The sequence below is a fragment of the Mchenga conophoros genome, linkage group LG3 (genome assembly GCF_057382185.1).
Source record: "Mchenga conophoros isolate Kocher_MC1m ecotype Shallow Benthic linkage group LG3, M_conophoros_male_GT1.1, whole genome shotgun sequence".
NCBI lineage: Eukaryota > Metazoa > Chordata > Actinopteri > Cichliformes > Cichlidae > Mchenga > Mchenga conophoros.
In genome coordinates, this window is record NC_140528.1 from 41,746,451 (window position 1) to 41,890,026 (window position 143,576).

General features: G+C 41.7%; 8 protein-coding genes and 1 long non-coding RNA gene across 14 annotated transcripts in view; all 9 read left to right on the forward strand.

The window, feature by feature from the left end:
- The window catches only part of LOC146578720 (desmocollin 2-like protein), a 6,761-nt gene extending 6,698 nt beyond the window's left edge, over positions 1 to 63 (forward strand). For both annotated transcript variants that reach the window (XM_085268849.1, XM_085268848.1), the window contains exon 13: positions 1 to 63. This exon is cut by the window's left edge and continues 2,877 nt beyond it. The gene's annotated coding sequence lies outside the window, so the exon portion shown is untranslated.
- Positions 64 to 1,140: 1,077 nt separating this feature from the next.
- LOC146578721 (desmocollin 2-like protein) lies at positions 1,141 to 8,749 on the forward strand. 2 transcript variants are annotated; one of them, XM_085268824.1, is made up of 15 exons: positions 1,141 to 1,256; positions 2,556 to 2,624; positions 2,761 to 2,851; positions 2,958 to 3,166; positions 3,260 to 3,361; positions 3,518 to 3,667; positions 3,931 to 4,075; positions 4,164 to 4,318; positions 4,450 to 4,584; positions 4,739 to 4,924; positions 5,069 to 5,259; positions 7,353 to 7,436; positions 7,528 to 7,595; positions 7,763 to 7,878; positions 8,221 to 8,749. In XM_085268824.1, exons 1-15 carry the CDS (start codon positions 1,218 to 1,220, stop codon positions 8,728 to 8,730), a joined length of 2,250 nt encoding a protein of 749 aa, XP_085124950.1. In that variant the 5' UTR covers positions 1,141 to 1,217; the 3' UTR covers positions 8,731 to 8,749. The 2 variants fall into 2 exon arrangements, with proteins under 2 accessions (XP_085124950.1, XP_085124951.1); XM_085268825.1 differs by lacking the exon at positions 2,556 to 2,624 and having other exon boundaries at positions 1,179 to 1,256.
- Positions 8,750 to 24,409: 15,660 nt separating this feature from the next.
- On the forward strand, positions 24,410 to 75,172 carry LOC146578722 (myelin-oligodendrocyte glycoprotein-like). Its single transcript, XM_085269155.1, has 3 exons — positions 24,410 to 24,488; positions 73,469 to 73,822; positions 74,119 to 75,172. Exons 1-3 carry the CDS (start codon positions 24,413 to 24,415, stop codon positions 74,301 to 74,303), a joined length of 615 nt encoding a protein of 204 aa, XP_085125281.1. The 5' UTR covers positions 24,410 to 24,412; the 3' UTR covers positions 74,304 to 75,172.
- LOC146578723 (E3 ubiquitin-protein ligase TRIM21-like) lies at positions 30,684 to 34,433 on the forward strand. The gene is made up of 2 exons (XM_085268844.1): positions 30,684 to 30,763; positions 32,535 to 34,433. Exon 2 carries the CDS (start codon positions 32,542 to 32,544, stop codon positions 34,186 to 34,188), a length of 1,647 nt encoding a protein of 548 aa, XP_085124970.1. The 5' UTR covers positions 30,684 to 30,763; positions 32,535 to 32,541; the 3' UTR covers positions 34,189 to 34,433.
- LOC146578724 (desmocollin 2-like protein) lies at positions 49,594 to 67,887 on the forward strand. Of its 3 annotated transcripts, none has more exons than XM_085268829.1 (15): positions 49,594 to 49,707; positions 51,212 to 51,302; positions 51,409 to 51,617; positions 51,711 to 51,818; positions 51,974 to 52,126; positions 52,390 to 52,534; positions 52,623 to 52,777; positions 52,909 to 53,043; positions 53,198 to 53,383; positions 53,528 to 53,718; positions 55,705 to 55,728; positions 55,813 to 55,896; positions 55,988 to 56,055; positions 56,223 to 56,338; positions 66,893 to 67,887. In XM_085268829.1, exons 1-15 carry the CDS (start codon positions 49,669 to 49,671, stop codon positions 66,902 to 66,904), a joined length of 1,716 nt encoding a protein of 571 aa, XP_085124955.1. In that variant the 5' UTR covers positions 49,594 to 49,668; the 3' UTR covers positions 66,905 to 67,887. The 3 variants fall into 3 exon arrangements, with proteins under 3 accessions (XP_085124955.1, XP_085124953.1, XP_085124954.1); XM_085268827.1 differs by lacking the exon at positions 66,893 to 67,887 and adding an exon at positions 56,662 to 57,196 and having other exon boundaries at positions 49,610 to 49,707; XM_085268828.1 differs by lacking the exons at positions 55,705 to 55,728; positions 66,893 to 67,887 and adding an exon at positions 56,662 to 57,196 and having other exon boundaries at positions 49,612 to 49,707.
- A 3,653-nt stretch (positions 75,173 to 78,825) lies between the features above and the next one.
- Positions 78,826 to 80,772, forward strand: LOC146578725 (nuclear factor 7, brain-like). Its single transcript, XM_085268868.1, has one exon. The coding sequence runs from the start codon at positions 79,054 to 79,056 to the stop codon at positions 80,443 to 80,445; it is 1,392 nt and encodes a 463-aa protein (XP_085124994.1). The 5' UTR covers positions 78,826 to 79,053; the 3' UTR covers positions 80,446 to 80,772.
- A 33,896-nt stretch (positions 80,773 to 114,668) lies between these two features.
- LOC146578726 (Fc receptor-like protein 5) lies at positions 114,669 to 130,075 on the forward strand. The gene is made up of 6 exons (XM_085268954.1): positions 114,669 to 114,699; positions 128,804 to 128,839; positions 129,055 to 129,318; positions 129,398 to 129,643; positions 129,712 to 129,891; positions 129,972 to 130,075. Exons 1-6 carry the CDS (start codon positions 114,669 to 114,671, stop codon positions 130,073 to 130,075), a joined length of 861 nt encoding a protein of 286 aa, XP_085125080.1.
- On the forward strand, positions 117,580 to 120,188 carry LOC146578727 (uncharacterized). Its single transcript, XR_014891577.1, has 3 exons — positions 117,580 to 117,654; positions 118,830 to 118,924; positions 119,066 to 120,188. It is a non-coding gene; the product is annotated as an uncharacterized LOC146578727 (long non-coding RNA).
- Positions 130,076 to 135,349: 5,274 nt separating the features above from the next.
- LOC146578728 (sialoadhesin-like) overlaps positions 135,350 to 143,576 on the forward strand; it is a 9,969-nt gene continuing 1,742 nt past the window's right edge. The window contains exons 1-13 of one of the 2 annotated variants that reach the window (XM_085268837.1): positions 135,350 to 135,397; positions 136,248 to 136,318; positions 136,676 to 136,751; positions 137,790 to 137,897; positions 138,036 to 138,068; positions 138,825 to 139,106; positions 139,455 to 139,721; positions 140,474 to 140,779; positions 140,874 to 141,134; positions 141,635 to 141,883; positions 142,087 to 142,149; positions 143,105 to 143,156; positions 143,317 to 143,576. The exon at positions 143,317 to 143,576 is cut by the window's right edge and continues 1,742 nt beyond it. In XM_085268837.1, coding sequence (XP_085124963.1) covers positions 136,691 to 136,751; positions 137,790 to 137,897; positions 138,036 to 138,068; positions 138,825 to 139,106; positions 139,455 to 139,721; positions 140,474 to 140,779; positions 140,874 to 141,134; positions 141,635 to 141,883; positions 142,087 to 142,149; positions 143,105 to 143,156; positions 143,317 to 143,365 — 1,731 coding nt within the window. In that variant the 5' untranslated portion in view covers positions 135,350 to 135,397; positions 136,248 to 136,318; positions 136,676 to 136,690 and the 3' untranslated portion in view covers positions 143,366 to 143,576. The remainder of the gene's footprint in view (positions 135,398 to 136,247; positions 136,319 to 136,675; positions 136,752 to 137,789; positions 137,898 to 138,035; positions 138,069 to 138,824; positions 139,107 to 139,454; positions 139,722 to 140,473; positions 140,780 to 140,873; positions 141,135 to 141,634; positions 141,884 to 142,086; positions 142,150 to 143,104; positions 143,157 to 143,316) is intronic. The other variant, XM_085268838.1, reaches the window with a different exon arrangement.

The following is a 143,576-nucleotide window of genomic DNA, read 5'->3' on the forward strand; positions in this document are numbered from 1 at the left end:
TTATATTATCAACATTTATATCCAGTCATGGCAGCCATGATCACTTTCTAATGTCAGGCCTGATGTTTTGTGCCCTCACCTGTTCTCAGCTGCATTTGAATAAAACACCAATTCCACCCATTTAAGCTTAAATTTCAAAACTAACATTTTAACTACTGATTTTATCTATTGTTCTGATTTTTGATTTTATATACTGTTTTGTTTGTTTGTTAATTAGTTTGTTTGTTTGTTTGCTTGTTTTAATCAATTTTAAATCATGCTTTTTATTTGTTTTTGTTTTTAATGTCTCTGTAAAGCACTTTGAATCACCTTGTTGTTGAATTGTGCTATACAAATAAACTTACCTTGCCTATATGCATATTTTTCACAGCCACCTATACAATGGGTTGTTATATGTGGTATCACAAGTAACAAGCACAGCTTATGTCCCACCTAACAACATACAGATTAGTTTTTTGGGGGTTTTTTTGTAAATGCTGGCTTTATTGGCAATGAGAAAAGCTATAAAACACTGACTTATTTAAAACATTTTCCTAGGAAGTGCATAGATAGTGTTATCATTATTGACTTTCTTTTACTTTTTCCAGGTGGCAACAAGAAAAATTGTTTGTGACAACTGGTTCGGTCTAAGGTTAGTTTTTGGTGGAGTTTAAGCAAAATCTTAGTGTTGATACTAGTGTTGGTTTGCTGGTTGGCCACAACTGTGAATCCTGGTAGATGTGTTGTATTAGGAAACTGTATTAGTCCTGATGAGCAATGACTAATTCATTACTGCAGACAAGTCTTGACAAAAAAAGCTGACAGACCAGTATTTCTTCAAATACGTGTACCTGCAGCATGCTGTAGTGTTATAAGAATATTGTTTATACTCTATATGCACAGATTTATATAAATAATGCTACATGGGGAAATAGTAAAGCATTTAGTCGCGGTTTAATGTCTTGCAGTAAAATAGACATGTTGCCCCTGCTGGTGGGGAAAAAACACTTGAATATCTGCAACTTTCAGGGAGGTTTCTCAGCAGACACCAGCGAGCACAGCCCGAAGCTATTTCGCTTGTTTAAAATTCCACTTGGGTGTGCCGTCTGAGAAACGCCTGTGTTTTTACATTGATAGAGAAGTGAAGCAATAGACAAGAGACAAAGCTCTTGAGTTAACACACTTACACTAACCAGATTCCCAGACGCAGGACAAAGTCAGTCTTTTTTTTTCCAAAGATGGGGAAACTTTTGATTTCCACCACCTACCTAATGCTGGTAAGTGCTTCTAGTTTGGTTTTATAGCACTCCTACATGATTGATACATGTTTACTTTCTGTCACTTTTGTCATGCCAGGAAGCATTAAAACATTTAAAGGTGACAAGTCAGTTTGAAACTCACTTTCACCTTTAATGCACTCTCTAACCTTGCTTGTTGCTATTTGAGATTTAGACTACCTGTGCTGTGAAGTAAGATTCACAACCACAGTGGTATAACAAAAAGTTCCAGAAAAAACAAAATTGTCACGGCCGTCATGGCCGGTGTGTTTGTGGAGCAGACCCAAAAGCAAGCATAGAAGAAATAAACTGATGATCAAACAAAAAGTGAGCCTTTATTACGGCTGATAAAAAAAAGAAAAAACAAAACAGAAAAACAAGGCGAGACCAAACAAAAGTGAAACCTAATCTGGGACTGAACTAAACAAACTATGGAGACAATGACACGAGACATAAGATGAAACCTGAACAGGTGAATGAAAAACCTTGAACGTGAAGTACTTTAAACATGACATGAGCATGAACCTGAACTGCTGAAAGCAAACACTCAGTGGCCTGGCTTAGTGTCATTGTCGTCATAGTTTGTTTAGTTTAGTCCCATTTTAGGTTTCACTTATGTCATTCTTTTCAGCACAACCTCACATGTCTGAATTTACAGTTATGTTTTCATTTTGACATACTGTATTAGCACAACTGATCTAAAGTCAGACAAAAAACAAACTCTGATTAGAAAAAGGTACATTTTTTACTGTAACAACCGCATATACACACTCCAAACACGCTAAATCTCTCACAAACTCTCTCTGTCTCTCTCTCACCATCACTCCTTAAATTCCCCCCTCTTTCTAAACATCCAAATGTCATGTTGCCAGAACATTTTTTGATTGGTCAACATTTTACATTTTTCCACCAACACAGGTGTTCTTTGTTTTGTTTCTTTTTTTAATGCTCATAAGCTGAGAGTGCTTGCTAGAGCTGTCCTTAGACATTACAGGTGAGGAAAAGATGCCACGTATATATTGTTTATCATGACTCTGGTTTTACGTGGCCTATCAACACAACTGAAAAACTGTTATATATCATCTTTTTGCTTTGTCATCTTGAAGTAGTCATGTGATTGGTTTACCACAACTACTTTATTTATCCTCAGTCAAACAGCAGCACTCATGCGATAGTGGGGTGTGCCGTCTGAGAAACGCCTGCCTTTTTACATTGATAGAGAAGTGAAGCAATAGACAAGTGACAAAGCTCTTGAGTTAACACACTTACACTAACCAGACTCCCAACACTTTGTCGCAGGACAAAGTCAGTCTCTTTTTTTTTCTAAGATGGGGAGCATTTTTGATTTCCTCCACCTACCTAATGCTGGTAAGTGCTTCTAGTTTGGTCATGTAGCACTCCTACATGATTGATACATGTTTACTTTCTGTCACTTTTGTCATGCCAAGAAGTATTAAAACATTTAAACATGACAAGTCAGTTTGAAACTCACTTTCACCTCCAGATCCTGTCCTGTGTGGAGTCGTGCTTTCTGCTGAGATCTCTCTACGTAATTGTACCTGAAATAATTCCAGCTGGATACCAAGTAGCAAAAGGTGCCGCTCTGTGTATTTGTGTTATTCCTTCTGTTTGAAAAAGTGTTGTAAGCCGAATGTTTTGTGTTTTATGTCTCTTTTTAACTTTCACTTTCTCGCTTTTCAGTTGAAACTGTCGGCTGTGATGCAAAATCAGTGCAGTTAACTGTGAAGGACCCGAGTTTCACAATAAAAAGTAACGGAGCAGTCGTAGCTTTAACGTCTGTCTCAGTGGGAGAAGGAGGACGGACATTTTCTGTGTCTGCTCGGGACAATAGTGGACTGGAAAGAAAGATGGAAGTTCACCTTGTCCGCAGTACAATGCCGAAAAGACATGTAAGGCAACTGCATATTGTGAGTCGTTTATACAGGTCAGCAGGAACAGTGCATCTTTTTTCTAACATGTCCAAACTTGTTGGAATGTCATAGCGACGAGGCCAAGGCTCCCTGAACCGCTCTAGAAGACGAAGCTATGGGGATTTGAATGTAGTGGAGAACTATGAAGGGAGCTATCCAAAACTAATTGACAGGGTGAATTGAATATTTAATTTTCATCATTTATGATCACTGTGGTATACAAATGTTTATTGTCAATACACATCAGATTGTAAAGACTTTATGAATAACAGAATCCTTTTTTTTCTTTTCCTTAATATGTATCATTTTATTTGGTTTCTGCTGTGGCAGGGGTCAGATTCCCCAGACAGCCGTTATTGGTACTTTATTGAAGGAGAAGGAGTCGATACGTATCCAACTGGAGTGTTCAGTATGGACACAGACACGGGGGCTCTGTTCTTGCTCAAAGCAGTGGATCGTGAGGAGTTCCCAGCATATAATGTGAGTGTGAAGATGACGCTGATTTAGAAGATTTGTAAAGAGTTCCAATAATGTTCCACAGTCATCTTTAACGGGTGATTTATCAATCATTCAAATAGTTGCAGCGTAATCAATCCTCTACTGAGCATGTTTGTTTATTTATTTTTTCATTCAAACCTGGAACTGGCACAGTTCACATATGGAGTCTTGTTATGTTCCTGACTCTGCTTTCTATATTTGTGTGCATCAAACTAGTCAAACGTTTGTTTGTTTTCCCTCTATAGATTTTGATGATTGTTTTTGACAGGCATACCAATGCGGAGCTAGATGAGAAAGCCCCCCTGAGAGTGATTGTAGATGATGTCAATGACAATGCTCCAGAGTTCGTAGGTCCTTTACACTTTACAGTTCCTGAGCACTGTAGTGCAGGTGAGAAAGACAACATACAGTAATAGTTGATTCTGTGGTATTTGACTTTCAGTGCAGTTGCTCTAAATGATTATGGGTTACAATACAGGGACTGTGGTGGGAGTGGTGAGTGCAACTGACAGAGACCAAATTGGCACAGACCATGTGAAGATTAAATATACACTCGTATCTGGATCAGACATGTTTACCATTCATCCAGAAACAGGTGTCATCACAACAACAACCAACACCCTAGACAGAGAGGTGAGCACTGCCTCTGCATCACTGATACCTGTGAACTTTATGTAATTGAAAACTTGCATTATTGAAATTGATGATGCAAGTGCTTTACAACATATTTTTATTATAATACTTTTCTAACATTTCTTTTAAAGTTAAAAGACAACCATGTGGTGACTGTAAAAATCCAGGATATGAATGGTGCACCAAATGGTCTGTTTGCCACATCGACAGCAACAATTGCTCTGAGTGATATTAATGACAATCCACCAGCCTTCATGAAATCATCTGTAAGTGTTTGAAAGAAGTGTCAGTTTGTAATTTGGCTGAATAACTGAAATCATATCGATTGATTTTGGCGTCCTTTTTCTACTTATTTCACCAAAATACTTTTTACTAACATAAGTAAACAGCAATTAACCCCCTCTGCTTTTTTTCTTGTAGTATAATGTCACTGTGCAAGAAGATGAAAGTGAAAAACTTTTACTTCGAATTCCTGTTCAAGATAAAGATTTGATAAACACCTCAAACTGGATGTCAAAGTTTGTTATTACTAAAGGAAACGAAAATGGAAATTTCAGGATAGTTACTGACCCGCAAACAAACGAAGGGCTTTTGTACATCTCAAAGGTGAGACTGGATTATTATTCAATTCATTATTATCATTTAGTGATGTTGGTGGAAGCATTTTGCATGGATCACATCTAATGCAAAGTCAGCCTATATACAACTGATTTATATTTATAAACTTTAAAATGTCTTTCTTTTTTCCAGCCATTAGACTATGAGAAGACCAACGATGTCCAGCTCCTTATCACTGCACAAAATGTAGCATCACTGAATGGCAGCAGTGCCACGTGGCAGTCCATCCCTGTGAATGTCAATGTTGAAAAAGTGGATGCAGTCAGGGCTGGACTGGGACAACAGATCGGCCCGAGCATTTTGACCAGAGACCCGCCCACCAGGTATTATAGGAAAAATCATAAAGCCTTTGAATGAAAACAAACGCTGTTGTGACAGTGATGTACAGTCTTGTTGGTATATATATGAATTCTATACATTTTACATCAGATAAACACTTTGGTTGTAAGATTCAGACATTTATTTAATAACAGCCAGACATTTTAAATGAAAATAAGAAAGAAAAGTATTTCTTTGTGCCCCCCTCTCCCTGTTAATGCCCTACCTGGCCCCCTGGCAAAACTTTGCTAGATCCACCCCTGCACAGTTACCAGCTGTCAGCTACTTAGAAAAGCATCCTGGTGTTATTTGTCTCTCAGAAACAGTTCATAACTTCCTTTCAACTCATTCATGTCACCTAAAAGGTAAACCTGTTTCTTCATTACCTGTTCAGCTCTGATGATTCAGTAAGGACATCTCCTGGTTTCATCTTCATGTTTCCCTCTCACCAAACTGATATCATGACCAGCAGCTTTTACAGCTGTTGGCTCCAGCAAATATCAGCTGATACTAGAAATCAATATTAAATAAATTCTAACAACAGCTCATCAAGCTTAAACCTGCTGCTGTTGTTTAGCGTGACATCTGCCGGTTTCCCCGTTCTGGTGCAAATTGGGCGATAAACAAGAGAGACGGGACTTCAAACCATTCAAAATCACAAAGCTAAAAAAAAACAATCAATATACCTACAATATTGATCAGTTTCCCTGCACGCAGTCGATCTAGGGCCGTTTCTTCTATTAAATTCAATTCTTCTTTTAAAACACTAAAAAAGTCCAACGACACACATTAAAAATGGGCCCCTACAACAACAAATGATCCAAACAAAATGGCAAAAGACTCTTACCAACAGTATACCCCATGCCTATTCAACTACGAAGTTAGTTTGGCCAGATTTTTCAAACCGAGGAATTTATCTGGGCCAGATATTTTTTTTTTGAAGCCAGTAAGCAGCAGATCATGATCAATTTCAAACCCACACAACTGTATTGAAAAACAAGTATTTTTTTTTATTCCTATTCCCCTGTAAATCTGGTGACCTCTCACAAATGCACACCAAAAGGTCCATTTTTAAAAAAGGGAGCTATAACTAAACTATTTTTTGCACATTTGAAATAATAATAATAATAACAAAAAAACATTTTGATAATTCCCTTTCAAATTAAAATAAATATTTCGCTGACCACTCACTTTTCCTGCCATGGATGGAGCCCCATCCGTCACAAGTATACAGACACGCTTCATATCCAGACCATTTTCCTCAAAAAGAGCTTAAATCTTCTCAAACATCATTTCGCCAGCTGTGTGTCCCTCTAACGGTAGCAAGTCGAGCAATTTCCCATCCAAAAAACGGACATATACACACAACTGTGCATTATCAGTTCTGTCAGTGATCCCCTGCTATAGACATTACATCAGTTTTCTTCAGGTCATCTAACAGCATTTCAAACTCGTCTGATGCCAGAACTTCAACTCTACAAATATTTGCACTGTCCTACAGGGGTACGTTTTTAATAGCAGATGTCACACTTACTTTAATTTTTTCATCACTTTTCACCGCATCCACCACGGCCAGCATGCAGTATTTCATTGTTTCAGAATCTGTGAAAGGCCTTTTCTTCTTCGCCAAGAAGCAAACACGAAGGGAAGATGCTGCCGCTCTCTCTTGGGCTGTACAGGACCCTCACCATGGTAGTACAACTCCGGTTGTAAGATTATTCAACTCGGTAAAATGAATAAGTGTCAGTCCAGGCAGGGTTAAACCGACAGTTTTCATTGTCAATTTTGCGCTTTTGGAGTGAGAAAGACATGCTGTTGTCGCATCATATATTACGATGATTGTTTAATATGTTTACATCACGGTGCATTGTGGGTTAAATATTGCTAGGCTACTAGGAGTGTTGCATTCACAGTCTACACTACGCTGTAGGAATTTAAAATTTTTTTTTAAATTAACTAATTTTTTGCGTTTTCTCTGTGTTTCTGCCAGGACCACAGGCAGGGCCACTCGCAGGTTGCTTCTGGGCCGCCATTTGAATAGGCTTGGTATACCCACTCACACCCAAGCGAATTAATCGCCTCTGGTTTTTTTCCACAGAAGAGCACTGACTTCACCGCACACACCCACTACCTTTTCACAGCTCTTCAGCCAATCACCTGGCAGAGAGCAACAAACTGCCAGGTGACACTTGTTACATATAGATTCAGGGTAAGATGGGGTGTGGTTGCTTTTTGGACACTTGGAAAAATGACTGATTCACCTTTTCCTGCAGCTCTGTGCCCTTCGGACTACTGGGAATTATGACTATACTGTGTCCTGTGGTCCTCCTCCTACTGCTTTGTGAGTCTCCCACTGTGATTAAGTTGTAAGGGTTAGATGGGGGTTCTCTTGTAGTTTGCTCATTGCATATTAGGAAGTGAACAATGCTGCATACAATAGTGTAGGTATACCACACATAAAAGCACTCTGTGAGCTCTGATTTTGAATATGCCTGCTTTTTGTTGCAGTCCTAGTCCTTGCATTTTTCTGTCTAAAAAAGAGAGAGAAATTGCAGCTTTATGACTCTGGAGACACTGGAGGAATCCCACTCAAATCTAACACGGAGGCCCCAGAGGACAGCATGGTAAGGATAGCAATGTGTAACCAATGTCTCCGTTTCCAGGTCTTCTAAAAAAAAAAAAAAAAACACACACACACACACACACACACACACACACATTTACTTTGTTTTACAAGAAAAATCTTCTTGAAAAATGGGTTTAAAAACATAAACAACTATGGGATACTGTTTGTTCATGATTTGGACAGGGGGAACAAATTATGGAATTATATATGTGTAAAGTGTAGAAGTAAATTTAAATCTACTTTGATATACAAAGAGGTGTTTACAAAGGTTATAAAACTAGTTATGTATTTGGTGGTTACGTGTTTTGATATTTACATGTTTACATGTTTGAATGTTTAGACTGATGCTAAACTTCTTCAAGCGGTTGAGGAGCTCACGCTTACTGTAACCGGCCTGAAACATGAAATACAGCAGTTACGGGAGAAACAGAGTTACCTTGCCCAACGTTTGGACTCCAGTCGTGATAGATCCTCCTCTTCCAATGTTCAGTACAGCACCAGCAGTGCGTCGCCTTATCATGCCAGACAACATTCCAGAGACTATTGCTCGCCTGAGAGGCGTTATCATCGTGATCCAGAGTCTCACCGTGAACGTCCTTCTTCCCCTGTTCCCCAGAGGTTCAATGAGTGGGACAAATGTGAGAAACACGATCAACGCACATACCCTTCCCAACAGCCCCCCCAGTATTCCAGGTACAATTACCCTGACAATAACAGATACCGACGCAGTCCCAGTCCTGCTCCACGTAGAGCTAGAGATGCTACGTCCTACAGTAGGACCGGTGTTCGTTTCCAGTCCCCGGAAAGGCCTGCACATTTCACGTCCGGCCCACAGGGAAACTTTCATTAGCTGCTGTTGAGGGGCAAACATCAGCTACAGTATCAGGGCCCCAAAACCACATCCCCCAGTTCCCCTCAGAATCTGATGGCTCAGTCTCCTCTAACGTCTTGGCTATTGTCGAGGGCATTGAAGTGTGTGCTCTAATTGACTCTGGTTCCTTTGTCTCCCTTGTGAGTGAAGATTTTCGAAACGCTCATCCAGCTTTGAAAAAACGGCCTATGGTAGCATCCTCTGTGCCAGCTCGTTCGGTCAATGGAGAACGTCTGGAAATCTTAGGCAAGTTAACCGTTGGTATTAGGCTTGGGACTCAGGTATGGCAGCAGGACTTTGAAGTCCTCAGAGGTGCTTACCAGCCAGTCATTCTAGGTTGGGATTTTCTGCAGAGGCACCATGCTCTTCTTGACCTCAAAAACAAAGTGCTGCAACTGTGGGACATGAAAATTCCCCTGTTGCCCAAAGGACATGAGGTGGCTGCCTGCTGTAATGTTTCCGTGTTAGCACCAACCAAAATTCCAGCTATGAGCGAAACTCTGATCACAGCCTGTGTGTCAGCAGCCACACCGGCTTCTCCTGTTCCAACAGACTACTGTGGTTTCTTGGTCCCTAATCCAACATGTGACATTGTTGTGGCTCACACTCTCAGTGAAGTTCAGAATGGTACTACAGTGGTTCGAATGCTTAATCCCTCCAGTGATGAAATCGAACTGTACCCTGGACAGCATCTTGGTGAGTTTCATTCAGGCTCATCTGTTGATATCATTCCACTGGAGCAGACATGTTGTGCTACTTCACCTGTGTATGATTCGACTCTGCCGGTAGAAATAGATGAAACAAACTTGTCACACTCCCAGGTTCAGTCCCTGAAATCACTTCTCCAGAAGTATTCAGGAATCTTCAGTAAGCACTCAGAGGACAGAGGTCACACAGGCATAATTAAGCATCATATTCACACAGGTGATGCTACACCGATTAAACAAAGAGCCTATAGAGTGACACCTGAACAGAGAGCTGAAATACAGACTCAAGTTGACAACCTTTTAAAGGCAGGTGTCATCGAAGAAAGCTACAGCCCATGGGCCGCCCCAGTGGTTCTGGTGCGAAAGAAAAATGGTACGTGGCGTTTCTGTCTCGACTATAGGAAACTCAATGCAGTGACAATCAAAGACTCTCATCCTCTTCCAAGGGTTGATGATGCACTGGATGCGCTGTCAGGTTCTGCCTGGTTCTCCACAATGGACCTTCAACATGGCTATTGGCAGGTTGAACTGGAAGAGAAGGATCGTGAGAAAACTGCTTTCACAACCGGCAGTGGACTTTACCACTTCACTGTTATGCCCATGGGACTCACAAACGCTCCAGCCACATGTCAGCGGTTAATGGAGATGGTACTTCGTGGCCTTCCCTGGAAAACCTGCTTAGGATGATGTCCTCATTTACAGCCGCTCTTTCGCAGAACATCTCCAGCATCTGGAAGAAATTTTCGGCAGATTCCGGGCAAGTGGCTTGAAGCTAAACCCCTCAAAATGCTGTTTTGCCAAAGATCAGGTACAATTTTTGGGCCACATTGTATCAAAACATGGCATCCAGCCTGACCCCAGAAATGTGAACAGTGTGCAAGCCTGGCCTATTCCACAAACAGCGACAGAAGTAAGATCATTCCTTGGACTTTGTTCATATTATCGCAAGTTTATTCAAAACTTTGCGCACCACAGTGTCCCCCTACATGCTCTCACTGAGAAGCATGCACCTTTTCAATGGACTTCTCAGTGCCAGGATGCATTCATGTATCTGAAACATGCCCTCTCAAACCCTCCAGTGGTTTCATTCCCTGACTTCACATTGCCATTTTCTCTGTATACTGATGCTTCTAGCACAGCTATTGGCAGTGTACTAGCTCAAAAACAGGGACAGCAAGAGAAAGTCATTGCCTATGCTAGCCATGCGCTTACAAAGGCAGAAAGAAAGTGGTCGACTTATGATCGAGAACTCTGGGCCATTGTTTGGGCAGTTAGACATTTTCGGCACTACCTCTATAAGCAGCCATTTGTTATTGTCACGGATCACAAGCCCCTCCTGGGTCTTCGGAAAATACCCATTGACAGTGATAGAACTGGTCGCCGTGCTCGCTGGGCTCTTGAACTTGATCCTTTTGAGTGGACTGTGATTCATAAAGATGGCCACCGCCACCTCAATGCGGACGCACTGTCACGTCGCCCTGTCACTGGTGAAACCGTAGAGCAGGACACAGTCTGCACTGCTTCTGCTACCTTGAAACCTGAAGAGAGGTGCGTGGGTCCTGCAGGCCCGCCCAACCATAGTCCCTGCAGTACTGACCAAAAACACATTCCATGCAATGACCTTCCTGATCCACGACTGCAGTGTGCAGCGCTATCTGTTTCATCCACATTTGTGCTTGAGCTGCCTGAAGATGATCTCAAAAGTGAACAACAAAAAGATCCTGTACTGTCAGAAGTCATTGGCTGGAAAGCTAAGGGTCAGAAACCACCCTACTGGCGTATGAAAAAATGCCCACCTCAGGAAAAAGTGCTATGGCACGAGTACTCTAGACTTACCTTTCACAATGGCTTACTCTGTCGTAAAGCTTTCAACCCGTCCCAAAAGTCAGTGTTGCATCAGTTGGTTGTTCCTGAATCTTTAAAAGACACTGTCCTACAGCTGCTGCATGGCAACCCAGTGTCCGGTCACCTATCAGCAGATAAGGTCCTGAAACGTGCTCAGCAGCTATATTACTGGCCATTCATGTCACGTGACATCAGAATATGGTGCACACAATGCACCCCATGTGATGCCAGACGGAATCCCACACCTCATCACAGAGCTCCAATGAAAACAATTGTTGCTGCGGAGCCATTTCAAAAGGTGGCAGCTGACATACTTGAACTCCCCATTACGAGTCGTGGCAACAGGTACGTGCTCGTTGTTCAAGACTATTTCTCGAAATATGTCAATCTCTATGCTATCGCAGACCAACGTGCCACAAAAGTTGCAAAATGCCTGTTTGACAACTTCATCTGTCAGCACGGCGTCCCTGAAATGCTACACACAGACCAAGGACGTCAGTTTGAATCTGACCTGGTGAAACATCTGTGTCAGCTGCTAGGCATCCAGAAGACACGGACCAGCCCATATCACCCTCAATGCGATGGGATGGTCGAGAGGTTCAATCGAACACTTATTGACCAGTTAGCTAAGTTACTCCTTCAGCAGCCTGGCGAATGGGATGACTGCCTCAATCAAGTTGCTTTGGCTTACAACACCAGTCCTCACTCTACCACGGGATTTACGCCATTTTTTCTCACACATGGACATGAGGCACGGATGCCTGCTAATATGCTGTTGCCTACCAACATGTCAGCATCATCTACTTCTGTTTCTCCTGCTGACTACGTCACCCAGTTGACTCAGAGACTTCAGTCTGCCTTCAGCACTGCTGCATGGAACAGAGATTGTGCCCACAACCAGCAGAAACAATTGTACGATAGGGGCATCAAACACACTCCTTATGTTCCGGGTGACTTGGTGTGGTTAAATGACCCCACTACAGCAAAGCAGAAACTTGCTCCACATTGGAAGGGCCCCTTTGAGATATTGGAGTGCCTTGGAACAGATGGAGAAAACCCTGGTGTCACGTACAGGATTCGCTACCTCCTGGACCAATCAGACAAGACTCAAATCGTTCACTACAATCGTCTCAGGCCGTACAAAGCACCTGTTCCTAAAGGTGGAACCAACTCACCTGCTGGTGACATACCTGTACAGCCCCAGATTCCACAGTTGACTGCATTATCAGGTGCGTTGCCCTTCACAGCTTCAAAATCTGCAGCTGAAGGGAGCTGGAATGTTCAGTGCCGCAGCCCTGCAACCTCATCAGACATTCAGGTTTGTCAGCCACCACCTCTAAACCAGTCAAGACCCCATTCCCACTCTCCTTTGTCCCCTTCTCCTCGGTCTGAGACTGTAACGACTTCCCCCTCTGGCCATGTGGTGATACACCAATCAGACATTGTCCCTTCAACTCCTCATCGTGTATCTGGTGTTTCACGGCGATGTGTGAGACGTCAAGTTGTGCCTCCCAGATACCTCAAGGACTATGTTTTGAACTGAACTTGTTTTTGGTTTTGCTGTTGTTTTATTGTTGTCCCCTTTGCTCGCAGCATGTTGGGGGTTTTTTTTCTTCCTTTTCTGTAGGGAAACGGGGACGTTTCTTATGTGAGGGGGGGAGGAAAATGTAAAGTGTAGAAGTAAATTTAAATCTACTTTGATATACAAAGAGGTGTTTACAAAGGTTATAAAACTAGTTATGTATTTGGTGGTTACGTGTTTTGATATTTACATGTTTACATGTTTGAATGTTTAGACATGCATGTTCAAACCAGTAATAAGTATGTGTTATATCTACCTGGTTGTTTTCCCTGTTTTGATCTGAGTATAAGATTTCCTGGCTTCTGAGAGGCCAGTGAAGTACTCATGAGGGCGGCACACAGGAAGTGTGGGTTATTGTTGCAGTGTGCTAAAAAGTAAAGAGGCTGCTAAAAAGTTATCCGTCTCCGTCTTGCTGTACCTAATTATTCAGAGAGATTCCCAACCATCTAGTGAACCCTCACGTTACATATGTATATCTATTATCCCTTTAAAGCCGGTCGGAGCGGACACGCTCCATTTTGCGTAACTATTTTTAAATCCCAGTAGCGCTGCAACCACGTAAGCTAGCGCAATAATTTTTTTTGCATATGAAAGCGGAGGAGTTGTACTTACATCTTATGCCATCAGCTTGTCCTCGGTCACAGTTTCCTTCCACATATAGCTTTGCAAAAACTGCATAAAAAGCACTTGCAGCAACAAAAACATGATATTCCAGAAACACGCTTTGCCGATCCGATCAGCTGTTCATAACACTTCCTACGTCCATCAGCGTGAACTATCACATGTCCGGCATGACCTGTCCGAAACCGGAAGTGACGCCATTTTGCGGAAATGTAGTTTTTTACCATCGTGGCCTCATGAGACTATACTTGTGTTTTTAAAAGTTATCTTTGACTTTATGACTTTCTGTGTCGTTTCTGGGATGCTTAGGACTCATATTGCACTGCTGGAAATATTTTTATTTTGATGCATATGCTGTTATTTTGCAAATTTGCACTATAATATATTTTTTTGTTTTTCCTGCAGTATATGAAAATTGGTGTATCTCAAAAATAAAACTATGAAGACACTTAAAATAATTTTCCTTTGGTGGGAAACTACAGTGGGGCAAAAGAGCCACCGATTGTGCAAGTTCCCCCACTTAAAATGATGACAGAGGTCAGTAATTTGCACCAGAGGTACACTTCAACTGTGAGAGACAGAATGTGAAAAACAAATCCATGAATTCACATGGTAGGATTTTAAAGAATTTATCCGTAAATCAGGGTGGAAAATAAGTATTTGGTCACCTCAAACAAGGAAAATCTCTGGCTCTCACAGACCTGTAACGTCTTCTGTAAGAAGCTTTTCTGTCCCCCACTCGTTACCTGTATGAATGGCACCTGTTTGAACTCATCATCTGTATGAAAGACACCTGTCCACAGCCTCAAACAGTAAGACTCCAAACTCCGCCATCGCCAAGATCAAAGAGCTTTCGAAGGACACCAGGAAAAGTATTGTAGACATGCACCAGACTGGGAAGAGTGAAAAAATCAACTGTGGGAGCAATCATCAGAAAATGGAAGACATACAAGACCACTGATAATCTCCCACGATCTGGGGCTCCACGCAAGATCTCATCCCGTGGGGTCAAAATGATCATGAGAACGGTGAGCAAAGATCCCAGAACCACACGGGGGGACCTGGTGAATGACCTGCAGAGAGCTGGGACCAAAGTAACAAAGGTCACCATCAGTAACACACTACAACGGCAGGGAATCAAATCCCGCAGTGCCAGACGTGTTCCGCTGCTGAAGCCAGTGCATGTCCAGGCCCGTCTGAAGTTTGCCAGAGAGCACATGGATGATACAGCAGAGGATTGGGAGAATGTCATGTGGTCAGATGAAACCAAAGTAGAACTTTTTGGTATAAACTCAACTCGTCGTGTTTGGAGGACGAAGAATACTGAGTTGCATCCCAAGAACACCATACCTACTGTGAAGCATGGGGGTGGAAACATCATGCTATGGGGCTGTTTTTCTGCCAAGGGGACAGGACGACTGATCCGTGTTAAGGACAGAATGAATGGGGCCATGTATTGTGAGATTTTGAGCCAAAACCTCCTTCCATCAGTGAGAACTTTGAAGATGAAACGAGGCTGGGTCTTCCAACATGACAAGGATCCAAAACACACCGCCCGGGCAACAAAGGAGTGGCTCCGTAAGAAGCATCTGAAAGTCCTGGAGTGGCCTAGCCAGTCTCCAGACCTCAACCCCATAGAAAATCTGTGGCGGGAGTTGAAAGTCCGTGTTGCTCGGCGACAGCCCCAAAACATCACTGCTCTCGAGAAGATCTGCATGGAGGAATGGGCCAAAATACCAGCTACTGTGTGTGCAAACCTGGTAAAGACCTATAGTAAACGTTTGACCTCTGTTATTGCCAACAAAGGTTATGTTACAAAGTATTGAGTTGTATTTTTGTTATTGACCAAATACTTATTTTCCACCCTGATTTACGAATAAATTCTTTACAAATTCTACCATGTGGATTCATGGATTTTTTTTCACATTCTGTCTCTCACAGTTGAAGTGTACCTCTGGTGCAAATTACTGACCTCTGTCATCATTTTAAGTGGGGGAACTTGCATAATCGGTGGCTGACTAAATACTTTTTTGCCCCACTGTAGTTTGTACAACTTTTTTGTATTTACAGTTTTGAGGGATAAGCCTCTTAAATTTCTCTAACTAGAAATATATGTTAAAAAAACAGAAACAATTTTAAATTTTTTTGTAGTTTATTGCACTTTTTTGCAATTTATGTAAGTACTATGCACTTAATGCAGACATATTATTAAAATTTGGGCTATAATGGTTGTATTGATGTATAGCAACTTGAAATGCTCCAAAAAATGGCTCCACAGCATGTAAAAATATAAAGTAAGCTCTGGCGGACTTGATTCTATGGTAGGTCTTAAAGGGTTAAATATATCATTATATATCTTTTTTTCCATGTGGCTTATTATATCTCCAAAAGTATTACAAATTATCTCCAAAATTTCAGGAGTACTTACGTTTAGTTGCATTTCATTTATATAATTTAAGGGATCTTATATCTGTTTTCACTCTTGTATGCTTTTCATACAAGTTTCACACAAGACAGATACAAACTTTATAAGACGCCCCATCAATAACCTGTCAGTTATGCTAGCAGTGTCCAAGCATTCTTTTTTTTTTTTTTTTCATACCATGCACCCCTGCAGTGGCTCTTGGAAACCTCTGTTCTTTATAATTGGGAATCAAATGGCCACTATCTACATCATGCAATGTTGTTTATTATTACAAACATATTATTTGTTTGTTTTTGATACATCCAACAAAAATGTCTTGTGGCAGACCTTTGCAAAAAAAATTCAAAAATAAAATAGCAGAAGTTTCTTTTTCTGCAGTAAAATAAATGTCTGTGAATGTCTGTAAAAGATATTATTTCTCTAAGTTGTTGGTGATCTGTTTGCTCGATGTGTAATATATACAGTGTTGGGAAGGTTACTTTTAAAATGTATTCCATTACAGAATACAGAATACATGCCCCAAAATGTATTCTGTAACGTATTCCGTTACGTTACTCAATGACAGTAACGTATTCTGAATACTTTGGATTACTTAATATATTATCATGCTTTTTACAACAACGTGAATGTACTATTGCTGTGTGATTTATTGCTATTACTGAAGGTCCGCGACTCCGAACTGTAGTAAAGGGACCTCTGACTAATACGGCGGGGTCCCTGTCGGCTCATAGCCGAAAAATAGCTTTACTTTGTTGAGTGGGTCAACTTTTCTTGCGAGAGACAGAGAGAGGCGTTGAAAGACTGCTCCAACGGAACTTATTGTTTTCGGAGGAAAACACGAACACGGTGTACAGTCGAGTCTTAATAGCTTACTTACAACTGGGCTCGTCAGGCACTCTTCTTGGCTGAAGTGGTTATTATTATATTTACATGCTTCCAGCTCCCGTTTTTCCTCGATGACAACTCGTACCTTTCCACTCCCCCTGTTCTCTCTCCCTCCTCGCGCTCACAGACACATAACGTGTATGGCAGTCCATTCTCCCTGCAACACGGACTACACTGGCCATGATGCTACATTCTTTAGAGCTATGCTTGTAGCATTCTGCCTGTTAGCTTAGCACAACAACAACAACGAAAAGGCGCTCTCTCCCCAGGAAACACACAGTCGCAGAGAGAGAGAGAGAGAGCGTCGCCCTGTAACCATGGCAACCGTAACGCTGCCGCCTGGAACAACAGAACGTAGCTGTCAAACAAAACCCAAACAGTCCTGACCCGCGACAAAATGAAACATGGACAGTACCGCAGTGTAATCCATTTATTTCAACAAAGTAACTGTATTCTGAATACCACCTTTTTAAACGGTAACTGTAATGGAATACAGTTACTCATATTTTGTATTTTAAATACGTAACGGCGGTACATGTATTCCGTTACTCCCCAACACTGAATATACATATATATATATTATATATATATATATATATATATATATATATATGTATATATATATATATATATATATGTATATATATATATATATATATATATATGTATATATATATATATGTATATATATATATATATATATATATATTTAACGGGTGCAACGATATTCGTATCGATATTGAACCGTTCGATACAGTGCTTTCGGTTCGGTACGCATATGTATCGAACAATACAAAATTTTTAATTTATTTTATCAACCTTGCTTCTGACGATGCTGTCTGTGTTGAGCGCTCAGTGGATCTGCGCTCGACAGTGCAGCCTAGGCGGAGTAGTCGAACACAGATTCACTGAGTGCAGGACAAGCTAGCAGACAGAAGTTAAGCTCTCCTTGCAACATGGCAAATTGAACATCCTCCACCCTCATTAAGATCTGGTGTTTGGAACTATTTTGGTCTTCATGTGACATATGACCCTGAAGGTAAGCGCGTCATGGACTAAAGGAAAACAGTATGTTGGATGTGCCACGCAATGCTCAATTACATGGGTGGGAGCTAGTGTGTTAGCGCAGTTAGCTCGTTAACGTGTTGACGCCGTCCAGCCCCACGCACGGGCGATCCGCGGTAGCTCGTTAACGGAGATTTGCCGTGTTGTGGCGTTAACGTCATTTCAACCAGATTTACGCTGACGGCACTAGTGGGAACACAACGAATATGACTGCACATTTACTCCGACATCATCCTAGTGCAAAGACAAGTGGAAGCACACAAAAACAACAAGCACGCATGCTACAAACTTTACCCGAGTCATTTAGACAGCTGTTAGCACATGATTCTCCTTATGGGGACCTGATATGTTTAATATGCTGCTGAGAGTATAGCCCAGAAGAAGCGTATAGTATAGCTTTTAGTTTGGAAAGAGCCATTTCTCTGTAATAAACTCTCTTTTCCAAAGATGAATGTTTTCTCGATGAGATAGATTTATTTTTTTATTACTTTGTTGTTTAAGCAACATTAAATTTAAAAACTGTACTTTTGAGTTAAAATATATATTTATAATTTTAAGAAATGACAAATTAAAAAGGCATGAACATTTTTTTTTGTATCAAAAAAATATCGAACCATGACACCAAAGTATCGAACCGAACCGAACCGTGAATTTTGTGTATCGTTGCATCCCTAATATATATGTGACCTTCAGTCATGTCCTCAGCAGCTTTGAAAGTGTTGTATGCTTCCTCCTATTATCCAGGCTTGGGAGTAATAACAGGTAATAATAACAAACTACCTGTGTCTTCCAAATGGGAACAGAAGAGGATGGGCAGCATTCAGGGGACGTGGCTCTGTAGCTGACTCAGAGGTCACGGTCTGAACGCTTGGCTTGTTACTGTGGTAACAATGTAAAAACAGAACAATCAAGTGGTGCAGGTGTGTATCTGCTATTGCTCTTTGTTGCTTTATTTTGTTGTTGATGATGTTGTTGTGTTTTTTGTTTTTAAGCAAAAGTGGTTTGCACTAAAAACTATGAAGATGCAATATTTTGGAGCTTTGTACATCAGCAATCAATTCTCTAAAAAAATTTTATCTTTATTTTTGGAGGGTAAATTTTAATTAAAACAAATACATAATGAAACAAAATAACAATTACCTAATATTTCAAAATATGTAATGTAAAATTACACCTTCATAATAATCTATTTTAAGCAGTGTTGATTTACTTCTGCAGAATTTCCTAAAGGCACAGAAATTGTGTGTAACCATGTTTTACTTCAACTCGGAGACTGTGAGACGGGTGCAGTTTGAGCTCACTGTAAGTCAGGTTGTTGAAACATTTCCAACAGTAGTCGTGTTACAATCTGCACGAGGGCAGAACTGGAGCACTAACGTGTTACTGCCTGAAACTAAATACAACTGGCTGCACAGGAAAAAACCCATTCAAAAGACAGTGTATACCCTATATGTATTTTGCATTTTTAAGTTGTTATTTGACATTAACATTAAGGAGTTGTGTTTAATTTTTGCTGCTGTAGCAGTTATTTGTGGTTTTTTTAACATTTAAAGGAACGTGATTATAAAACAGCATAATCAACAAACATACAATAAGCATACATGCACCCATACAACTTGTACTTTTAGTCTTTACTGTTTATTTGTTTAAGTTTTTGTCCAATATCTGTTAATTTGTAATTTAAAAAAAAAAAAAACAAATGTCCTTGTGATTTTTCTGGTTGTACTGTATATAAAGGTCAGATCCAAAATGGTTGTTTATTGTGCTCAGGTTTTGTCTCTAGTGTTTCACAGGGTGGAGCCCACATACACATAATACACTATGTGCAGTGTTCCAACATCTCAACTCCTTGGCTTATAATTACTTCAGTCCTCTGCAGATCTAATTGGTGCACTGGTGTTATTACTGACAAACAGCCCTGACCCACTGAGGTATAGACTCCATTGGACTTCTGAAGGTGTGCTGAGATCTGAGGAATTTAAAGGCCAAGTCAACATCTCAAATTTGTTAGCCTCCTCCTCACATGAACTGCAATACACCATGCATTTTGACACCTTTCTTTCAGAACCAGCATCAACCTTTTTGGTTGTTTGAGCCACAGTCAATTTTCCGTTCGATGGAACCACACAGACCACCCTTCACTCCCTGCGTGCATTAGTTGCTGGTTCACCACTGTTCCTTACTCTAGTTCATGTCACAATGAAGGTCACAGCAGTAATCATTATCACAGACTCATTAGACCAGGACATGTATTTCCCGTCTTTTGTTCTTAGTGAAACTCGTGTGGTCTTCTGGTTATTTGAGTCCCTTTTGCATTCTGGCAATTCTCCTCTGTCGTCTGACATCAACAAGGCATGTTCACGCTAACTGGATATTTTCTTTTTTCCAGACCATTCACTCTTACATATGTAAGATGAAAAGTTAGATGAAGGAACTTTGCAGCTTGTATGTCTAAAAACAGTAAGAGTACAATGAGGCTCATGAAAGAGGTGCAGATTAAAGAATTGTTGTTGGAGCTGAAAAAGAAAACACAAAGATCCACATCTATTTATGTTAGAGCGCCCTCTATTTGATGATGGCGTGACATGATACTGGCTTTAAATCAAAGTAACAAAAATCAATTCTCTGTGCTCTGTGGAAATTTGCTATTTTAAAGTACATAATATAAAGTGGAATATCTGAGAAAACAATAATTTAGGTGTAATCTGGAAAGGCCTAATATTTAAAGAAAGATGATATTAAATATTAAGGAGTGAAAGCTTGAAATCTGCTGAGTTTAAGGAGGTGCAGGAATGCAGTAATGAATGTGATCTCCACATGAAAACCCTTTAACTGTGAAACTGTTTCATGGTTTTTATTTTTTGCTGAATAATTGTCTCTCTGACTCTGAATATAGTTTCCGGATCATTTTGACACTTATTTCTACACTCTGTACAGAAGGTGTCTGGAGGATTTTCACATGACAAGCTGCTTATTAGAGCACATAAAAGTTGTTGACTACGTATTTAGGTTTCAGGTGACCAATAAAAATAAAGTTCTGGCTCTCTCCATATTAATCTAGTAGCAGTCAGTTTTCGCACCTTTGACACTGACTTAAAGAAAGCATGTTTCTAAAAGAGTTTGTAGTTTTTACAGACATAAACAGAAAGATGCCAAAGATGCAACGAGCAATGACGTGCAGACATTAAGTAGATAAACCTGTTGATAATCGCCCAAACTTTCACAGCCTGAATCATGAATGAGCTGCAGAAATGCATCAAAGTGTCAACACCAACTAATACCAAGGCGAGATATAATCTCTCCAGCATGTCCTGGGTCTGCCCCGGAGCGTCCTCCTGGTGGGACATGCCACGAACACCAGGAGTCAGGTATACAGGTACACCTGTATACATGTCATCCAAAAATCCACCACACTCACTCTCATTTTCGAGTATGTTTCATGACAAACTCACATTATTTCTTTTGCTTTTTCTCTCTCACACTCACACCTACACAGACACACATAGAAACAAACAGCAAAACTTCATGTTTGTTTGTGTATCCCCCTGTGTTTTGTCTTTCAGTTGCAGTTTGTTGTTCTAGTCTGTTTTGTTACAAATGCAGCAGTTGGAGACCCAGCATGTCTGTTGGTTTCATCCCCCCATGAAATCATTGGGAAATTACACAAATATTGGTGGTTGCCAGCAATATTCCCTCAGCCTCCATCAGATGCATGTACATTTGACAGTCCTAGGTGACTTTCCTCTTGAAGTAGAAGGTTCCCTCTAGAAGGTTCCGCATCTTCCGGGCAAGGACAGAGAGACTCAAGAGGAGCTTCTATCCCCAAGCCATCCGTGCCCTAAACACACACACCCGCCCTCTCACATCATCTATAATTGACTGAGTCAGGACTCTTCCAGACACTAAACCAAGGCACAATGTACATTTCAATTCCTTTAATTTTAAATATGTTTATATTGTCTATCCTGTAAAATAGTCAGATGTCTATTCATATTAATGTACAGAATTCACCTGCTTGCTGCTACTACTGCACATTCACCCAATGTATATACTATATGTGTATATATACACCACCCCCCCCCCCCCCCCCCCCCCCCCCAATTTTTTTGCACATGTCGAGGAGCGTGTCAGGCTACATTTCACTGTGTGTTATACTTGTATAACTATGCATGTGACAAATAAAGAACCTTGAACCTTGAAGTAACTGACAGTAACTAACTTCACAAAAGTTTTAGAAAATATGACCTGTGACTTAGACATTGACATTAAAGTAACTTAGATATATACTTGAAATTTTTCGGTGCAGCTAGAGCATGAATTTCCAAATCCTATCTCATCATTTAGAAACTTGGGTGCTAGCACCACCCACATCTGCCCAGCAGGGTGACGACTATACCTTATCAACCTTTACAGCCAGATGAAAGGTAAAAATGGGGTAAATTGAAGACGTAAATGAGAATTAATAAGGAAATAATGTGATGCTAGATGGTGTTGACATGAAGTCCAAAGTCCAGACTGGACTGCAAAAAGATCATCTCAGATAATTACAAGTGTTTTTATTGTCCTGTTTCATGGAGACGGTGTACAAAAAGACAACAATTTTTTTTGTCTTATTTATGCACAAACATCTCATGATAAAATAACCATAATAGTTAATAAATCAATGTGGTTGATTTGATATGTATTGAATTAGTCATGTTACAGTTGTGTAATAGTGATAATAGTGTACCTATCGTTTCTAAATCACTTGTGTATGATATAACTGTATTAGCACTTCCACATAAATTTAAACTAGTTCAACATCAAATCTAAAGCTAGTTTGGCATTTAAAACTACTTTCACTTTGAATCTGAAACTTTGACATCAAATCTGAAAACTATTTCAACATGTAGAAGATCATTTTGTTACATACAGCTTTCTTTCTCTTGTATCTAAATTACGTCTAACCCCTTTACCCCAGCATTATTCCTTAACTGAGGCAGTATCCTACTTCCTGCCCCTGTTCTTATTTAACCTGTCTGCTACTTATAGCCTTTTGAACTGTGTCTAACCTTTGTAGGCTGCTGGTTTTCTCCTTGGCAATATGGCAATAAGCATGCAAGGAAGACATTGTGGTAATAGGGTCAGTTTCCTCTCTTCTGGTGAATTCTTTAGTAGAACGCAGACTATCGATATTTTAGAGATATTCACAATTCTTCTCACAAGAATAAACACTTGAGAAAACACTAGCAATGTGACTACCTCTATTTAATGCACACGATTTCCACAATAGACAACAAGTCTGAAACCAACTAAACATCAAATCTGGAAGTAATTTTACATTCAAAATTTATCTGACATAAAATCTCAGTCTAGTTCAAAATAAGATCTGAACCTAGTCTGCCATCAAGCCTGAAACTAGTTCAACATTATCATTATCATGTCCATCTGTAAAAATGTCTCTCTGTAAATGTGGAAACAATAGATTTGTTTTACAAACTAGAGGTAAAAACACAGCATTCCAGTACAACAGGCTACAGAGGAGATACTGGCAGCTGCTGACAAGCCCAACAATCATCACTGGAGTATTTGTTCTCACATCATATGACAGAACAAAACCGTGGATGGAAATTGATGATGCAGTTACATGGTGGGAAAAGCTGTGTTCACGTGGCTAATTAAAGACTCCAGGTACAAGATAAGTAGAAAAATATTTTTTTCAGTCTTGCAGTTACTGACAAGTAAAAAGTTAAATTACTTCAGTAATTGTTCAACTAAATTATTAAGCAGCTATTTTATATGTTTAGTTAAAATTTCCAAGGAGAAAAATCACCTGTGGTACTTTAGTGTTTACATGTTATTTATGTTGTGTCATTGGGTATCATGCTGTGTCACTACTATTGTATTATAAAGTTTATAAAGTTGTTTTCAGAAATATAATATACTTTTAAGACTTCATCACCCACCAAATATAGATTGGATTCTGTTTTTTTGCACAGTGTGTTGTCTGTTATCAGAGTTTCAACTCAGTTGAAACCTGGGAGATACCTTGGTGACATGTGTTTCCCGGCTCTTTGCCAAAATAGCCAATGAAACATGAGCCAACCATGCTGTTGCACTTCATATTTTAAAAAAGCTGGTTCAAGTTTTGTTTGGCGGATTGTTTTTAGAATGCAGTCCACGTCCACCAGATCTCCAGACTACAAACTCTTTCTCCACTTTTAAATCACGTCTTAAAACCCATGTTTTAAAAATTGCATACCCTGCTTCATGATTCAGTCATAGTCTATTTTTTACCTTGGTTAGCTTTTATACTTTCATACTTGTTTTTTTTTTTGTTTTTTTCTACATGTTTTTATTTTGTTCTACTAATTTAAGGTGACCTTCAGTGTCTTTAAAGGCACCTATAAATACAATTTATTATTATTATTATTAGTCACTGCTGAGCCAGTTTGTCCAGGATACAGAGACATGGAAATCCACACATTTCTCGTATGTCATAGAAAATACCAACAGGCTCACACATTTATAACAGCAGCAGACCTGGACAACATGGAAATGTCTCCTGTAACTGCGTCACTCTGCTCGACTTTGCTGTTTGTCGGCGCCTTCACATTTGTCTCTGCAGGTGAGATTTATAAACCAAAGCATGTTCTTATAAAGAAAAATAAACAGTATCGGCCTCGTTTACACATTACTTCCCAAATAATTATTTTCATATTTCATATTAAGTTTGTTTATGTCTGTGAAGGCATCATGAGGTCTTGTGGCATCAGTGTGGATGTAAGTGCTTGGTCAAGGGCAGCTTTTACCACAGAGACAAAGATGTCTGCGTCAGTGTGATGTGTTGTAGTTTCATGGGTCAGTATACACCTACAAAGCTTTTTCTTCATGTTCTACAGTATAAATTTAACCTATGCAGTTGTATGTCAAACAACAAGTGTATTTTTTGTAGATATTGTCATAGAAAGCTCTGCAACACTTAGAGTCCCAGAGAGCAGCCATTTGGCTTTCTACCTTTAAAACCCGCCTTCCAGCCAAATGGCTGGCAGGCTTTTAGCTAGGCTTTAGCTTCAGCCAAGTGGAAGCTAAATTGGCTAGTCATTCATATGTAAATTAGGTCGTTACCTGAGAAGTGGGGGAGTGGGGGTGTGTGAATGATTGCTGATTTCTAACTGCCAACTGCCTCTTTGTTTGTGTGTGGGGGTGGGGGAGCTGCTAAAAGCTGTGAACTTCCTTTTGTGTTCGTCTTGATGCATTCTCAATCATCCAGGGAAATAAATCTCCAAAAGTCATCAACTTGGAGTGTTTCAGTTTGCCATCTTAGGGAGAAATCAACACACATGGGTGTATTTCCTTTGTTGCTGAGATTTATTGATAAAAACAGTACAAAAAAACCCCAACCATTTGTATACATATTTACAAATAATAATAAAAAGTGAGTATTTAGTATTTAGTATTTATTTATTTATTGTCATTGTCAAGAACAATGAAATTGCGTTTGGGGCTTCCATACAACCCAAAAAAAAGAAGAAAATAATAAATACCCCTTAAAACCCAAGTGTACATATTTAACCCAGTGTGACTCCAATGCAATAAGACAATCCTTAGCCATAATGTTTGTAGAAATTCAGACAAAGACCTGAGAAAATAGGTCAATACAACAATGCAACCCATTCAATATTATTGTACTGTGAGATATGATATCAGATATGATAGTTATCTATTTAAGAAAGAGGGGGGGGGGGGCAGGAGGGGGAAGAGAATAAAGATATGATGCACCAATGCAGACCAGTTCATTGCTATTAAGAAGTTGGATATGGTTATTGTCCGTGAGAGGGGGGCAGAGAGTTCAGGAGCCTCACAGCCTGTGGATACAGGCTGTTGGCCAGTCTGGATGTTCTGGCCTGTATAGACCTGTACCTTCTCCCTGAGGGCAGCAGATGGAAAAGGTGGCGCGCAGGGTGATGTTGGTCCCGCAGGATACTGTGCACCCTCCTCAGACAGCGAGTGGGGAAGATATTACTGATCTCTGGCAGACTTGTTCCAATAATTCTGCCAGCTTCTTTCACCACCCGCTGGAGTGCTTGCTGATCGGCCTTGGTGCAGCTGGGGAACCACACTAGAAATCCATACGTCAGAACGCTGCTGATGGCACAGTTGTAGAAGTTCAACATCAGAGATCTGGGAATGTGTGCGCTCCGCAGTCTCCTCAGGTAGTAGAGGCGCTGTTGGGCCTTCCGTACAACTGAGGTGATATGGTTGCCCCAGGACAGGTCCTCGGTCACAGTTACCCCCAAGAATTTAAAACTGCTCACCCTCTCCACCGCCTCACTGCCAATGAAGAGAGGCAGATGGTTGTTATGACCCCTCTTCCGGAAATCTACAATGATCTCCTTGGTCTTTTTGGTGTTTAAGACCAAGTTATTGTCGTGGCACCATGACTCTAGTTGTTGCACCTCTGTCCTATAGTTTGTCTCATCATTGTTGGATATAAGTCCGAGCACTGTAGTGTCATCTGCAAACTTAACAATGAGATTGGACGCGCAGGAGGAAATACAGTCATGGGTGAAGAGAGTGTATAGCAGAGGGCTCAGAACACACCCCTGAGGGGCACCGGTGTTGACCACAAGGGTGGAAGAGGTGTTCTTACCCACTCTGACACTCTGTCTACGGTTAGTGAGGAAGTCCACAATCCAGTTGCACAGAGAGGAGTTAAGTCCCAGTTGGTGGAGTTTGGGACGGAGTTTGTATGGCCGGATGGTATTAAAAGCCGAGCTGTAGTCTACAAAGAGGAGCCGTGCATAGGTGTTCCTGTGTTCCAAGTGCTTCAGTAATGTGTGCAGCACTGTGGCGATCGCATCCTCGGTTGACCGGTTCTCCCTGTATGCAAACTGGTGCGAGTCCAGGGATGGTGGAAAAGCAGCTCTGATGTGTTTAATGACCAGTCTCTCCAGGCATTTGGCGGGAATGGGGGTGAGTGCCACAGGTCTGAAATCGTTCAGACATGTGACATTTGACTGTTTTGGGATGGGAACGATGGTTGCTGCTTTGAAACAGGATGGTACCAGTGAACAGGACAACGAGGTGTTATATATAGAGGTGAAGACGTCCGCCAGGTCCGCAGCACAGTCTTTTAGCACCCGGCCCAGCACTCCATCCGGCCCGGCCGCCTTCCTGGTGTTAATGCTCCGGAACACACGCCTCAGCTCATGAGTGCTCAGGACCGGAGCAGGGTCGGTTGAGGGGAGAGGGGACAGGACAGGGTCGGTGTTCTCCCTGTCAAAACGGGCATAAAAGAGATTTAGATCCTCAGCCAGAGTAGAACTGTCGGCTGAGGGTGATGGTGTTCTTCTTTTGTAGTCCGTGATAGCCCTGATGCCCTCCCAGACCTGCCTTGGGTTTGTGTTGTTCTCAAACCTGGCCTCGATACGCCTCCTGTGCTGCTGCTTGGCAGTCTTGATGCCTCTTCTCAGGTTGGCCCTGGCAGCACTGTATGCCTCCTGGTCCCCGGATTTGAAAGCGTTGTTCCTTGTTCGAATAAGTTGTTGAACTCCGTGTGTCATCCAGGGTGGATTATTAGGGAACACACGGAATCGTTTCCAAGTTGTTACATTGTCCACACAGAAACAGATGTAGTCCAAGACAGTGGAGGTGTAACTGTCCAATGCGACACGATTGTCAGTGTCCTGCACCTTGAATACATCCCAGTCTGTGCAGTGGAAACAGTCCTGAAGCATCGGAATAGCATCCTGCGGCCATGTTCTCACGGTTTTGGTTGTAATCCCAGTGCTCTTGATCTTTTGTGTGTATATTGGGTGTAGCAGAAGGGAGAGATGGTCTGACAGACCCAGGTGGGGATAAGCCTGGGCTCTGTACGCATTCGCCATGTTGGTGTACACCTGGTCCAACGTTCTATCTCCTCTGGTAGCACACTTCACATTACGGTGGAAATTGTGAAGTACAGATTTCAGGTCCGCGTGGTTAAAATCCCCAGCCGCAATAAAGACACTGTCCGGGTGTGCTACCAGGCTGTTATTGATGCTGCTGCTCAATTGTGCTAACGCTAGCTTAGCATTAGCATCTGGTGGAATGTAAACAGCGCAGATGTAAACGGCAGAAAATTCCCGAGGGAGATAGAATGGACGGCACTTTAACACCAACAGTTCTACCTCTGTACTGCACAGTTTTTCCGTTACCGTGACGTTCGTGCACCAAAGGTTGTTAATATAGATGCACAGCCCCCCGCCAGTCTTCTTACCCGAGTCCGCAGACCTGTCGGCTCGATAGGCGGTGCGGCCTGCTAGATCGATAGCCGCATCGGGAATGGCGCTGTCCAGCCAGGTTTCAGTGAAAATCATGCACGAACAGTTATTAAAAGTCCGTCGAGTGGCGATCTGCAGTCGTATTTCATCCAGTTTGTAACGGATTGAACGGGCGTTGGAGAGGAATATGATCGGGAGTGGTGGTTTAAACGGACTAGTCTTTAGCCGTGCCCACAGGCCTCCCCGCTTGCCTCTCTTCTGCCTCCGCTCGCAACGTCTCCTCCTGCGGCTTGCTGTTGCGGGTAGCCCCGGGGGTTGCTTAACGATCTCCGGGGGGATGAGATACTCGGATGTTAGTTGAAGATCTCCACGGCTTAGTTGTAGTAGATCATCTCTGTTGTATTGAAGTAACCCCAGACTGTGTGAAATAATACACAGTACCACCAAAAGTGCAAAAGTGTAGGAGCTCCGGGCCGCTGCGTCTGTGCGCGCCGCCATCTTGGCAGTATTTGAGTGAGTACATACAGAGGTAGAGGTACACTACATGTACATATTAACATACAGTTCAAAGACATGCATTAAGGTGCACACTTGGGCATCTTTTATTTAACATGGTTATACCATTGTGGATTTTTGCTAGTTAAATATGCTCAAGAGTCAGTCATATGTTTGACATCGAGCTGAAAACTTGAAAAGATACATATATTTCAAAACAGTAACATTGCATATCTAGAGAAAATGTTTTTGGATAACAGATGAGTCACATTTTAAACACTGTTTTAATAATCAAACAGAGATTTATGAAGCACAGGATACAACAGACATGCTTACAGTGTGAAAGGGAATCTTGGAGCAGAGAAACACCTGTATTTTTGCAATTCTTTTTCACAAGAACAACAACACCAGAAACGCTCTGTGCAGGTAGCAAAGTCTGCGCTATGGGGGTGCTGGGGCTGGCTGGACCCTCAGCTTCCATGCCAGGATCTGCTGCACAACCTTGCACTGGCCCCATGGGCACGGCAAAATTTGTAATCCCTAGTTCGGCTCCCGAAAAAGATGCTTGGGTTGTTCTTGTGTCTAACAAAATTCGTTCTAATGTTTTATTTTTAATGTTACTGTGGAATGTGTTGAACAAAGTGAGTTAGCACAATTTAAATTCCCAAAAAATATTAGTCCCTCAAATGACTGGCATCTGACGTGGCTAGACCGTCACCGGGGACCTGGTGAGAGGTTAAAAAAATGATCTATGCTGTCGATAGGGCTGTATTTTTTTCAGAATAAATTCTTTTCCATCTTATGCACTTAAGTACACCGATTTAGCGATGAAACTCAAAAAGTGTGATGAATACACACACACACACACAAACAGTATGGAGATGATAACCTGGTATTTGTCAGGGAGGAGCTCATTGAGTGTAAGTATAGAGGAGGAGGAATTCCTACTCGTTATTCATGTACACTGCATTGTGCTTCGTATTGAAACTGTCCATATCTGTCCTTGTAACATTCAGAATAAATTTGAGATTAAATGGCTGAGACAAAAAACATCAATGTTGAGTTTAGTGGTTACTACAAGAGAAATATTTAAAAATTCAAGTCCTAGATGGACTCTGAGGGCTGGACAGTGGTGCATCACGGGAGAGGGCGAGTCCATTTTGTTTCTCCCTAACCAGTGAAAAGTATAAATCTATAGTGTATTTCAGGACATTTTACAGAATAACATGAAAGTAATATAATGAGTAGTAAAATAAATCACTCTAATACGTATACACTGATAGGATACACTGATCAAAGCAAAGAATCTCCAGATCTGATCTCAGCCCTATAGAAAATCTGTAAAGGGAACTGAAGCTTCAAACTGCCACGCAGCAGCTCATAAACCTGAAAGACTTTCTGTTGAGAGGAGTGGCACCCCCTTAGATGTGTGTATAGTGTATACCTGCTGAAAAACTACACGCGCCACCAATCCTGAGCTTACCTTCCTGGGCTGCTTACTGAGGATACACTCTACGTCAAAAAGTCAGTGACCCCCTCCATGACTGCAGCTCTACCAGAGCGTGTCAGCCTGCTGGCCACCTTACTTCCCCTCACAGTCGACCAGAGCCAGACTAGTTGGTTAGTCAAATCAAAAATAACTATTATTATTATTGTTGTAGTCATTTAAGAGCACTAATTAAAAATATGAATGTATATAAATATAAACATATATTTACATTTTTTAAGTAATAAAAAACACAGAAATGTAAATCAACATATTTTTTTAACCTGATGTCATCTGTACCTGCAGCAGCCTGAAAGGAGGGATATTCAGAGGTTTCAAAAATGAATTTTTAACATCTTAAATTTAAAGCATCAATTCAGCTCAGAGGAAACATCTGAGTTTCACCTAACACCATCATTACTGTGTAAATTCAGGATCCACTCCTTTCACCTGCTACACCAGTTAGCTGCTACAAACCAGGTGATCCTAATGGGAGAAGCAGGAAATGCAAATATGTACAGCCAGAGGCGGAGCAAGAAATTTAACATCATTTTCCAGAAGCGAAAGTAAACGTGTGAGAGAGCAGAGCTGCAGTTGAGTCCTGTTTGTCTCTGAAAGAAGATTCAGCTGTCCATCAGGTTTCTCTCAGCAACAGTGGTGAGTGCAGCTGATTACTTTGTTCATCACAGTCACATTGGTTCAATAGAAATGTGCTCATATAGCCACAGATCCACTGTAGAAACACTGAGCTGCTGTTTGAAAGAGTCTCATTGAGGCACTGCTCAGGACTTTGGAATGAACCTCGAGGTGTCCAAAAGTACCTCCTATCTTATATTCCTAACCTGCTTTCCTTGACCTTAATGAAGACGTCACTGAGGTCAAGAAAAAGTTGGTAGGAGATATGATAAGGACTTAGGAAAAGAGAAGAGCTGTGTGCTGAGAATGGCAAAAGATTAGAAAACGCTGATCTTACTTAAACGGGTCTATCAGGCTTCTCTGGAGTTAGAAGAGGTCTTCTAATACGCTAATGTTTTATGAATGGCATATAAACCATTTTGCAGCTGGCCTTAAGGAATACGTGTTTGTAAGAGTTTTACTTTCAGGAAGACATTTCAATGAGTGTAAATGTAACATAGAAAGTTTATGACACACAATTTACTGCTAAATCCACAAAACCTGTTGTGGAGAATGCTGCTAGAGCTAAGAAGCAATACGAGCATACATGCACCTGTCACAGTAACATAGTAACTGGGACGGCAGTTTTCACAGAGAAACACTTGCACCTGAGCGCACACTCGACGGTTGTGGTCAGCAGGCCTGCGGCACTCTCTCTCACACTCCCTCGTTGGGGTTGTTTTGGAACGCACCTTCTGTCTTTTTGACTTCTGTCTGACTCCACATTTCCTCTTTTTATTAGTGCTTTTGTTTCAGTTAGCTCTTTCACATTAAAAGCAAAGTGAAGGCAGGCCTTTATTATGAAGCATTGAGAGGAAATACTCTGTTTGTCACAGAGTGAGGGGAGTTTTGTCAGTAGTGCTGTCTCACATGCCACCATTTTCATCATGAATAATAAAAACAGGAACAGGAAGTTAAATAAATGGTGGTGCAATACCATCAGCAAATCTTATCTTATCAGACAGGGAAGCACATGACAGACTGGGGAGGCAATGGATGAACCACAAGGAGGCAAACATGGGAACAGCTAAGGCAGATACAGACATGACTAAGGCATGGAGCGAGAGAGCGAGCGACACAGAGAGAGAGGAACATGGAGGGAGAGAGAGAGCGAGAGAAATCCAGACAAAACAGCATAGACTAAGACTAAACATGACACACAGGTGAGGCACAGTAACAAGAACCTAAAGAGGAATAAACTAACTAAGAGAACAGGAAACACAAAAGATTAAATGAGGAAGAGCAAGGAAACAGAACCACGAATAATATCAAATAATGAAAACTGAACCAGAACACAAAACATTGGGTCACTGACTCAGACCAGTAGATCAAAACTGTGGAGTTTCCAAATTCTACTCTAATTTTAACTAAATTAAATTTTAACTAAATTTAACTAATATTTTGTTTTCAACACCAGGTACCTTTTTATAACATTTTCTGCTGCTTTAATTTGCCTAAGAACTTTATGGTCCACGAACCATCAGAAAGTGGAAACTCTGCCAATGACATCTGTTGTGGCTGTGACAAGTGGCATCATTCTGGTGATTTTCACACTTTTTCACCTGGAGGTTTGCTCATTTAGAGGGTTAAAGTGCTTCATCTGCTCATCACAGTATACATACCGTCACAGCAGAGCAGCAATAACTCAAAATTGTTGATGGACATATGTAAAGAGTAAAATACTGACACTTTCTTTTTAAAAAATGAAACAAAATAGAATTTAAAAAAAAAATGTTTTCTTTCTCCTTCACAGTGCAGACATGTCTGCTGCCGGTAATCTGCAATCTGAAGATCAGATTACGTGCTCCATCTGTCTCAATGTGTTCACTGATCCAGTCAGCACACCATGTGGACACAACTTCTGCAAAAACTGCATCAGTCAGCACTGGAAAACTAATCGAAGATATATATGTCCTATTTGTAATAAGGTGTTCAAGAGACGACCTGAACTAGACATCAACACTTTGTTCTCTGAGATGGTTGCTCAGTGCAGACGTGAAGCTCTGCAGAACGCCAGCAGCTCAGAGCAACAAGCTGCCAAACCAGGAGAAGTTCCCTGTGATGTCTGCACTGGAACCACACTGAAGGCCCTGAAGTCATGCCTGGTGTGTCAGACCTCCTACTGTCAGACTCACCTGGAGCCTCATCTGAGAGTCAAAGGTCTGAAACGACATCAGCTGATTGATGCTGTGGAGAACCTTGAAGGCAGGGTGTGTACAAAGCATGATAAACTTCTCGAGCTCTTCTGTAAAACCGACCAGACATGTGTCTGCATGCTCTGCCCTGTTTTAGACCACAAGAGCCACGAGTTTGTTCCTCTGAAAGAAGAATATGAAGGAAAGAAGGCAGAGCTGGAGAAGACAGAGGCTGAGATTCAGCAGAAGATCCAGAAGAGACGACTGAAGATTCAGGAGATCAAAGAGTCAGTGAAGATGAGTAAAGATCGTGCAGATTTACAGAAAAGAGTGGGTGTTCAGGTCCTCACTGCTCTGAAGGAGTCTGTTGAGAGACGGCTGAAGGATCTCATGAAGGAGATCGAAGACAAACAGGAAACGACAGAGAAACAGGCTGAAGGTCTCATCAAAGATCTGGAACAGGAAATATCTGAGCTGATGAAGAGAAGCTCTGAGGTGGAGCAGCTCTCACAATCTGAAGACCATCTCCACCTCCTCCACAGCTTCTCCTCCCTGAAAGCTGCTCCACCCACCAAGGACCGGACAGAGGTCAGAGTCCGTCCACCATCATATGAGGGGACTGTGGTGAGAGCTGTGGCTCAGCTGGAGGAGACATTCTGGAAACCCATGAAGAAGAAGCTGTTTAAGGCTGAGCTGAAGAGGGTCCAGCAGTATGCAGTGGATGTGACTCTGGATCCTGATACAGCAAATCCTGCTCTCATTCTGTGTGATGATAGAAAACAAGTGTATCATAGTGATGTGAAGAAGAAACTTCCAGACAACTCAGAGAGATTTTCTCAGTGTGTTTGTGTTTTAGGAGAGCAGAGTTTCTCTTCAGGCAGATTTTACTTTGAGGTTGAGGTTAAAGGAAAGACTGAGTGGGATTTAGGAGTGGCCAGAGAGTCGATCGACAGGAGGTCAAATATTATACTGAGTCCTCAGAATGGTTTCTGGACTGTCCTGCTGAGAAATGGAAATGAGTACAAAGCGTGTGCTGCCCCTCCAGTCCGTCTCTGTCTTCAGCCTGGTCCTGAGAAGGTGGGGGTGTTTGTGGATTATGAGGAGGGTCTGGTCTCCTTTTATGATGTAGATGCTGCAGCTTTGATCTACTCCTTTACTGGCTGCTCCTTCACTCACAAACTCCACCCATACTTCGGTCCCAGTCTGAATCATGGTGGTAACAACTCTGCACCTCTGATTATCTGCCCTGTCAATCAACCAATCAACGACTGATTTTATTTGATGAACTGAGTGATTTTTACATAAAGGAACAAATGAACATATTGAGTGTAAACACTTTACGATTTCCATGTTTTACATAGATTCTGATTACTGTGGACTCAGATTTACTCTTTGGTTTATTGCTAATGGAATTTGATGTAAAGACAAGAAGAAGACAAAATATCAAACATAACATTTCAGAAACCTTAAATTAATAAAAAAGAACCTTTTGTTAGATTCTTTTATTAAAACAAAGCATTCAGACTTCAGCTGAGGGGCAGTTATGATGTGTAAAAGTGGTTTGGTTATTTTGGATCTGTGTGAAGACTTTGTATCTGCTCAGTGCAAACTGATGGATAATATTAAAACAAATCTGAGAATATTCATCCATCCATTTTCCTCTTTCCCAGGTCCCTGTTAGAAAACCTCTCTTATGAAGTGAGACACAGAGTCTGTGCAATTCTTCCACTATTATCCTGGGAACAGATATATGTGTGACGCGCCTACAGAGAAACAGGTACTTGGTGTACTTGTACATGATTGTAACAGTGCTCTGGATAACAGAGGAACCACAGACAGGGACAGAGAGACTATCATGGTTCTGGGTCATTTGACCCAGTGTTTTGCGGTTTTGTTTGTGTTTTTATGACTGTTATGGATGATTAAGAATATATAAGAATAAAGTTATGTTGAAACAAGCACACCATTGTTTTTCTTATGACATTGCCAATAAGTTTGATGTGTCACATGGCCCTCTTCTTATTGAAAAAACAAAAGTTGATTCCAAGATGGCCGACTTCTAAATGGCCACCATGGTCACCACCCATCTTGAGGAGTTTGCCCCCTCACATATACTAATGTGCCACAAACAGGACTTTAATATCACCAACCATCCCCATGTTATTATGTTATCCATATAAATGGCCCACCCTGTAGTACTAGTTCTAGTACTACTGCTACTGCACAACCCGTATTGTTCAGGGATTTCACAAATTTGTTTAACTCTAATATTTTGGCTTACAGGTAAACTGCTTTTGGAGGTGGGCAGGATAAAAACTTCCAGCATGACACAATGTTTGGAAGTAAAGGGTGGGCGTTGGGGGCTAGGAAGACTGCCAGGTAAAAGAGTCTAGCATCCAGGTGTTACATGGTGTTGCATGTTATAAACAGCCATAAACTATTCCCATTATTTAGAGGTGATTGCCAGATTGTTGGATTTTAGAGACACAGAGAGTGATCCTGTCCTGCATTACTTAACCCTTTAAAACCTACCATAGAACCAAGTCCGCCAGAGCTTACTTTATATTTTTACATGCTGTAGTGCCATTTCTGGGAGCATTTCAAGTTGCTATACATCAATACAACCATTATAGCCCAAATTTTAATAATATGTATGCATTAAGTGCATAGTAATTACATACATTTTCCGATCCGCAAGTTTGGAGTAAAGAGAACTGGACATATATTTGCTTTTTTTGGGTTACTTTGATGTCAAGAAAGTTAGCTTGTTTAGAACTGTGATCAAGGATAACATGTAAAACGTTGAAAGTGTCAATGTAAAAATTGTACAAACTCAAGAAAAGTGGCAAGTGAGGTGGCAAAAGTGCATTTTTACTCACGTAGAAGTACAGCTGCTAGTGTCAAAAATACTCGAGTAAAAGTTTGATAAAGTATCAGGTTACAAAATGTGCTCAAAGTAAAGTAGTAACCTAGCTGAACCTTGTGCTATAATAAAATAATATTAGTAGATAGGACTACAAACTTAGTCTGGTGGTAAAAGGCACAAGGGCCTAGGGGGCACATTTGGCAGCCAGGGTTAGAGCTCAGACACCTGGAGCCTGGGGGGTTGGGGGCTAACAACACTGTCTGGTAAAGGGAATCTAACATCCTGGTACTACATGGTGTTGCAGCTGATAAAAAGCCATAAAATATTTGCATTGTTTAGAGGTGATTGCATTATTCTGGAGAGCAAAGGTACTTGTACTATTGAAAATCAGTTTCATAAAAAACACGTAAACAGACATAAAGAAGAATGTGTTTGTAAAACTAGCGGTAACATATGAGAATACTTTATTAATCACCAGCCATCATAATTCGTCATACAATGAGAACAGGACAAATCAGCAACTGACAACGACTAATTAATATTAAAATCTGTAACATAATGCATTGCTTGGAGTTTAGTCTGTTACTGTTACTATTTTTACAATTTCTTCTTGGAGCAACTGTAATGCACATAATTTCCTTAGTGATTAATAAAGTATTCTGATTCTGATGGTTTCAGGATGACCTGCCATTATCCAATCACACATCTGCTTACCTGGATCTTTTGCTTGTTTCTCCTCCTCTTCTTTTCTCTTTTTTCTAAACTGAGGACCTAATTTTGCACTCCAGTATGAACACCCATCCCTCAACCCGAGGATCACCACAACATAAGCTAATAAACTTAAACCTTAGTTCACAGATTCACTTTGTCTAGGGTGTATTTCTGGGATTTCGCACAACCCAGGATTCAAATCATGAATACATAATGGGCTCGGATTTACAAAATTATAAATGAAATGTGCTCTATTCGGAAGCAGCCGGTCCCTCCCCTTTCGATGGGTTGTGTGTGAGACTTTAAATCATCAAACTGTAAATTTTAAATTGTTATTGATCCCTTTACCCCTGGTCCTAAAGTGTATATTTATTTTCTTACTCTTCTTATATTTATTGTTTGTTTACTTGCACTGCTGTAACTGGAGCATCATCTTCTCGTCTCTCTATAAATGGTAAATGGCCTGCATTTGTATAGCGCTTTTCTAGTCCTTAAGGACTCCAAAGCGCTTCACACTACATTCAGTCATTCACCCATTCACACACACATTCCCACACTGGTGATGCAAGCTACATTGTAGCCACAGCTGCCCTGGGGCGCACTGACAGAGGCGAGGCTGCCAGACACAGGCGCCACCGGGCCCTCTGACCAACACCAGTAGGCAAACATGGGGTTAGTATCTTGCCCAAGGATATTTGGCATGCAGCCTGGAGGCAGCCTGGGATCGAACCACCGACCTTCTGATTAGTGGCTGACCTGCTCTGCCACCTGAGCTACAGGAGTGGCTGTAGCTCAGGTGGAATATGCATAATTCAATTCATTTTTATTTATATACACAATATATATAGTGTGTTGTTAGTTGCCTCAAGTACAACAGTACAAAGAAAACAGAGACTATCCCAACAGCCTTATGACCCCTTATGAGCAAGCAGTTTGGTAACAGTGGAAAAGAAAAACTCCCTTTTGACAGGAAGAAACCTCCAGCAGAATCAGGTTCAGGGAGGGGCAGCCTGATTGGTTGGGGTGATGTGGGGAAGATTAAAAAAACATGGTGTGGAAGAGAGTAACAGATAAATAGTAAATGATGATTAAATAAAGAGGTGAATAAACATGAAAGAAGGAGAAATTGTCACGGTTCGCTTGAGGACTCAGAGGTACAGTCAGTATTTATTACAGTTCCACCAGGTGTATATATAAACAGTGCAGGGGTAGTGCTATATACAAAGCGTTTTTTGGCCATAAAAAGTAAACTTTTTTGGCTTAAAAAATAGGAAAAAATAAACCCAATATGTTTTAATAATCAAATCATTTTCTAATTATTGAAAATTAATGAGTTATAAAATGTGACAATTTTGATCATACTTTTATGAATATAATAATTTTGTTAAAAAATATATTTTTATGGCTACCATTTGTTTTATTACTTCCTTTATTACTCCATAGGTCATAAATCATTTTATTTGGGTCATAAATCACTCGGTTTGACTTAAGGGGTATAATATCCCTCTCAAGTGTTTATTCGGATTTTGCTGTTAAAGTAACTGAAGTCAAATAAACACTATGACTACAACTAGTCAGGGACTCAAAATGGAGAGCAGAGGAGAGTCCGGTCAGGAGAAGTTAGGCAAATCAGTCCCACATATCTTAGTAAAATACAAATGATTTGAATTTCAAATTTGATGCTTGTGCTCATGTAAAATGTGCAGTCTCTTCTTTGTATTGTGTGCTGCTTCAGTGCCAAGATAATTTAAAAAAGCATACAAATAAAAAAGCAAATTCTAATGTAGCTTTCTGCACTTCATGGGATTTCATAGTTTATGTATAAGTGAATCTGAAAATAAAAACATATATAAAATCTCACGAAGAAAATGAAAATAATGCAGTAAGTTTTGTTTTACGTGAAATGAGAGAGGTGGAGGGTTGGGCTCCACCTGAAGCCTGCAGCAGTTGTCGGTCAGACAGAATATTCTAAAGATTTTAAATATTTAGTATTACAAGTGCAAGCTAAACTTTAATATATTGTCAGCATATTGCTAAAGTATAAAAACAAGTGCATCAGTGGATCTGTCATGGTCCTGCGTCCATGACTCAGTGACTTTGTGTTTGTGTCCCTTATTGTTATTATTCTCTTTATTATTCATGGGCTGTTTTGGGATGGTTTGTGTTTTGGGATTTTAGGTACTGGGTTCTGGGTTTGTGCTCCCTCTATTGGTCCCTGGTGTTAGTGTTCCCCTGTCTCGTCAGGTTAATCAGGTCCAGCTGTGTCTCCCACCTGTGTGTGATTTCCCAGTGTCTCTCTGTGTACTTATGGTGTGTGTTTGCCTCTGTTCCTCGTCGCGTCGTCTGTGTTCATACTCTGTGAAATTCCCTGTGTGCTCTCCCTGCTGTTCTCCCTTCATGTTCAGGTTTGCTACTCCTTGGTATAGTTTCTCCCAGTTTAGTTCATCCTTAGTTCTGTTTGCCATCTCCACTTTATGTTTGGTATTGTTAATAAATCGCCCTCACGTCTGAATAAGTGCTGCATTTGAGTCCTCCTTTCCACTCTTCACACGGCCACTGACCCGAGCCGTGACAGTACGACGCGCCCACAAGATGGACCCAGCAGCGCTTAATCCGTCTAAGGAGCTACGGGAGAATCTCATCGATGCCACACAGGAGCTTATCGACCTGTGGTTGGAAAACCCGGGTAGCAGGTCCCAGCGCGCTGTAGAGAGGCGGCTACAGCGTCTAGTGACCGGTCTCCCATGGCTTCTAGGCTCGCTATGTCCGTGGGAGCGGGAGTTTCTCCTTTTGGATCTTGGACTTCACCCCCCGTCTGCATTCCCTTTCGAGCAGCCCGATGCGGTGAGCGAGCGGGACGCTTTGGCTTCCCCAGATTCCGGGACTTTGTTTTCTGGGGCTATTCAGAGCGGGATGGGAGACTGTGTGGGTTGCTTACCTACCTTCGTGGTAACGGATCCTTCCCAAGTGGGCGTCTACAAACCCTCTGCAAAACTGACAGACTGTGTCTCTGCCGCTCCTTCTGAGCCAGGACTTTATCGCCATTCTCCGGCTCAGTTCTGTGTCCAGCCACAAGCTTCCCAGTCTGTAGCTCAACCGTTAGCCTCCCTAAGGACACAATTATCTGTTCTGCCGCTGCTACAGTTAGCCACTCAGCCACCACCACCGCTAGCATCGCTACAACCCATAGTTCAGTTAATGGCTGAGTCACAATTTTCACACTGTTTTTCCACCGCTGTTTCTGAGCAGGGAGACAAACTGTTTCACAATGGACCTGTTCCTCAAAAACTGGCAACATTAGTGACCGTTACTCGCTCCGGGGCTTCCCCAGAGGCTGGGTTACAGCCCTCAGCTTACTCTGGACCCCTGGAGGCCAAGATGCCAGCTGTGAACTGCACCGGGCTGTCGCTGCCTGAGCAGGGTCAGTGCTCTGCGCAGCTGCGGCCCTCTTTCTGTGTGCCAGATGCCCATGTGCCTACTGGTTTTGTTTCATGTGTGCCAGAGGCCCATGTGCCTACTGGTTTTGTTTCATGTGTGCCAGAGGCCCATGTGCCGACTGGTTTTGGTTCACGTGTGCCGGGGGCCCCGGTGCCCACTGGTCCTGAGACTGTTTTCGCTGGGGGGCCCAAGGAGCCTGTCCAGCCTCCTGCTTCGCCAGCTGGGGGACCCGAGGAGCCCGTCCAGCCTCCTGCTTCGCCAGCTGGGGGGCCCGAGGAGCCCATCCAGCCTCCTGCTTCGCCAGCTGGGGGGCCCGAGGAGCCCGTCCAGCCTCCTGCTTTGCCAGCTGGGGGGCCCGAGGAGCCCGTCCAGCCGCCAGCAACAGCAGCTTCATCCTCGCCTGGTCCTGGTCCAGCTTCATCCTCGCCTGGTCCAGGTCCAGCTTCAGCCTCGCCTGGTCCAGCTTCAGCCTCGCCTGGCCCAGCCTTCGTGTCTGCATCCTCGTCTGGTCCAGCATCCGCATCATCGCCTGCTGCATCAGCTCCAGCCCCGCCTGGTTTGGCTTCAGCAGGTCCTGCCTCTTGCTTCTCCTCATCTGTGCCTGGTTCCGCTGTTGGCACACCACCATCTGGTCCGCGTCTGGCACCTCGTCTTCATTGGCCGCATTCTAGGCTGCTGGCTGGTCGTCATCGCCATCGTGGCCGCCCTCCTAAACGAGGTTGTCGCTGCCACGGCCTCCTTCGTGGACGGCCTCCTGAACTGTCCCATCCTGGCCTCCTGTGCTGTCGGGCCCCAGGCCGGCCGCCTGAACTGTGTTTCAGACTCTGCTCCCCTGTGAGTTTTGTGAACGTTTGTTTGGGACTCTGGGGCCTTCGTTTTGGTCATGGCCCGGTCCCTCCGTCCTGGGCCCCCTGCCACCCGCCCGGGTCTGGTGGTATGTTTCTGTGGCTGTCGGGGGCCAGCCCTTGAGGGGGGGGGGGGGGGGGGGGGGGGGTGTACTGTCATGGTCCTGCGTCCATGACTCAGTGATTTTGTGTTTGTGTCCCTTATTGTTATTATTCTCATTATTATTCATGGGCTGTTTTGGGATGGTTTGTGTTTTGGGATTTTAGGTACTGGGTTCTGGGTTTGTGCTCCCTCTATTGGTCCCTGGTGTTAGTGTTCCCCTGTCTCGTCAGGTTAATCAGGTCCAGCTGTGTCTCCCACCTGTGTGTGATTTCCCAGTGTCTCTCTGTGTACTTATGGTGTGTGTTTGCCTCTGTTCCTCGTCGCATCGTCTGTGTTCATACCCTGTGAAATTCCCTGCTGTTCTCCCTTCATGTTCAGGTTTGCTACTCCTTGGTATAGTTTCTCCCAGTTTAGTTCATCCTTAGTTCTGTTTGCCATCTCCACTTTATGTTTGGTATTGTTAATAAATCGCCCTCACGTTTGAATAAGTGCTGCATTTGAGTCCTCCTTTCCACTCTTCACATGGCCACTGACCCGAGCCGTGACAGGATCTGTGTTTAGTTTGATTGATTTTTATCCTGTTTGTCTCTGGTGTGTGTGAATCCTGTTTTCTCTGCAGGGTTCATGGTGTCTGTGATTATTTACACCAGGGTTTTAGCTCCAGTGTGTTTTAAAGCATGAATATTTCACAGCGGTAGAAAATGCTCCAGCTTTTGGTAATGAATTATTATTTTGTGCTCTTGTAGCTGCAACTGTCACAAAAGCGGCCGTGTGCAAGCAGGAGAAGGACCCAAATGCAAACTCTCAGAAACAGGACGTAAACTCAAAACCAGCTTTACTTGCTGAATGGAAAAGGCGATACAAAACTAAACTGGGAAATACTAATGATAACACACATTGGGAAACACAGGGAGAGTCAAACAGCTATGAGGGAGGACGCGACGAAGGACTGAGGGAGAAGCTGACCTAAATACACAGAGGGATTAAAAGGAAGTGAGTACACACGAGAAAAACACCTGGCATGAATGACCATAACGAAACAGGGGAAGCAAAATTGAACAGAACAAACACTGATACACAAGACATCAATAATAAAATAGGAAACATGATGCAGGAGTGGAGGAGAGGTAGACAAGAGGGAACCCGAGGAAGAGCACAGACATGACGGAAAACATGGAATGAAACACAAAGCAGGGGAAACAAGGCGCAAGGGCTCTCACAACTATATAAACACAAACACACAGAGGAAGACTCAAAGGGCAAAGACACAGTGGAAAAAAATATAAACAAAACTGTCTGTGAAGGTTCTCAGTCATCCAGGTCATCGTAGTCTAAGGAGCTTGGAAAGAAAAGCGTCTGGACTTCTTTTGAGTTGCTTGAAGTCGTTTCCCCTCTCATCCAAGAAGCTCAGGTGAGCTCACAAGAGGCCATTTACGTCCACTGTGAGCGACCATCTTTGAACAGAGGCGGTGGTTTACGAAACCAACTGTCTGCCATCTATAATCCAGTTTTGAGATCCCTTCCCAGATTCCCATTTCGCCTTAACACCCACTCACATCCTGGGCCATCACATCCAGAAGTTATTTCCAAGCTCCTTAGACAATAAACAAAACTAAACAGAACAACCCAGGCACTATAGAATAAACGTTTAGAAAATTAAAGTGACTTAGATATAATACAAAATGCCAGAAAACACACAAAAGAGAATGAATAACCTTTATTTTAAACCAAATCTGTCTGTAAATAAACTCACATTTGTGTCTAAACTACTGTGAGTACAAAAACCAATTATTAGAATATAATGCGTTAAATTTGCTTAGATGAGGGGGTCCAGCAGTAGATCAGAGAAATAGGGAAGGATTTGTCTGTGTGTTTCAGTTTGGTTTAGCTGTAGGCCTGAGAGTGTGTGTAATGGTGTAGAGGGAGAGGAATTTGTGGACACTGGGGGTCAGCCTGTCAACCCTAACCCTGTCATAAAAGGAGACAGGAAGCTACAGTCGGGGGATGCTAATGCAGAGTGGGGGTCTCAGTGCTTGTAAAATGTTTTGTATGTTTTGTAGAGGAATTCGGTGTCGCTTGGGTGTGGGGAGATGGACTTTGATGACCGACAGGATTTCTCTCTCTCTCACACACACACACACACACACACACACACCTACACACACACTGGTACGCGTACACACCGGCACTCACGTGCTCGCTCATACAAACACAGAGTTTACGACACACCATGTGGGTTTTACGATGGGGTCATTTCTATAAAACTGGAGGAAAACAAACAAAGAAGAAGGACTTTTACATAAAGATATTATATTCAGTCCTGTAGAAAGTTATATATTTAAAAATACATGATCCTCTCTGGTTACTCTGGTATGAATAACTCTGGATTACTTTTTGGTAAATAATAATACACTATCTGCAAAAAACTGTGAAAGAATTCCAGATCACAAGTTTGTAGTTCAACATACAAATGACGACCTTTGACCTTCATCAGGTTTTATTTAATTGTGCCAGAGAAAGTCAGCTGTGCTCTTCATGCAGCTGAGTACATCCATTGTTTAAAAGGGAAGCTGTGTAGATCTGAGATCAGCAGCTTTCTGAAACAGCAAACTGAGGTATGGAATTAATGCTGATATTGTCATGATCCTGGGTCATGTTGCATTCTAGCATTCTTAGTTTTTATTTATGCCATGGTTCCTAGGTTGTTCTGTTAAGATGTTGCTTATTTGATTTCCCCTTGTGACTTTACCACCTGTGTGCCCCTCTGTGTATCTGTGAGCCCTCGTCTCCCCTCCTTGTGTTTTATTCCATGTTTTCCCCTGCCCGTTATGTCTGTGCTCTTCCTCGGTGCTCTCTCTCCCCTCACGTCTGCACCTCTGTGTGCCACAGCGTGAATATTTTTATATTAGGGGCAACAAATGTTGCTCCGTTGTGTGGACAATTTTATTTCTTGAGGAGCTAGAAAAACCTTACCGTCGTCGCCCGCACGTTTTGTACCATAGGCTCATCAGAGACAATCATATCCAGGTAAAATTATTTTCTTTAATCTACACGCATTTAGGATGGATGATGCAGTGGACAGTGGGAGGAAGCATCCTTAAGCTCTCTTTGCAGACCCGTGTGATTCTCCACTTGCTGACCAGAAAAGACAAACCACAGGTCTCAGTTGCAGCACCCCATCCATGTCTGATCTTCAGCAACACTGCCAGAGACTTCCTGTAATCTATTACAGTTGTAAAAGAAACGGTCCAGGAACAGGTCACAACTGAAAATATTGTTTTTCCATCTTTGCATACTGTGTATTTGAAATATTCTTGTTTAATTGTTATTGTTATTTACTTTATTGCTATCAAATAAATATCCATGTAATATTGTTCAAAGTTAGTGTTATGTTCAAACATTTTAAAAATGCCTGTAAAACAAATTGAGTTCAGTGACAATTACTGTTTGTTTGAATCAGTTTGTTAATAACATAAAACCTTTAAACTAATGCAACACATATAACAATGTAACAAACATTTTCAAATAAATAAAATTCTCAATACATAACTCATTTGGGAACTAATCTTTCTAGAAGTGAAAACAGTATGTCCATCCTCCCCCTGCTCTCCTCTCCTCAGCCTCTCTTTGCTGCCTCTTGTCCTCTCTGATGAGGTCTAGCAGCTCATCATCCCTGACTCTTTTCCTCTTTCTCCCTGTCGTAGGTGGCTGAGCCGCTTCGTCATCGCTGTCCTTTTGGTCACCCACTGCTGTGCTTGGCCCTGGGGTGTCCTCAGTGAGAGAGGAAATTGGGACAGGAGGCTTAGTGGAAGGCATCTGTCCTATCACCTCATCCATGAGGGATGAGGGCAAACCAGGGCCAAGTAGCAGCAGAGGGCTTCCCACTGACCCCCTCTCCTGAGCCTGGATACTTGCAATCCTAAAGGCAGAGGAAATCAAAAATGATTGCAGGCAAATAAAAACACCACCAGTCCGTGAGTCGTTTGGTACCGGGCCACGAGAGTTCAGGCTCTGCTGTGAAATTTATGGTTTTCAGGGGTTATCGTTAACTCGGTTTCCCTGGGTCTTTCCCTTGTTGTAGTTGTGTGTCTTATTTTGAAAGAAATATTTACACGTTACCATAGCGACCAGAGAGCATTAAGCGGCAGAGAGGAGGATGCTACTCTCAATGTTGGCGCATTTTCAAGAGGACGCTGCTAATAAAGTTACACAATCACACAGTACATTCACGTTTATTATTATATTTACAAAATACCACAGTTTTTGTCTTGGTCGGATCATTTTATGTGGTTGTATTCATCCACGATACCTTAAAGGCCGCTCCGTGTCTGACATAAACCGGTCTGTGGCGCAAAAAAGGTTGGGGACCGCTGCTGTACAGCATGAAGGTTAATAGGACCGTACTCACAGACCGATACCCACTATATATACACACACAAGGTAATTGGGTAATCGCACACAGGAGGGAAGAGCAGCTGATCTGAATACACATGATGACTGGAGGACACAAGCTGAACACAATGACAACAGACACAGACCTTCAGAATAGAACAGGAAATCCAGAACACGAGCCTTCAAAGTAAAGCAGGAACACACAGACTGATTTATAACACAACACGGGGACATGAACAGAGCACCGAGGACAGACACAGGTAGGGCTGAATATACACCAAACTTTAGGTTCAACCCTAAACTAATACAAAATCAGAATAAACACAAGGCACAAAAATGAACTTCAAGGAAACACAAAACGCTGGGTCAAAATGACCCAGGACCATGACAGTTTTAATAAATTAAGCCATTTGGTCTTTGTTCCCCACAACATATCACCAATTCCACAAAATCTAAATTATTTGTATGTAAGCGGCAATACATGAAAAATCGCAGGACCCGCGAAACAAGCTGGTTTACGGTTATTTTAAATAAAAGAAACATGTCTATGCAGATGCCCAAAGCTTAACAACACAACCGCTATAACAATTTAACTTTTGTACTACCAGATTTTTCCTTAGAATTCAGGGCAAAGTAGGACGCATTTGTCGCAACATTTTGAGTGCTCTTTGAATTCGGACAGCCTTCGCCGCGTCGCTTTGACGTCATTGCATCCAAATATGGCATTTTAAACATCCTTCCCCTGAATTCGGACACAGCCCACGTCTCCCTCAGTTCAAGGTTTTGTCGTCAATGTCTCTTCCCTGAACCTTTCTCTGTGTTTTCTCGGTCCTCAGTTTAGCTTTCCCAGTTTAGTTCAGTTTCTTTGCGAAGCCTGCAATAAAGCAGAGATTTTGAGTTCAGCTTTTGTCTCTGTGAGTTTTGCATTTGGGTCCTCATCTCCCTGCACACAGCTAGTTCATGACAGATATATAGTGACACAGTTACAGGGGTGATTAATCTCTTTGACTTTTTGTCTTTAACTTTATCAATAAAACAGCTGCAGCTTTCACTGGCAGCACATGTGGTAATTTAACCTTTGCACTGTTTTCATCAGTTAATTTTGCAATTAACATTTGAACATGTTGGATGATCTGTCTACTGTCACTGTTTGGTGCCGAGGTGTGAATCTGAGGACAGCTCCTGTAATCACAAAGAGAAAAGAACCATTACAAACTCAACTATAAGGTTTATTTCTCAAAACTGAAATAAAGCTGATTCTTCTCTTTCCTCACACTCAGGATCTGAAGTTCTTCTCTTACATTTTTTCAGTTCTACAGTTTAATCCATAGTTATTGATTAATGAGTTTAATGAAGTACAAGCTTTTTAAAAAAAAAAATGGTGTTACTGTGTTAATGTGGCAAGAGACTGAAAACATGCTTATTGCAGCTCCTCCAACCAACGGCCGCGGCAGGCTAAACATGAGGACACAGATGAAGTGCAACAATAAACACATGAAATACACTTCTGTACTTTTTGTACCTTTTATTCCACATGGTACTGTCCACTATACAAGTCAGCACATGGCATCAAACCATTAAACAAATGCACAGACTGCACAAACAAAATAATTGCAACTCACAAAGAATTATATCAATCACTATGCCAAACTACAACATTGGCCTATGGCATAACTTAGTGCATCAAGTCATCAATTAACATCAAGTTGCGCTCAACAAAAGGTTTCCCCTCATCCTCACCACACCTTTCTGCTCATCAACAACAGGGGCGGTGAACAAGTGAGTGCAACCACATTTATCACCTAACGCAACCATGAGTCATGCCCCACACCCATGCACCAATACAGTCAGTGCATTTAAACCAACCCACTTAACCAAAAAAGGAACAACTCATATGGCTCCTACATACCAGCCCCTAATTATTTTAGAGCAATAATTACATCATACTTACCATGTAGGAGACATATTGATAAACACGATCAATCCTTTATCAAACATTCAAGGATACAATTTTAATTCAAAATAAACAAATACACATTAATACAAATAGACATTTGAAAATCTTCATGACTGTTCTGCTTCCTGTAGAAGACACACTTTAGTGATCGCCCTGTCCAAACAACCAGTCTTTGCTTTAATACGAATCTGACGTAAAAGTCCTTTACCGTCAGAAATTGCCTCCACAACCCTTCCAATCACCCAAGAGTTACGAGGCGCAGAATCATCGACCACGATAACCACATCCCCAGGAATGAAGTTTAGTTCAATTTTCTGCTACTTCTGACACTCTTGAAGCTGGGGCAGGTACTCCTTCACTCAGCGCTTCCAGAACAGGTCAGACATGTACTGTAGCCATGTACAATAGCCTCTGCCTCACAAATAATAATAATAATGAATTGCATTTATATAGCGCTTTTCGGGGCCCTCAAGTGCTGTACAATTCCACTATTCATTCAGTCTCACATTCACACACTGGTGGAGGCAAGCTACAGTTGTAGCCACAGCTGCCCTGGTGCAGACTGACCGAAGCGAGGCTGCCATATCGCGCCATCGGCCCCTCTGGCCATCACCAGTAGGCGGTAGGTGAAATGTCTTACCCAAGGACACAACGACCGAGACTGTCCGAGCCCAGGCTCAAACCGGCAACCTTCCGATTACAAGACGAACTCCCAACTCTTTGAGCCACGATCGCCCCAAAGAACGAAGCCTTCTTCGTCCAAATTCTGCACTTTCAAAATGGAATTTAACACCTTCCTGACAGACCTTATGAGACGTTCCCAAACCCCGCCATGATGGGAAAAAGCAGGAGGATTAAAAATCCACTTTATGCCTTTTTGCAGCAGCATCTCATGAATCTGAGCCTGATTCCATCCTTCCACTGCCTCTTTCAACTCATGTTCACCACCCACAGAGTTTGTACCATTATCCGATACCTGACCCCTCCTTGATACAAATCGTCGGAGAGCATTAATAAAGGACTCTGTGCTCAAAGATGACAACACCTCTAAATGCACACCTCTCACTGCCACAAATGTAAAGATAATTCCATACCTCTTTACTTCACACCTTCCACACTTAACCTAAAAAGGTCCGAAACAATCTACTCCAACCTGAGAGAATATAGGTTCACCTGGTGAGATGCGATCATGTGGAAGGTCTGCCATCGTCTGATATCCTGGTGCTATATTATCAACATTTATATCCAGTCATGGCAGCCATGATCACTTTCTAATGTCAGGCCTGATGTTTTGTGCCCTCACCTGTTCTCAGCTGCATTTGAATAAAACACCAATTCCACACATTTAAGCTTAAATTTCAAAACTAACATTTTAACTACTGATTTTATCTATTGTTCTGATTTTTGATTTTATATACTGTTTTGTTTGTTTGTTAATTAGTTTGTTTGTTTGTTTGCTTGTTTTAATCAATTTTAAATCATGCTTTTTATTTGTTTTTGTTTTTAATGTCTCTGTAAAGCACTTTGAATCACCTTGTTGTTGAATTGTGCTATACAAATAAACTTACCTTGCCTATATGCATATTTTTCACAGCCACCTATACAATGGGTTGTTATATGTGGTATCACAAGTAACAAGCACAGCTTATGTCCCACCTAACAACATACAGATTAGTTTTTTGGGGGGGGTTTTTGTAAATGCTGGCTTTATTGGTAATGAGAAAAGCTATAAAACACTGACTTATTTAAAACATTTTCCTAGGAAGTGCATAGATAGTCTTATCATTATTGACTTTCTTTTACTTTTTCCAGGTGGCAACAAGAAAAATTGTTTGTGACAACTGGTTCGGTCTAAGGTTAGTTTTTGGTGTGGTTTAAGCAAAATCTTAGTGTTGATACTACTGTTGGTTTGCTGGTTGGCCACAACTGTGAATCCTGGTAGATGTGTTGTATTAGGAAACTGTATTAGTCCTGATGAGCAATGACTAATTCATTACTGCAGACAAGTCTTAACAAAAAAAGCAGACAGACCAGTATTTCTTCAAATACGTGTACCTGCAGCATGCTGTAGTGTTATAAGAATATTGTTTATACTCCATATGCACAGATTTATATAAATAATGCTACATGGGGAAATAGTAAAGCATTTAGTCGCGGTTTAATGTCTTGCAGTAAAATAGACATGTTGCCCCTGCTGGTGGGGAAAAAACACTTGAATATCTGCAACTTTCAGGGAGGTTTCTCAGCAGACACCAGCGAGCACAGCCCGAAGCTATTTCGCTTGTTTAAAATTCCACTTGGGTGTGCTGTCTGAGAAACGCCTGTGTTTTTACATTGATAGAGAAGTAAAGCAATAGACAAGAGACAAAGCTCTTGAGTTAACACACTTACACTAACCAGACTCCCAGACGCAGGACAAAGTCAATCTTTTTTTCCAATAATGGGGAAACTTTTGATTTCCACCACCTACCTAATGCTGGTAAGTGCTCCTAGTTTGGTTTTATAGCACTCCTACATGATTGATACATGTTTACTTTCTGTCACTTTTGTCATGCCAGGAAGCATTAAAACATTTAAAGGTGACAAGTCAGTTTGAAACTCACTTTCACCTTTAATGCACTCTCTAACCTTGCTTGTTGCTTTTTGAGATTTAGACTACCTGTGCTGTGAAGTAAGATTCACAACCACAGTGGTATAACAAAAAGTTCCAGAAAAAACAAAATTGTCACGGCCGTCATGGCCGGTGTGTTTGTGGAGCGGACCCAAAAGCAAGCATAGGAGAAATAAACTGATGATCAAACAAAGAGTGAGCCTTTATTACGGCTGATAAAAAAAAGAAAAAATAAAACAGAAAAACAAAGCGAGACCAAACAAAAGTGAAACCTAATCTGGGACTGAACTAAACAAACTATGGAGACAATGACACGAGACATAAGATGAAACCTGAACAGGTGAATGAAAAACCTTGAACGTGAAGTACTTTAAACATGACATGAGCATGAACCTGAACTGCTGAAAGCAAACACTCAGTGGCCTGTCATTGTCGTCATAGTTTGTTTAGTTTAGTCCCATTTTAGGTTTCACTTATGTCATTCTTTTCAGCACAACCTCACATGTCTGAATTTACAGTTATGTTTTCATTTTGACATACTGTATTAGCACAACTGATCTAAAGTCAGACAAAAAACAAACTCTGATTAGAAAAAGGTACATTTTTTACTGTAACAACCGCATATACACACTCCAAACACGCTAAATCTCTCACAAACTCTCTCTGTCTCTCTGTCTCTCTCTCACCATCACTCCTTAAATTCCCCCCTCTTTCTAAACATCCAAATGTCATGTTGCCAGAACATTTTTTGATTGGTCAACATTTTACATTTTTCCACCAACACAGGTGTTCTTTGTTTTGTTTCTTTTTTTTATGCTCATAAGCTGAGAATGCTTGCTAGAGCTGTCCTTAGACATTACAGGTTAGGAAAAGATGCCACGTATATATTGTTTATCATGACTCTGGTTTTACGTGGCCTATCAACACAACTGAAAAACTGTTATATATCATCTTTTTGCTTTGTCATCTTGAAGTAGTCATGTGATTGGTTTACCACAACTACTTTATTTATCCTCAGTCAAACAGCAGCACTCATGCGATAGTGGGGTGTGCTGTCTGAGAAACGCCTGCCTTTTTACATTGATAGAGAAGTGAAGCAATAGACAAGTGACAAAGCTCTTGAGTTAACACACTTACACTAACCAGACTCCCAACACTTTGACGCAGGACAAAGTCAGTCTCTTTTTTTTTTTCTAAGATGGGGAACATTTTGATTTCCTCCACCTACCTAATGCTGGTAAGTGCTTCTAGTTTGGTCATGTAGCACTCCTACATGATTGATACATGTTTACTTTCTGTCACTTTTGTCATGCCAAGAAGTATTAAAACATTAAACATGACAAGTCAGTTTGAAACTCACTTTCACCTCCAGATCCTGTCCTGTGTGGAGTCGTGCTTTCTGCTGAGATCTCTCTACGTAATTGTACCTGAAATAATTCCACCTGGATACCAAGTAGCAAAAGGTGCCGCTCTGTGTATTTGTGTTATTCCTTCTGTTTGAAAAAGTGTTGTAAGCCGAATGTTTTGTGTTTTATGTCTCTTTTTAACTTTCACTTTCTCGCTTTTCAGTTGAAACCGTCGGCTGTGATGCAAAATCAGTGCAGTTAACTGTGAAGGACCCGAGTTTCACAATAAAAAGTAACGGAGCAGTCGTAGCTTTAACGTCTGTCTCAGTGGGAGAAGGAGGACGGACATTTTCTGTGTCTGCTCGGGACAATAGTGGACTGGAAAGAAAGATGGAAGTTCACCTTGTCCGCAGTACAATGCCGAAAAGACATGTAAGGCAACTGCATATTGTGAGTCGTTTATACAGGTCAGCAGGAACAGTGCATCTTTTTTCTAACATGTCCAAACTTGTTGGAATGTCATAGCGACGAGGCCAAGGCTCCCTGAACCGCTCTAGAAGATGTTTTCGTGTTTTCCCGTCGCAAACGATAGTGGAGAATTATGAAGGGAGCTATCCAAAACTAATTGACAGGGTGAATTGAATGTTTAATTTTTATCATTTATGATCACTGTGGTATACAAATGTTTATTGTCAATACACATCAGATTGTAAAGACTTTATGAATAACAGAATCCTTTTTTTTTTCTTTTCCTTAATATGTATCATTTTATTTGGTTTCTGCTGTAGGTGGGGCCATATTCCTCAGACAGACGTTATTGGTACTTTATTGAAGGAGAGGGAGTCGATACGTATCCAACTGGAGTGTTCAGTATAGACAGAGACACGGGGGATCTGTTCTTGCTCAAAGCGGTGGATCGTGAGGAGTTCCCAGCATATAATGTGAGTGTGAAGATGACGCTGGTTTAGAAGATTTGTAAAGAGTTCCAATAATGTTCCACAGTCATCTTTAAGGAGTGATTTATTAATCATTCAAATAGTTGCAGCGTAATCAATCCTCTACTGAGCATGTTTGTTTATTTATTTTTTCATTCAAACCTGGAACTGGCACAGTTCACATATGGAGTCTTGTTATGTTCCTGACTCTGCTTTCTATATTTGTGTGCATCAAACTAGTCAAACGTTTGTTTGTTTTCCCTCTATAGATTTTGATGATTGTTTTTGACAAGCATACTAATGCGGAGCTAGATGAGAAAATACCCCTGAGAGTGTTTGTAGATGATGTCAATGACAATGCTCCAGAGTTCGTAGGTCCTTTACACTTTACAGTTCCTGAGCACTGTAGTGCAGGTGAGAAAGACAACATACAGTAATAGTTGATTCTGTGGTATTTGACTTTCAGTGCAGTTGCTCTAAATGATTATGGGTTACAATACAGGGACTGTGGTGGGAGTGGTGAGTGCAACTGACAGAGACCAAATTGGCACAGACCATGTGAAGATTAAATATACACTCGTATCTGGATCAGACATGTTTACCATTCATCCAGAAACAGGTGTCATCACAACAACAACCAACACCCTAGACAGAGAGGTGAGTACTGCCTCTGCATCACTGATACCTGTGAACTTTATGTAATTGAAAACTTGCATCATTGAAATCGATGATGCAAGTGCTTTACAACATATTTTTATTATAATACTTTTCTAACATTTCTTTTAAAGTTAAAAGACAACCATGTGGTGACTGTAAAAATCCAGGATATGAATGGTGCACCAAATGGTCTGTTTGCCACATCGACAGCAACAATTGCTCTGAGTGATATTAATGACAATCCACCAACCTTCATGAAATCAACTGTAAGTGTTTGAAAGAAGTGTCAGTTTGTAATTTGGCTGAATAACTGAAATCATATCGATTGATTTTGGCGTCCTTTTTCTACTTATTTCACCAAAATACTTTTTACTGACATAATTAAACAGCAATTAACCCCCTCTGCTTTTTTTCTTGTAGTATAATGTTACTGTGCAAGAAGATGAAAGTGAAAAACTTTTACTTCGAATTCCTGTTCAAGATAAAGATTTGATAAACACATCAAACTGGATGTCAAAGTTTGTTATTACTAAAGGAAACGAAAATGGAAATTTCAGGATAGTTACTGACCCCCAAACAAACGAAGGGCTTTTGTACATCTCAAAGGTGAGACTGGCTTATTATTCAATTCATTATTATCATTTAGTGATGTTGGTGGAAGCATTTTGCATGGATCACATCTAATGCAAAGTCAGCCTATATACAACTGATTTATATTTATAAACTTTAAAATGTCTTTCTTTTTTCCAGCCATTAGATTATGAGAAGACCAACGATGTCCAGCTTCAGATCACTGCACAAAATGTAGCATCACTGAATGGCAGCAGTGCCACGTGGCAGTCCATCCCTGTGAATGTCAATGTTGAAAAAGTGGATGCAGTCAGGGCTGGACTGGGACAAAAGATCAGCCCGGGAATTTTGACCAGAGACCCGCCCACCAGGTATTATAGGAAAAGCAATAGAGCCTGTGAATGAAAACAAACGCTGTTCTGACAGTGATGTACAGTCTTGTTGGTATATATGCAGGATTTCTATACATGTTACATCAGATAAAAACTTTGGTTGTAAGATTCAGACAATTATTTAATAACAGCCAGACATTTTAAATGAAAATAAGAAAGAAACGTATTTCTTTGTGCCCCCCTCTCCCTGTTAATGCCCTACCTGGCTCCCTGGCAAAACTTTGCTAGATCCACCCCTGCACAGTTACCAGCTGTCAGCTACTTAGAAAAGGATCCTGATGTTATTTGTCTCTCAGAAACAGTTCATAACTTCCTTTCAACTCATTCATGTCACCTAAAAGGTAAACCTGTTTCTTCATTACCTGTTCAGCTCTGATGATTCAGTAAGGACATCTCCTGGTTTCATCTTCATGTTTCCCTCTCACCAAACTGATATCATGACCAGCAGCTTTTACAGCTGTTGGCTCCAGCAAATATCAGCTGATACTAGAAATTAATATTAAATGAATTCTAACAACAGCTGATCAAGCTTAAACCTGCTGCTGTTGTTTAGCGTGACATCTGCCGGTTTCCCCGTTCTGGTGCAAATTGGGCGATAAACAAGAGAGACGGGACTTCAAACCATTCAAAATCACAAAGCTAAAAAAAAACAATCAATATACCTACAATATTGATCAGTTTCCCTGCACGCAGTCGATCTAGGGCCGTTTCTTCTATTAAATTCAATTCTTCTTTTAAAACACTAAAAAAGTCCAACGACACACATTAAAAATGGGCCCCTACAATAACAAATGATCCAAACAAAATGGCAAAAGACTCTTACCAACAGTATACCCCATGCCTATTCAACTACGAAGTTAGTTTGGCCAGATTTTTCAAACCGAGGAATTTATCTGGGCCAGATATTTTTTTTTGAAGCCAGTAAGCAGCAGATCATGATCAATTTCAAACCCACACAACTGTATTGAAAAACAAGTATTTTTTTTTATTCCTATTCCCCTGTAAATCTGGTGACCTCTCACAAATGCACACCAAAAGGTCCATTTTTAAAAAAGGGAGCTATAACTAAACTATTTTTTGCACATTTGAAATAATAATAATAATAACAAAAAAACATTTTGATAATTCCCTTTCAAATTAAAATAAATATTTCGCTGACCACTCACTTTTCCTGCCATGGATGGAGCCCCATCCGTCACAAGTATACAGACACGCTTCATATCCAGACCATTTTCCTCAAAAAGAGCTTAAATCTTCTCAAACATCATTTCGCCAGCTGTGTGTCCCTCTAACGGTAGCAAGTCGAGCAATTTCCCATCCAAAAAACGGACATATACACACAACTGTGCATTATCAGTTCTGTCAGTGATCCCCTGCTATAGACATTACATCAGTTTTCTTCAGGTCATCTAACAGCATTTCAAACTCGTCTGATGCCAGAACTTCAACTCTACAAATATTTGAACTGTCCTACAGGGGTACGTTTTTAATAGCAGATGTCACACTTACTTTAATTTTTTCATCACTTTTCACCGCATCCACCACGGCCAGCATGCAGTATTTCATTGTTTCAGAATCTGTGAAAGGCCTTTTCTTCTTTGCCAAGAAGCAAACACGAAGGGAAGATGCTGCCGCTCTCTCTTGGGCTGTACAGGACCCTCACCATGGTAGTACAACTCCGGTTGTAAGATTATTCAACTCGGTAAAATGAATAAGTGTCAGTCCAGGCAGGGTTAAACCGACAGTTTTCATTGTCAATTTTGCGCTTTTGGAGTGAGAAAGACATGCTGTTGTCGCATCATATATTACGATGATTGTTTAATATGTTTACATCACGGTGCATTGTGGGTTAAATATTGCTAGGCTACTAGGAGTGTTGCATTCACAGTCTACACTACGCTGTAGGAATTTTAAATTTTTTTTTAAATTAACTAATTTTTTGCGTTTTCTCTGTGTTTCTGCCAGGACCACAGGCAGGGCCACTCGCAGGTTGCTTCTGGGCCGCCATTTGAATAGGCTTGGTATACCCACTCACACCCAAGCGAATTAATCGCCTCTGGTTTTTTTCCACAGAAGAGCACTGACTTCACCGCACACACCCACTACCTTTTCACAGCTCTTCAGCCAATCACCTGGCAGAGAGCAACAAACTGCCAGGTGACACTTGTTACATATAGATTCAGGGTAAGATGGGGTGTGGTTGCTTTTTGGACACTTGGAAAAATGACTGATTCACCTTTTCCTGCAGGTCTGTGTCCTTCGGACTACTGGGAATTATGACTATACTGTGTCCTGTGGTCCTCCTCCTACTGCTTTGTGAGTCTCCCACTGTGATTAAGTTGTAAGGGTTAGATGGGGGTTCTCTTGTAGTTTGCTCATTGCATATTAGGAAGTGAACAATGCTGCATACAATAGTGTAGGTATACCACACATAAAAGCACTCTGTGAGCTCTGATTTTGAATATGCCTGCTTTTTGTTGCAGTCCTAGTCCTTGCATTTTTCTGTCTAAAAAAGAGAGAGAAATTGCAGCTTTATGACTCTGGAGACACTGGAGGAATCCCACTCAAATCTAACACGGAGGCCCCAGAGGACAGCATGGTAAGGATAGCAATGTGTAACCAATGTCTCCGTTTCCAGGTCTTCTAAAAAAAAAAAACACACACACACACACACATTTACTTTGTTTTACAAGAAAAATCTTCTTGAAAAATGGGTTTAAAAACATAAACAACTATGGGATACTGTTTGTTCATGATTTGGACAGGGGGAACAAATTATGGAATTATATATGTGTAAAGTGTAGAAGTAAATTTAAATCTACTTTGATATACAAAGAGGTGTTTACAAAGGTTATAAAACTAGTTATGTATTTGGTGGTTACGTGTTTTGATATTTACATGTTTACATGTTTGAATGTTTAGACTGATGCTAAACTTCTTCAAGCGGTTGAGGAGCTCACGCTTACTGTAACCGGCCTGAAACATGAAATACAGCAGTTACGGGAGAAACAGAGTTACCTTGCCCAACGTTTGGACTCCAGTCGTGATAGATCCTCCTCTTCCAATGTTCAGTACAGCACCAGCAGTGCGTCCCCGTCGCCTTATCATGCCAGACAACATTCCAGAGACTATTGCTCGCCTGAGAGGCGTTATCATCGTGATCCAGAGTCTCACCGTGAACGTCCTTCTTCCCCTGTTCCCCAGAGGTTCAATGAGTGGGACAAATGTGAGAAACACGATCAACGCACATACCCTTCCCAACAGCCCCCCCAGTATTCCAGGTACAATTACCCTGACAATAACAGATACCGACGCAGTCCCAGTCCTGCTCCACGTAGAGCTAGAGATGCTGCGTCCTACAGTAGGACCGGTGTTCGTTTCCAGTCCCCGGAAAGGCCTGCACATTTCACGTCCGGCCCACAGGGAAACTTTCATTAGCTGCTGTTGAGGGGCAAACATCAGCTACAGTATCAGGGCCCCAAAACCACATCCCCCAGTTCCCCTCAGAATCTGATGGCTCAGTCTCCTCTAACGTCTTGGCTATTGTCGAGGGCATTGAAGTGTGTGCTCTAATTGACTCTGGTTCCTTTGTCTCCCTTGTGAGTGAAGATTTTCGAAACGCTCATCCAGCTTTGAAAAAACAGCCTATGGTAGCATCCTCTGTGCCAGCTCGTTCGGTCAATGGAGAACGTCTGGAAATCTTAGGCAAGTTAACCGTTGGTATTAGGCTTGGGACTCAGGTATGGCAGCAGGACTTTGAAGTCCTCAGAGGTGCTTACCAGCCAGTCATTCTAGGTTGGGATTTTCTGCAGAGGCACCATGCTCTTCTCGACCTCAAAAACAAAGTGCTGCAACTGTGGGACATGAAAATTCCCCTGTTGCCCAAAGGACATGAGGTGGCTGCCTGCTGTAATGTTTCCGTGTTAGCACCAACCAAAATTCCAGCTATGAGCGAAACTCTGATCACAGCCTGTGTGTCAGCAGCCACACCGGCTTCTCCTGTTCCAACAGACTACTGTGGTTTCTTGGTCCCTAATCCAACATGTGACATTGTTGTGGCTCACACTCTCAGTGAAGTTCAGAATGGTACTACAGTGGTTCGAATGCTTAATCCCTCCAGTGATGAAATTGAACTGTACCCTGGACAGCATCTTGGTGAGTTTCATTCAGGCTCATCTGTTGATATCATTCCACTGGAGCAGACATGTTGTGCTACTTCACCTGTGTATGATTCGACTCTGCCGGTAGAAATAGATGAAACAAACTTGTCACACTCCCAGGTTCAGTCCCTGAAATCACTTCTCCAGAAGTATTCAGGAATCTTCAGTAAGCACTCAGAGGACAGAGGTCACACAGGCATAATTAAGCATCATATTCACACAGGTGATGCTACACCGATTAAACAAAGAGCCTATAGAGTGACACCTGAACAGAGAGCTGAAATACAGACTCAAGTTGACAACCTTTTAAAGGCAGGTGTCATCGAAGAAAGCTACAGCCCATGGGCCGCCCCAGTGGTTCTGGTGCGAAAGAAAAATGGTACGTGGCGTTTCTGTCTCGACTATAGGAAACTCAATGCAGTGACAATCAAAGACTCTCATCCTCTTCCAAGGGTTGATGATGCACTGGATGCGCTGTCAGGTTCTGCCTGGTTCTCCACAATGGACCTTCAACATGGCTATTGGCAGGTTGAACTGGAAGAGAAGGATCGTGAGAAAACTGCTTTCACAACCGGCAGTGGACTTTACCACTTCACTGTTATGCCCATGGGACTCACAAACGCTCCAGCCACATGTCAGCGGTTAATGGAGATGGTACTTCGTGGCCTTCCCTGGAAAACCTGCTTAGGATGATGTCCTCATTTACAGCCGCTCTTTCGCAGAACATCTCCAGCATCTGGAAGAAATTTTCGGCAGATTCCGGGCAAGTGGCTTGAAGCTAAACCCCTCAAAATGCTGTTTTGCCAAAGATCAGGTACAATTTTTGGGCCACATTGTATCAAAACATGGCATCCAGCCTGACCCCAGAAATGTGAACAGTGTGCAAGCCTGGCCTATTCCACAAACAGCGACAGAAGTAAGATCATTCCTTGGACTTTGTTCATATTATCGCAAGTTTATTCAAAACTTTGCGCACCACAGAGTCCCCCTACATGCTCTCACTGAGAAGCATGCACCTTTTCAATGGACTTCTCAGTGCCAGGATGCATTCATGTATCTGAAACATGCCCTCTCAAACCCTCCAGTGGTTTCATTCCCTGACTTCACATTGCCATTTTCTCTGTATACTGATGCTTCTAGCACAGCTACTGGCAGTGTACTAGCTCAAAAACAGGGACAGCAAGAGAAAGTCATTGCCTATGCTAGCCATGCGCTTACAAAGGCAGAAAGAAAGTGGTCGACTTATGATCGAGAACTCTGGGCCATTGTTTGGGCAGTTAGACATTTTCGGCACTACCTCTATAAGCAGCCATTTGTTATTGTCACGGATCACAAGCCCCTCCTGGGTCTTCGGAAAATACCCATTGACAGTGATAGAACTGGTCGCCGTGCTCGCTGGGCTCTTGAACTTGATCCTTTTGAGTGGACTGTGATTCATAAAGATGGCCACCGCCACCTCAATGCGGACGCACTGTCACGTCGCCCTGTCACTGGTGAAACCGTAGAGCAGGACACAGTCTGCACTGCTTCTGCTACCTTGAAACCTGAAGAGAGGTGCGTGGGTCCTGCAGGCCCGCCCAACCATAGTCCCTGCAGTACTGACCAAAAACACATTCCATGCAATGACCTTCCTGATCCACGACTGCAGTGTGCAGCGCTATCTGTTTCATCCACATTTGTGCTTGAGCTGCCTGAAGATGATCTCAAAAGTGAACAACAAAAAGATCCTGTACTGTCAGAAGTCATTGGCTGGAAAGCTAAGGGTCAGAAACCACCCTACTGGCGTATGAAAAAATGCCCACCTCAGGAAAAAGTGCTATGGCACGAGTACTCTAGACTTACCTTTCACAATGGCTTACTCTGTCGTAAAGCTTTCAACCCGTCCCAAAAGTCAGTGTTGCATCAGTTGGTTGTTCCTGAATCTTTAAAAGACACTGTCCTACAGCTGCTGCATGGCAACCCAGTGTCCGGTCACCTATCAGCAGATAAGGTCCTGAAACGTGCTCAGCAGCTATATTACTGGCCATTCATGTCACGTGACATCAGAATATGGTGCACACAATGCACCCCATGTGATGCCAGACGGAATCCCACACCTCATCACAGAGCTCCAATGAAAACAATTGTTGCTGCGGAGCCATTTCAAAAGGTGGCAGCTGACATACTTGAACTCCCCATTACGAGTCGTGGCAACAGGTACGTGCTCGTTGTTCAAGACTATTTCTCGAAATATGTCAATCTCTATGCTATCGCAGACCAACGTGCCACAAAAGTTGCAAAATGCCTGTTTGACAACTTCATCTGTCAGCACGGCGTCCCTGAAATGCTACACACAGACCAAGGACGTCAGTTTGAATCTGACCTGGTGAAACATCTGTGTCAGCTGCTAGGCATCCAGAAGACACGGACCAGCCCATATCACCCTCAATGCGATGGGATGGTCGAGAGGTTCAATCGAACACTTATTGACCAGTTAGCTAAGTTACTCCTTCAGCAGCCTGGCGAATGGGATGACTGCCTCAATCAAGTTGCTTTGGCTTACAACACCAGTCCTCACTCTACCACGGGATTTACGCCATTTTTTCTCACACATGGACATGAGGCACGGATGCCTGCTAATATGCTGTTGCCTACCAACATGTCAGCATCATCTACTTCTGTTTCTCCTGCTGACTACGTCACCCAGTTGACTCAGAGACTTCAGTCTGCCTTCAGCACTGCTGCATGGAACAGAGATTGTGCCCACAACCAGCAGAAACAATTGTACGATAGGGGCATCAAACACACTCCTTATGTTCCGGGTGACTTGGTGTGGTTAAATGACCCCACTACAGCAAAGCAGAAACTGGCTCCACATTGGAAGGGCCCCTTTGAGATATTGGAGTGCCTTGGAACAGATGGAGAAAACCCTGGTGTCACGTACAGGATTCGCTACCTCCTGGACCAATCAGACAAGACTCAAATCGTTCACTACAATCGTCTCAGGCCGTACAAAGCACCTGTTCCTAAAGGTGGAACCAACTCACCTGCTGGTGACATACCTGTACAGCCCCAGATTCCACAGTTGACTGCATTATCAGGTGCGTTGCCCTTCACAGCTTCAAAATCTGCAGCTGAAGGGAGCTGGAATGTTCAGTGCCGCAGCCCTGCAACCTCATCAGACCCTCAGGTTTGTCAGCCACCACCTCTAAACCAGTCAAGACCCCATTCCCACTCTCCTTTGTCCCCTTCTCCTCGGTCTGAGACTGTAACGACTTCCCCCTCTGGCCATGTGGTGATACACCAATCAGACATTGTCCCTTCAACTCCTCATCGTGTATCTGGTGTTTCACGGCGATGTGTGAGACGTCAAGTTGTGCCTCCCAGATACCTCAAGGACTATGTTTTGAACTGAACTTGTTTTTGGTTTTGCTGTTGTTTTATTGTTGTCCCCTTTGCTCGCAGCATGTTGGGGTTTTTTTTTCTTCCTTTTCTGTAGGGAAACGGGGACGTTTCTTATGTGAGGGGGGGAGGAAAATGTAAAGTGTAGAAGTAAATTTAAATCTACTTTGATATACAAAGAGGTGTTTACAAAGGTTATAAAACTAGTTATGTATTTGGTGGTTACGTGTTTTGATATTTACATGTTTACATGTTTGAATGTTTAGACATGCATGTTCAAACCAGTAATAAGTATGTGTTATATCTACCTGGTTGTTTTCCCTGTTTTGATCTGAGTATAAGATTTCCTGGCTTCTGAGAGGCCAGTGAAGTACTCATGAGGGCGGCACACAGGAAGTGTGGGTTATTGTTGCAGTGTGCTAAAAAGTAAAGAGGCTGCTAAAAAGTTATCCGTCTCCGTCTTGCTGTACCTAATTATTCAGAGAGATTCCCAACCATCTAGTGAACCCTCACGTTACATATGTATATCTATTATCCCTTTAAAGCCGGTCGGAGCGGACACGCTCCATTTTGCGTAACTATTTTTAAATCCCAGTAGCGCTGCAACCACGTAAGCTAGCGCAATAATTTTTTTTGCATATGAAAGCGGAGGAGTTGTACTTACATCTTATGCCATCAGCTTGTCCTCGGTCACAGTTTCCTTACACATATAGCTTTGCAAAAACTGCATAAAAAGCACTTGCAGCAACAAAAACATAATATTCCAGAAACACGCTTTGCCGATCCGATCAGCTGTTCATAACACTTCCTACGTCCATCAGCGTGAACTATCACATGTCCGGCATGACCTGTCCGAAACCGGAAGTGACGCCATTTTGCGGAAATGTAGTTTTTTACCATCGTGGCCTCATGAGACTATACTTGTGTTTTTAAAAGTTATCTTTGACTTTATGACTTTCTGTGTCGTTTCTGGGATGCTTAGGACTCATATTGCACTGCTGGAAATATTTTTATTTTGATGCATATGCTGTTATTTTGCAAATTTGCACTATAATATATTTTTTTGTTTTTCCTGCAGTATATGAAAATTGGTGTATCTCAAAAATAAAACTATGAAGACACTTAAAATAATTTTCCTTTGGTGGGAAACTACAGTGGGGCAAAAGAGCCACCGATTGTGCAAGTTCCCCCACTTAAAATGATGACAGAGGTCAGTAATTTGCACCAGAGGTACACTTCAACTGTGAGAGACAGAATGTGAAAAACAAATCCATGAATTCACATGGTAGGATTTGTAAAGAATTTATTCGTAAATTAGGGTGGAAAATAAGTATTTGGTCACCTCAAACATGGAAAATCTCTGGCTCTCACAGACCTGTAACGTCTTCTGTAAGACGCTTTTCTGTCCCCCACTCGTTACCTGTATGAATGGCACCTGTTTGAACTCATCATCTGTATAAAAGACACCTGTCCACAGCCTCAAACAGTCAGACTCCAAACTCCGCCATGGCCAAGACCAAAGAGCTTTCGAAGGACACCAGGAAAAGTATTGTAGACCTGCACCAGACTGGGAAGAGTGAATCTACAATAGGCAAGCAGCTTGATGTGAAAAAATCAACTGTGGGAGCAATCATCAGAAAATGGAAGACATACAAGACCACTGATAATCTCCCACGATCTGGGGCTCCATGCAAGATCTCATGCCGTGGGGTCAAAATGATCATGAGAACGGTGAGCAAAGATCCCAGAACCACACGGGGGGACCTGGTGAATGACCTGCAGAGAGCTGGGACCAAAGTAACAAAGGTCACCATCAGTAACACACTACAACGGCAGGGAATCAAATCCCACAGTGCCAGACGTGTTCCGCTGCTGAAGCCAGTGCATGTCCAGGCCCGTCTGAAGTTTGCCAGAGAGCACATGGATGATACAGCAGAGGATTGGGAGAATGTCATGTGGTCAGATGAAACCAAAGTAGAACTTTTTGGTATAAACTTAACTCGTCGTGTTTGGAGGACGAAGAATACTGAGTTGCATCCCAAGAACACCATACCTACTGTGAAGCATGGGGGTGGAAACATCATGCTATGGGGCTGTTTTTCTGCCAAGGGGACAGGACGACTGATCCGTGTTAAGGACAGAATGAATGGGGCCATGTATCGTGAGATTTTGAGCCAAAACCTCCTTCCATCAGTGAGAACTTTGAAGATGAAACGAGGCTGGGTCTTCCAACATGACAATGATCCAAAACACACCGCCCGGGCAACAAAGGAGTGGCTCCGTAAGAAGCATTTGAAAGTCCTGGAGTGGCCTAGCCAGTCTCCAGACCTCAACCCCATAGAAAATCTGTGGCGGGAGTTGAAAGTCCGTGTTGCTCGGCGACAGCCCCAAAACATCACTGCTCTCGAGAAGATCTGCATGGAGGAATGGGCCAAAATACCAGCTACTGTGTGTGCAAACCTGGTAAAGACCTATAGTAAACGTTTGACCTCTGTTATTGCCAACAAAGGTTATGTTACAAAGTATTGAGTTGTATTTTTGTTATTGACCAAATACTTATTTTCCACCCTGATTTACGAATAAATTCTTTACAAATCCTACCACTGCAACTCCCCCTGACTTCTGCTCCGCGGCTGCTGGGCGAGCCCTCATCTGGGACTCTCCTCAGCTCTTACTGGAACAGTGGCGCGGCTGCCCCTTTGTTGGTCTTCCATGGTCTCTTGTGTTCTGGGGGCCTCTGGATGTCTGGAGTTTTGATCTCCTCCATACCCGCTTCACACCCTGGAGGACGGGGCTGTGGCCCCCCCACACTCCCTAGCAGATCATTACATGGAGAAACCTTTGGAATGCAAGCATGCTGATCCACACAGGTATGCACACATGGGTATTCACAGACGCGGACTAAAGCTTTCTTGGCTGCTGCCTCAAAGCACACTGTGCGCTGTCTATCTTGCGTGCTGCACAATATCGTTTATTATTTAGTAAATATTGATATCTATGACTAGCTAGTTTATTGTGATGGTGCTTTGTTTTCTCTATTATTATGTTGCTCTTTGTTGTTTGCTGTCTCCTCTGTTTGTTTTTTTTGTTTGTTTTTTTTTTTTTCTCCATACAGGTGACCCAGGAGTTCTTTTTTTTTTTCTCTCTCTCTTCCCCCCCTTCTCACCGTCTCTTCTCCCCTTTGGTTTTCTTTCTTTCTCTCCCCCTCTTTCTCTCATTCATTCCCCCTGTCCTATTTATTATAAAAAAAATAAATAAATAAAAAAATAAAAAAAAAATCCTACCATGTGAATTCATGGATTTTTTTTTTCACATTCTGTCTCTCACAGTTGAAGTGTACCCCTGGTGCAAATTACTGACCTCTGTCATCATTTTAGGTGGGGGAACTTGCATAATCGGTGGCTGACTAAATACTTTTTTGCCCCACTGTAGTTTGTACAACTTTTTTGTATTTACAGTTTTGAGGGATAAGCCTCTTAAATTTCTCTAACTACAAATATATGTTAAAAAAACAAAAACGATTTTAAATTTTTTTGTAGTTTATTGCACTTTTTTGCAATTTATGTATGTACTATGCACTTAATGCAGACATATTATTAAAATCTGGGCTATAATGGTTGTATTGATGTATAGCAACTTGAAATGCTCCAAAGAATGGCTCCACAGCATGTAAAAATATAAAGTAAGCTCTGGCGTACTTGGTTCTATGGTAGGTGTTAAAGGGTTAAATATATCATTAGATATCTTTTTCCATGTGGCTTATTATATCTCCAAAAGTATTACAAATTATCTCCAAAATTTCAGGAGTACTTACGTTTAGTTGCATTTCATTTATATAATTTTTTTAAGGGATCTTATATCTGTTTTCACTCTTGTATGCTTTTCATACAAGTTTCACACAAGACAGATACAAACTTTATAAGACGCCCCATCAATAACCTGTCAGTTATGCTAGCAGTGTCCAAGCATTCTTTTTTTTTTTTTTCATACCACGCATCCCTGCAGTGGCTCTTGGGAACCTCTGTTCTTTATAATTGGGAATCAAATGGCCACTATCTCCATTATGCAATGTTGTTTATTATTACAAACATATTATTTGTTTGTTTTTGATACATCCAACAAAAATGTCTTGTGGCAGACCTTTGCAAAAAAAATTCAAAAATAAAATAGCAGAAGTTTCTTTTTCTGCAGTAAAATAAATATCTGTGAATGTCTGTAAAAGATATTATTTCTCTAACTTGTTGGTCATCTGTTTGCTCGATGTGTAATATATATATATATATATATATATTAGGGGTGCAACGATATTCGTATCGATATTGAACCGTTCGATACAGTGCTTTCGGTTCGGTACGCATATGTATCGAACAATACAAAATTTTTAATTTATTTTATCAACTTTCCTTCTGACGATGCTGTCTGTGTTGAGCGCTCAGTGGATCTGCGCTCGACAGTGCAGCCTAGGCGGAGTAGTCGAACGCAGATTCACTGAGTGCAGGGCAAGCTAGCAGACAGAAGTTAAGCTCTCCTTACAACATGGACCCCCCCCCACCCTCATTCAGATCTGGTGTTTGGAACTATTTTGGTCTTCATGTGACATATGACCCTGAAGGTAAGCGCGTCATGGACTAAAGGAAAACAGTATGTTGGATGTGCCACGCAATGCTCAATTACATGGGTGGGAGCTAGTGTGTTAGCGCAGTTAGCTCGTTAACGTGTTGACGCCGTCCAGCCCCACGCACGGGCGATCCGCGGTAGCTCGTTAACGGAGATTTGCCGTGTTGTGGCGTTAACGTCATTTCAGATTAACGCTGACAGCACTAGTGGGAACACAACGAATATGACTGCACATTTACTCCGACATCATCCTTTTTTTTTTTTTTTTTTTTTTTTTTTTGGGCCTGTCCCGTTTGGCTCTTTTGCCATCAGAATTGTTGTCTAAAGGCAAAGAAAGATGCCCAACGGATTTACTTTACCAAACTGACCATCCCAGCCTTACCGTAATGGTCCATTTGATTCACCTTTTATTGTTTATTTTATTTTCACTTACTGAATACGGGACAGACTTGACTGGGGGAAAGAAGGGGAGAAAGAAAGAGGGGAAGAGAAACAGCTGAGAAGAGACATCATCCTAGTGCAAAGACAAGTGGAAGCAAACAAAAACAACAAACACGCATGCTACAAACTTTACCCGAGTCATTTAGACAGCTGTTAGCACATGATTTTCCTTATGGGGACCTGATATGTTTAAAATGCTGCGTATAGTATAGCTTTTATTTTGTTACAGAGCCATTTCTCTGTAACAAACTCTCTTTTCCAAAGATGAATGTTTTCTCGATGAGATAGATTTATTTTTTTATTACTTTGTTGTTTCATCAACATTAAATATAAAAACTGTACTTTTGAGTTAAAATATATATTTATAATTTTAATAAATGACAAATTAAAAAGGCATGAACATTTTTTTTTATCAAAAAAATATCGAACCGTGACACCAAAGTATCGAACCGAACCGTGAATTTTGTGTATCGTTGCACCCCTAATATATATGTGACCTTCAGTCATGTCCTCAGCAGCTTTGAAAGTGTTGTATGCTTCCTCCTATTATCCAGGCTTGGGAGTAATAACAGGTAATAATAACAAACTACCTGTGTCTTCCAAATGGGAACAGAAGAGGATGGGCAGCATTCAGGGGACGTGGCTCTGTAGCTGACTCAGAGGTCACGGTCTGAACGCTTGGCTTGTTACTGGGGTAACAATGTAAAAACAGAACAATCAAGTGGTGCAGGTGTGTATCTGCTATTCTTTGTTGCTTTATTTTGTTGTTGTTGATGTTGTTGTGTTTTTTATTTTTAAGCAAAAGTGGTTTGCACTAAAAACTATGAAGATGCAATATTTTGGAGCTTTGTACATCAGCAATCAATTCTCTAAAAAAATTATATCTTTATTTTTGGAGGGTAAATTTAAATTAAAACAAATACATAATGAAACAAAATAACAATTACCTAATATTTCAAAATATGTAATGTAAAATTACACCTTCATAATAATCTATTTTAAGCACAGTTGATTTACTTCTGCAGAATTTCCTAAAGGCACAGAAATTGTGTGTAACCATGTTTTACTTCAACTCGGAGACTGTGAGACGGGTGCAGTTTGAACTCACTGTAAGTCAGGTTGTTGAAACATTTCCAACAGTAGTCGTGTTACAATCTGCACGAGGGCAGAACTGGAGCACTAACGTGTTACTGCCTGAAACTAAATACAACTGGCTGCACAGGAAAAAACCCAGTCAAAAGACAGTGTATACCCTATATGTATTTTGCATTGTTAAGTTGTTATTTGACATTAGCATTAAGGGGTTGTGTTTAATTTTTGCTGCTGTAGCAGTTATTTGTGGTTTGTTTTTAACATTTAAAGGAACGTGATTATAAAACAGCATAATCAACAAACATACAATAAGCAGACATGCACCCATACAACTTGTACTTTTAGTCTTTACTGTTTATTTGTTTAAGTTTTTGTCCAATATCTTTTAATTTGTAATTAAAAAAACAAAACAAATGTCCTTGTGATTTTTCTGGTTGTACTGTATATAAAGGTCAGATCCAAAATGGTTGTTTATTGTGTTCAGGTTTTATGTGCACTCTAGTGTTTCACAGGGTGGAGCCCACATACACATAATACACTATGTGCAGTGTTCCAGCATCTCAACTCCTTGGCTTATAATTACTTCAGTCCTCTGCAGATCTAATTGGTGCACTGATGTTATTACTGACAAACAGCCCTGACCCACTGAGGTATAGACCCCACTGGACTTCTGAAGGTGTGCTGAGATCTGAGGAATTTAAAGGCCAAGTCAACATCTCAAATTTGTTAGCCTCCTCCTCACATGAACTGCAATACACCATGCATTTTGACACCTTTCTTTCAGAACCTTTTTGGGGTTGTTTGAGCCACAGTCAATTTTCTGTTCGATGGAACCACACAGACCACCCTTCACTCCCTGCGTGCATTAGTCGTTGGTTCACCACTGTTCCTTACTCTAGTTCATGTCACAATGAAGGTCAGTAATTATTATCACAGACTCATTAGACCAAGACATGTATTTCCCGTCTTTTGTTCTTAGTGAAACTTGTGTGGTCTTCTGGTTATTTGAGTCCCTTTTGCATTCTGGCAATTCTCCTCTGTCGTCTGACATCAACAAGGCATGTTCACGCTAACTGGATATTTTCTTTTTTCCAGACCATTCACTCTTACACATGTAAGATGAAAAGTTAGATGAAGGTATGGAACGCCAGGACTGCCATAATGAATTAATTAAATACACCATTAAATAATTAATTAAATGTGGCAATAATTAATTAAAATTGGAATTAATTAATTAAATAAATAGTTATGACACATGTAATTAATTAAATATTGACACATTTAATTAATTATTTATGTATTTCACATTTTAATTAATTATTGACACATGTAATTAATTAATTATTGACACATTTAATTAATTATTTAATGATATATTTATTTCATTTTGGCAGTCCTGGCGCCTGGCTCTCATCATGAAATAATTTTATCTGTCAGCCTCACCCATCAAACTCAGGGGCGGGGTTACTACTACCACCACTACCACCACATCTACAAACTCTTAACTTTTAAATCACGCCTTAAAACCAATGTTTTAAAAATTGCATATCCTTCATCATGATCATAGTCTTTTTTTCCCCCCTTGGTCAGCTTTTATGCTTTCATACTTGCGTTCTTTTATTTTTACATGTTTCTATTTTGTTCTACTTATTTAAGGTGACCTTCAGTGTCTTTAAAGGCACCTGTAAATAAAATGCATTATTATTATTATTATTAGTCACTGCTGAGCCAGTTTGTCCAGGATGCAGATATGTAGAAATCCACATAATGTTGAGTAGCGTAAAACAGGTCAAAGTTTTGTCTTGTAAACCAGGTTAACAAGGAAATAAAGGTGCACTTGTTGGTGGCTGTTTGGTACAGAGGTATCTTTACTTTTGGATTCTTAACTTGATGTATTTCATCTTTTTGGTTTTTAGTTTTTAAACCTTTCAATTTTATTTAACTTTTCACTTGGAATCAATCCTTTGAACCGATTAAAAGGCAACAGGATAAATTAACCTTATACAGTTTAGTTAACCTGTCAGTGGATAGTTTTCGGAGATCCTTCAAAACAACAGTAAGTCTTTAAAATGATGTCTTTCAGTGTTTTAGCTAATCCGACAGGTTGACTGAAGTCGGTGAGCTTCAGTGGATTAGCAGATTGTTAATGTTAATCCATCTGAACTAGGATTAAAGCTTCACTTTTCTGGTGACAGATGAATGTCATGTGTAGTTAGTGTGAAGCATTTGATTTACTGTTGGCTGGTTTCATCTATGAAAACACATCATATGAAATGAATTCAATGCGTTTTATCATCTGGGGCGATCGTAGTATTTTGTGTGAAGGGACAAATGCCTATTAGGGGCGATCGTGGCTCAAGAGTTGGGAGTTTGCCTTGTAATCGGAAGGTTCGAGCCCCGGCTTGGACAGTCTCGGTCGTTGTGTTCTTGGGCAAGACACTTCACCCGTTGCCTACTGGTGGTGGTCAGAGCCAGTGTCCGGCAGCCTCGCCTCTGTCAGTGCGCCCCAGGGTACCAAAAGCTGTCAGATTTTATCTGACACAATCTAAAAAAGAAAATCACATCAATCACAAACAGGAAATGTACTGAGTTACTCTCCTGTACTCTGATTACTGTTGTGAATGTTTTCTCTGTGTGTGTTTCTGCTGCTTCTTTGTCCTCACTGTAAACAGATGTACTGAGAGACTCCTGCACTGATGTTTCATAGGAAAGTCCAAACAGCCTCACTGGTTCTCCATAAAGAACAAAGATTTGCTGTCTGTGGCTCCAACACAACTTAAAGACAATCAAAGGTGGACAAAGTTCTCCAGAACAGCTGTGGTTTGATGGAGGCTACAGCTAAATGCTGCCTCCTCCATAGTACTATATACATTTTATACAGTGACGTCATGCTGAAGTCCTTTGGCTGATGAGTGTAGCCAAAGGTTATGTTTGTGTTGTTCTGTGGAGATCATTCAAGAACTGCACCTGTCCTGCTCTTTAAAGATGACACATGTTCTGATCCTCCTCCATGCTACCAAACATCACTCTAATGTGACTTCTTTAAGAGAACTGATACAGAAGCGTCAAGTTTGAGCGACTATATTATAGACAAATCGTTCAGCTTTATTTAATCCTTAAATTTAATCTCATGTAGTCAGATTTGAAACTCAATTTCTGTTATTCTATCATAGAAAATACCAACAGGCTGAGACATTTATGACACTCAACGTGTTGGATCAGCAGACCTGGACAACATGGAAATACCTGCTGTAACTGCGTTGGCTTTGCTGTTTGTCGGCGTCTTCACATTTGTCACTGCAGGTGAGATTTATAAACCGAAGCATGTTCTTAGTAAGAAAAATAAACAGTATCTGCCTCGTTTACACATTACTTCCCAAATAATTATTTTCATATTTCATATTAAGTTTTTTTATGTCTGTGAAGGCATCATGAGGTCTGGTGGCATCTGTGTGGATGTAAGTGCTTGGTCAAGTGCAGCTTTTACCACAGAGACAAAGATGTCTGCGTCAGTGTGATGTGTTGTAGTTTCAGGGGTCAGTATACAGCTACAAAGCTTTTTCTTCATGTTCTACAGTATAAATTTAACCTGTGCAGTTGCATGTAAAACAACAATTGTATTTTTTGTAGATATTGTCATAGAAAGCTCTGCATCAACCCTGTGAGGTACCCAAGGGGAATCACAGTTACTGCTCAGCCTGTGCCCAAAAGAATAGAATAGAATAGAATAGAATAGAATAGAATAGAAAAAAAACTTTATAATCCCACAGATGAGAAATTTCGGTGTTACAGAGCCTTTAAAGCAAAGGAAAATAAAATATAAAAGGGGGGGGGGTCCTATAAACATAAGCAACCGGAGTTCGTATATACAGGTAACAGTGTACAGAATATGTAAAGCAAAATTTTAGAAAATTGTTCGGAGATATGTATAAAATGTACAGGGTAATGTATAAAATCTATAGAGCTATTTATAAAATGTACAGTAAACAAACAAGCTGGTGAGTAAGATGACCAAAAGAATGTTAAACTGTATTATAGAGTCTGACAGCTGCTGGTAAGAATGACCTGCGGTAGTGAGCACTTGACATATTTTACCTACATAATTCAGGCCAGGAGGTTACTGACGTCCATTCATTCATTTGCTGATCAGAGAATACAAATGATTGAATCAGTGGACTGATTAGTTATGATGCTTCCTGTGCAGAGAACAGAAACTGTGTACATGGCGGTTCTGTTCTCCTAATCTTAAGGAGCTTCATTATTCCTTTATTGGGCAGTGTAGTACAGGGACTATCAGTTGTTTATCAGACCATCTGTTCAGTTGTACGATACAGTTTGCATTAGTTATGGCCTTTGCTTTATTGATTATCATAAATTTATGTGTGTGTGTGTTTGGGGGGGGGGGGGGTTACAGAAAAACATGCATCACAAATATATAGCAAACGAGCGCAACGCCCCCTGCTGGACATAGAATAGAATAAACCTTTAATATCTGACCTGCAGTCAGCTGAGACTGAAGAAGTCACTTGGATGAGTGACGAAACATTTCTCCCACAAAACGCTACGTCCAGATGAACAGAATCAACAATATCCCGCGAATGAGAAATTTGGCCGTCGCACAGCTCTTATAGCAAGATGAATATGACATTTAGAAGGAAGGCACAAAGTGGTCTTATATACATAAGCAACCGTATGCACAGATAAAAATGTACAGAGATTTGTACATGTAAGTGTGGGGGGTGTATGGATGCTCCTGGTGAAATAAACAGTGTACAAACAAGCTGCAAATAAGTAGCAGCAATAAAAAACATGGGATCCGTCAATTAAACAGGTGATGAGTAAGATAACAGTGTTAAACTGTGTTATAGAGTCTGACAGGTGCTGGTAAGAATGACCTGCAGCAGCGCTCCTTCCTACACTGTGGGTGTAAAAGTCTCCTGCTGAACGAGCTGCTCAGAGCTCGTACAGTCTCATGCAGGGGGTGGGAGGTGTTGTCCATGATGGATGTTAGCTTACACAACATCCTCTCTCCCCAACCTGCTCAATGGACTTCAGCGGAAAGTCCAGCACAGAGCTGGCCCTCCTGACCAGTTTTTTGAGTTTCCTCCCATCCCTCTCTGCCATTCCACCACCCCAGCAGCAGCATAGAAAATAGCAGACACCACCACAGTGTCCTAAGTGTCCTTAGGAGAGTCCTGTTCACCCCAAAGGATCTCAGCCGTAGCAGATGGAGACGACTTAGACCCTTTTTGTAAAGTGTATGTGTGCTTGTAGACCAGTCCAGTTTGTTATTGAGATGAATACCCAGTTATTTGTACTCCTCTACCGTATCAAACCCTGGATGTTTACTGGTGTAATAGCGGGTGGCTCCTTGCTGAAGTCAATCACCAGCTCCTTCGTCTTGCTGGCATTGATGCGAAGATGGTTCTGTTCTGTTAATCTGGACGTAGCATTTATAGATGAACAGAATCAACCTTTTGGGATTTATTTACCTGGATGATTGAGCATCCTTCAAAACTCTCAGCCTGTGCTGTCAAAGTGTGACATTTTTGGCTTTTTAAAAAATGTTCTCCAAACTAACTAACAAAAATTCTTGCACATAATTAAAAAAAAAAAGTAACTACAGGTTGTCCTTTAACAAGAAGAGAATACTTCACTGTCAACAGGACTACAGTATCAGCAGATCTGCTGATGCAAGGAGGTCGGGGTGCCTTTGCACTGCAATGCATTGGTAGCATTTGCCCTGATGCTGACAGTCACAATGAACAATTCACATTTTCTCCTCTTTCTACTTATTTCCAGTCTCGAGTCCTGGCACCTCCTCTTTATTACCTCACCATAGGCACACTCAGTGCCATCAACTATCTCATGCGTTAAAGAGAAAGCCTCCCAAATAAGTTAGAATTAAAAATAAATGATTAGTGATAACAGAGAAAAACATAGTCTGCAACTCCACTCTTTGTTGTTTCCACCTTGTTCAGGTGAACAGTTGTACTTCGACCTTTAACCTCTCTGCTCTGTGTTGTTTCCTCTTTCAGAACAGAAAAACATCAAAGCTGAGTCTGGACAGGACGTCACTCTGCCATGTCGAGCTCCAAACAACAACACCATAGTTGTGGAGTGGAGAAGAGCTGACTTGGATGAGTATGTCCTTTTGTACAGAGATGAGGGGTCTGTACTTGAAGAGCAGCATCCATCTTTTAAGAACCGGGTGGATCTGCTGGACAGATGGATGAAGGATGGAGACGTGTCTTTGATTGTGAAGGATGTGACGATTAATGACACTGGAACATACGAGTGTCATGTCGTCCAGAGAGAACCCAGCCTCAAGAAGAGACTCATTAACAACAAGCCTATCTGTATCATGGACGTGAGAGTTGTTGATCCTCCAGGTGAGTGAGTAGAGTTGAGTGTGTGTGATCAGAGGTGAAGCTGCTTCCTGGTTGTTGATGTTTGTTTCTAAAGATGTTGTTGATGAGACTTTGTAGAAAGCAGCTGGTCTGAGTGATGTGATCAGAGTGCAGTAGATAATGTCTGACAGCAGTTTGAAGAGGAAATGGATTCTGTTCTGTTCTTTACTCATCACCTACCTGACAGCTGACACCTCACACCTGTTTCTCACCTGCAGGTCAGACAGGAGGAGACACAGAGGATGGAGGGAAGGAGGATGGAGGGAAGGAGGATGGAGGGAAGAAGGATGGAGGGAAGGAGGCTGGAGGGAAGGAGGATGGATCTGTTGGACTGGTCGTTGGTCTGTCAGTTTCTGCTGTGCTTCTTGTTGCTGCTGTTGTTGGTTTTCTCATCTACAGAAAACATAAACAACAGCAGAGTCAGGATTCATACCAGCCTCCAGTTGAAATGCAGCCTGTTTGAAATCTTTGGAGAAAATGGATCTGGTAACGTCTTTCAGTTCTTATGATTATGGTGATCTGTGATGGTTTAAAAAACAAACAAATCAACAAGAAAAAAAACTGCCACTGTGATTCAGAATGGCAAAAATCCAAAGTAATTAAAAAGAATACTATTGCCATAGTAACTAAGATATGTGACAGTCTAAATTAAGATCTAATAAAATAAGTATGTCTATAGGAGATATGGTTCATATTTGCTGAACTGACAATTTTTGCCCCAGTAATGTTTTTGAGTTTTAATTATTTTCACAGCAAAGAGTATATCTATGTTTACTGTAAACCTTTAAAATAGATGATTGCTGACAGTTTTTATATCAGCTATAAAAAGAGATATCATCATGATCATATCACTGACTATTTTGATGAGTTTCTCATCCCTAAAATTATTTTTGTCTAAATTAACATTTATTTCTTGACTCTCAACATTTTTTTGCAATTTGCTTCCTGCAAATTTGTGATTTATTCTCAGAAATCACCCCTCATTCCCTTTAAGTGCATCATATCAGTAAAGTCGTATCTAAAATAAAAGTGCTGTCTGCTACACAGACACACATATGTGTCAATTGATGCATTCAAATAAAATCTTACTAGCAGACTTAACAAAACTGGAGCAAAGAATCACATTTAGTTGATTTTTTTCTGTTTAATCAAAACATGAAATTACATTTTCATGCAGCTTTCATGCTGAATTAACATAAAAAGAAAAAAATTGTATAGAAATATTATGGATTTTATGAATCACATTCCTGGTTTGAAAACAGTGAAAGCTGCACATATTAATCTCTGAAGGTTTTTGAATTATTATTAAAAAAAATTATTTTAATTTTTTTGTGGTACATCTATATTTGATCATTAAAGCATTGAAGAAAAACAAGTGAAAACACTCAAGCACTTTGACAATTTTGTTATCGTGATTTTCTGCTGGCTGGGTGCAGCCATTAAAACAGAGAAGCAACACTGCCACCACGAGGTCAAACTTGAACATGACACCTGACAGCTCTTATCAAACAAACTGCCATTAAAAGAAGACATTCACACATTTTTTTAAACATTAAAAAAGACCAATGTGTTTGATCTCATGCGTTTTATTGTAGCAGGAACTGAGAATTATTCATTCTTTAATCTACTCCCGTGCATTTTTTGTGAGTCAGTGAGAAATGTAACCTCAGCTTCCAGTTAGCTGACAGGAGTGGAACCTGCTGTGATCTACTGAAAGGCCACTCTGAGCTCAGAGTAAATGTATTATGCTTTGTAGTCAAAATCCTTTTGACTACACACTTCCACCACATACATATGTAATTTAGAATCACCAGTTAACCTAACATGCACACGTGTGAACTGTGGGCCGAAGATGAACACGTGAGGAAGCACACACAAAAAGACCCCAACTGACATTTTAACCATCGCTAACTACTCCACCAGCATCCCAACCAGTTACAGATCTTTTCTTTATGTCAAGGCCCTCTCTGACCTCTGCTAGTATGGCCTCTGCTCTTTCTATGTACAGTATATGATCACTCATATGCTGTTTAATTGTTTCACTGGCTGTGGATTCCCCCATGGTCCTCCATGTGCACGTAATACATTATTTTATATTTAAGTAAACTTTGTGTGTGAACTCCCCGCTTGTCACCTACTTTCAGACAGCTTGTTACACGCATTTAAGACTCAAACTATTGATTCTGGTCTCCAGCCAAGCCTTTCAACCCGGACTATGAAGTTTCACTGTTTAAAAGTGGAAAATGTCATTTTCTGTACATTAACATGAAACAGTACATCTATAAGAGCTCATGTGGAAAATAGTGTTCAGAGAAATCACAATAAGGGATCAAACTCTTGTCTGGAAACAGAAAAAAATGGAGAAAGTGTGTTTGCAACGTGAATCAACAGATTAAAAGTCTTGACTGTGTAGTGCCTCTACTCAGGACCAGTACAATATCAATTCAAATAGAGACCCCAGACATTTACTGAAGCTAGGTTCAGAAGGTTTTGATTTCACACAAGGGGCTTAAGTGAACAATTAAGGACCAATTTGTCTCAGTAAAACTCCTAAACACTCACAATTGCACAATCAATTGTTTGCACAGTAATAGTGCTTCTTTAAAAAAAAAAAAATACAATAAAATAAAATAAGAAGCTAATGAAAATACTTAAATTGGTGCTCCCTTAACTGAGTGCCAATAGAAGCAAATTAAAGTTTTCCCATCCTGTAGTATGAATTGTCCTTTAGAGTAAACCCAAACTATTGTCTACTACCTGGGTAGGACTGATAGGGCTCATTTGATATCCAAGGTATGGCTTGAATCATTTCTTCAAAGACTTTCGGATCGCATGGTTGGCATGGTCACCTTCCGGATCAATTACTGCAAATCTCTTCTTTTTTGTCTTAGTCAAAAGTCCATCCATGAACTTCAACGTGCCCACAACTCTGCTGCCCGTATTATCACCAGGACCCCTTCTATTCACCACGTCACCCCTGTACTGCAGCAGCTCCATTTACTTCCAGTCAGATATCACATCAATTTCAAGATACTTTTGTATACATTTAATGCTATTCATCATCCCTTCATACCTCGCTGATCTGGTTCAGATCACCATTACTTCTCAGTGTTTTAGATCCTCGTCCTCTCTTTCTTTTTCCATCCCGTCCCCTCATTTAGCCACCATGGGGTGCAGGACTTTCTGCTTCCTCAACTTTGGAATTCCCTTCCTCTTGATATAGGAAAATATCACTTCCCCCTCTCTTTTTAAGTCTAAACTCAAAACTCACCTGTTCATAATAACCTATTAATGACTGCCAGCCCTGGCAGTTGCCGTTGTAGGGCCACTTCTTAGATGCACATTCTCATAAAAAACTCGGCTATGTGAACTGGTGGTCTTCAGGGATGCTGCGGTGTATAAGGAGAAGCTGGATTTGGAGGAGTATACATCTGCTGTCCTAGGCTACATTAGTAAGTGTGTGGAGGATGTTACCACCATCAACCAGAAACCCTGGCTGAATGCAGGAGTCCGTGCCCTGCTGAAGCCGGGGACGCCACCTTCAGGTCTGGTGATGCACAGAGACTCTGGTTAGCAGAGAACTGACTGCAGGTGTAATAAGAGCCAAAGCCACATCCCAGGACCCACAGTATGTGGAGGGGTATCAAGTGCAACACTGACTACAAAACCAGGGACGTACAATGCCCCAGGACCCTTCTCTGCCTGAGACTCTCAACCGCTTCTACGCCCACTTTGAGGATCCTATCCCGCTTTAAATACAACTAACTTGTTGACAAATTACTAACCCTGGGTCCTCAGCACTGGCTCCCCTCAGGGCTGTGTGCCAAGTCCCCTCCTGTTTACACTGCCTACATGTGACTGCTCACCCAACCATCCAGGCTGTCATATTGTAAAGTTTGTGGACGACACAGCTGTGGTGGGATGCATCACAAACAATGATGAGACCGGCTTCAGGAAGGAGGTGGAACTCTTGGAGGACTGGTGCAAGCAAAACAATCTCTGACAAAGGAGATGATTGTGGACTTCAGGAGGGGAAGACACACACACACACAATCGGAGGATTTGTAGACAAAGTAGTACCCAGCTAGAAGTACCTGAGTACGTACCTGGATAGCAGCCTCACCTGGAAAAATAACACTTTCAGCCTGATCAGTAAAGTTACTTCCTGAGGAGGTTGAGGCTTGCGGGAAATGAGAGCTCAGTCCTCATCTCCTTTTACAGCAGTGTGGTGGAGAGTGTTCTGTGCTCTGGCATCAATGCGTGGCACGGAAACTGCACCGTGGCAGAGAGGAAAGCTCTACAGAGGGTGATGAAGGCTGCACAGAGAGTGGACGGAGGCAGCCTCCCATACATATACAGCTCCAGATGCAGGAAGAGGGCCACCTGTACCATGAAGGACCTCACTCACCCACCACACACACTCTTTGTCCCGCTCCCCTCAGGCAGGAGGCTGAGGAGCATTAAATGCAAACCCACCACTTCTCAATGCATAAATGGACAAGAACTGATATTGTAGCACCTTAACCATTATTGACACTTATTATCACTTTATCAATGCAGGTCACCATGCCCTTTGCTGCTAAAGTCTTTCTTTACACCTATATTTATATCTACACTCTATACCCATACTCCATACTGGTACTCAGGTTGTTACACTCTACTTATAGTATTATTTATTGTATTGTTTTATTACTTGTCATTTCTGTTTGTTCAAAAAAAAAACAAAAAAAAAAAAACAACTATTTATTTATTACTTAAAAAAAATCTTTTTCGTCATTATTTTTGTTTCTTTTCACTCCGGGACCATGTGTACACAATTTTGTTCCACCTCATGTTAACATGTGATGCGAATGTGTTGAATCCTTGAACCTTGTTTATGGGTGAAGCAAAAGCTGTAAAAAACTAGTTTACATAGTTTTAGCTACTTGCAGGATGACATTTAAAGTCTGGAATGAAACACCTGAGTTACAAGTGAAACAACATTTTTCTCCACAGCCCTTAACCGACTCTAACCAGGAAACAGGCTATTCGTCTTAGTAAAGACACACAGATGATCAAACTGAGTTCAGACAACACTATCAGCTTCCTCTGAGTGAGTCCAGCTAAAGGACAGAAAAGCGGAAAACTCCAACACTGCTGCTTGAAGCTGTTGACGGGAGAGGAGCCAGGACTGACTGTACTTCCTATCTGCTGTTTTCAGCTTTACTCACAGAATGGCTTCCAGATCAGAGGAGGATCTTTGCTGTCCAGTGTGTCAGGAGGTCTTTACAGATCCTGTTATTCTGTCATGTAGCCACAGCTTCTGTAAAGACTGTCTGAAGAGATGGTGGAAAGAGAGACCAACACACGAGTGTCCAATTTGTAAGAGAAGGTCTTCAAGGCCAGAACCACCTTTAAACCGGGCTTTAAAAAACCTGTGTGAGTTGTTCTTACAGGACAGAGATCAGAAAGCTCCAGAGGCTCTCTGCAGTCTGCACTCTGAAAAATTCAAACTCTTCTGTCTGGACCATCAGCAGCCAGTGTGCGTTGTCTGCTGTGCTTCAGACAAACACACCAACCACAGATTCAGACCCATCGATGAGGCTGCACAACAACACAAGAAGGAACTACAGGAAAATCTGGAGGCCTTAAAGAAGAAGTTAAAGATTTGTGAAGACGTTCAAGTGAAGTTTGATCAAACAGCAAAACACATTAAGGTCCAGGCCCGACACACAGAGAGGCAGATTAAGGAGCAGTTTAAGAAGCTTCACCAGTTTCTAGCAGAGGAAGAGGAGGCCAGGCTGGCTGCACTGAGGGAGGAAATGGAGCAGAAGAGTGGGATGATGAAGGAGAAGATGGAGGCTCTGAGCAGAGAGATAGCAGCTCTTTCAGACACAGTCAGAGCCACAGAGGAGGAGCTGAGAGCTGAAGACGTCTCATTCCTGCACAACTACAAGGCTGCAGTGGAAAGAGTCCAGCGCTGTTCACTGCTGGATGATCCACAGCTGCCCTCAGGAGCTCTGATAGACCAGGCCAAACACCTGGGCAACCTGACCTTCAACATCTGGAACAACATGAACGACATGGTCTCCTACACTCCTCTCATTCTGGACCCAAACACTGCTCATCCACAACTCATCCTGTCTAAAGATCTGACCAGTGTGAGACGACGAGAAGAGAGGCAGCAGTTTCCTGATAATCCAGAGAGGTTTGATTATTACATCTCTATCCTGGGCTCCGTGGGCTTTACCTCAGGGACTCACAGCTGGAATATGGAAATTGGAGACAGTACAGGGTGGGTACTGGGTCTGTTAGCAGAATCTGATGAGAGGAAGGGAGATAAACTGTCTGGATTATGGGGAATACGGCACATATTAGATAAATACTACGCAGTCTCACCATTGGCTCCAAAAACTCCTCTCTCAGTTCAGAAGAAGTTCCAGAAAATCAGCGTGAATCTTGACTGGAACAATCGAAAGATGTTGTTCTATGATCCTGACACTAACACACACATACACACCTTCAATAACACTTTCACTCATAAAATAATTCCATACATTTACACTAATGGTAAAGTGAAGGTGTTGCCGTTGAAGGTGTCAGTGTCAGTGGAGCAGATGAGTTAAGGATGATTTTATTTCTAATCTTGTTTCATGTCAGTGAATTGAATCTGTTAAAGTGCAGCTGTTGTCCTGCTGGTTCTGTCTGAGGGTTTACTAGGGAGGGGTTTCTTGGGTGATCGTTGTCATGACCTGTCCTGAACAGAGTAAAGCAGTGAGGGAATGGTACGCAGTAGGGGGCAGGTGACTGTCCAGGGTAGCTACTTCAGCCCTGCCACTGACAGCCAATTCCAGCTGCAACTCCACTTCACAGTAATTATAATACTGCACATTCAGATTCCATTACTTGTTGAAGTTACTTGTACCTTCATAAATACCAGTCTGGAAATGTACAAAGCTCAGCTAATAAAATCATATATTTCACATTTGTATTTGGAAATGTTGTCTTCATCGTCTTCTACGTTTAATCTCTTTATCCCTGGAACATAAAGGATTTTATGTTTTATGTTGGATCTTATGAAAATAGCTGGATACATGGATGGGACTGGAAAAAAGTGAAAAATCTGCTAATGTCCAAAGAAAAAACTGAAAAACCTTTAGAAAGCCTATAAATGTCACTCAAGAGCACTTTAAAAAATTACAAAAATGCTGTTTGGAAGATGACAATTATGAAGTGAGAGGAGGCTCAAGAGTTTTGCACCGCACTGTATGACTGTACGTGTTGTTGCTTGGCATCAAAACTACACGAGTTACAAGGAGTGGAACATCAGGCTCTGATTTGACTGATTTGTTTGCAGTGCAGCTGTTAACAGAACGACAACTACCAGTTTGTAATAATTTTATGATTTGGCAGATTCTCCCTTTACATTGGCTTTATGCTGGCTAAGAGCTCCTAAGCAGCCACGATTGCAGTTCTTGGTTAGTTCACACTGCAGTTCGACTTTTAACTTTAGTTGCAATAGTGAAACCAAAGCTGTAGGACTCATGAACCTCATAAAGAGGCACAAACTGGTATTTGTAGCACAGTGTCTGTTGTGCCACAGCCAGGCTGACAGATGATTTGTTCCATATTCTTCGCTTTAAGTTCAATAAATACCACACATATATATTACACATACAGCAGGTGAAAAGCAGGGTTTCTGCACACAGTGCTACTGCTCACTTTAGCACGAGTAAAAGGAATGCACCCCTGCTCCAGGAATCGTCGCTGACTTATCACTGAAGCATCTTCAGAGCGACAGAATGCTGCCGCTCAGGTCGTCACAGTGCTTGGCAGGTTAAACTTTTCATAATACGGGTAAGGGTTGGAAATCTGCCAAATCCCACTTTAACTGTGATTACACTGACGTCTGATGATGATTTGAGATCTGTGATCTGAGATGCCTCCACCCATCCCATCCTGGGCGTGAACAAAGGCGAGGACTTACATAAACAGAGCTGTCCTCGCAGACATTCCTGCCCAGCTGCACCAGGATCGCCTTCTGAACAGCAGCCTTCATCAGAGCCAAGGTAAGATGAGCTGCAATCTACTCCTTTGGTGGGAAGCTGGACTGTTGGCAGCAATATGACGGGAGATGAGTGGGGGTTGGTGGATCCTGCTAACTTCTTTTTTCTTTTCCCTTCTTTTTTTGATCGCCTCTGTCAGTGCGCCCGAGGGCGGCTGTGGCTACAATGTTGTAGAGGAACATAGATACTTGCAAGAGAAAAAAAACCCAGAAGGGTTGGGACCAATGATGAATCAAACCAAGCAAAGGGACAGGTACTTTCCTTTCCCCCAGACGACAGAAGTAAAGTTTGGTTCAGAGTGGAAACTTATTCCAGCATTCAGTCTGATATTGGTGGAACTACATGTAATGTATAAATGAATGCTGCCACATTTTTGCCACTTCCATGGATTTTCCTGTTTCTCCTGGTCCTCTGTTCAGCTGCTTCTGGAGGTGACATCTGAATTTTTTTACATTCTATTTTAATTTAAGGTGTTTTGTTTGTAATTCAGTTGATGTTTGACTATTAAAGTTTAAGTGTGCCACATTTTTAACCACTTCCCATCAGCTCATTTTAGATTGCTTTTAACTGATTTCTGTTTTCTTATGCCTCCCAATTTATACTATGTATGATACAGGGAATATGTGATATTACAGTCGGCAAATTCTAAATCTTTACTCCAGAGTTACTTCAAAAACTCTTCATCTGTAGTGAGTGCATCCTTTCTAATCTATTCTAATCTAGTCCTGCATCCTTTCTCTGTTGTGCAGGCTGCATGTCCACTTTTTCATCTCAGCTGTCTTTGTTGGTGTTCCAGATTAACTGTTTTTTTTACATCAGTAGTTTACTTGTTCACGTTTGTTTACTTTGCAATCTTTGGTCTGCTATTTCCAGTTCATGTGAATGCATAGATGTCGATATTATCTCTAGATAATAACGCAAAATATTTTAACAAATATTTTAAGAAAGTTATAATCAATGTGTTTCTGTGACATCACAAGCAACTATCTTCCATCTGATATCACCGAGCAGCTCAACCCGAGTTGACCTGCATGCTGATGATTTAGGAAACACGTACATGTTATCTGATGAATGTTACAGCAGGCTTAAATTAACACTGATGGTGATAATTTGCCATTTTGTCATTGCATGGCAACTCTGCTGCTCTAAGAAACTGGAATTTTGCATCATAAACATGAATCAAAGTCACTGTAGTGATCTGGATTAAAAATGCTCAAACATTTTAAAGACATAAATGTTTAACTCCTCTAGCAAACTTTTATTGATGAGATTTTTACAGGCGTGTGTTGTGTTACTGCTGAACTTGAAGGAGGTGGCCCAGTTTTACTACACATCAGGCTGTAACTACCGATTGTTTTCATTTGCCGACTGATTTTTTATTCATTCTTTGGTTTATAAAAATTCTAAATTACATCTACTCTAAATTATTTAAATGACTGACAAGAGTCAGTAATAAGAGTAAGACAGTAATAAATGTTGCTCACCTTAATCGGCTGCTGTAGTGAAAATTGTACTTTGGCCTTCAACCTCTTTGATCTTTTGTACCGTGATGAAGGGTCTTTACTTGATGACCAGCATCCATCTTTTAAGAACCGCGTGGATCTGCAAGACAGATGGATGAAGGATGGAGACGTGTCTTTTATTATGAAGAATGTGACGATTAATGACACTGGAACATACGAGTGTCGTGTCATCCACAGAGTTCACAGCCAGGATCATTAAGAATCTATCTATCAGCATCATCAGCCTGAGTGTTGTTGATCCTCCAGGTGAGTGAGTAGAGTTGAGTGTGTGTGTGATCAGAGGTGAAGCTGCTTCCTGCTTGTTGATGTTTGTTTCTAAAGATGTTGTTGATGAGACTTTGTAGAAAGCAGCTGGTCTGAGTGATGTGATCAGAGTGCAGTAGATAATGTCTGACAGCAGTTTGAAGAGGAAATGGATTCTGTTCTGTTCTTCACTCATCACCTACCTGACAGCTGACACCTCACACCTGTTTCTCACCTGCAGGTCAGCGTATTGGACTCAAGATTGTTCTGCTAATGGCCACCGCTGTGCTGCTTGTTGTTGCGATCATATTAATCTACAGAAGATGCAAAAAACAGGATCCAAACAAACCAGACGACTGTGACTCACCTGACAAGAGTTTGTTGTCCTGATTCACTGTTTTTTGTTATCAGTAATTTTTTCCCAATTATTATTATTTTACATGTCTTTTTCTGACACATGCCACACTCATTAAGCTAGCCCACTTGTGATTAGCTGAGCTGTGTTTGGCATGTTGGATTCAAGGCATGTCCCCCTCCTTGAATTGCCACCTTATCGTGGTGGAGGGGTTTGTGAGCTCAGACGATCCTGGGAGCTGAGTTGTCTGGAGCGTTCAGCTCTTGGTAGGGTCTCCCATGACAAACAGGTCCCAGGTGATGAGCCAGACTAAGGGCAATTCAGTAACATTTAACCATGATCAAATTAGGCTTTCTGTAACGTTGTTTTTGTACATTTTGGTTGTATAGACAGGTTAAAATACAGCCATTTCTCTCAGCCTGTTACCTTTTATCTTTAATGTGATTGTATTATGTCTGAGTAAGGGTCTGTGTCCACAGGAAGCTGTTTTTCATTTTAATAGCTCCTCTCTCAAACACTTATTGATGCCAGCTGCCTGTTAGCATAAGCTTATACTCCTTCACAGTTGACACAAAGTCTGGAAACCAGGGTAAAAATGGCTGATTTTTTTTTTCATAGTTTGTCCAAAAACTAGAACAAAAACAGGTTCCTGTTGATAAAAACCTTTAATCTGCAACTCCACATGTTTGTAGTCCACCTCAGACACCTCACATCTGTTTCTCACCTGCAGGTCAGACAGGAGGACACACAGAGGATGGAGGGAAGGAGGATGACTGATCGTTGGTCTCTCAGTTTTTGCTCTGTTTCTTGTTGCTGTTGTTGGTTTTATGATATACAGAAAACATAAACAACAACAGAGTCAGAATTCATACCAGCGTCCAGCTGAAATGCAGCCCATTTAAAATCTTAAATGGCTTTTTCCAGCTGGTCTGTGAGTGTCGTCCTGCTGTTTCATTTATCAATGTTATCACTGAACAGAAACAGCCATTGGGTTTTTAGGTAATAACATCCAATAGTGAAATAATCTGCTCTGTGTTCGAACCTTAACTTTGGAGGTGCAAAGATTTAAAGTAATTAAATAGAAAAACATTCTCATAGCAAATAAGATATACGACAGTCTAAATTAAGATGCAATTTATCTAAAATAAGAGAATGGCTTTAGACTTATGTATTATATTTGCTGAACTGACAGTTTTTGCCCAAGTAATGCATTTGAGTTTTGATTATTTTCATTACAAAGAGAATATCTGTGTTTACTGGAAACCTTGATATTAGATGATAACTTACAGTTTTTATATGAGTGTTTCTTGGGTATGGTCTCTGGCAGAGATGGGCAACGCGTTACTGTAATCTGATTACTTTTTTCAAGTAACGAGTAAGGTAAGGGATTACTATTGCAAAAACGGTAATTAGATTACCGTTACTTTACCGTAAGAACGCTGCGTTACTGCGTTACTAAAACCGTGATTTTTTTGCAAGAATGTCTCATGACAGTGATGTAAGCGAGTGCACCGTTAGTGACAACAGCTGTGTGCAGATCAACAATGGATCACATATCGATTGTGGGAGAGAGTATGAGCGTGCAGCGTTTAAAGCGTGGAAGCACTGACCTTACTTTGAGTTTGATTCCATAAAAAGTGACAAAAACATTAGCGTCCATCGTGCGTGAGAAGAAAACTTCTTTTTACAGTGAAAAAAACCCCTAAACTTCCAAGCAAGCACCGAGTGCGCAACGACGTAATGGGAAATTCACAGAGAAACTCGCGGATTCTTCAACTGACCGCAGCACACCTGCACCAGGGTAAACCTCCGCCTACCGCAGTCCTGCTTTACAGGTGAAAATAGAGCAAAAGGACCGCTAGTCTTTGGCTTTATTTATTTTCTGCTGTGTTTTACTTGCATCTATTTGAAAGAGTGAGTGTAATTTATGTGCTGGAATGTGTAGAAAATAGGTTTAAATGTTAAACTAATTTATTCAACTCAGAGAATGTTGCATATAATTAAATTTTTGCTTGATGCATAAAGTTAAAAGATTAAAACGAATAAAACAAGTTTTAAAAAGGGACTTTACCAGTAAAGTCCTCAGCAGCTTTGAAAGTGTTGTATGCTTCCTCCTATTCCTCCTATTATCCAGGCTTGGGAGTAATAACAGGGAATAATAACAAACTACCTGTGTCTTCCAAATGGGAACAGAAGAGGATGGGCAGCAGTCAGGGGACGTGGCTCTGTACCTGACTCAGATGTCACGGTCTGAACGCTTGGCTTGTTACTGGGGTAACAATGTAAAAACAGAACAATCAAGTGGTGCAGGTGTATATCTGCTATTGTTCTTTGTTGCTTTATTTTGTTGTTGTTGATGTTGTTGTGTTTTTTGGGGGGGGTTAAGTAAAAGTGGTTTGCACTAAAAACTATGTAGATGCAATATTTTGTGTTAGAGTTTGTATTGTTGATTGTCATTTATGCTTAGAAATATTTAACCATAGATTCTTAGAGGTGTATAATCAATTGTGTAGTGATAAGTTGTGTGATCTTTAACAGGCTACAGAGGCTTGGTGTGTATTCCACACTAGAATGGGAGCATGGGAAAGTTCGTACCTTGTCGCATCTTGTCTTAATTGTTTTATGGTAGGATTAACGTAGTTACGTCTGTTCTAGTCTAAGTGCTTTTTTGTAAAGATGAACTGCTTGACTTCCTCACCGGGGGGGTCTAGTCTACCCTCTTCCTGACCAAGGATGTTTGACCCTTTGATCAGCAACACACACACACACACACACACACACACACACACACACACACACAGGCAAGGTACTCTTGGTGTGTATGTAGACGTCATATGTTAATGAACCTATGCATATTCATGTAACCACAATAAAAGGAGTGCTGTGGGGAACCTGGCTGAGAATCTGACAGAGGTCAAGTGGTGGGACGACACCTTGTATTCCTTGCAACATGAGATGGTGCATTGTGATTATGTTGCAGAAAGTATGGTTCCCATGATTCCAGACTAAAACATGACTCCACCACCTCCTTGCTGATGTCACAGCCTTGTTGGGACATGGTGGCCGTCCACCAACCATCCACCACTTCATCTATCTGGATAATCCAGGGTTGCACGGCACTCATCAGTTAACAAGACTGTTTGAAAATTAGTCTTCATGTAGTTCTGGGCCCACTGCAGCCATTCTGCTTGTGAGCATTGGTTAGAGGTGGCCGAATAGAAGTTTTATGCATAACTGCAAGTCTCTGGAGGATCCTACACCTTGATGTTCGCAGGGCTCCAGAGGCACAGCAGCTTCAAATATCTAACCATAGTGAACCAATTATCACAGGTGTCCGAGATTGATTTTAGTGATCTAAAGAGCCCTGATACTCAATGCCATCCATGGCTTTAATTGAAAAACAACATATTTCATCTTTACGACACTTAAATACAATTTGCATATTAATTTGGAACGCAGTGTAATTATTGCACTTTCAGGTTCTAACATTGACAGGGTGAGGCACACATACACATTAAGACCTGGAGAGTGTGGAGGAAATTTGAGTACAGTGAACTTGAGTACAGTGTCTTGAACTCACGTTCATGTCACAATGAAGGTCACAGCAGAAATCATCATCAGAGACTCATTAGACCAGGACATGTGTTTCCCATCTTCTGCTCTTAGCTTACAGGAGTAAAACTTGTGTGGTCTTCTGGTTATTTGAGTCCCTTTTGCATTCTGGCAATTCTCCTCTGTGGTCTAGCATTTTCACGTGTTAAGGTTCAAAATATTGGGGATGGAGACAAGAGAAAAAAACACAATAACAACACTGGTCCGGCCGGGTTGAGTCAAACGATGATTTTAATGAACACACGCGTGGGAGATGGACACTGATGCAGACAGCCTCAAAATCTCAAAATGGTGGAGCATTGCTCAAACTTTTATAGCCTCTGGTGCCTCCACCTTATCATAAAAAGCCTAAACATTCACATGCTTTCCCTCACACAGCGCCTAAGCTACGACCTTGGCTCCCCGGTTATCTGCTCCTGCTGAGATGGGGCAGAAAACTCCAGCATGTTCCGTTCTCTTCTAATCAGACAAATAAGGCGATGACTTTCTGCGAACAGTATTTCTTATAACTCAGCAGTATAATGCATCATAAAACAATATCATTCATTCACAATAAATCAACAGTTTAATGTAATGCAAATCAGTTTAACTAATGTAATAGTTATCAGCTTCTTCTAATTCAGGAGAATAATGCAAACTAATACTACATAATAATTCACAATCTTTAATTCGGGGTATAACATGGCATAAACTAACACTACAATCCAACAATTCCCCCTGATGAGGTCATTAGAATAATGACCTCACAAACACCCTTCAATTCAGTATGGCCGGGTTCATCTCTTCTCACACCTCAGGTCCTTTGTCCCCCTGAGGCGCGAACCATATGTGGGATGACCTCTGTGTTTGCGCAATTCAGATGCAAGAAAAACTATGATTCCAACAGTAGCAGGTCCAGATGACACTCTCCTTGTCTCCCACAGCTTTCAGCCTTTATTTTATTGCTGCAGCTACCAGTGTCGTCCAGTTGGGTGATCCTCTGCTCTTCATTCTTCAACCTTAGGGGTTAGACAACCCTTCAGTCGTGGCACAGATCAGGGGATTATTCTGCCCCGATTTCAAACAACGATCTGTGTATCCTCCAGAAAAAGGAACAGGAAGGTGTCCCCTTTTTGCCCAAAAGCCTCTCGAACTTCGTTGGTCTGGTGTTCCCGGATTTCCGCCAACCCCTTCATGGTTATTGCTGTGTTTATGGGATCCATCCTTTTGTGGTGACTAGCTGGAGCCCAAACGCCATGACCCTTGGACCCAGTTGATGTCTCGGCAGTCACTGTGTCTGTCTCTGCTACGGAGGATCCTCGCATATCTGTGACCTCGTCTGGTGTCTGTTCCTTTCTCTGTAAGAGACAGAAAACCAAAACACCTCTCTTCCTAACCCTAATAATCTAATGTTGTTATCTACTGACCTTCTAGTGATTCAGAATTGGTCTAAAACATTCAGAATGTCCCAGGGACTTATTCTAATCATATCTTATGTGTGTGTAAGCGTGTTTGCATTTAGCCCTCTGCACTCAAAGTCAATACCTACAATATATCAGTCCGGACAGTCACGCCGAACGAAGCTTCTGACCTTCAAAAGACCAAGTGCCAACTCGTTATAAGCACATTTGCAAGGTGTGTCTGAAAATTATTGAAACCCTCTCTTTTTAACAAAGACAAAGAAATTAACAAATCTTCTAAACGCTATTCAGTTCATTTCAATGAGTAATGATTAAACATGAAAGTGATAGTTTATGCTTTTTCACTGATTCTCTAAAAGGTCCGTCTTCTCGGACCGCTATTAGCTTAAGCTTTACCATTCCTAAATTATTAAAGACACAAATGAAGTTATAAAATGTTCAAATAATCCTTGTTTGATGTTAAAGCTCAACTTTCCCCCCCTTTTTTGACACATTCCAATGTGTCAAATCAACGGAGCTAGAACATTCAAAAAAAAGTTAGGCAGCTACAAAGTTTCCCAGACTCTTAAGGTGATCCGCGTGTAACGTTCTGACTCAGGTATTTAATATTTTAATAAATGTCGTCTAATTAACTGCCGCTATTTAAACTAACCTTAAAGACATAATTGAAGCAAAGATCACAAAGAATAACATGATATCAGTGTTTTGTAAGCGCGTGCGGCCTTCTATGCTCGAAGCCTTTTCCCTCAATAGATCAGTCAGACATTCACGCTGACTGTAGCTTTTAACCCTTATTAACTTGAGCACAACTCTACAATGAGCAACAAGTTGCAATATGTATAAAATGATCATGGTTACACCTGCAATGAAAAATTATATCATTATCCTAACACCTGTAAATGGAAGATTCATCAGAAGTTATAACAATCACAGGAACACAGATGTTAGTATAAGGTCAAAAGCTTCAATAAATGATCATCGATGCAATGCTTGTTGCATGATTCTCATACAATAATAATGCTGACATTGAAATAACAGTAAAACACCCCCTTTTATCCCGTTTCACTTGACACCTAAACGTTTATAAATACCTCTTTTATTTTTAATTTTATTTCCCCCTTTTCTCCCCTTACTGACCACAGCAGGGGGATCTTAGTTTCAAATCAGCCATGAATCCAGCTCACCTGATTCATCAGTGAGCTCCACCATCACTGGCGTCTGACAGGGTGGCGCTGCATACTCTTCCTTTAATGTCACTATTTTCAACCTGTTAATTAGAGTGTTTAAACCTGAAGTCGACTACGTCCACAACAAGTCAATACAGCTGTAAATGTGGCCAATTATCAATCTATTACCAATCAATAACAACAGATAACTTCTATTTTATGCATGCTTTTAATCAACCACTCACCCAGAGGATCTCCAATCCCAGGAAATGCCTTCTCCTCCTTCAATGAGTCTGTCCTCCTTCCATGCCCTGGTAACTGGTCCATCCAGAGCCACATGATCTCAAATATACATACAACAAGCCAAACCACACCTTGGTCACACCAACCCTCCTCCGCCCCGAAGATGTCCAATGCCATCCTAGTATGGACTGTCAAAAGTGGCTTTAACGCTGACTGTCCTGACAATCCATCTCATACTTTTCCTGGTCAGATTTGCCAATCTCTGCACCAGGGTTTTAAACGTTTCGCCATTTTCATTAGGTTTTATTTTTTATTTAGTTTCGACTCCAGATTTTCAATTTTTTGCCAGTTGTAATTAGTTTTTACCAATTCTTTGCTAGTTTAGTCTAGTTTTTATTTTCTGAAAATCCTTAGTTTCAGTTTAGTTTCAGTTGTGTTTTGCAGAAATTAAGTGTAACAAAATCTCAGTTCCATCATATCAATCATGCTCTTCTGGTTATCCTTGGGTGTCGAGACTAATAACTATTAACTCTTGCCGCACCGTGTGGTCCTAATTTTGGTTAAAGTTAATTGATAACCTTTTGAAGGCGATTGTTTCACACCTTTATTTAGATGTCCCAGTCCTGTTATCTCGGGATACATCACGCTGTCTTATCTGGGGTTAGCTGTTTTCTTGGGATGCGAGTTAAGTGGGGGAGCTCTTCAAGGAGGGGGAGTGTGCTCCCCCTGATGAGGTCTTCTAGGTAAGCTAGGTTAACCTTCTTGTGTGAGCTTTTCAAGTGCACTTTAAGGTTTGTGGGATTTTTAGTTTTCTAAATGTCCCTCATGACCCCCTGATGGCCCAGTAATTCATTTTTGCGCACTGTAGTACACATTTAGTTTTTTGCTTGTAGCTCTCATACTCTACTTGCCACTCCTCTAAGTCCTGATGTTTCTTAGAGAGGACAACAGAACCTTTAAAATTATATCACATGTGTGGGGGTGTGGCCTTGCCAATTGTTTTTCCCACCTTTTCAAAATGGCTGGCGTGCCCACAAGCACATTTTATGGAAGAAAGAAAGGTAAGCTTGATATTTACAATTAAAATGTTTTGTTAAACTCAGATTTTTATTTTATTCAAAAATAAACATCTAGTAAATAATTTCAGGGGTCTTTAAGAATTAGGCTCATTTACTTTCACAGGGAACATGACTAATTTATTAATGTGTGCTCTACACATTGGGACTTTATATTTATATTTATTTCACTTTTTCCTAATAGACAACTTTTGACAAAGGCGGAGAGAATTCTTAACAGAATTATTGAGGGAGATTCAAACATAGATTTTTCAAAATATGAGAGGGTCAGGACCCACTAGAAGCCACACAAAGATTATCGAGATGCAGTGGCAGATGTAATAGAGAAAGACACAGGGCCACCTGAAATCTGTCGTCCTATCTGGTGCAAAACCAACATGTAGGAGAATCTGGAATTTTGATTTTGAGTTAAAAATAAAATATGGGTAAAATGCAGAAATCTTTTCCAGTAAAGTTTAAAAAAAATAAGAGTCGCAATTATAGTTGAATCCATAACACCTAATTGTTTCTACAAGATCACGTCGTTGCTGAAAGTTATCAGTGATCTCAATGTGTGAAAAGAACTCACAGTATCTGGGGTTTAAGCTCCTCTTACCTGAGAAACCCTGGGGCAAACATGTGAACAAGACCTGAATAATACCAGTAATGAAGACTTCTCTCCAAAGATCAATAAAAGGAAGCCCCAATCTGATGAGAGTCTAGCAAAATATGGTTCACTCCACCATAACAGTCCAAGGCATTTCAGTTGTAGAATGATTGGGTGCAACAATGAAACAGATGTGAGATGAGGGAAGTGCCAAATGTTCCTTTGTGTCTCCAAATAAAAATCAGTACTTCCTCAGATATCCTAAATAAATTGACTTTTGTGAAGTAGAAAGTTCAGTGCCATCACTTATTCCTGAACCAATAGTTTACAGCTAGTGAAGTGTCAGTGACTTCTAAATTGATCCCTGATCTATATTTTTTGATATTGTTATTTTAATAACACTTGATTTATTTAAAAGAAAAAAGAAAAAAAAGAAAAAAGAAAAAACGAAAATATTTACTCCCTGTTTTTTTCTTATTCTCTGGGTCTCAGGAGGACATTATGTCCCTCTCCACTACAAGACTCTTGTCATGTCTACAAAACAGTCATATTAAAATCATCCTCAATTGTATTCTGGCGCTGTCTCCCGACTTTTCCTGACCTGATTCTGCACGTGGACGGAGCAGCAACACAGACGACTCGACTAACGTACTGCCTTAACTTTACTATTGCAGGACACGCACACCTCAATGCAACCAAACACATTTTGCTATAAATCTAGTTAATTTTAGTTAGTTTTGTGAACATTCAGTACAGTTTTAGTTAGTATTCCTTTTTGTTTTGATTTTATTACCGTTAACGCAAATTTTTTTCCACTTCTAGTTTTCGTTATTTCATTTGTTGTCTTTAATAATAATAATCTTCTCTGCACCCTTGAATAAACATAATCAACATGATCAACATTTTGCTGCTTGTTATTTCACCATCTTATTGAATCAAATACTTCATCCTTATGTGGTTTACGACATTATATTTATCTAAATCTCCACTTTGTGTCTAAATGTTTGAAGAATTTATTCGAGTTCGGGGTCAAATTTTGAGAATTTGACCATAAGTGAAAGTTATGGCGTTATCACCCCCTTTGGGGATTACCTTTTTCCAGTTTTGATGATATTCCTCCCCGTTCTTTATTTTTTGCAAGTACCCCTCCTCGGTGGCGAGAAACTGTTGGTGTGATCAAGCGGGTGCAGTAAAAAAAAAAGCTCAGGACAGAACAGTCACCAGTCATGTACTTCATTCAAAATTAACAAATATCAAGCTTCATATTGATCCTCTGAGTGTAATGGTACATTTTAATTTGCACTTCTCAAAACTAAAAACAATATTTTCTTTATTTTACTCTTGTTCTTGTGCAGCACCACCCCTCAGCACATGCCCCTGTTATTTTATCCTACTTTTAAATTGTTGACTACTTCAAGAAAGCGCCCAAAAGACGGGGACCAGTGTTTATCATTACATATCTCCATTTTGAGTGTGGCTGTCTATCATTCCCCTGTTATTCATAGACCTCGATGGAGGTTTTTTTGTTTGTTTTTTTGTTTTTTCTCTAAAATTAATTGACTCTCTACATTGACCCACTATGGTTAATAATAACATGCTCAGTCATGAGTGGGATCAAACCTTTTCTTCACTTTAGCATTTAACATTCCCAACAATATAATGTGATCCATTAATTAAAACACAGCTAATAAAACACAATTTTCTTAATGCAAACATCAGTGACTCAACATTAGCAACCAAAGGGTTCAGTCTGCAGTTCATACTGCTGTGAAGCTACAGCTCTTTAGTCTCTGTCATTCTTCTGTTCTTGGAAACAAAACAAAGCAAAACAAAACATCCACCCTTCTTTTACAGACTGGGTGAATTGTTGTGGACATTTAATAATCCTAAAGTCGGCACCGTTTTTGTCTCAGTATCAAGTCAGTTAAAACTTTTAGTCGTCAGTCCATGACAGTCCAGTCACATGCATACATCCACACACATTCATACCAGATATTGCTGATAATGGAGTCTCACGCGCAGCCTATTTGAGGCTCCATCACCAGCAAGATGACGTCATCATTTTAAAGGAAACAGTTCCTTGTTATGTTTTTCCTTCTTTGGACTGGATTGACTTGCTGCAATCCTTTTAGGCTCAGGACTTCTCATTCGATCAGTGTCCCATATAAGTGAATGTTTCTCCCAAGCTCATTATAATCATGGAGAAAAATACTTTGCGACTGTTTTCAATAAGAATATTTTATAGCGCTTTAAAGTTCAACCTCTCAGGCCTGGATTAAAGAGCTGATTTGTTAAATCAGGAACTCACAAAATACCAAAATATCACCACCGGTGGATCACACCTCTCTGATGTTCTTATCTCAGTGCACTGTAACAAAAGAAGAAAACAAACGTAAACAATAAAACACTCATATAATAACAGATACTGGGGCCCATTGCAAACATGTCCAAAGTTCAAACCATCTTTCTCTCTCTTAGAGAAAGAGAACAATCCAAACCTCACTGATAGAATCAACCTAGTGTCAAACAAAACCCAAAAATCAACCAAAACTTCACACACTATATTGTGTAGGCCTACAGGCACCGTAACTCCTTTTTTTTTTTACTGACAAAGACATGTTGGATTGACTTGATTCAATAGTGGACACTGGTTACACACAAATGTTTTGCTTTGGCAGAAACTTAAACCACTAAGTCAAATCAACACAACCTTTTCATATTCTCTCCGAAATAACCCTCACATCATTCACTCATCATTTTCACTCTGTACCACTGCTCCTTATCAGGCTGTGTGAAGCACAGTAAACAATTCAGTGGAGGCCTTAAGCCATAAACAGACATCACGCACAGACATTGTTTTCACAACCAAACTACTTTAGACCTTGTCCCCTAAATCTACACAGATGCCCTCTGTGTGGCATGAAATGCATTTAACCAATAAACAATCAATGAATTCTTATTGTTGTAACCGACTCCATATTCGGATGTTTGTGTGCAGCATTTGTTAGTAAAGCATTCTTCATTGCATCAGCGTGTGTGTGTGTCACTCTTTATTGCACAAGCTTGTAGATGTGTGTGTGTGGATCACTTCTCAGTGAATTGAATCAGCATTTTGATTTTTTGCGGGTGTCTGTGTCATTTCTCACTCAATCAACGAGTGCATATGTTCGTATGTGTTTCTCTTCATTCTGAGTCAATGCATGTAGATGTGTGTGTTTGTGTGGGTGTCTGTGTTCATCACTTTCCTGTTCTGGTGTTCTGGGTAAACCACGGCCTGAAGCGTGCCCTGGGTCCTGCCCTCCTCCTTTTCAGTCCGTTTGCATCCGTTGGTGCTGCTGCTCAAAGTTCTGTCCATACTGGTTCTGGCCCCAATTGAGGCAGTGCTTTTCTCCAGTATCCTGCATCTTCTCCTTATTCCACTCCTCCTTAGCTTGACCCTTTTGCTTCTGTAGCTCCTTCAGGGTTTTAATACGCAGCTCAACCGTCTGGATGTCAGTGTCAAGCTCCAGTCTACGCTGCTGCTCCAGCTCTTCCTCTGTTTCTCCCAGCCAATTCAAGATTTTGTTCAGGTCAAAGTTCAGCTGCTGTCACTGCTGCTCGTTCTGCTTTGTTCTCTTCTCCTTGCTGAGGTCCTGAGCCTGATTTCAAGTCGTGTGTCTGGGACTCCAAGTCTGATGGGTTCGATAATCAGCCAGCTCCTCCTGAGCCATGCTCAGTTTTCTGCTCTGATGCCTTGAGCTCTTACTGAGGGGCAGAAACCTCACAATATTTTCCGTCCACTTCAGATTGAAGTCCATCGATGTTTTCCTTGCTTTGCTCCACGGCCTTTTGCGGCTCTGCTTTTCGGCTCTTCTCAGAGGTCAGCTCCTGGCCTCAGAGGTCAGCTCCTGGCCGAGCCCCGACACCTGTGCCTTCAGCTTATTTTCTCCTGGTGTTTTATCCATTCTGACCTCAGTTACTCCTCCTGTTTCTGGCACGCCCTTCTTGCTGCCCGATGGTCATTGTTGGTCCGTCACTGTCCTGCACAGTTTTAATGCAGAGTGGTTAAGGTCAGCATGGTTTTGCTCGGCCTCACTTTTCATTTGGGCTTAATGGGCGTCTCGTCACAGCTCTGTCAGCTGAAGCTGTCTTTTTCCATATGGCAAGAATGTAAAGAGTGTGTGAGAGGGGTGTGTCCGATCAGGCACAATGCTGGTGGCTTTGCAAGTGCCTCGTTTTCCAAATCCAGATGTTTACTTGTCATGTACACAGCAACAGAGAGAACAGTCTGTTGTTGGGATGGCTGAGGTCCTTCACGATCTTCCTGGCCTTGGTCCAGCACCGCCTGCTGTAGATTGCGTGCAGGTCAGGGTGCTCGGAGCGAATGGTGCGCTCAGCTGATTGCACAGCCCTCTGTAGAGCTTGTCTGTCCGGCATGGTGCTGTTCCCGAACCAGACAGTGATATAGCTGCTCAGGATGTTCTCAATAATTCCTTTATATAAGGTGGTCAGAATCGGTGGTGGGAGGCGGGCCTTTCTCAGTCTTCTCAGAAAGAAAAGACGCTGACGGATATCTCCCCGTGTAGTGAAACGGGCCTTGGATTACCGCTCTCCGTCTCTGCTGCATGAGATCATTTTCCTGCAGCACTGTTGACATTTTCAAGTTGTTGTTGCGGGTTCAGCTGCTTTAGCATTTGGTCAGGGTCACATCAAAGATGGTAGAGGAGAGAGCAAAGATAGTAGAGGGGAGAGCAGGAGTCCAGGGTCAGCTTCGGCTTCCCGGGCCGACAAAGCAGCCTGTAATCAAGCATAAAGAGAAAAAACAAAACAAAACAAAACAAAGACAAACAAAAACAAACGAACAGGAAAATCATGTTGTATTGGCTGTGTTACTCAGAGGGGGAGAAACAACGGGACCAGGCCCTGTGTCAGCCTTCTCTCCCCCTTTTTTTGTTTTTTCTCTCTGTATAATCCACTCATGACCCACCAAGCTGACAGGACAACACAGGTACATGTTAAAATTCTTAAGATCATGTTTAAAAGCACAAAAATTAGAATTTTCTTTCATTTAGTAATCACTTGTATTAATCAATCAGAAGAAAACATGTCACAATTTGAATTTTATTAACCACTAAATTTGTCGTGTTATCACTGGTTGTGATTTTTTTTTTTTTTTTTTTGAAGTTAAGTTGTTGTCCTGCAACCCAGAGGGTTTATTTGTTAGTAGTGGATAAACTTTATTATTTAACGGCGGATGTATGTTAAGTTTCACTGTTTTACTTGCTGGAAAATCTTCACGTGTTCATGGGTGTAAGCTGTTTCTTCATTGCGTGTATGTGCATTTGTACATGGGCTAATTTAACGTTCTTTTCTCAAACGAGGCATTTCTCTAACATGTGCCTCTCTCTCACATTTCTCTGCTTGTGTGTGTTTTGTTTCACCTTTTTGTTGTGATGCTCCAGGCGCCTTCCCAACCTCCACAAGTTTGTTGGCCGCAATTTTATGTGTTAAAACTTCTCTTAATTTCTCCTCTAATTCTCTGCTAGCTGCTGTCTTTTCCACAGCTGCTGATCCTTGCTGAGTTTGGTTTCCATTACTATAATTTGCTTCGGCCGCCGTGCTTGTGGGGGCAGTTGGTCCAGCCCCGTAGCCACCTGTATCAACACACTGAGAGATTTATTTAATATCATTTTCATCACTGTTAAATAGACTAGCAGGCAAGACTCCCACCTTTGCACTGCAGACTACATGCCAGTCTCCCAACACACTCCTCTCTGAGTTTCAGCTTTTTAAAACCCAACATCATTCACACCCTAGTCATTCAACACCTTATTTGTAGTATTATAATCAGCAAAATCAGCGTTTTAATTACAGGCATGTATCATTGTTTGCAAATCAAAATTATAAAACTCAATAACACGCTAAACAGGAAGCAAAGTCCTCTGTGCGCGTCACAGCTCATTTGCATGTTCACACACCGTCTAAAAATAGCTCGCAGCGCTGCAGCTGCACGTCACACAGAGTCTCACACAAAGCTCAGGCAAAACTCTATTATTTTATATTACAAAAGACGTCTTATATTTACAACCACTGACAGGCCTGACAGATTCAGCACCTAACAAATTTCGACAAATTTAAAATAACGGGTCTCACCGAAGAAAGTCTCACTTTTTTGTAATCAATCAAACAGTATCTGTTACTTCTGGGAACAGTTTCTGACCTAACTTCTAAAATCCCTAACTCAATTTAACTTTGTCCAAACAAGCACATAACACCGTTTTAAACGATGAGGAGACTCGGTAACTCCTAGCTTATTTCAGGATGCCCTGTACCCCACAGATAAGCCAAACTGAACTAACCCTGTTCGCCGACAGGTCAAGACCGCGCGTCCACGGCCAGGAGGAGGCGTAACCCCCGGGCTATGTGCTTCTTAGCAGACTTCTGGGCTGCCGTCCTATAATAATTTTCACCTAACCGATTTTGAGAAATTTTACCATAACGGGTCTCACCGAAGAAAGATAACTTTTTTACGACCAATTAAACATATTGCATATTAATTTGGAACGCAGTGTAATTATTGCACTTTCAGGTTCTAACATTGACAGGGTGAGGCACACATACACATTAAGACCTGGAGAGTGTGGAGGAAATTTGAGTACAGTGAACTTGAGTACAGTGTCTTGAACTCACGTTCATGTCACAATGAAGGTCACAGCAGAAATCATCATCAGAGACTCATTAGACCAGGACATGTGTTTCCCATCTTCTGCTCTTAGCTTACAGGAGTAAAACTCGTGTGGTCTTCTGGTTATTTGAGTCCCTTTTGCATTCTGGCAATTCTCCTCTGTGGTCTAGCATTTTCACGCTAACTGGATATTTTCTTCTTTCCGGACCATTCAATTTAGACGATAATGGGTGGGAAAAAAGTGAAGACATTATACATTATTTACATGTAGGATGAAAAGTTAGGATCTTTGCAGCTTGTCTGTCTAAATTAGTACGAGTACAATGAGGCTCATGAAAGAGGTGCAGATTAAAGAATTGTTCAGGTCCTAGTGACCAATAAAAATAAAGTTCTGAATCTCTCCGTACTCATATAATAGCAGCCGTTTGTTAGACTTGGTCAGACCTTTGACATCGACTTAACCAAAGCATGTATCTAACAGAGTTTGTAGTTTTTACAGGCATAAACAGAAAGACGTTGCAGAACAGAAATGAAAGAAGAAATGACCTGCTGACATTAAGTAGATAAACCTGTTAATAATCTCCGAAATTCCACTTTTCTAGATTTTGCTGCAATTTCACAACACGAATCATGGATGAGCTACAGAAGTGCATCAAACAGAAGTGTCAACGCCAACTCATTTCTTTGTTTGTGTGGACAGAGAGTCGTGATGAGGATCAGAGGAAGTGTAGCTGAGATATAATGACCTGAATCAGTTGTAATGAACTTCCTCAAAACTATATTTTATTTATTCATTTATGTATTCATTATTTTCTGTTGAATTTTTTGTAACGCAAATGCCCTGGGGCACACTGACAGAGGCGAGGCTGCCGGACACTGGCGCCACCGGGCCCTCTGACCTTGTAAACCTTCCGATTACATGACAAACTGCCAACTCTTGAGCCATGATCGCCCCACCCATGTTTCATTGGGCTAAACAGGAAGAGAGGCCTAAATTTGTGTGTGTCCACTGATTTGGGGTATATTGTGATTTTTTATCCTCTACGATTGCAAATTATACTTTCAGGCATTTTGGAAACATTTATTTTTCCATGAATATGTGTTTTGTAACTGATTTATCTTACTGGGTATTTAAATTTTGCCAGTTTTGCAAACAAACGACACAATACTTTATCAGTGCAATGATTTCTTTTAGGCTGACAACATTATAAGCTTCAAAACAAATCTAAAGAGTCGGAATCATTGGACTATAAAGATAAAAAAAAAAAATTCAGTTAGTTTATTTCCTATTACAGGATTTTACAAACATGCAAGTGTAGTGAAAGTTAAAACATCAGAGTCTGGCAACAGCTTGCTGCTTTTACACTGTGACTGTCACAACTAAATCCATGACACAGGCAAGTTCTGGTAGGTGAAGCCTCACACCTGCATTCTTTTTAATGACACTTATTAATGGCAGTAAAACATTCACCAAGGTTGTTTGGCTTAAACACTTGATGAAAATGTAATGTAGAAAATAGAGCTGTGTTGTGATTATGCTGTTAATATGTGATGCTCTCTTTATCATTGCAATAACTGTCAAGTGTTCCTCTGACTGTGAGGTGTCCACACTTGAAAAAGACCAGACTTTGAATTTCACTCAACTTTATTTAGACCAACTAGTTTGATAGCTGGTAGGTAGCAGCAGGTAAAAAACCTTTCAACACAAAAATAAAGAACATTTCATTAACCATTCAGATAAATTACACAGAAGACAGATGAAATAACAAAATACACTTCAGTAAAGCCATTTACCATGTGGTTAACTGTGTTAATTTAACTGTGGTTCTTAAATAAAATATACACAATGTGTCTTCTTTGCATTTAACACTTTTTTATAAACAATTGTATTTTAAAGTATACATTTTAGAGTTCAAACATTTTAATAGACTTTAACTAAGGATTTTCTTTACAAAGAATTATTTTCTTTAAATCAAAACCAAACATTTATTCACTAGTTTTACGATCCACCCAAGGATTTGGGGTAACTATTTTTAATATTAATTAACATAAATATGTGGGAACACTAACTGCACAAACAATTTATCCAAACTTAAACATTCATTTTTGTCAATATAATTAAACTTAAATGCAGCAACTATTTCCCTAAGCGTAAAACATTTGCACAACTGAGCTTCCATAGTTCCAAATATATGTGCAGCAAATGTGAGCTCAAGAGCTTACCGATAGCCCGTCTTGTTCAAAGTCTTCCTCACAGTGGAAAAGTGCTTTGTTTGCCGTCCTCTCAGTATGTTGCACACGGGTCAAATGACTGCTGCATGCATTTTAAGGTCTACTAGGCACGCCCACCCTTGATTGCTCTAATGTGGCTCACCTGGCAGGGCGGCGCACACCAGGCCGTGCTTAGTTGTTGATTGCACCCAAGGTCTAATCAGCGGCCATGGGTAAGCAGCAGCACCGAACAGGTAGAGGGCAGGAGGAGGAAAAGAGGAATAACAGCCACACCTACTAGGTCAGCACGACACCTCCCACTCGATCTTTGCTCAGCACTGTCTGGAAAGATCGCACTCAGGTGGGCTGGTCCCTCGCTTGATCTTCCACCGGTAAAAGGACCACAAGACGCCGGATGTCCCGATGTAAGGTGGTGCCCAGCTCAGGACTTGTGGTAGCGGGTTTTGGACTCTTGATCGCAATGCTGGAACTTGGAGTGACCCTCACATGCACATCTCGAACGATCCCTTTAGAATCAGGATTCACGCTGATGACTTTTGCGAGTCTGAACTGCCCTCTAAGGGCATTTTGGTCGCAGAGCCAAACTATGTCTCCAACAGCAATGTTTCTCTCTGCAGTATGCCATTTACTGCGGATGAACAGGTTTGGTCCAGCGAGTTGGCTCCAGGACCTCCAGAAGTTGTTGACTATGGTTTGTATTTCCTTCAGCCTTTTGAAAGGATAATTTGTGAAGTCAACAGTTTTGAAGTCCCCACTTTGTGTGGCTCGACCAAGCAACAGATTATTCGGCGTGATGTAGTCAATGCGATCTTCTCGGCTCTGAAATCTGGCATCAATGGGTCTCTCATTTGCAAGGTTGGCGGCTAGCTGGAGTGCTGTCAGAAACTCACTAAAGGTAAGAGCCTCTGTATTGCCGAGAGTATGGAGGGCTCTCTTGGTAACTCTGACAGCAGCTTCGGCGGCCCCATTTCGGTGAGGTGAGTCAGCGGGAAGAATCTTCCATGCCCAGATGGTCTCATTTTTGGCAGAGTATTCTTCAAGCGACTCCTTGTTTTGTCGTCTCAGGTAAGCATACATTTCTTCCAAGACAGGTTTGGCGCCGACAAAGTTTGTGCCAGGATCTGACCAGATTTTCCGGGGATGGCCTCGGACAGAAGTGAACCTCTGGTAGGCAAGCAGGAAGCTCTCTGTTGATAGTGTGCTCGCTAGTTCGACATGAATGGCTCGGCTTGCCATACAGCAAAACACAACTCCCCAAACTTTCATGGTCACTCTTCTCTTGACATCATCCCTCACATGATAGGGTCCAAACAGGTCAACAGATGTAAATTCGAATGGTGCAGCAGGATTTGACCTCTCTTCAGGTAAGTCCCCCATTACTTGCTTGCAGGTTCTTGCCTTTGCCTTCTTGCAGATGATGCACTGGTCAACGACCTTTTGGGCAATAATTCTTCCTCTGACAACCCAAGCCTTCATTCTCATCCGCAGTAAGGTTTCTGCCACTCCGCCATGTCCCTCGCTGTGTGCTTCTCTGGCAAGGAGGGTGGATAGCCAGGCTTGGAATGGTAGAAGGGGAACGGCTTTGCGGTCTTTTTTGAAGGTTTGGATTCTGCCACCACAAACTAGAAGTCCACTTGTTTGGTCTCTGTAAAGGACTAGTCTGTCTGTTGTGGTGCTTGGGAAGGTGACGCCCTCTTGTGCTGCTAGGCAAAGGTCTCGAAAAGCATCTCGTCTTTCGCTGATTGTGAGGACACCCGAAGATGGTACTACCTCCCACTTTTCTTGGTCTCTGGTCTTTGATCTCATGAACTTTTTGGCAACCCTCCAGACCCACGCCACGGTCCCAATCAGCCTTCTCAGGTTGCTGAATCGCCTTTCATCGATTAGCTGTTGGGATGCTACTCCTCGTGGTCTTCTCGACTCTACGTGTGCTGAGTCCTGAGCCGCCTTGATGTGCATTCTGGTAAGGACCGCAACAAAAGTCTTTTTCTGTAGCTTTGTGACCGTTTCTCGAGCTTGGGCAGCGACTTCTCCGACGGATTTCTTCAGCCACTCATCTTCAGGAAGTTGGAGAAACTTTGGACCCGACTGCCACTCGGAGTCCTCGGTTAGGGCATCTGGACTGGCCCCTCTGGTGAGAATGTCTGCAATGTTTGCTGACCCAGGAATCCACCACCAATCTTGGACATCAGTGCTACTCTGGATTTCACCAACGCGGTTTGCGAAGAAGGTCTGGAAACCGTAGCTCTCACGCTGGATTGCACCGGAGACTTGGCTTAGCAGTTCTCGCCTGGTGAGTGGATCAGGTGTTTGCGCTCTGACTTCTTCTCTGAGCAGGTCTTGACCAAGGCGCATTTTCCTCCTTTTCTTTGAGAAGTTCACTGCGACCATGACATGAAGCTTGTCATCATTGATGGTGTAGCCAAGGCCAAGGGCTTTGTTGTCATCTTCCATCAGCTGGTTTGGCAGGATCATAGTCTTTGGCTCTGATCGGGGTAACTCTTTCTTTGACTCCTCCCTCCCACTTTGACTGGAGTAGACCCAAGGCTTCATGTAGAATCCTCCAGCTCTCAGGATGTGCTCGATGTTGGTTGTTAGGAGTCTCAGATGGTCGAGGTCATTGTGTGATGTCAGGATGTCATCGACATAAACATCTTCTTCCAGCACACATTTCTCTTCTGTGAAGTGACTGAATGAAGGTAGGTTTGCAGTTTCTCTCATGGCGACTTGGGCTATGCAACCAGCAGGTTTGTCTCCAATGTTGACTCTTGTTATGGCATAGTCTTCTATGTCTTCATCTTCTGTGTCACGCCACAAGAATCTGTGCAAGTGGACTTCTCGATCTTCCAGCCAGACGGAGTTGTACATCTTGCGGACGTCACCAAGGGCGGCGTAGACACCAGCTCGGAACCTCAGCAGGACAGCTCTTATCGGGTTCAGGACATCAGGACCTTTGATGAGGATGTCATTCAGGCTGAGGCCTCTGTACTTCTGGCTGCTGTTCCACACCAACCTCACTGGGGTAGAGACAGAGTGTGGATTTGGCGCGATGAGGTGGCTTATATACCATACTGGCCCAGTCCAACTCTGCAGGACTTCTTTGGACAGCTTCACTGCAGCTCTGCGGTTTACCATCTCATGAACTTGTGCAGCATAGGCCTTCTTCCATTCAGGTTCTTTAGATAGCTTAATCTCGGTTCTGATGAATGTTGCTTCTACTGCTTTCCTGTTATTTGGCAAGGTTGCTGGATCTTCTACCCATGGGTATTTAGCATGCCAATGCGGTTCACTGTTGTGGGCATCTCCAGTTGAGTAAGTCAGGCCATTCCTCACGATCTCCATCTCCCTCTCTTCTGCAAGCGTCATTTCTTTACCCCCTGGCTGGCAGCTCCCACAACGACACCCTCCACATCTCGGCTGGCAAGCGGCTCCGATGCTTTCCCACCTCCACCACTTCAGAAAGTCTCTGCTGCTGGTAGCTGTGGTGGATGGAGTCTCAGGGTGATCAGGGTGCTGACAGGAAGCTAGGTCTTTAGTGAACTCTTGGTACTTGAATGCAGCAGCTCTCATTGATCTTGCGAAGTGAGTTTTGGAGGTGTGGGCCATCAAAGTGACTTCCTCAAAGAGGTCTGGATGCGTGCCCCCGATTGTTTTGCCAAGTGGACCGTCCCAGAGAACCAGGTCACCGATGGAACGGATCTTTTGGGGCACCAGCTGGCCTTCTTTATGGCTGATTAGAAGCTGGATCTCTCTGGGTCTGATGAGGTCTTGGGGAGGGATGTCAGGGAAGATCTTCTGTAGCTTTTGAGGTGGAACATGTCTTGTCACTTCAGCAATCTTGTCAAGACCATAGCAAACTAACTGGTGAGGCTTTAAAGTTCCTCTTGAGGTGTTGACACGGATCTTGAGAAGGTAGCGCTTGGTTGCCACAGACACCTTCATACCTCCGATACCCTGGATGACAAGCATGACGTCTTCACTGCGAAGGTTGAGCTTACTTGCGGCTTTATGGGTTATGTAGTTTGTGTCAGATGCTAGATCAATTAGTGTCCCAATTCTCTGCCCATCATTGGCGATGATGTCAAGGAGCATCAGGATCACAGGGTACTCTTTTAGACCAGTCTCCTCCAGTAGACCTCTCTCTGCTGCCATGGAGTTGAAGGCTCGTGATGAGACGTTGCAGAAAGCTTTCCGACACTCCTGCGCTAGCTCTGGTGATAGTTTAGAGATGAACTCTTCTTGAACCTCTGTATACCTCCTCCCCTCAGCTCTCGCCGGACCAGACTTGGGCCTTTGTGATAAGGGTCGTGGCAAGGGACAAAGAAGGTAATGATGCTGGTCTTTGCACTCTGGTTTTCCACACAGGTAAGTAGTCTTTCTGCAGGGTTCATCGTGGATCTCGAGGCATCTCTTGCAGGCTCCAAGTTGCTGCACTGCATCCTCTTTCTCCTGTAACTTTGTGTTGGTTCGAAACCGTCTGCAGATGTAGAGCTTTCTCTTGTGCTTTGGGTCCCCACAGATGATGCAGCCTGCTGGATCAGTACTGGATTTGACTGACTTCGTACGGGCGTACTTTATTGGGAACTTTGTTCTCTCCTTGGCAGGGTCGATGTCTCTCAGCTGGTCTAACTGCTCGTAGATGGACTCTTGAGATTGGAGGTATGCGAGCAGCTTGTCAAACCGGTTCTGATGAGTCACAGCGTTCTTTGGATCAGCAGCGTGGGTGAGCCAGTCTTTCTTTAGGGACTCAGGCAGCTTGCTTTCGATAGACTTTATTACCAAGAGGTTCTTTATGGCATTTGCTTCATCCAGCTCACTCAAATCATAGAGGGCCTTCTCAACTGCGTGGATAAGCTCTATAATTCTTCTAGGCTGGTTGCTACGAACAGGAGGGATAGCTTGAAGCTCCTCAAGGATTTCAATGGCGATGGTGGCTTGATTTCCATAGCGGTTCTCGAGGACTCTGAAGATCTCATCGGCTGAGGTGTATGTGGACAGGCGCAGATCTTTGGCCACTTTATCATCGAGGCTATCGAGAAGTTGGAATTTCTTTACTTCCACGGACCCGGTTGGTTCACCTTGCTTTTGCAGAGCCTCCCATTCCTTCCGCCATCTGTAGAACTCACGCTGGCTGCCGGTGAACTTTGGTAAAGCTGTGGCTTTCAATTTTATGGCTGCGACCGAGGCTGCGTTGCGGACTGTGACAACTGCTTGGTCGGCATCTCTTTTAATCCTCTCTGCTTTGATCAGGACTGCCTTCCCTGACACCAGCTTTGGAAGGCAGGTTTGGAGCTCCATCAGTCGACGATCACAATCTCGCCTCTCAGCAGGTGGAGCCCAGCGGTTCCATGTCTGGTGTGCCTGCTTAGCTTTCTTCACCAGTTCTTCTAGATGGTGGAGCATAAAATCATATGCCTCCAGCGGTGTATCAGGCTGAGTGGATGTGACGTTCTCACACGCCATTTCTGCTGATTTTAGAGCAAGGGTCAGTTCTTTTTCACCATATGATGTCCACAGTGTCTCTCTGATCAGGTGCTTCACCTCCTTCAACTTCTGCTCACATTCTTTCTCCGTTTTTTCGACGTCTGCTCTCTGTTGGCCCATCAGCTCCGGTGTGCCCTCTGCTTCACACTGCGTGATGTAGGCGGCCTCAAGCTCCTCGTTCGCGTCAATCACTTTGGAGCCCTCTACTGTGAGTCTCTTGAAGGAATCCTGCAGCTCCTCTACAGACATATCCATGTGGGTCCTTATTATATGGTTGGTGAGTCTGGAAAACAGCCTCTTTGCAGTGGTTCGCTCTATTTTCAGCTCTTGAAGTGACTTGGACTCAGCCATTCTGTTTTCTCGGTTGTTGATTGAACAGGCAAACGGTGTGCGATTTCCTCCAGGCCCCCAGGTGGAGTCTTCTCCGTCTTTGTGGTGAGCTTTTGTGGAGTCTTCACTGGTCAAGGCCGGTTTCTCTACTGGCCAGGCCGGTTTTTTACTGTCAAGTGTTCCTCTGACTGTGAGGTGTCCACACTTGAAAAAGACCAGACTTTGAATTTCACTCAACTTTATTTAGACCAACTAGTTTGATAGCTGGTAGGTAGCAGCAGGTAAAAAACCTTTCAACACAAAAATAAAGAACATTTCATTAACCATTCAGATAAATTACACAGAAGACAGATGAAATAACAAAATACACTTCAGTAAAGCCATTTACCATGTGGTTAACTGTGTTAATTTAACTGTGGTTCTTAAATAAAATATACACAATGTGTCTTCTTTGCATTTAACACTTTTTTATAAACAATTGTATTTTAAAGTATACATTTTAGAGTTCACAAACATTTTAATAGACTTTAACTAAGGATTTTCTTTACAAAGAATTATTTTCTTTAAATCAAAACCAAACATTTATTCACTAGTTTTACGATCCACCCAAGGATTTGGGGTAACTATTTTTAATATTAATTAACATAAATATGTGGGAACACTAACTGCACAAACAATTTATCCAAACTTAAACATTCATTTTTGTCAATATAATTAAACTTAAATGCAGCAACTATTTCCCTAAGCGTAAAACATTTGCACAACTGAGCTTCCATAGTTCCAAATATATGTGCAGCAAATGTGAGCTCAAGAGCTTACCGATAGCCCGTCTTGTTCAAAGTCTTCCTCACAGTGGAAAAGTGCTTTGTTTGCCGTCCTCTCAGTATGTTGCACACGGGTCAAATGACTGCTGCATGCATTTTAAGGTCTACTAGGCACGCCCACCCTTGATTGCTCTAATGTGGCTCACCTGGCAGGGCGGCGCACACCAGGCCGTGCTTAGTTGTTGATTGCACCCAAGGTCTAATCAGCGGCCATGGGTAAGCAGCAGCACCGAACAGGTAGAGGGCAGGAGGAGGAAAAGAGGAATAACAGCCACACCTACTAGGTCAGCACGACAATAACAGTGGCTGCTGAACATCATTCTTTGGGATGAGGACACTGGGATTAATTCTTCATTTTCTGTTATATGGGCATCACAACAAAGAGCAAACCCATATGGAAAAGAAATAGAAAAAACTTATAAAAGACTTGCATAAAATGTGGCCTACTTCATATAGTCAATTATATAAGGCTTGCTGTTTATATAAGGCTACTCATGAAAGTGGCCACTTTCTCATTACTTTCAAATATTGTTTTAGTAAGTATCCAAAACATACAAGTTTGATTTATATAATTTTTCAAGGGATCTTATATCTGTTTTCACTCTTGTATGCTTTTCATACAAGTTTCACACAAGACAGATACAAACTTTATAAGATTTATACATATCTTTTCCATATGGGAAACCAGGAGGTACCAGTCCAGTTCCTGCTGTGAACACACATTTGTCCAATTCTTCAGACTCAAACACACACATATGTGTGCTTGAGTCTGGGGTGGTTTTGGCTCAGGTGGTAGAGCAGATCAGCTACTGATTGGAAGGTTGGTGGTTTGATCCTTGGCTTCCCTGGTCTGCATGCCCCATATCCTTGGGCAAGATACGAACCCCAAGTTGCCCTCTGATGAGTTCATCAGAGTGTGAGTGAGGTGAATGAGGCATGTTGTCAAAGGAGCTTGCAAAGAAAAGCGTCTGGACTTCTTTAAGTTGCTTGAAGACGTGTCATGCGAATTCCTGAGGTCAGATGGCCCAGGATGTGAGTGGGCGTTAAGGCGTCTGGGAAGGGATCTCAAAACTGGATTATAGATGGCAGAGAGTTGGTGTCGTAAACCCCCGCCTCTGTTCAAAGATGGTCGCTCACAGTGGACATAGATGGCTTCTTTCACTCCTCTTCACTCAAATCCAAGATGGCGGCGCGTGAACAACGCGAGGCTCAGTGTCTCTCCAGAATCTGCTACTTAGCGGTTTTTTATCTACTTTTAACCGGATAATTCGTCCAGAATTGCTGTGCGTTGCTGACCTACAGCAGACAAGAGCTTCTGGACATCTGGACTCACAACTCCAACAGTTTTATCGCCGATCTCCGACTCATCCCAGAGATCTCCAGAACACCGGAGGCTGCCCACTCTCCCCGGCCGGGCGGAAGTGCACGCAGACGGCGCCGAGATCGTAAACAAAGGCGAGGTAGGCGCGGAGGGCTACGGGCTAAGCTAAAGCTAACACCACACCGGCTGCCTTTACCCAGTATTTTCCTCGCCAATGTCCGTTCTCTGGCAAACAAAATGGATGAGATACGGCTCTCCATCACTAACAACAGACGGATTATGGACTCAAATGTCATGTTTTTCACCGAAACATGGTTGAACAACAGCTGCCCGGACAATGCTATCGAGTTAGCAGGACGCCACACACACCGAGCCGACAGGCTAGCAGATGACTCCGGCAAGACCAGAGGTGGAGGTTTGTGCATTTATATTAACAATGCTTGGTGCATGAACTCCACTACTACTGAGAGTCACTGCTCACCTAATGCGGAGTTTTTAATGGTCAAATGCAGACCTTATTATCTCCCCAGAGAACTCACTTCGATCATACTCACTGCCGTGTATATCCCCCCCGACGCTAATGCTAGGTTGGCCATGAAAGAACTTTCTGCAGCCATTAACAAACACCAGAATAAACACCCCGAGGCTGCTTTTATTGTTGCTGGCGACTTCAACCACACCAACTTAAAGACAGTCCTCCCCAGATTCCACCAACATGTCTCCTGCCACACCAGAGGAGACAAGACTTAGACCTTGTGTATTCCAACCTGGCTGGAGCCTACAAAGCCACACCCCTCCCCCACATTGGACAATCGGACCATCTCTCCCTGTTCCTCACACCTAGGTATTCACCACTCATCCAACGTGTGAAACCTGCTGTGAGGACAATTAAAGTGTGGCCAGAGGGGACAGGGCAGTGCTCCAGGACAGATTTAAAAACACAGACTGGAATATGTTCACCCACACAGACCTGGACCAGTACGCCTCATCTGTACTGGATTACATCTCCGAAACCACAGACAGTGTCACTACCCAGAAACGGATCACCATGTACCCCAACCAGAAGCCTTGGATGAACCGGGATGTTCGTCTCCTCCTGAAGGCCCGCAACACCGCCTTTAGGTCAGGAGATGCACACGCCTACAGCACAGCCAGGGCTAATCTAAAGAAGGGCATCAAAAAAGCCAAACACCATTACAAAAAGAAGGTAGAAGAACACTTCTCTAACTCCAACCCCCAACGCATGTGGCAAGGACTCCAGACCATTACAGACTACAGGACCACCAAACCCTCCCCTGCATCCTCTGATGTCTCCTTCCTCAACGAGCTCAACAACTTTTATGCTCGTTTTGAGCGAGGGAACCCCACAACCACAAACAAAGCAGACGTGACGCCAGACCACCAACCTCTGACTCTCTCCCCCACCGATGTAGGAGCGGTGCTGAGCAGGATCAATGTCCACAAGGCTGCAGGTCCTGATGGCATCCCCGGGCGTGTTCTCAGAGCGTGTTCTGGGGAGCTTGCAGGAGTGCTCACAGACATATTCAATCTGTCCTTGGCCCACGCTGTGGTACCGGCCTGCTTCAAATCCACCTCCATCGTCCCGATACCCAAAAACTCCAACCCATCTTGCCTCAATGACTACCGCCCAGTAGCACTCACCCCCATCATCACAAAGTGCTTAGAGCAGCTGGTCCTAGCACACTTCAAATCCTGTCTCCCCCCCACCCTGGACCCCCACCAATTCGCATACCGCCAGAACAGGAGCACAGAGGATGCAGTCTCTATCGCACTGCACTCTGTCCTCTCACACCTGGACAACAACAACACCTACGCCAGAATGCTGTTTATAGACTTCAGTTCAGCATTCAATACAATCCACCCCTCACAACTCATCAGGAAACTGACAGACCTGGGCATCAGCTCCCTCATCTGCAAATGGTTACTGGACTTCCTGACCAACCGCCCCAACATGTCCGGCTGGATAACCACTGCTCACCAGCGCCTCTTCTTCTTGAGGACTCTGAGGAAGAACCACCTGTCCTCAGACATCCTGGTGAACTTCTATCGTTGCACCATCGAGAGCATCCTGACCAACTGTATAACAGTCTGGTACGGGAACTGCTCTGCCTCGGACCGGAAGGCGTTGCAGAGGGTCGTGAAAACTGCCCAGCGCATCGCCGGAGCACCACTTCCTGCCATAAAAGACATCTACAGGAAGCGGTGTCTGAAAAGGGCTGGGAAAATCATCAAAGACCCCAGTCACCCATCACATGGACTCTTCACCCTCCTGCCCTCTGGGAGGCGCCACAGGAGCCTCCGGACTAAGACCACCAGGTACTGGAACAGCTTCTTCCCCACAGCTGTCAGACTCCTGAACTCTGCCTCCTGACATCTGACCCACGTTAAACTCATGGACTGAAAATACACACACCCACAATGGACAACTGTACCCTCAAACACACAATAATAACATGGACTGAACCACCACTCACAACCACTAGCACTTTATATAGCCTCTGTAGAAACTATCTACACCCTCACTTATCTTAACTGCACTACTGTATAGCTCTGCGTAAATAATCATTCTACATTCGATAATCTTTAAACCTACAATTGTTTACCACTTGCATAGTTCCCATTTCTGTATAGCTGTATATCTCAGATTTCTGTAAAGTTATTTATTTCATATTCTGTATAGTTTTTCATATTTATATCCTGTTCATAGCTTGTACTCACTACAGCCTGTACATACTTATAGTTATAGAATATTCACAACATACTTCATACCGTGTACATTATAACATACCATAATAGACCCATTTCTGTAATATACTCACATATCTATATTATTGCTAATATATATTGTAATATATCTATATAACTAAAGCACTTCTGGATGGATGCAAACTGCATTTCGTTGCCCTGTACCTGTGCATGTACAATGACAATAAAGTTGAATTCTATTCTATTCTATTCTATTCTATTCTATTCTATTCTATTCTATTCTATTCTCTTTCAAACCATCTGTCCTCTCTGTCCAAAATGTGAACATTGGCATCCTCGAAAGAGTGTCCTTTATCCTTAAGATGCAGATGGACTGCTGAGTCTTGTCCTGTGGAGGTGGCTCTTCTGTGTTGTGCCATGCGCTTGTGAAGTGGCTGTTTGGTTTCTCCAATGTAGAGGTCTGAGCATTCCTCGCTGCACTGTACAGCATACACCACGTTGTTAAGTTTGTGTTTTGGCGTTTTGTCTTTCGGGTGAACCAGTTTCTGTCTGAGTGTGTTGCTGGGTCTGAAATACACTGGGGCCAGGTTTCACAATGAACACACCCGAAACTCTGGCTGATTGGGTCCCACACCCAATTTCACACCTTGGCTCAGGTGATTAGAGGATCATCAGGGGGTCCTTTTGTCCCTCTGTGGGGGGTCACTCCCACTAGGTTTATATCTGGGACTCTCCACCATTTGACCTTAGAACTGAAGAAGCTTCTCGGATGAGAGGTGAAACGTCTTCAAGCAACTTAAAGAAGTCCAGACGCTTTTCTTTGCAAGCTCCTTTGACTACGATGACCTGGATGACTGAGAACCTTCACAGACAATGAGGCATGTTGTATACAGTGTTTTGAGTACTCTGGGAGAGTAGAAAAGTGCTATATAAGAATCAGTCCATCTACCATTCACTATGTCCTGACAACCCTAATAGATGAATGTTGGTTGTCAGGAAATATTGTTGTCCATGGTCTCAGCCCCACTTTACAACTGTGATATTGTTAACTGGAGCTGCTTATGCTGGAGGGTGGGGCCTGGGTGCAGTACAAGCATTAAAAAATAAAAAAGAATTACATAAAAAAGAAGCTATCTTTCCAGCAGCTGGTGTGTACTGACCTCAGGACACTTACATTTCATTGCATGGTTCTCTTTGTTGTGTAGTGGGAGCTCAGTTGGATGTGTAGCAGTTCTCTGGGGCCTGGGGTCCCATCGTAGTCTCGCACTGGGGCCATCCACATCTGCCAGGTGTAACTTTTTAGATTGATGTATAACAGTGGACAAATTCCAGCAATAAAGCTGCCGCTACTAACCATGTGGATATTTAAAATTAAATAACTTATTGTTGTTAAATAGTAATGAGATATAATATCCAAAAAGTTGGGTAATTGCTCTTTTTGCTGAGTTCAATATAGTGGTGGTCTTCTTTCAGTCCTATTTGTTTTTGTTTTTTTACTTACTTCGACAGCTGACAGATAAGAGTCACTCCACATTGGTCACTTTTGGTAGCTAAAACAAAGGAAGCGGCACATAAGGACGCTGTCAACAACTTTATTTAGCTGCATATATACAAATGTAAACCGCATTATTGGCTGGAGCAGCCAGCCAGTCACCGGTCACTTACTGACTCATACTGCATAACAGCACAGAAAGAATTGTTACGTATTTATTTTAATTTCAATGCAGGTTAGATTTTTTTGGTGCGCAGCGCAGATTTTCTGTTCGCAGAGACCAGCACTGCGCACACTTAGAGGTTAGAGGGGACATTGTTGCAGTTATGCTCATAGTGTCTTTTACAATACACATGGACTCTGACTTAAAAATTAGTGCCTAAAATAAAAACAGGGACTCTGGTCATCATTTCATTGATCATTTTGTGTATTATGATTATGTTCTGGAACTTAAATGTGCATGTTTTTCACAGCTCATGGTGAGTGTTTTAATGTTCTGTAATCCATTCTTTCACTGTTTAAGTTTACACTGAACACACAGAAATGGAAATATTAAAAAATGGAAAATAATATGATGCCTTTGATCCATTTAACGTTTTCCCTGGCACAATGGAGGTGGTCTTGAAGCATGCTGGTAATACTGCCTGGCAAGCAAGAGGTTAAAGATGTCTGTATAGACCCCCTGCTGAGCAAGTGCTCGAAGCACACATTCAGGAATGTCGTCAGGGTCAGCACCTTTGCGAGTGTTGATTCTGCTCAGTGCATTATGGACATCTGTGATGGTAAGAGTGAGTCTGTGACTTCATGGTGGCTCACAGTTTTTGGGGTTAGTGTTTTCAGGAAGTCAGTGGTGGTCAACCTGCCTGAAGCCTTTCAGCCATGACAGCACATCAGTGGTTAAAGCAGAGAGATGCAATCAGTCAAACAGCATCCGTACCACCTCCAACTCACTTCCTCTCAGCTGAACTGTGGTCAGCTACAGGAAGATGCAAGTTGATTCCACGAATCAACAACACGATCAACACAACCAATGTCTAAGATAAAAATTAAATAAATCATTGATGATGATCATTATTGAGATAAGAATAGTTTGCCCTGTAATGACAAAGACATAATCCTGTCAGTAAAGGCACCATGCGGGCGATCTATAAATATCTTTTTTTTTGTTATTTACATGTTTTTGGTGGGGATTTGTGTGTGTGTGGTTTCCTGACTGACTTCAGCCACTCACAATGTTTGTTTGTTTGTTTTTTAAAGTCAGTGAAGGGATCTGTTCCCCTTAATGTCAACTAAATTTGTTGGGGCCCATGTCTACAGTCACTTAACAGTCAGTTTGACTATTTTAAAGCTTTTTTTTCTCTTGTATTTGTTGCAGTCAGACAAAGAAACGTTGCTTCCACTAAAAACCACAACACTTACATCCTGTCACAGAGCAGAGGATTACGGTTTGACTTTAACTGACTGTGAACTGGTTAAAGTGTTGACCTGATATCACAGAGAGTAGGATGAAGAACACATCTCTGCTGTGGCTGCTCAGTAAGTACACTGAAATTATTATATATGAAAATCTGTTATTTCTTCAGGAACATGCATTCAGGTTGGATTAGAATAGGATGGCAGTAGATGAGTTTTTATCAAGGACACCAAAAAGAAGGAAGAGGGTCAACAGGAAATCAGAATATTTCATAATAGATTAATACAGTGCAGATAATTGACATGGATACACTGATTTACAGTTTTGTGTACATCCGTCATACAGATGCATGACATTTAGTGTAGTTTAATGTGGTTTTTGTTCAACAGCAATTTTAAAAAATTCTAAAAGAAGCTACTTTCATAAATATCAGAAGGTATAAAGGTACAAAGATTTCACTATCCAAAAAGTAAAATTCCTCTGTTTGAATTTCTCAGTTTTTTGTGTATTTGTATCTTGGTTCTGTATTTTGCACTGTTGACATTTAGCTTGTTATTATTTCTTATGGTTCATTGGTCTTTATATCAGGTTACCTGATACTAGTTCCTTTTGCTGTTATTTCAGTTCTTCTGTCCTGATGCTCATTTATTCTGGTGCTTCTTAATTTCTTGTTATGCTTCCAGTTCCTTGACATTTTATGACGAGCCTTTTGTGTTCTTATTATTACTTATTCTGTTCATTCAGTCTTGCCTCCATGTTTGTCTTCTCTCTCTATGTTAAATTCACATATGTGAGCTTATCATCTGTTACTTGCTGTTGTATTTTATTTTATTTTGGTTGACTTTTGTCTCTTAAGTCTCTAGTTAATTCACCCTGTTTTTGTTATTCCTGATTTATTCCCACCTTTATACTCTCCCCTTGTCTGTCATCGTGCCTGCAATGCAGTGTGCTCCTGTTTTTTGTGTCTTTCCCTAGATTCCTAGTTTTGTACTCCTGGGGTCCGTTCTTCATACCTCGCTTATCGCGATAACTTTGAGCTCGCTATTCCGGTTCTCCGAACACACCTGTTGTTGACAATTAGTATAGCTGGATGAAGTAATGTGAGATCACTGGGTGGCTTAACAGGGGCTACGCATCGATAGTAGAAACATTGATCGGCAACCCTTTGATTGGTCGGCGAAAATGTCGAAGGAGCGCGCTCGGTATTTTTCGGCAGCAGAGCAAGAAACAAGAAGCAAGAACTTTGAGCAAGAACTCTTGATTGAGGGGTTTCAGGAGTTTCAGAGTTTAATTAAAACGCAAGGGAACACTGCAAAGGCTGCAAAAGCAAGGAGAGAGGGCTGGCAGAAAGTTGCTGACAAATCAAACTCGTAAGTAATTCAATAATAACAATAATAATGGAGTGGATTTATATAGCGCTTTTCAAGGCACCCAAAGCGCTTTACAATGCCACTATTCATTCACTCTCACATTCACACACTGGTGGAAGCAGCTACGGTTGTAGCCACAGCCGCCCTGGGGCAGACTGATAGAAGCCAGGCTGCCATATCGCGCCATCGGCCCCTCTGGCCAACACCAGTAGGCGGTAGGGTAGATCTATCATATGACACGATATTATCCAATATTATATGGCATTATATTATATTATAATATGTTATATTATATCCCCTTTCACATTAGAGCCACAACAGGACCCACAAGAACATGGGAACAAGTAAAAGTGAAATATAAGAATATTCTACAGAATGGTAATATTTATCACTTATATTGCTTTTAGTCTCTTGGAAAGAGGCCCTGAAATAATCTGTTTGTTTGTTCATAATAGCAACCAAGAAAAGGGCAGAGCAAAAAAAGACAGGTGGTGGTCCTGCACCCCCTCGTCAACAAGTTGGTTAAGTGAATAATACCCTCACGGGAAAATCGATATCTCTCAATGAGCACACTGTCGCGCTGAGCTAAAGGATCCTGTCTGTCCCGCAATATACGATGAATTCTGAAAACTCTCCTTATCAATCTTGCACCTTCCGCAATGGGTGGCTCGCGTATACGGACAGGACATGGCTGCGACAGACTTCCCAAATCCACCTTCGCTTTTATAGCTGTGGTCTCTCATCTTGATTACACGAAGTAATTTACTATTACTACTGTGAAATATGAATTACATCTGTAATAATCAAATACATGAAATAGAATGTTAATAGTACATTTCCCTTTTTTTAGGAAATGACCTGTATGTATCTGTGTGACATCAATAAAAGGATCAAGTGCTGCATTATCTTTAGTTACATTGATGTTATTTATTTATGGTGAAACAGTGGTAAAATATCGCTGTTGCTTTCGTATAAATGAAGCGGACATACCTGCGTGGCCGCGATCTAATCCTGTTTACATAAAGTAAACCTGCTCCCGAGCAGGTTTACGCTTACGGCTCTGTTGCTATGACAGCAAGTCTATGGAATCAGAACGATGCCACCTTGAAACGAAAGCGAAAAAAAATATTGAAAGCGAAAAAAAATATTGAAAGCGAAAAAAAATATTGTAACTGAAATAAATGTACTGAAAAATCTTGTATTGAAACCGAAAAAAAAATTGATAGTGAAAAACATTTAATTGAAACTGTAATTTTTTTGTTTTCGCTTACAGTTTTTTTTTTTTTCGGTTTCAATCCATTTTTCGGTTTCAATCCATTTTTTTTCGGTTTCAAACCATTTTTCAGTTTCAAACCATTTTTCAGTTTCAATCCATTTTTCGGTTTCAATCCATTTTTTTTCGGTTTCAAACCATTTTTCAGTTTCAATCCATTTTTTTTCGGTTTCAAACCATTTTTCAGTTTCAATCCATTTTTCGGTTTCAATCCATTTTTCGGTTTCAAACCATTTTTCAGTTTCAAACCATTTTTCAGTTTCAATCTGCTGGCACTGTTTGGCGTCCGGGGGCGCGCTGGGGGGGGCGGGGTTTCCGGCCCGCATGTATTTGCATACATTATAGAGGCCACTGGTGCTGACCAAGCTGCCATCTTTCTCTTTTCTCATCTTTCAATGGCTGCTTCGATTTCAGCTTGAACCTCCAAACCGCAAGTAAGTAATCATTTTTTGTCATCTTTCCTTGCTGTCCCACTGGGCTGGACATTAGTTTAGTTTTTTTAGCTACATCTGGTGAAGTTGTGGTAAAATGCTGGTATTAGCCTATTCGTCGTAGCAAGCTAGCCTGAAGCTAATATTTGCTAAATTTAGGGACACCCGTGTCTCTTCAGGAGTTGGAGGCCGGTGTTCTAGGAGCGGATCTCAGGATCTCAACAGGCAGTGTTGGGCAGTAACATAATACATGCACCGGCATTACGTATTTAAAATACAAAATATGAGTAAATGTATCCGTTACAGTTACTGTTCAATAGGTGATACTGAGAATACAGTTAGTTTGTTGAAATAAATGGATTACATGGCGGTATTTTTCTGTTTCATATGTTAGGCTATGGTCTCTCTATTTTTGGTAATTCCACGCCGGTGGAAACCCAAACAAAACACGCAATAAGAGCCTCTAAAAATTATTATACAAAACTTATTTAATATGAAGGCAATAGCAGAGTGTTACAGGCATCGCCCTAAACAATGTAGCCTCATGGGCAGTGTAGTCCGTGCTGCAGGGAGAATGGACTGCCATACCCGTTATGTGTCTGTGAACGAGGGAGGGAGAAAAAGGAAAAGTACGAGCTGTCACGGAGCAGAAACGGGAGCTGGAAGCATGTAAATATAATAATAACCACTAAAGCCAAAAAGAGTGCCTGACGAGCCCAGCTGTAAGTAAGCTGTTAAGACTCGACTGTACACAGTGTTCGTGTTTTTCTCCGAAACAATAAGCAGCCTTTCAACGCCTCTCTCTGTCTCTTGCTAGCAAACTTGACCCAGACAACAAAGTAAAGCTAGTTTTGAGCCCAACACAAACCGGACGTATTAGCCAGAGGTCCCTTTACTACGGTTCGGAGCCGCTGACCTGTTTTCTATATGCGCTGAATAGTTTTCTACACGAGATCGCTGCAAAAAGTGCAGCCTTACCTAATGTCCACCTACTGTTACTCATTTATATTAAGATTTTAACATCTAGTTGGTATTGGTATGGCGAGTAGCCTTCAGTAATAGTAATAAATCACACAGCAATAGTACATTCATGTAGTTGTAAAGTATTCAGAATACATTACTTCTATAATCTTTGGTGGAATACATTTTAAAATTAACCTTCCCAACACTGTCAACAGGTTAGCACCTTATACCACAGTGCAGCAAAGCAGTCTCATGAGCGCTGGGAAGGACGAGCCCAGAGCCCAAAACAGACAGTGCAGGAGATGACAAGGTTAGTAATTGTATGGTGAAAATTATACTTTGTTATCTTGATTGGCAAAAGAAAAGTAAATACAAAATCTGCTTCTCACATTTAGGGCATTTCCAAGATTTTTTTTTTTTTTCCAAACTTCTTCAATTTCTTTCATTACAGCTGTCCTGTGCCAGAAGTTCTGTTGACCCACAGTGAGAGGCATCATTTCAGAAACACCAGGAAGACTGAAACTCGTCGCCAGGATCAAGCAGGGCTCGTGATCTTCACCAGCAGCTCCCTCACAAGAAGGATAAACCCAGCATTTCATGAACACTGATGGAGACCTTTGCTTTGTGTAATGTTAGAAGTACTCAGATAATCCTCAGAGGGTCTGGACTTTTACATAATATAATAGAATAGAATTCAACTTTGTTGTCATTGCACATGCACAGGTACAGGGCAACGAAATGCAGTTTGCATCCATCCAGAAGTGCTTTAGCCATGATATAGATATATTACAATATATATTTGCAATAATATAGATATGTAAGTATATTACAGAAATGGGTCTATTATGGTATGTTACAATGTACATGGTATGAAGTATGTTAAGAATGTTCTATAACTATAAGTATGTACAGGCTGTAGTGAGTACAAACTATGTACAGGCTATGAACAGGATATAAATATGAAAAACTATACAGAAATCTGAGATATAAAGTTATACAGAAATGTGAACTATGCAAGTTATAAACAGTTGTAGGATTAAAAATTATCATATGTACAGAATGATTATTTACACAGAACTATACAGTAGTGCAGGTAAGTAATAGCTATAAGCTATAGTAATAGCTTTAAGTCCTGTAGAAAGTTAAATATATGTTGTGCTCACTGGTTACTCTGGTATGAATGACTCTGAATTACTTTATGATAAATAACACTATTGTCAAAAAACAGTGAAAGAATCCCAGATCACAAGTTTTTAGTTCAAATACAAGTAACAACCTTTGACTTTAATCAGGTTTTATTTAATTGTGTCAGAGAAAACATCATGTGCTCTTCATGTAGCTGAGTACATTCAGTGTTTAAAACAGAAGTTGTGCAGGTCTGAGATCAGCAGTTTTCTGAAACACCAAACTGAGGTACTGTTAATGCTGATGTATAGTGACACAGTTACAGGGGTGATTAATCCTTTTGACTTTTTGTCTTTAAATTTATCAATAAAACAGCTGCAGCTTTCACTGACAGCACATGTGGTACTTTAACCTTTGTACTGTTTTCTTCAGTTAATTTTGGAGTTACTACAAAGATTGAAGATATAGGATGATCTGTGCTGTCACTGGGTGGTGCTGAGGTCTGAATCTGAGGACGGCTCCTGTAATCACAAACAGAACAGAATCATCACCAGTGTTGGGACTAACGCGTTATTAAGTAACGCGTTATAGTAACTACGTTATTATTGTGGTAACGAACACGGTAACTAGTTATTATGCCAAAACCAGGAACGCGTTACTCGTTACTGGGATTTAGATAGGCTCGTTATTCGTTACTTCGTGTGGTGGCTATCGCGGAGCTTCCACAGATTCAATAACATTAGCAAGTGGTGGAGGCCAGCAGGTGGATGAAGGAAAAGGGAGGCAAGAGGAGAGACCCGAAGCGGCCGCTGGTCCGAGAGTGTCAGGTGAACTGAACTTCAGGTAAGAAGTTATAACCTGCAGTCCATCTGGGTCAGATATGAACCAAGTTTAAGTGGAGTTTATTTTCGTTATGCTGACTTTTTCGTACTGCGTGCTAGCTAGCATGACGGAGTTTCTATACAGCTGGGTGGTGCTATGTTACTGATGTTGAACTTTATTTTGTTCATAAGGTTAGTTATTAGAGTTGCCAACCATCCCGTAAAAAACGGAATCGTCTCATTCAGAGAAAATATTATGCGTTTCGTATTGAGCTGAGAAGGAACAGTCCCGTAATTCAGCTACAATGAAAAAGACACAAAGCTGGAGTTATTCTGTGTTTACGCTGCACAGCTGCCTCTTCTTCTCTCATCCTCTCACCCTCCCTCTCCTGTTTCTACTTCAATCATGAAACTGATCAATGATCAGCTGATCGGCTTTTCTCTTGTTTATTTATCGCCCACTTTGCGCCAGAAAGAGGAAACCAGCAGATGTCGCGGTAAACAACAGCAGCACCTTTAAGCTTGATCAGCTGTTGTTAGAATTTATTTAATATTAATTTCTAGTATCAGCTGATGTTTGCTGGAGCCACAGCTATAAACCTGCTGGTCATGATATCAGTTTGGTTATGTGATGAGAGGGAAACATGAAGATGAAACCAGGAGATGTGATGATTCATCATCAGAGCTGTGATGGAGAAACAGGTTTACCTTTTAGTTAACATGAATGAGTTGAAGGGAAGTTATGAACTGTTTCTGAGAGACAAATAACACTAGGATCCTCTTCTAAGTAGCTGACAGCTGGTAACTGTGCAGGGGTGGGTCTAGCAAAGTGTTGCCAGGGGTCCATGTAGGACATTAAAAGGGAAAGGGGGGCACAAGGAAATACTTTCTTATTCTCATTTAAAATGTCTCACTTTTAAAAAAATAATTATCTGAGTCTTACAACAAACAATTGATAGATTGATACATATACCATCAGAACAGTGTACATCACTGTCACAACAGTGTTTATTTTCATTCAAAGGCTTTATGATTTTTCCTATAATGGTGGGTCGGTCTCTAGTCAAAATGCCCGGGACAATTTTTTTTGTCCCAGTCCAGCCATGTATGCAGCTCATCTGCAGTCTGGTGTTACCTACATCTTCCTATTCAGAAGGCAGAATTTCCGAGTTCTGAGTACAATCGAAAGCACCACGACTGCAGTTTTTGTGTTGGATGTAAAAAGCAGGCTAGGATAGAATCGGGCGTGGGATTTCTCTCGTGGAAATGTGCACATTATTTTTTCCTTTCTATTGGTAGGTGGCACAGTGCGCTTGTGGCAAGTAAGCAAGCTAGAAGACTGGCAATCTTGCTGGGTATCCAGTTACGGAAGCAACACATTAACAAGAGAATTCTGAGTAAAACCAAAGTTACTTTCCCTAGTAACTAGTTACTCTGAAAGTAACGAGTAATTTGAAGTAACTGAGTTACTTTTGATAGAAGTAACTAGTAATGTAACTAAGTTACTAATTTAAAGTAACTTACCCAACACTGATCATCACAAACTGAAATATAAAGTTTATCTCAAATCTGAAATAGAGCTGATCCTTCTCCGTCCTCACACACTCGGGATCTGAAGTTGTTCAGTCTACAGTTCTGCCGACAGCTGTTTATTTTTTATTTGTTTTAAAGGCCTTACTAACACATTTTCTAATATTATGTTTACCTTTGAGTTGTTGATGCTTTATAAATGGACATCTGCAAAGATGAGATGATGGAGCAGGTTTCAGTCGAGGTTCAGTCTGCTGCTGCATCCTGGTCACAACATTCAGAGGTGTTATCAGCTCAGTATTGAACAAGAAATATTAATGTTTCAAATTATTTGTCCTAAAGGATGCAAGCTGTACAGAGTACTGCACATGTGACTTTGTGAACATAATTCATTAAATTTGGACAGTTTAACCTGAATATTTGTAACAAACTCAGTTAAAAAAAAAAAAAAGCTAAAAAAAATAATCAGAGGAAAAATTTAACATTTTAACTTAAGCTGACAAGCGGAAGTAGTTGGTTTCAGTACGGGCTTTGCTATTTAATCCGTAGCTATTGACTAATGATGTCAGGTTTCGTAGATCGGACTCACGCGCAGACCACTAGTGTCTTCAAAAGGTGCATTTATTTACAGTGTCTCCTACAGTGAAATTCATATATACACATAAAGGAAAAAAGGGGCAGGGGTTCCAGGGTCCAGGAGTGAAAGAGACAGGAGTCCAGGAAGGGAAGGTTTCCATTCAGTCCTAGCACATCTCCTCTCCTCTATCTCTCTTGCTCCCGTTCAGTCGCCAGACACAGAGGAAGAACAAGTCCAGAGGCAATCTATGCACAGGCAGAAAAAAACCATTAGTCTCCTGGTTCAGACATGCTCACAAACTGATTCTACGAAATACAGGACGACTGACGCTGATGGCTCAACGATCCAGCGACGAGTAGAGCAGACTCGCCCTCTTAAGAAGGGTTCCAATCTTTCATGATCAGCAACAGATGTGCTGATGACCTCCAGGTGCGTAGGCCAGGGGCAGGAGCCCATACTGAGCTCCGCCCCGGCAGGAGAAAGAGAGAATGGAAGAGGGCGAGAGAGAAAGAGAGAGCGGAGGTGAGAGAGAAAGGTAAACAAAAACAAAGCACCTGACGGCTGTCAGCTGACGAGGAGCAGAGACCATGACAGTACCCCCCCCTCAACGGGAGCCTCCCGGCGACCCACCAGGCTTGTCCGGATGCAGGCGGTGAAACTCCCGGAGCACGGGCACGTCCAGAACGGCCGCCCGGGGGACCCAGGAGCGCTCCTCCACGCCATAGCCCTCCCAGTCAACCAGATACTGACAGCCACGCCCCCGGCGCCGTGAGTCCATTATGCGAGTGATGGAATAAGCCGGCAACCCGTCCACGAGCCGGGCAGGAGGAGGGGGTCGGGAAGGAGGGCACAGAGGACTAGACCGGACAGGTTTGAGTTGAGAGACATGGAAAACATCATGAATTCTCATATTGCGAGGGAGTTTTAACTTCACAGAGACGGGATTGACTAAGGCGGAGATTTCAAAAGGGCCAATGAAGGTGGGTGTAAGTTTCTTGGATTCAGTCCTGACCGGAACAAAGCGGGTAGAAAGCCATACCTTCTGGCCGACAGAGTATTCGGGTGCCGGAGTCCGGTGCCGGTCTGCGATGCGTTTGTTGTTCTCCTTCGTGCGCAGTAGGGCCGCTTGAGTTGCCTGCCAAACTCTGCGACACCTGCGCAGATGAGCCTGGACGGAGGGTACAGAGTGCTCACCTTCCACAGCAGGAAAAAGAGGAGGCTGATATCCCAAGGAAGCTTCGAATGGAGACCGGCCGGTGGCAGAGGCAGTCAAGCTGTTATGGGCGTACTCGATCCACGGCAACTCCTCACTCCAGATGGTTTGATTGGTGGAGGCGACGCAGCGCAGGGCGGTCTCCAGTTCTTGGTTGGCCCGCTCGGATTGGCCGTTGCTCTGAGGATGATAACCCGAGGATAGACTGACCTTTGCGCCCAGGGAGTTGCAGAACTCTTTCCAGACCCGAGAAGTAAATTGAGGCCCTCTGTCGGACACTATGTCTTCCGGGATCCCATGCAGGCGGAAGACGTGAGTGGCGAGTAGGCGTGCAGTCTCTAGAGCTGTGGGAAGCTTAGGCAGAGAAATGAAATGAGCCACTTTAGAGAAACGATCGATTATGGTGAGAATGACAGTGTTACCTGCTGATGGAGGTAACCCGGTGATGAAGTCCAGTGCTATGTGAGACCATGGCCTGGAAGGAGTGGATAACGGATGGAGCTGACCCGCCGGGAGTTGGTTTGATGGTTTGTTTCGGGCACAGACCGTACAAGCAGTGATGTATTCCCGAGTATCTTGGGTGAGTGAGGGCCACCAGAAGTACCGCTGGAGAAACTTGACGGTGCGATGTATCCCTGGGTGGCATGAGAACCGGGCCGTGTGAGCCCATTGCAGAACCTGGGATCTGACAGAGCGCGGAACATAGAGTCGGTGGACGGGCCCTCCTCCCGGATCCGGTTCGGCTATCTGAGCCGCCCGGATGGCCGCCTCGATCTCCCAGGTGATGACCCCAATAGTACAGGTTGCCGGCAGGATGGAATCCGGATCCGCCTTTTCGTCAGCAGCAGAAAACTGACGGGAGAGAGCGTCCGGCTTGACATTTCGGGAACCGGGTCTGTAGGTGATTGAGAAGTGAAAACGGGTGAAAAACAGGGCCCATCTGGCCTGTCGAGCGTTGAGACGTTTCGCCGTTTGAAGGTAGGCCAGGTTTTTGTGATCGGTCCAGACCACGAAGGGTTGAGTGGTGCCCTCCAGCCAATGCCGCCATTCTTCCAGGGCGAGCTTAATCGCCAAGAGCTCCCGATCGCCCACGTCGTAGTTACGACGAGAGGCGAGAGGCGAGAGGCTATAGAGGCGGCTGGTCGGTAAGGGAGCTCCCGGCAGCAGGCCTATGGCGCAGTCATAGGGCCGATGGGGTGGCAGCGACTGGGCTCGGTCCTTCCGAAACACCTCAGCGAGATCGTGGTAAGCAGACGGCACATCTGCTAAGTCGGAAGACCGCGGTGGCTCTGGGCCGGTGACAGATTTGTTAGGAGGTACGGCAGCCTTAAGGCAAGTCATATGACACTCCTCTCCCCAGCCCGTAATGCCTCCTTTCTGCCAATTAATCGTGGGGTTGTGTTGCTGGAGCCAGGGATGACCGAGAACTAACGGCGTCTGAGTGGAGTGAAAAACAAAAAAACTAATCTCCTCCGAATGATTGCCAGACAGTGTGAGGATGAGCGGTTCAGTGATGTGTGTGATGTCGGGGAGGCGCTGCCCTGATAAAGCCGTGACGCGTAAGGCGTGGGGAAGTGACTCCACAGTCACACAGAGTCGTTTAGCTAGTTCCGAGTCAATGAAATTTTGTTCTGCTCCAGAATCAATAAGCACAGAAAGTGAATGACACTCGGAATGGACCAGAAGCTTAGCCGGCAGGGCTAACCGTGGAGGAGATTTATCCTGATTCAAACCGCCCACCAGTACTCCTACCATCACTGGCGGGCGCGGCCTTTTGCTCGCGACGGACAGGAGGCAATCATGTGTCCCTTATTACCACAATGCAGACACTCACCGGCCGTGATGCGTCGCTGACATTGTGCAGCAGTTAGGTGAGAGCTGCCGATTTGCATGGGCTGTACCTCTCCGTCGGCGCCCCCTGATGTCCGGGAGGACCGGTAATCGGCCGAAGCCTCCGCCCCTCGCGGCCCTGCGGCCCTGCGGCCTCCTGGGAACTGGAGTTCCGTGCTTGCCGACGAGCTCGTAGCCGCTCATCCACCTTAATACATAACGACATCAATTCGTCAAAAGCAGTGGGTAGGTCCCGCATAATCAATTCATCTTTCAGATCTTCCCGGATGTTATTTAACAATGTGCTCCTGAGCGCCTCCGGTCCCCAGTCGGTTTCTTCTGCCAAAATCCAAAAGTCGATTGAATAATCTGCCATACTCCGCTTACCTTGCTTAAAGTTAAGGAGGCGGAGCGCCGCAGCCTCGACTCCAGAGCCCTGATTAAACACAGTCTTAAAGTTAATCACAAACCTCTCAAAAGAGATCTCCGGGTTGGAGTTTAACACGACCTGGGCCCATTTCAAAGCCCGGTCACGAAGCATCTGTACCAAGAACGCAATCTTTGCCCCGTCATTGTTATGAAAACGCCGCTGTTCGCGGAAAATCAATGAACACTGGGCCAGAAAGCCAGGGCACTTCTCTGTCTCCCCCGAAAAGGGCTCAGGCGAAGGCAGAGGACCGTCAGAGGATGGGGTGGCTGCCGATGAGGGACCGGCCGTAGCCGCCGCGAGTGTCTCCTGCGGGGCAGGGCGAGCCGGCTGGGAGGTCCCTGGCTGTACTCCTCCTGGCGTAGTCAAACCGGAAACAGCTTGAGTTAGTGCAGCGATCTCACCTCACAGCTGATGTAACATTTGTTCGTGGCGAGTCAGCGCCGCTTCTTGGGCAGCCAGTGCCTGACCGATGGTATTCTGATCTGCTGAATCCATGTTGTGGCTGGATCGTTCTGTCAGGTTTCGTAGATCGGACTCACGCGCAGACCACTAGTGTCTTCAAAAGGTGCATTTATTTACAGTGTCTCCTACAGTGAAATTCATATATACACATAAAGGAAAAAAGGGGCAGGGGTTCCAGGGTCCAGGAGTGAAAGAGGCAGGAGTCCAGGAAGGGAAGGTTTCCATTCAGTCCTAGCACATCTCCTCTCCTCTATCTCTCTTGCTCCCGTTCAGTCGCCAGACACAGAGGAAGAACAAGTCCAGAGGCAATCTATGCACAGGCAGAAAAAAACCATTAGTCTCCTGGTTCAGACATGCTCACAAACTGATTCTACGAAATACAGGACGACTGACGCTGATGGCTCAACGATCCAGCGACGAGTAGAGCAGACTCGCCCTCTTAAGAAGGGTTCCAATCTTTCATGATCAGCAACAGATGTGCTGATGACCTCCAGGTGCGTAGGCCAGGGGCAGGAGCACATACTGAGCTCCGCCCCGGCAGGAGAAAGAGAGAATGGAAGAGGGCGAGAGAGAAAGAGAGAGCGGAGGTGAGAGAGAAAGGTAAACAAAAACAAAGCACCTGACGGCTGTCAGCTGACGAGGAGCAGAGACCATGACAAATGAGGGGAATTTAAAAGTTGGCGTTAATGTCGTTCCACATGTGGAAAGCGACACAAAACATGCTGCTGTTTGCACATATTTAATAATCAGCTCTGCACAGGAGCAGAAGCAGAGTCCACCCTGTTGCTCTTACAGTATAATACTCATAATAAAAGTACAGTAACCGTGGTTAGTCACTGAGCAGCCCGGTGCGTTTCTCTTGATTTCTTTAGTCAGGGAAAATTCATTCACCTGAACGGGTTAGCTAAACGAACTTTACAAAACAAGTTTCCCCGACAGCCGAGTGCTCATTTTAGCTAGCTAGGTCCTTAGGTAGCTAGCTAAGGACCTAAATTACGGATTAGCTTACAAACACATTTAACTTACCAAAAATAATGCGGTGGGGCCTCAGGTCCTCCTGTCCGGTAGTCCAATTTACTGAAGAACACCTCAGGCTGTCACTTTGAAATAGTCGGTAATGTAAACGCTGGACCTCTCGGCATCTGCCATTCCCGAACAGACACGTGCGAGTTTGTCCGTGACCGCAGCCGCGTCGTCAGTGTTTTCTCCAGTCATTGGTCAGCATTATAATATATGCAAATACATGCAGGTCGGAACCCCCGCCCCCCCCAGCGCGCCCCCGTACGCCAAAATGGTGCCAGCAGAGTGAAACTGAAAAATGGTTTGAAACCGAAAAGTGGATTGAAACCGAAAAATGGATTGAAACCGAAAAAAAAAAAATTGTAAGCAAAAAAAAAAAAATTACAGTTTCAATTAATTGTTTTTCACTATCAATTTTTTTTTCGGTTTCAATACAAGATTTTTCAGTACATTTATTTCAGTTACAATATTTTTTTTCGGTTTCAATGTTTTTTTCGGTTTCGTTTCAAGGTGGCATCGTTCTGATTCCATACAAGTCCCGGATGAGCTTCGGAGAACCGAAAGATCCAAGATCACGCGAAATCGTCAACAATCTAATCCAGCTAACTTACTTAGCGAGGTACGAAGAACGGGCCCCTGGCTCCAGCACTGCCTTGTTTTGTTTTTTGTATTTTGAACAATTTCAACATTAAAGCTGTTTTGAGTTTGTTTCCCTTGTTGTGAGTCCAGCATATGTGTCCAACCAACTGTTTTAATGAAAAATCGACTTAATATATACTGCTCGGTAAGTTTATCTATAATAATATAACAACATATGGTACTTAAATCTTTAAAATATCTGGTGTGCAGTACAATGTTTTAATCCAAGATGCAGCTGAGCTGAAGTTGAAAGGTGCAAAACAAAGAATGCTTAAACATAGTATAAAGTATGTAGAATTTCCATTAACTACTCGAGTAAATGTACTGCTTTACACCGTGTCCCTGCTGATATTAACAGATTATCAGCACTATAGTCCAGCACACATGCCTCTGTGTAGGACACGAAAGAGAAAACTGTTTCATCCTTTCTACGCTTATCAGTATCAACTCAGACTGTGTTCTTCACAGTCTGGTGGATTTGTTTTTACTCCTGTTTAGTTAAATGTCAAACTCAAATTAAACTAAGTGTCATTTCTCTTTAGTTCTGATCTCACTGCTGAGCTGCACAACAAACCAAGGTCAGTAACCTTCTTCTGTCACAGTTTAAACCTGACATGAACTGAACCTCACTAAGTGCCTCGTCCTTTTTTGAGCTTTCTTGTAGCATGACATGACAATCATGCAGAAACAGATCACTTCAGCCTGCTAAATACTTAACCCTCATAGGTATAAAGGAAGTAGAGTCACATCATTTATTTTTTGTGATATAAATTACTAAATATTCTCTTCACAGCTCGTCTGACTGTGAGTCCCAGCAGTTCTCAGTTTTTTATTAGAGACGTTGTGTCTCTGAGCTGTGAGGAGGACGACAGCTCTGCTGGATGGACTCTGAGGAGAAACACAAGCAAACAACAGAGGACTCAGTGTGGAGATGGGTGGGGAGAAGCAGCTGGTTCTTCCTGTAACATCAGTTACATTTACACATCAGACAGTGGAGTTTACTGGTGTGAGTCCAGAGAGGGTCCCATCAGTAACATGGTTAACCTGACAGTCACTGGTAAGCTGAGTGTGTGGAGTTAGTGTTGATGAAGCTGTGTGTAAATGGATGAAATGCTGTAGTTTGTCTCTGTGTTGAGGTGGATCAGTGATCCTGCAGAGTCCTGTCCTCCCTGTGATGGAGGGAGATGACGTCACTCTGCTCTGTAAAACAAAGACCACTCCCTCCAACCTCCCAGCTGCTTTCTATAAAGATGGCGTCTTCATTGGGAATGACACTACAGGTCACATGACCATCCAGCATGTTTCCAGGTCTGATGAAGGCCTCTACAAGTGTGACATCAGCGCTCATGGAGAGTCTCCATCCAGCTGGATCACTGTCACAGGTGAGGATTTTCACTCTGATTTCACCTCTTATTTTGTCCATATATTCACTGACCAGAACTCTCTGCAGGGAGACCTACAACCACAACCTTGCCCACCACCTCTACAAATATGTACCCTACCTCTGCTTTGCCCCCTTCCTCCACCACCCTCCCTCTAGTGATCAGGCTGGTCTGTCACCTGGTGGTGTTCTGTCCATACTTCATCTCCACTCTCCTCTTGGTGTCTTTATATCAACACAGAGCCAAAGGTAAGACTCTGAGTATCCTTGATTATTTATCAAACTCAATTGGTTTTGCCACAAAAATATCTGATGACCTCATGTTACAGGAAATGACCCCACCGTCATCTTGGCAACAGCAGCCAATGCTGAGCAGAGAATGTCTGAGGACTATGATGATATTGCGGCGGTGACCTCTGAGCATCAGTTCTGAGCTTATGCTCCATCAAATTGTGGTTTTGAGTGAATTTTATGTGACTGTGTGAATTTTATGTGACATCACAATGCGAGTCTTTGTTTGTGTGAACTTTATGAGTACATTTTGATTGTTCTGTCAGCTTTTTTTTACATGTCAGTATGACAGAAAGAGCTTGTTGACATCTAATGTTGCTGTGGCACATTTTTATATTATAGGTTTTATGTTAGCACCAGGCAGGCTTGATCAACAACAACACAAGTACATGTCAGCAGTTAACATGACGCCCGTATCTTTATACTGTGGTAGTAAATGCACACAACCTGTGTTGTTTTCCACAGACTCATGTACATCACAGCCTGCAGACTCTTGTTTGACACTTCTCTGTGTAACTGAAACTTTGACTGTGTCTCTATTTTAGCCATTTGTGGTGTGTTTGCTCTCAGCTTTTTCTGTAGCTCCACCACTTACACCTAACCTCCTCTCGACCTGAAGCACCTTCCAAAGCTGTGACCTAGACTCCCCTGGGACCCTAAAACATTTATATTTTAGTAAATCAAAATACAAAGCAGAAGTAGAAAACAGTGTTCTGTGGGAGAAAATTCCTTATTGATGTCATAGGTCTGACGTGAGTGATCTGATTGCTTTGATGGCACAGTAGGTTCATAATAACTCAGATAAGCACTTGTTACAATCAAAGTATGCAGGATAGCATCTATGACAACGTTTACACTACAACAATGTTATAAAATCATGTATCCTTCCTTTTATCAGCAGTTCAGGTTGATGATGGTCATGGTGTAGAGGTGTGGGCCATATTTTCTTGGCACACTTTGCACCCTAACTCTGGCAAAAATGTCAACCCCAGAGTTTTGCAGTCTGAGTATAAGATGAGTATAATTTTCTTTGAGATTGCGTCCATCATATTTTACACAAATTTGCATAGTTTCGTGACTTTGTGGTGGCTCACGGTCTGTTTTGCATGAGCTCAAAGTGTGGTCATAAATATTTTGTAAAAAACTGAGTGTAAAACTCTGCCTAACACACCCCTCCAACAGCCAAACCCATCTGTTCTCGGACTGGATTGTTAAATTTCTGATTGACATGACATTGACCAATCAGCTAAAAGGAAGAAAAATCAAGTCAAAATTTGTACGTGTAAGTTGAAAGCCACACGCAGCCAGGAAACCTGAGCGCAGATGTTTTACATGCAGGTTTTTGCTTTGTATCTGTAACCAGACCTTAAGCAAAAAATGTGTAACTCGTGTAAATATTTTTTACAAACACACAAATTCTCATCTGTAGACACACAAACATTGAATTTTCACATATTTTGTTTTACGAGGTTACAAAACAAAAATATGCATTTGATTTACAAGTACAAAATATTTATGACCCAATTTGAGCCCATAGTTTCTTTTTTTTTCTGTGTAGTGTTTGCAGGAAGACTGCTGCAGGTCAACCTGCATGAAGCGTTTCCTGTTTTCTGGCTAAAACAAAGACTTTAGAAATGTGTTTCTCCCACACTGATGGCAAGATCCTGTCACAGTTTTGGTCTTTGTCTCAGTGTCTCAGTTTTTCTAACAGCAAGTCTGTGGTTAAAGCAGACTGATTACTGATGCAGTCACTCATCAGTAATCAAACCACCTCCAGCTCACTTCCTCTGTGCTGAACCACAGTCAAGTAGAAAAAAAATGTGTTAAAAATGTGCAACACAAGAAAATACTAAGACAAAACTTAATCAAAGTAACTAATAAGTACTGTTGAAATTCTCTTATATTAAAACAGAAAGGTTTGCTATCAAATAGTGAACATAAAGAACTGCCAATGAAGGCATCTTACAGGTACTGACATGTTTTCATGTATTTAATTTCGTGTGCGGTCTCCCAACTGACTTCAGCCACTCACCCACAATGTGTTTTGGTTTGTTTTTGTTGTCTGGCAATAATTTCTTCCTAATACCTAATGGCAGTCAGGTTATCTACCTTTTAGAGATCTGTTTTTTCGCTCCACTGACTCACCACCAAATCTGTTACGTTGAGCATAAATTAGCTGTAATAAATCCTAAAGTTTGAAAACTTTACCTGCTTAACAAAATGCAATGGACCTTCAACAGACAAAGTCAAAAACATGGTGCATTGCAAAAGAGGTGTTTAGTCTACAAGTGTTTAATGTCTTCTTGCTGTAGAAACATATCTACTAACATTACTCCCACTTCTTTCTCTAATATTACTTTAAAAAAAAAAAACAAGGCAGGCACCTGATTAGTGGAAAAGAAGCAAGAAGCAATACTGAGCACATAGTTTCTTACAGGAGCCTATTCTCTGTTATTGAAAGAGTTATTGAAAAAAAATATTCAATTAATTGTGAAAGACAAAAATTACACAGAGGTCCAAATTATTATTTTTTAACCAACCTACAAATATGTTTATGTCTGCTGTGCATTTGGACAGTTTAACTCACTGGTGATATTGCCTACTTAGATAACGAGTGAAATCTGAGTCTGTGTATTGAGGTGAAAAATGTACACGTAATAATGAGAAACAATGTCATGGTCCTGGGCCATGTTGGCCCAGTATTCTTAGTTGTCGTGTGTTTTGTATTTTGTTCTTTATTCCTGCCTTGGTTGTTCTGTTAAGATGTTCCTTATTTGATTACGCCCTGTGTGTATCTGTGAGCCCTCGTCTCTCCTTGTGTTTTATTCCATGTTTTCCCCAGCCCTTGTGTCTGTGCTCTCCCCGTGCTCTCTCGCCTCCTGTCTGAACCTCTGTGTACTTCCTGTTTTACTTTGACAGTCTCTCGTCAGTATGCGTCATGTTGTGTTCACTCCTGCCCTGTCTCGTTACGATTATCTGTGTCAGCTGTGTTCCCCGTGTGCTCCCACTTCCCTCGTTAACCCTCTGAGTATTTATGTCCGCGTCTCCCTCAGTTCAGGGTTGTGTTCTCCGTCATGACTGTGTGCCCCTTCATGTGTTTCCTCGTGAGTCCTCCTTTATGACTTCCCAGTTTAGTTTCATATTATTTTGTATCGCCTTAACTTCCCTCAGCAATAAAACTGTGTTTTGAGTTCATTCCTGCCTCCGTGAGCTTGTGTTTGGGTCCTCATCGTGCCTGCACACAGCCTAATCATGACAAACTCTGTAAGTTCACAATGACCACATGTAGTTCATCTATTCCCAGGATACAGTGCTGCACCCCGTGACTTAGTTTAATGCAACTTCAGTATCAATGAAACCCCAATGCATTCTTCATGTGGCAACAAACATTGCTTTTTTTAAATAGCACCACTGTCAGGACTGTAAGTCAAGGTAAGAACTATTACTGAAGACCACTTAAACAAATCTACTAGAACAGCTGGCTGCTTGGAAAAAATTAGAAAGACACAAACATGAGCTTTAGACTTTTGTCTCCTGTTGTTCTCTTCAGGAAAATAGAGCAAATGATGGCAAACTGAATTCCAGGAATGAGTTGTCCCCCCACTGACTTATCTCTGAGTGACTGAATGCTGCCACTCAGAGTTGACAAAGTGTACAAGCTTGGCATGACATAGTTCGTGTTGCACTTTGTTTTGGTACATAGCACTGAAGTCAAATGTTTCACCCAGGAAGAATGTACAGCAAAGAAATGCACAGTAGTGTTCAGTGTTCTTGATCCACCCCTCACTTGTCACTTCTTCATCTTTTCCTACCAAGAAGCCAGACATTCTTCTCTATGTTTTCAAGTAGTGTTGATAAGTAGTTCCACCGGGTTTCTGGAGGTCTTTCAAAGTGTTTCTTTGGATATCATCTGATTTATTTTATTAATTTTCCATATCATCCTTCTACTTGATCATATTCTTAATTTCTTTTTTTTCCTTTTCTGTTAAAGATTATATTATATATCCTCCTGAGAACCAGCCTACACTTGTATTTATTAAATTTGTTTTTCAAGCCTGACACTTCTTTACTCCTCCACTGGTCATTTTTTCTCAAAGTTCTTTAGGAAATCCTGCACACTATGCTGTGATAGTCTTCAGCTCTTTAGGAATCAACTTGTGCACCTTCCTGCCAAACTGTATGAAACAGTCTTCTGAAAATAGCTGGATACATGGATGGGACTGGAACAAAGTGAAAACCCTGCTAATGTCCAAAGAAAAAACTGAAAAACCTTTAGAAAGCCTATAAATATCACTCAAGAGCACTTTAAAAGTTACAAAAATGCTGTTTTGGAAGATGACAATTATGAAGTGAGAGGAGGCTCAAGAGTTTTGCACAGCACTGTATGACTGTACGTGTTGTTGCTTGGCATCAAAACTACACGAGTTACAAGGAGTGGAACATCAGGCTCTGATTTGACTGATTTGTTTGCAGTGCAGCTGTTAACAGGACAACAACTACAAGTTTTTAATGACTTTATGATTTGGCAGTTTCTCCCTTTACATTGGCTTTATGCTGGCTAAGGGTTCCTAAGCAGCCACGATTGGCTGTGCAACCAATTTCATACCACTTTAACCCATGATCACACCCACATCAAGTGCAACATTAGAGTTTGGGGGTGGGGGGGGGGGTTGGCTTTACATACTGCAGTTCTCAGTAAATCACACTAGTGTGCATCACTTAACTACGTTTAACTTTAGTTGCAATAGTGACACCAAAGCTGTAGGACTCATGAACCTCATAAAGAGGCACAAACTGGCATTTGTAGCACAGTGTCTGTTGTGCCACAACCAGGCTGACAGATGGTTTGTCAGCCTGGCTTTATTAAACTTAAAGCCTTTGCTTTAAGTTTAATAAATACCACACATATATATTACACATACAGCAGGTGAAAAGCAGGGTTTATGCACACAGCGCTACTGCTCACTTTAGCACGAGTAAAAGGAATGCACCCCTGCTCCAGGAATGAGCTCTGTCGTCGCTGACTTATCACTGAAGCATCTTCAGAGTGACAGAATGCTGCCGCTCAGGTCGTCACAGTACTCGGCAGGTTAAACTTTTCATAATACGGGTAAGGGTTGGAAATCTGCCAAATCCCACTTTAACTGTGATTACACCGACATCAGGCAAGACTCACAGTACTGTGAGTTATAGACGTTTCCCAGCTAACTCTGTTGCTACCATTTCAGGCAGTGGTGCAATTAATTATGCTCTCTGATTGGAGCAGTCAAGGCCTCGTTTTTACATAATGAATCATCAGTGGGAGGTTCCCATCAGGCAGCTCAACTGTGAACGACACCTCCACCCATCCTATCCTGGGCGTGAACAAAGGTGAGGACTCACATAAACAGAGCTGTCCTCAGAGACAAATCTGTCCAGCTGTACCAGGATCGCCTTCTGAACAGCAGCCTTCATCAGAGCCAAGGTAAGATGAGCCGCAATCTACTCCTCAGCACGCCGGCACCTGTACTTTATTTATTCTAATTCAGTTTTAACATGAATCTCATTTCAATATTGTCTTTTAATTTGACACTTTTATATGTGAAATATGTGAAAAGCGTTATTTAAATAAACTTTACCTACTTACTTACATCCACATTGCAAAGTTCTACTTGAAACACATCAGGACTGTAAACAAGCTGCACAAGCAAAACAATAAAAACACAGAGATCCAAAGGCAGCTCTGTGGTGTCATCTGGAGAAATAACAGGAAGTGACTTTTTAAAAACACTTTTAAATAATGAAAATACTTTACTGAACTCCATCCCTCTGTGTAAAAGTATATTTTAATGATTGCCTGAAATTAATCTGTGACTTTTAACAGAGTCAGTAAAGGTATATGTAGATCTTACAAGAACATACAGCCAGTTTAGCATTTTAGTTCAAACACCAGTAGAGCAGATAATAATGGTTCTTTTATGCATTGTTGCCGTAATGTTAACGTAGTTAACCATGTGATGATAATGATGTAAAGTCAGGTGAATGTAAAATATAATGTTATTAAATGTACAACCTTCAAATGCAACTTATTCAAAATGTTATTTTGTAATGTTCCTGCAAAAGGAGCCTCGGGCTGCTTACATCTTTATGTTAGTTTTACTTAATTATAAGCAAATTATAATTTTTCATAATTGCTTAATCCCAGTTTTGTTTGTAAGGAAGGATGGCATTAAAAATTATTGTTTGCTCTGCAAAGACTGAAACTCCAGGAGATTTGCACTAAGTGACCCATTTAAAAAATGCAACTTTTTTTTTATCCATGTTGTTTTAGGCAGAATCAAGAAGTGACTTCTTTACCCACAACATAAGTGTGTTTATCACAGACACACAGCTGGTTATATTTGAGGTAAACTCCAAACTCTACACCCCAGAAATGAAACATGCCTGGTATTTATTGAAAAAAATCTAGTGACTGTGTGACAGACTATTTATAGTAAATATGCTGGGCGAGGAACACTTTAAACTTTTGGATTTGATTATTAAATAAAAACAAAAATAGCAAACTGAGTTCTCTTCCAGTCTAGAGAAATGTGTGAAATATAAGTGTGAGGAATCAGATTTTAGAGATGAATTACAATCATTACACTTTCTTTGTTCAAACACTGAGTCTGTTCGCATGTTATGATTTTTTTTAATAATGTGCACTGTTCAGAATGTGTCTTTAACTTTCTGTTTAGTGGTTTCGATCTTTGTTGTCTTATAGTTCCCTATCCGCTAGATGGCTCCCTACAAGATGCTCCACCCCCTGCTCTTCCTGTCTGCTCTCATTACACTTTCAGGTAAACACATGCACCAGTCGTTTTGAATGTGTCCTTACAGAGAAAAGAGGAAAAGCGAATCAGGAGGGTTGGATTATGATTTAACTTTCCATTGAGTTACATGACTTTGTCTATATCCTTGTTTACTTTTTTTTCCAGAGTTATTCAGTCTCATTTTTTCTTAATAATCTACTCTCAGTATCTCATGATGACAAACTGTAATCAAAATGAAATAAATGAATTGATCATTGCTATAAGATGCTTCCAAAGCTTGACTGGAGTACACCTGTGGACCAAAACTGATTAGACATGATGTGGAAAAGCATACACCTCTTTATAGAAGGCTTCACACCTGATTATCCACATCAGAGCAAAAATAAGGCCATAAAGTCAAAGGAACTCTATGCAGAGGTCAGAGATGAGGTTTTACAATGCAAAGCTCTGTGCAAGGCTGCAGAAAATGTTCTGCTCTACTGACGGTTCCCAAGAGTGTAGTGAGCTCCATAATTTTCAAATGGAAGAGGTTCAGCACAAATAGGACCCTTGTGAGAACTATTCAGCTGCCCAAACTGAGCAGTTGACATAGACTGGCTTTAGTGAGAACGCTGACCAAGAACCCGATGACCACTCTGAAATCCAAAGATGCTGTGTGGAGAGGGGAACAAGAACCCACTGTGACTACAGCCCTCCAGCTGTTCTTCAAACAAGAAAAAAGCTTTTGTAAAACAAGAGTAATTTTTTTTTCTTTATTTTCATAAAATTTTTGAATATATTTTGATTCACATATTTTAGGGTTATGTTTAGCAAAACCAGATTTTTGTTATTAAAATACTGCTGTTCCAGTAACACAGTTATGTCAAAGGTGTATTTATGTTAATGAGGTGGGATTTAATAAATGGCCTCATTGTCCCTTTAAAGTCCTTATAAACTGTTTATTTTGACCTTGTGAACCACATATTTGCCCAAATTCAAAATGTCCAGTTGGTGTGTTTTAGATTTTATTGACTTCCACACACAGTGTAAGAGGTCTGAAGTGACTTTTTTCCCCATACTTTTTAGAACAGCGCAGCCATACGTTCAGGAGTCCAGGACCTGTGGAAAGACTACTCCATCTAGACCAACGATTAGCAGGGTTTGAGAAAAGGGCAAAGCATACCACCCATACCAGTATGTGTGTGCGTATGTATGTACGTGTATGTGTGTGTGTGTAGCAGGCAATCTTTTGTAAAGTTTCCTTTTTTCCATCGTTTAATGATTTTGATAGTCTGCTAATTTGATAATGTCCTGATTTAATCTTTGCTACAGAGCTTGCAGCACTTTTCTCTGACGATGCTCAAGGTAAGAAGTTGTTTTCTTTCTCTTTTATAATATATAAACTATCTGCACTCTAAGTTACAATTAAAGTTACATTTTCTCTGTATTTATATTGTACATATGTAACAGTTAACTCTATGTACCTTCACTGTAAGATGAGTTGCTTGTCTCAAATTGCGGTTGCATGAAGAGTATTTTTAACACTGGCTAAAGTGTCCTATTATCACAAAGACACCAAAAGCCGCTGGAAAGACCTCTTCCTGTCAGATAAAAACTACTATTGGGCAGAGGAAATATGAAAAGAAAGAAAAAGATGAAAGAAACCTAGTACAAAATAAAGACTTTAAATTTAAGTTGTCTTAAAAAAGGTAAGACAACAACACATGCATAAATAGTGACCCAGCTAGCTGTCTTGCATTTATTCTTATGTTATAAAGACCAAAGTTTTTTTTTGTTTTGTTTTTTATCTCCTAAATGGATATTTTAATGTAAACAGTTCATATTCAGTTTATTGAGGTCTTAGACTCATGATAAAACAGCCACTGTTATATGTGGTGCTAGGCAAAGCTAACAAACTCAGAGTTATACATACATACCCCTAGCATCCGAATTTGGACAATTTCAATTCAAGTTATTATTTTAGCAGAATAAGTTGAACATTGTGTTTTATGCTGCTTTTTCACACTGTTTTGTTTTTGTGGTGAAAATAAAATAACTGAAACAACAGCTTTTAAAACAAATCTCTCTCTCTTTGCTTTTCTCTAAATACTACTGGAAAAGTTAAGTACCCTTTTGACACACCCACTGCCACACTGAGACCAACGAGGTATGAGATACCACTAGGGGGCAACGTGACACTGAGCTGCTTTGTGGACGGCTCTGACAACTGGACCATTTTGTGGTACAGAGCTGCCACATATGGCTCTAAAGACGAGCCTATGACAGAATATGAAGGGAAGAAAGCTATTAATGTGTCACAAGGAGGTATCTACCACTGCAGAGGAAGAAGCGATTCAGGTAGCATCACACACCAAAGTAATGCTGCCATCATTGAAGATACTCGTAAGTTCTCCTATTTATCTCTTAGTTATGGAAGTTAAAGTTATGAGATTATGTGATCTGTCCTTTTTTTTGTCTTCCTCTCAGCCAGACAGATAGAGAGACTTTGTGTGTGTGTTTGTATATATATATGTGTGTGTATATATATATATATATATATATATATATATATATATATATATATATATATATATATATATATATATATATATATATCAGGGTATTTACATCACAATATAAAGAGCCTTGAGGCAATTGTTGGCATCATTTGGTGCTATGTAAATAAATTTAATTGGATTGAATTAGATGATGCTTCTGTGTTTCTTTTAATTTCATATTTTATGTGAACAGTTCCTATTACGGCCATTTTGACCCTGAAGCCCAACTGGACTAAGATATACATGGGTGAAACATTCACTGTCAGATGTGACATCCAGGGAGGTGAAGGAACTTACTGGAGCTATGATTGGAGACCAAAAAGGTTTACCACATATTATACAACCAATGAAAGAACATTCTACAATGTTGGTTGGGATGACAATGGAGATTATCAATGCAGAGGCAAAACGGATCTTTCCTTCACACAGTGGAGTAATGTCATTCCAGTAACTGTATCATGTAAGTTGGGCATCTTTCATCCATATAAACTGCTTCATTCAAATTAGTAAAAAAACAAAAAAAACCAAAAAAAAAGACATACGATAACTTGTCTGTGCAGATTCTCATTCATCCAGGCCATGGTAACCTAAGGAGCTTGGAAAGAAAAGCAACTCGTCACTTGACTGATTAATTAAATAATGACCCAGTATTTTGAGTTTGTTCTGAACATGTGATTCTTTGCCTTGGAGTTAAGAAATTATTTATGTTCTAGTTCTAGAATGTGTGTTTTTTTTCTGAATTTGGTAGCTATAGCACTGGATTTCTTGTTTTATGTTGGCTCCCTTTTTCATGCCTAGTCTGTCCTTGTCTGATCTCCATGTTCTGTCTTCAGCATCTTTGTGCATATTTCCCTTTTTTTACTCCCTCTCACTCTGTCACATCTAAATGTCGTGTTTTTCCAGTTGTATCTCAGTGTCTGTTATTGTGTTCTCCAGTGTGTTACTTTATGTGTGCCACACACAGCGTATTGTGACATGGTGTGGTTCAAATGACAACAATAAAATTAGTATTATGTATGACAGTGGTACAGTTTGTAATTCCACTGTCAAGATTTGGTGATATTTATTTACATGTTTTCATCCAGTTATTTAAATGTTTTTGCTCAAAAGGGCAGAGTGAACCTGGCCTGATTTGTGGACCCATCATATAGCAATTTTATTTAAAAAAATACATAAATAAAAAAGCCTAATCTAAAAATCTTGTTTCAACAGTTAAACTGCATCCTGTCCTCACTCTGTCTCCCTCATGGCTCAGTCCTGGAGCCTCAGTAACTCTGAACTGTGAGGTTGAATATCCTTCTGAAGGATGGAGCTTCTCCTGGTATAAAGCTGTTCCTTATTATAAAATAACAGAGGAGCCCTACACGTATGAGCTGCTACCTGATGGCAGCAAGACTGCTCAGAGTTTGTACATCATTACTGGGCAGACAAGCACAGCAGCATATGTGTGCAGAGCGGAAAGAGGAAGCAACTACTACTACACCTACTACAGCGATCCAAAGTTTGTCTGGTCTGCTGGTCAGTTTCTTTCTGTCTCTCAATACTTGTAATGATGCTTAGTTTTTATGTGTTCTTCCTGTGCTTTCACTTATTGATCCATGTTGTTTTTCAGATGCTTCATCAGCAGCGTCTCTCACAGTCGGCCCTGTAGTGCAAAATTTTGGCTCTGACTTTGTCAAACTGACTTGTAAGGGAAACTCTTCTTCATGGAGAGTGAGGAAGTTCCCAGAGAATGGCCGGCCATATTGTAGCAACTTTTGGCTGTCAGGAGAATCTGTATGCACAATCGACACAACATATTCAGATGACGGAGTGTACTGGTGTGAGTCTATGTTAAAAGAGTTCAGCAATGCAGTCAACATCACTTTACAGGGTTTGTAGAATGGTTTTTTTCCCCTTTTGTGTTATAACGTTTCATGAATATTTCTATCACTATGTATGTTAAGCAATTCTTTCATGGAAAAAGAGGCAGAAATGTAAAGATTATTTTATTTTTGGAATCTCAACTCAGCAGCATAATACTCTTCGTTATTAGTTTTATTTCATTCCATGTTTTATAAATTAATTTACCAACATTTTTCAAGAACATATATATATATATATGATTATGATGTAATTGTACTCCCCATTCAGCTGAGGCTGAATAGCATCTCGCTGAGACACACTTGACAGTTGAAAGGGCTCTATGAGCTAAAAGAAAGGACGATTTTGTTGTTTTTTTTATAAGTCACATATCAGATCTTTAGCTATGAGCTATAACACATTTGATCAATCAGTAATTATTATTGCACATGTTTTTTTTCCTCTTTTTCATTTTCTAAAATCCAGCACCAGCTGATCCATTTGAAATAATATTTTCTGTATGTTTTGCAGACTTTTATTCTGGTCCTCTCATGGTGGTCCCTGTTGATCCTGTGAATGAGGGAACTTTTGTTAGTCTTAGTTGCAACTTGAGAAGAAAAAAAATCTTTCCCAATGTGGCTTTTTATCACAATGACAAACTTGTCCAAAATGATTCCCGAGAGGAGCTGAACTTCTTGGCAGTGTCAAAGTCTGATGAAGGTTTCTACAAGTGTCAGTACTCAGGAAAAGAGTCACCATCGCGTTACATGACGGTTAAATGTGAGTAGCATTTGAAAATGTGACTTTTTTTTAAATAATCGTAATCTTTGAGAAGGAACTCACTTGTCATTTGTTGTATTAGCACATATATGAGCATCGAAATAATCTTGTTCTTTTTTGGGAGAATGGTTTTAAAATTGTATTTTGAAAAATGTCTCATATAGTGTCACTTAATACTGTTTAAATGTTTGTTATCACACTAGCTACTGTACCACCTGAAATCTTCAGCCAGAATGAAAGTAGTGAAAACAGCCCCCTTCATCCTGGTCAGTACTTAAATTTGTTATTATTAAATTTTTAATTTTGATTGAGGCTGCGTTACAAGTCAAATTTTTATGTGACATGATATGGTGTCAAGAGAGCAACTGTGGTTCTGCTGGAGGAAGTCAGAAGTGACAGAGAAGTTTGTGAGGGTGGAGCAGGACATGTTTGACAATGTGTTAGGGGTGATTTGTGATATTAAGATTTTCATTGGGAGTGACCAGGATAGACAAGAGTAGAAATGAGTACATCAGAGGGGCAGCTCAGGTTGACAAGATTGAAGGTGAGACTGAGATGGTTTGGATATGTGCAGAGGACAGTGGGCATAGTGGACAAAGGAAGTTGAAGATGGAGCTGCCCTAGAGGAGGTAAAGCAGACAACCATAGAAGAAGATTAGTGTGTGTATAGCTTTAAAAAAAAAATCATATGACTGAGCCAAATTGACTGCAATTTCCAAATCACCAAGAGGAGAGGTGCTAGCTTTTTATCCTCCATTAAACAATGCAAGTAGACAGAAAACATGATTTTCTCCAGTCTGGTATCATCTGGGATCCCAGTAGCCTGAAATGTTTTGGGGGGTTTTTGTTTTGTTTTTTACAATTCAGCACATATCGAGTAACACGCCAACACAGTATCGACACAGTAAGGGGGATAAGGTGCATAAGGTGTCATCTATCCATAACTAGTCGAGTATGTAGAGGGTTGGTGTGACTGTGGAGAATGACAGGAAGGCTGAGATGGAGTCAGATAATGTGTTGTGGTGACCATGTGATAATGTGTTGGCAGCCGGCAGCCAAATGAAGAATATTTTAATTTAAAAAGACTCACAGTATGAAAATATTTTGAATTATGAAAAATTGCATAGTTCTGGATTTATTTATACCATAAAAGTTGTTGTTGTTGTTTATTCAGTCTAATGACTTTAAAATAATTGTTGCTGGATTTATTTATTTTTTTAGGTAGTGCCGCTGTCTATGAATCAGCAAACAAAAATGGAAGACACTGGAAATGGTACAGTACAGACACACACAATATATATATATATATATATATATATATATATATATATATATATATATATATATATAAGTATTTTTGATTAAAGGATTTCAGGTTTTGGCTCATCATGGCATCATAAAACTTTCTATGTCTTTATGTGGATGTTTTACAGGTTAGTGAGGAGAGCCGTAGCTGCGAAGCAAAAAAGAATCCTTTTGTGAACCCACTGTTGCTCCTCTGCTACACAAATATCAGTAACGCTTCAGATTTTCCACAGTTAGTTTGTTTGAAGATAGCACATTAAATACAGACCTCATACTCTATACACTATTATCTACAAATATGGCACAAAAAAGGAATTCCAGCTCTAGACTTGCAGATCATGTCTTTATTGGGTCCGTCGGTCAAAGACTAATTCTGTACATCTATACA

Bases quoted from the DNA above. Each gene is read 5' to 3' on its own strand.
- LOC146578721 (XM_085268824.1), top strand. From the start codon at position 1,218: ATGGGGAAACTTTTGATTTCCACCACCTACCTAATGCTG. The intron at 4,925-5,068 runs GTGAGACTGGAT...TCTTTTTTCCAG, and splicing joins GGCTTTTGTACATCTCAAAG to CCATTAGACTATGAGAAGAC. The intron at 7,879-8,220 runs GTAAGGATAGCA...TTGAATGTTTAG, and splicing joins AGGCCCCAGAGGACAGCATG to ACTGATGCTAAACTTCTTCA.
- LOC146578722 (XM_085269155.1), top strand. From the start codon at position 24,413: ATGGAAATGTCTCCTGTAACTGCGTCACTCTGCTCGACTTTGCTGTTT. The intron at 24,489-73,468 runs GTGAGATTTATA...TTCCTCTTTCAG, and splicing joins CTTCACATTTGTCTCTGCAG to AACAGAAAAACATCAAAGCT. The intron at 73,823-74,118 runs GTGAGTGAGTAG...AGGAGGATGGAG, and splicing joins GAGAGTTGTTGATCCTCCAG to GGAAGAAGGATGGAGGGAAG.
- LOC146578723 (XM_085268844.1), top strand. From the start codon at position 32,542: ATGTCTGCTGCCGGTAATCTGCAATCTGAAGATCAGATTACGTGCTCC.
- LOC146578724 (XM_085268827.1), top strand. From the start codon at position 49,669: ATGGGGAAACTTTTGATTTCCACCACCTACCTAATGCTG. The intron at 51,618-51,710 runs GTAAGGCAACTG...GGAATGTCATAG, and splicing joins GTACAATGCCGAAAAGACAT to CGACGAGGCCAAGGCTCCCT. The intron at 56,339-56,661 runs GTAAGGATAGCA...TTGAATGTTTAG, and splicing joins AGGCCCCAGAGGACAGCATG to ACTGATGCTAAACTTCTTCA.
- LOC146578725 (XM_085268868.1), top strand. From the start codon at position 79,054: ATGGCTTCCAGATCAGAGGAGGATCTTTGCTGTCCAGTGTGTCAGGAG.
- LOC146578726 (XM_085268954.1), top strand. From the start codon at position 114,669: ATGAAGAACACATCTCTGCTGTGGCTGCTCA. The intron at 129,644-129,711 runs GTGAGGATTTTC...AACTCTCTGCAG, and splicing joins CAGCTGGATCACTGTCACAG to GGAGACCTACAACCACAACC. The intron at 129,892-129,971 runs GTAAGACTCTGA...CTCATGTTACAG, and splicing joins ATATCAACACAGAGCCAAAG to GAAATGACCCCACCGTCATC.